Below are 144,179 nucleotides of genomic sequence, written 5' to 3'. Positions count from 1 at the left end.
GACGTCTCCCTCAGACAGGGAGGCAGTATTGGAAGCCATTCACAAGCTATATTCCCAGCAGGTGATAATCAAGGTACCCCTCCTACAACAGGGAAAGGGGTACTATTCCACACTATTTGTGGTACCGAAGCCGGACGGCTCGGTGAGACCAATTTTAAACCTAAAATCCTTGAACACTTACATACAAAGGTTCAAATTCAAGATGGAGTCACTCAGAGCAGTGATTGCAAACCTGGAAGAAGGGGACTATATGGTGTCTCTGGACATCAAAGATACTTACCTACATGTCCCAATTTACCCTTCTCACCAAGGGTACCTCAGGTTTGTGGTACAGAACTGTCACTATCAGTTTCAGACGCTGCCGTTTGGATTGTCCACGGCACCCCGGGTCTTTACCAAGGTAATGGCCGAAATGATGATACTCCTTCGAAGGAAGGGAGTTTTAGTTATCCCTTACTTGGACGATCTCCTGATAAGGGCAAGATCCAGGGAACAGTTGGAAGTCGGAGTAGCACTATCTCAGATAGTGCTGCGCCAGCACGGTTGGATTCTCAATATTCCAAAATCGCAGCTGATCACGACGACACGACTTCTATTCCTAGGGATGATCCTGGACACAGTCCAGAAAAAGGTGTTTCTCCCGGAGGAGAAAGCCAGGGAGTTATCCGAACTAGTCAGAAATCTCCTAAAACCAGGCCAAGTCTCAGTGCATCAATGCACAAGGGTCCTGGGAAAGATGGTGGCTTCTTACGAAGCAATCCCATTCGGCAGATTCCACGCAAGAACCTTCCAGTGGGATCTGCTAGACAAATGGTCCGGGTAGCATCTTCAGATGCATCAGCGGATAATCTTGTCACCAAGGACAAGGGTGTCTCTCCTGTGGTGGTTGCAGAGTGCTCATCTTCTAGAGGGCCGCAGATTCGGCATTCAGGACTGGGTCCTGGTGACCACGGATGCCAGCCTGAGAGGCTGGGGAGCAGTCACACAGGGAAGAAATTTCCAGGGCTTGTGGTCTAGCCTGGAGACATCACTTCACATAAATATCCTGGAGCTAAGGGCCATCTACAATGCTCTAAGCCTAGCAAGACCTCTGCTTCAAGGTCAGCCGGTGCTGATCCAGTCAGACAACATCACGGCAGTCGCCCACGTAAACAGACAGGGCGGCACAAGAAGCAGGAGGGCAATGGCAGAAGTTGCAAGGATTCTTAGCTGGGCGGAAAATCATGTGATAGCACTGTCAGCAGTGTTCATTCCGAGAGTGAACCGTTGGGAAAAACCAAAGGTGGACATGATGGCGTCCCGCCTCAACAAAAAACTAGACAGGTATTGCGCCAGGTCAAGGGACCCTCAGGCAATAGCTGTGGACGCTCTGGTAACACCGTGGGTGTACCAGTCAGTGTATGTGTTCCCTCTTCTGCCTCTCATACCCAAGGTACTGAGAATCATAAGAAGGAGAGGAGTAAGGACTATACTCGTGGCTCCGGATTGGCCAAGAAGGACTTGGTACCCGGAACTTCAAGAGATGCTCACAGAGGACCCATGGCCTCTACCTCTAAGAAGGGACCTGCTCCAGCAGGGACCCTGTCTGTTCCAAGACTTACCGCGGCTGCGTTTGACGGCATGGCGGTTGAACGCCGGATCCTGAAGGAAAAAGGCATTCCGGATGAAGTCATCCCTACCCTGATCAAAGCCAGGAAGGATGTAACCGTACAGCATTATCACCGTATTTGGCGTAAATATGTTGCGTGGTGCGAGGCCAGGAAGGCCCCTACAGAGGAATTTCAACTGGGTCGTTTCCTGCATTTCCTGCAAACAGGACTGTCTATGGGCCTAAAATTAGGGTCCATTAAGGTTCAAATTTCGGCCCTGTCGATTTTCTTCCAGAAAGAACTGGCTTCAGTTCCTGAAGTTCAGACGTTTGTCAAGGGGGTACTGCATATACAGCCTCCTTTTGTGCCTCCAGTGGCAGCTTGGGATCTCAATGTAGTTTTGGGGTTCCTAAAATCACATTGGTTTGAACCACTCACCACTGTGGACTTAAAATATCTCACATGGAAAGTGGTAATGCTGTTGGCCCTGGCTTCAGCCAGGCGTGTCTCAGAATTGGCGGCTTTATCCTATAAAAGCCCTTACCTAATTTTTCATACGGACAGGGCAGAATTGAGGACTCGTCCTCAATTTCTCCCTAAGGTGGTTTCAGCGTTTCACTTGAACCAGCCTATTGTGGTACCTGCGGCTACTAGGGACTTGGAGGACTCCAAGTTGCTGGACGTAGTCAGGGCCCTGAAAATATATGTTTCCAGGACGGCTGGAGTCAGAAAATCTGACTCGCTGTTTATCCTGTATGCACCCAACAAGCTGGGTGCTCCTGCTTCTAAGCAGACTATTGCTCGTTGGATTTGTAGTACAATTCAGCTTGCACATTCTGTGGCAGGCCTGCCACAGCCAAAATCTGTAAAAGCCCATTCCACAAGGAAGGTGGGCTCATCTTGGGCGGCTGCCCGAGGGGTCTCGGCTTTACAACTTTGCCGAGCAGCTACTTGGTCAGGGGCAAACACGTTTGCTAAATTCTACAAATTTGATACCCTGGCTGAGGAGGACCTGGAGTTCTCTCATTCGGTGCTGCAGAGTCATCCGCACTCTCCCGCCCGTTTGGGAGCTTTGGTATAATCCCCATGGTCCTTACGGAGTTCCCAGCATCCACTAGGACGTCAGAGAAAATAAGAATTTACTTACCGATAATTCTATTTCTCGTAGTCCGTAGTGGATGCTGGGCGCCCATCCCAAGTGCGGATTGTCTGCAATACTTGTACATAGTTATTGTTACAAAAATCGGGTTATTATTGTTGTGAGCCATCTTTTCAGAGGCTCCTCTGTTATCATGCTGTTAACTGGGTTCAGATCACAGGTTGTACGGTGTGATTGGTGTGGCTGGTATGAGTCTTACCCGGGATTCAAAATCCTTCCTTATTGTGTACGCTCGTCCGGGCACAGTATCCTAACTGAGGCTTGGAGGAGGGTCATAGGGGGAGGAGCCAGTGCACACCAGGTAGTCCTAAAGCTTTACTTTTGTGCCCAGTCTCCTGCAGAGCCGCTATTCCCCATGGTCCTTACGGAGTTCCCAGCATCCACTACGGACTACGAGAAATAGAATTATCGGTAAGTAAATTCTTATTATCGACTTTACTGCAAGATTGCATCCCTTGTCTTTGTTAAAATTTCTTATCAATAGGTAAAAAAGCCTGATGCACGTAGGAAAAGTAAGTGATCTCAGACATTATTGCAGTGTTAGTACGTTTTATAAACTGTAGATCACCCTTCATTCACTTCTGTGTCAGCCTAGAGGAAGGCAAATCCCCTTAATGAGGGAATTGTCAATGTAAATTCCATAGGGAAAGCAATCTTTCCTGACCTCATAGATGACAACCACATCAATTGCCTGGATCAGTCTTACATCACCGTGCTATGATTGGCTGACGCTAGTATGTAATCTCATCCAGTAATGTACAACAACCTGACAGGACTTGTGAGCAAAACCCGCATCTACTTCTTGTTGAGGTCCCCGCTGTGCAATATGGGACCTCCACCCTTCACTATCACACAGGAGACTTTCCAGCTGCTTACCAGGTATACCTTTCACCTTCCTTAGCAAATGCTTTCTCATTGTATTTGTGGCAAGTGAGCTCAGCACTGTGCAGCCTCACACCAGGACCCTCGCCTTAGCTCCAGGGCACTGTAACTATTTCACACTGCAGAATCAGTGTTCACTCTCTCATCACACGTCCAATGCACAAGCACACGGGTGACAGCAGAGGTGATACTGCTTCCACATATCATTGCTGGGTAATACTAATCCCTGCATCCTGCTATCATTGCCTTGTATCTTGCAGCAAATATTTATACTGAGATCCCCTGTACTTTGTCACCTCACTATCCTAGGAGATTATGGGTGTGATTCCCACTTGGATGCCTTTTGCTGGAGTCGCGTCTGTGCAGTTTCTTCATCTGAGCATGGTCCCCATGTGAGCAGCTGTGTCAATGTCTGCAGCTGTTTTCAGTTACACACCTGCGGCAGTCCTATAAGACACAAAGTACCGAAAGCATATGCACCGGACCCGTACTGCACATGTGCATTTTGGGTCTGCGACGGAGGACGGCATCAGCCGACAGTCAGATGCCGTTTGTGGGTGGAGAGGCATGTCTCCGTCATTGCGAGGGAGGGAAGGGGCAGGATGTCCATCAGAGGACGGTGATTTCCTGGCGTCTTCCTGACCCCATGCGTCATGCAGCTGGCCGATGGTGTGGGCGATGGTCCGATACTGTGTTCTAGGATGCAGTTGAGATCAGTAATGCAGCAGGAGGTGTGACGCTGCATTACCATATGAGACCTACCGCTGCTGCTTCTATGTAACTCCAACCACGTCTGAATGAGGGATTATATCTCCATGTGTCTTTAGCCACCCCCTGCTACAACCCTGTCACTGTCCAGGGACATCCTTACAGTTCTGCTATCGTCCATCTAAATGTGTTCTGCAACTCTGCATAAACAAATTGGGGCCACCGCATGCACTGTGGGATTCAGACCCACGCACAGACGAGATAGCATTGGCCGATTGCGTGAATAGTTGCATAGTGTCCCATTCTGAATCAGGCCAGATATATATATTTCTCTGTGGATGCTGGGAACTCCGTAAGGACCATGGGGAATAGACGGGCTCCGCCGGAGACTGGGCACTCTTAAAAGAAAGATTAGGTACTATATCTGGTGTGCACTGGCTCCTCCCTCTATGCCCCTCCTCCAGACCTCAGTTAGTATCTGTGCCCGGCCAGAGCTGGATGCACCCTAGGGGCTTCCTAGAAAAGAAAGTATTTGTTAGGTTTTTTATTTTCAGTGAGATCTGCTGGCAACAGACTCACTGCTACGAGGGACTGAGGGGAGAGAGAAGCAAACCTACCTGCTTGCAGCTGGCTTGTGCTTCTTAGGCTACTGGACACCATTAGCTCCAGAGGGATCGAACACAGGGCCCGACCTCGATCGTCCGTTTCCGCAGCCGCGCCGCCGTCTCCCTTGCAGAGCCAGAAGACGGAAGATAAAGATGAAAAACGGCGGCTGAAGACTCCTGTCTTCATTAAGGTAGCGCACAGCACTGCAGCTGTGCGCCATTGCTCCCATAGCACACCACACACTCCGGTCACTGTTGGGTGCAGGGCGCTGGGGGGGGCGCCCTGGGCAGCAATTAGTTTACCTTTTTGGCACAAATAGCACATAATACAGTGTATAACACTGTATATGTGCAAAAACTCCCTCCATTAACATTATAAGAAGCGGGAGAAGCCTGCCGCTGAGGGGGCGGGGCTATCTTCCTCAGCACAGCCAGCGCCATTTTCTCTTCACAGCTCCGCTGGAAGGACGCTCCCCAGGCTCTCCCCTGCAGTATCCAGTACAACAAGGGTAAAAAAGAGAGGGGGGGCACATAAATTTAGGCGCAAATTGGTGTTAATAAGCAGCTATTGGGAAAAATCACTCAGTATAGTGAAAATCCCTGTGTTATATAGCGCTGTGGTGTGTGCTGGCATACTCTCTCTCTGTCTCCCCAAAGGACTTTGTGGGGTCCTGTCCTCAGTCAGAGCATTCCCTGTGTGTGTGTGGTGTGTCGGTACGGCTGTGTCGACATGTTTGATGAGGAGGGCTACGTGGAGGCGGAGCAGGAGCCGATAAGTGTGATGTCGCCCCCTACGGGGCCGACACCGGAGTGGATGGATATGTGGAAGGTATTAACCGACAGTGTCAACTCTTTACATAAAAGGTTTGATGACGTAACAGCCTTGGGACAGCCGGCATCTCAGCCCGCGCCTGCCCAGGCGTCTCAGAGGCCATCAGGGGCTCAAAAACGCCCGCTAGCTCAGATGGCAGACACAGATGTCGACACGGAGTCTGACTCCAGTGTAGACGAGGATGAGACAAATGTACAGTCCACAACGGCCATCCGATGCATGATTACGGCAATGAAAAATGTGTTGCACATTTCTGACATTAACCCGGTTACCACTAAAAAGGGTATTATGTTTGGGGAGAAAAAGCAGCCAGTGACTTTTCCCCCATCTGATGAATTAAATGAATTGTGTGAAGAAGCGTGGTGTTCCCCTGATAAGAAACTAGTGATTTCTAAGAGGTTACCCGGATAGGTTACGCTGGGAGACATCCCCTAGGGTGGACAAGGCGCTCACACGATTATCTAAAAGGGTGGCACTGCCGTCTCAGGATACGGCCGCCGTAATGGAGCCTGCAGATAGAAAGCAGGAGGCTATCCTGAAGTCTGTATATACACACTCAGGTACTATACTGAGACCTGCTATTGCTTCAGCATGGATGTGTAGTGCTGCAGCAGCATGGTCTGATACCCTGTCAGACAACATTGATACCCTCGACAGGGATGCTATTTTGCTAACCATAGAGCATATAAAGGACGTCGTCTTGTATATGAGGGATGCACAGAGGGACATTTGCCGGCTGGCATCTAGAATAAATGCAATGTCCATTTCTGCCAGGAGAGTATTATGGACTCGGCAGTGGACAGGTGATGCTGATTCTAAAAGGCACATGGAGGTTTTGCCTTATAAGGGTGAGGAATTGTTTGGGGACGGTCTCTCGGACCTCGTATCCACAGCAACAGCTGGGAAGTCGACTTTTTTACCTCAGGTTCCCTCACAGCCTAAGAAAGCACCGTATTATTAAGTACAGTCCTTTCGGCCTCAGAAAGGCAAGCGGGTCAGAGGCGCATCCTTTCTGCCCAGAGGCAGGGGTAGAGGAAAAAAGCTGCACCAGACAGCCAGTTCCCAGGAACAAAAATCCTCCCCTGCTTCCACTAAGTCCACCGCATGACGCTGGGGCTCCACAGGTGGAGCCAGGTGCGGTGGGGGCGCGTCTCCGGAACTTCAGCGACCAGTGGGTTCGCTCACAGGTGGATCTCTGGGTTCTACAAGTGGTATCTCAGGGATACATGCTGGAGTTCGAGGCGACTCCCCCTCGCCGTTACCTCAAATCAGCCTTGCCAGCGGCTCCCAGGGAAAGGGAGGTAGTGCTGGCGGCTATTCACAAGCTGTACCTTCAGCAGGTGATAATCAAGGTTCCCCTCCTTCAACAGGGACGGGGTTACTATTCCACAATGTTTGTGGTACCGAAACCAGACGGTTCGGTGAGACCCATTCTAAATTTAAAATCCTTGAACACTTATGTAAGGAAGTTCAAGTTCAAAATAGAATCGCTCAGGGCGGTTATTGCAAGCCTGGAAGAGGGGGATTTTATGGTGTCGCTGGACATCAAGGACGCTTATCTGCATGTCCCCATTTACCCACCTCACCGGGAGTACCTCAGGTTTGTGGTACAGGACTGTCATTACCAATTCCAGACGTTGCCGTTTGGTCTGTCCACGGCACCGAGGGTATTTACCAAGGTAATGGCCGAAACGATGATACTCCTTCGGAAGAAGGGAGTTATAATTATCCCGTACTTGGACGATCTCCTTATAAAGGCGAGGTCCAAGGAGCAGTTGTTAGTCAACGTAGCACTATCTCGGGAAGTGCTGCAACAGCACGGCTGGATTCTGAATATCCCAAAGTCGTAGCTGATTCCTGCGACGCGTCTGCTGTTCTTGGGCATGATTCTGGACACAGAACAGAAGAAGGTGTTTCTCCTGGTGGAGAAGGCCCAGGAATTGTCATCTCTGGTCAGGGACCTCCTGAAACCAAAACAGGTGTCGGTGCATCACTGCACGCGAGTCCTGGGAAAGATGGTAGCTTCTTACGAAGCAATTCCCTTCGGCAGGTTCCATGCAAGGATCTTTCAGTGGGATCTGTTAGACAAGTGGTCCGGATCGCATCTTCAGATGCATCGGCTGATCACCCTGTCCCTGAGGGCCAGGGTGTCTCTGCTGTGGTGGCTGCAGAGTGCTCATCTTCTCGAGGGCCGCAGATTCGGCATACAGGATTGGGTCCTGGTGACCACGGATGCAAGCCTCCGAGGTTGGGGGGCAGTCACTCAGGGAAGGAACTTCCAAGGACAGTGGTCAAGTCAGGAGACTTCCCTTCACAAAAATATTCTGGAACTAAGGGCCATTTACAACGCCCTGAGTCAAGCAGAACCCCTGCTTCAAAACCAACCGGTGCTGATTCAGTCAGACAACATCACGGCGGTCGCCCATGTAAACCGACAGGGCGGCACAAGAAGCAGGATGGCGATGGCAGAAGCCACAAGGATTCTTCGATGGGCGGAGAATCACGTGCTAGCACTGTCAGCAGTGTTCATTCCGGGAGTGGACAACTGGGAAGCAGACTTCCTCAGCAGGCACGACCTCCACCCGGGAGAGTGGGGACTTCATCCAGAAGTCTTCACGCTGATTGTAAATCGTTGGGAACGGCCACAGGTAGACATGATGGCGTCCCGTCTCAACAAAAAGCTAAAAAAATATTGCGCCAGGTCAAGAGACCCTCAGGCGATAGCTGTGGACGCACTAGTGACACCGTGGGTGTACCAGTCGGTTTATGTGTTCCCTCCTCTTCCTCTCATACCCAAGGTACTGAGGATTGTAAGAAAGAGAGGAGTAAGAACTATACTCATCGTTCCGGATTGGCCAAGAAGAACTTGGTACCCAGAACTACAAGAAATGATCTCAGAGGACCCATGGCCTCTGCCTCTCAGACAGGACCTGTTACAGCAGGGGCCCTGTCTGTTCCAAGACTTACCGCGGCTGCGTTTGACGGCATGGCGGTTGAACGCCGGATCCTAACGGAAAAGGGCATTCCAGATGAAGTGATTCCTACGCTGATAAAGGCTAGGAAAGACGTTACAGCACAACATTATCACCGTATATGGCGAAAATATGTTGCTTGGTGTGAGGCCAGGAAGGCCCCTACAGAGGAATTCCAGCTGGGTAGATTCCTGCACTTCCTACAGTCAGGAGTGACTATGGGCCTAAAATTAGGATCAATAAAGGTCCAGATTTCGGCCCTATCTATTTTCTTTCAAAAAGAACTGGCTTCACTGCCTGAAGTTCAGACGTTTGTTAAGGGAGTGATGCATATTCAGCCCCCTTTTGTGCCTCCAGTGGCACCTTGGGATCTTAACGTTGTGTTGGATTTCCTGAAATTCCACTGGTTTGAGCCACTTAAGACCGTGGAGCTAAAATATCTCACGTGGAAAGTGGTCATGCTATTGGCCTTAGCTTCGGCTAGGCGTGTGTCATAATTGGCGGCTTTGTCGTGTAAAAGCCCTTATCTGATCTTCCATATGGACAGGGCAGAATTGAGGACTCGTCCCCAATTTCTCCCTAAGGTGGTATCAGCGTTTCATTTGAACCAACCTATTGTGGTGCCTGCGGCTACTAGGGACTTGGAGGACTCCAAGTTACTAGATGTAGTCAGGGCTTTGAAAATCTATGTAGCCAGGACGGCTGGAGTCAGGAAAACTGACTCGCTGTTTATCCTGCATGCGCCCAACAGGCTGGGTGCTCCTGCTTCAAAGCAAACTATTGCGCGCTGGATCTGTAACACGATTCAGCAAGCTCATTCTGCGGCAGGATTGCCGCATCCTAAATCAGTAAAAGCCCATTCCACAAGGAAGGTGGGCTCTTCTTGGGCGGCTGCCCGAGGGATCTCGGCTTTACAGCTTTGCCGAGCTGCTACTTGTTCGGGTTCAAACACATTTGCTAAGTTCTACAAGTTTGATACCCTGGCTGAGGAGGATCTTGCCTTTGCTCATTCGGTGCTGCAGAGTCATCCGCACTCTCCCGCCCGTTTGGGAGCTTTGGTATAATCCCCATGGTCCTTACGGAGTTCCCAGCATCCACTAGGACGTCAGAGAAAATAAGAATTTACTCACCGGTAATTCTATTTCTCGTAGTCCATAGTGGATGCTGGGCGCCCGTCCCAAGTGCGGACTCTCTGCAATACATGTATATAGTTATTGCTTAACTAAAGGGTTATTGTTATGAGCCATCTGTTACTGAGGCTCAGTTGTTGTTCATACTGTTAGCTGGGTATGGTTATCACGAGTTATACGGTGTGATTGGTGTGGCTGGTATGAGTCTTACCCTGGATTCCAAATCCTTTCCTGGTAATGTCAGCTCTTCCGGGCACAGTTTCCCTAACTGAGGTCTGGAGGAGGGGCATAGAGGGAGGAGCCAGTGCACACCAGATATAGTACCTAATCTTTCTTTTAAGAGTGCCCAGTCTCCTGCGGAGCCCGTCTATTCCCCATGGTCCTTACGGAGTTCCCAGCATCCACTACGGACTACGAGAAATAGAATTACCGGTGAGTAAATTCTTATTTTAGCAATATATTGGCAGTGGATTAGCAGTTTCAGTTAGATTGAAGATCGTGTCTGACTATTTTATTTTACACTCTATTGTGTGGATAGTTCTATAGTTTTCTTTCTTTTTCACTGTTCTGCGTCACGGTAAAATGACATTTTCCTTTTTACAGTATGTTCTTTGTAGGGTACTTGTTACCCTTTGTGATTTGGTGCTGCATTAGTTTTTTTTAATCATGTAGTTTTTTTTATTGAGTTTAAATTTAAGTACATATAACATTGCGACAACATACTACAGTTCCATATGTCAAGTGGCAGTAGTGCTTAAAATAAACAGGTATTCAAAGAGTCCCAGAGATGGCATAGCTACTGAGCGTGGAGGTGTACATAATTATCCATAGTTATCACACAGAAGTCAATTGAAAAAGGAGAAAAGATATCCAATTGCTTAGTAGCATCAGCACAGCAATAACACCATTAAGTCAACATTATACATAAGCAAAAGAAAAGATCACATGTACATATGCAGGAACGTGTATACAAAAAGTATTACCATAAGGAATAAGAAGGTGTCAAAGGGTATCGGAGGGTTTCAGTCCCGGCCAAAAAAACCCAAAACTATACATTCTGCATTCCAGCGGGTTCCACCATTTCTCCAACCGAGCATGACCGAGTCCACCTATCCCACTTATAGTGAAATTTGGACAGTGAGTTACGGGATAAGTACATATGCTTTTCATGTTTTATAACTAAATTCACCAGAGCCCTCCACGCCAATAATTTGGGAGAAGCCTCCGCAAACCATGAGCGTGCAATAACAACCTTGGCAAGCGTGGATAGGCATTGGACATATTGATATGTGAGTAGTGAATGGGTTTCTTCTAGGTCCAAGCCGAAAAGACAGGCCCTGGGGTTTAGTTGAGGAATAGATGGGTCAGTAATTAGTACGTCAGACCAAATTTGAGTCCAGAAGCTGTAAACTTTCGGTGCTGCATTAGTTCTATTTTATTTCCTAAATAAAAGTAAAGTTTTATGATAACCCAGTTGGCTACAAGTGTGCCCCGTAATTAAGCTCTTTTCTTTTCCTTCCAAGTTATGACCACAGAAGCTCATCCTCTGCTGCAGGTGAGACCGGTGCAGTGCCCCCCTGTGCCCAGTCCGTAATGTCATACCATGTAGCCCCTTCCTGTCAGCTACAGAATAAGGTTGTCACCCCCTGAACCCTGTCAGGTTATTCCTGAAGCCGACGTTGGTGTTATAGTTTTAACAATGTTACAAAGAGGGTGACTTAATGGATTGAATACATCTTGTCCCACACTGCACTAAAAATGTTTAATTGGTTATATTAGCTCTTATGTAAAGTGACTTAGGCCTTAGGTTCAGTACTGCTTACACCAGTTTATCACTTGTATGCATTTGTCTCCTGCAGTGAACTGGAAGAAGACCCATATTTCACAGATGGTTTCCCAGACACTGGGATGAGCCTTACGGGAAGAAACCAGCATAGAGGTGGGGAGGCTTTGGGAACAGAACAAAGTGTGAGGAGGTGAGAAAACACTGGGGGCAGGGGAGGAGGTCGGTGATTCCTGGATGATTGGGAGAGGGGATAGTCGGCATAGAGGTGGGTAGTCTGTGGGGACAGGGCAGTGTGAGGAGCTGAAGAAACACTGAGGTGAGGGAGGGGGTGATTTCTGAATGATTGGGAGAGGGGATAGCCGGCATAGAGGTGGGGAGGCTTTGGGAACAGAACAAAGTGTGAGGAGGTGAGGAAACACTGGGGGCAGGGTAGGGGGTCAGTGATTCCTGAATGATTTGGAGAGGGGATAGACAGCATAGAGGTGGGTAGTCTGTGGGGATAGAGCAGTATGAGGAGATGAGGAAACACTGGGGGCAGGGTAGGGGGTCAGTGATTCCTGAATGATTTGGAGAGGGGATAGACAGCATAGAGGTGTGTAGTCTGTGGGGACAGGGCAGTGTGAGGAGATGAGGAAACACTGGGGAGGGACACCTGGATGATTGGGAGGGGGATATCCGGCATAGATGTGGGGACAGATAACAGTGTGAGGAGGAGCAGGGTGACATGTGAATGATTGGGAGAGAGTCTAGACCAGCCTAGGAAGAGAGTGGGATAGGTGAAACACAATGGTGGGCTACTGAGGGACATCAGAAAGGGAGGTTTGTCATGGATCAGTAAAGTTGAACACTCTGCCCTTCTCCTCCCAGTTTCCTGTCCCTTGTTCCTGAAGACATGAAATCCTCAGACACAGGATTTGACACTTACCTGCAGGACGCCCTGGTACAGGTGAGACCGCTGCACATTTTCCTGCATACTGAGCGACAGTATATATTTCAATACATAGTGGCAGCACTATTACATTGTCAGATAGTTATATCTGTGCATACGTATATCCACATGGATCCTGTTGTGTGAGACTGGATAAGATCTGCATGTGTCACGCAGCACAGCGTCACAGGAGCCTGGTGCACTACATGTAACACAATAGTTCTGTGATGTGACATGATCCGCATGTATCACACAGCACAGCATCACAGGAGCCTGGTGCACTACATGTAACACAATAGTTCTGTGATATGACATGATCCACATGTGTCACACAGCACAGCGTCACAGGAGCCCGGTGCACTACATGTAACACAATAGTTCTGTGATGTGACATGATCCACGTGTCACACAGTACAGCGTCACAGGAGCCCGGTGCACTACATGTAACACAATAGTTCTGTGATGTGACATGATCCACGTGTCACACAGCACAGCGTCACAGGAGCCCGGTGCAGTAACAGTAATACTATGCTCTATGACATCTGTATGTCTTTTGTGAAACCTCATGTACTGTATGTGTTGGAGTAATTCTGAGTCACACAGTAAGCGTGTGTTGTGCTGTATGCCCCATGTTTTTATATGGTTCCACTATGTTCTGTCACATTACTGCTGTACACTTGTGCTGAGTTGTGTGACACTTGTGATGTGTGTTACCTTATCTGCACAGTACCGAAGCTGCCGCCAGCAGTCGTCAACCTGGGGATGGCCAGGCTCCCCCCAACCCCTGAGCACAGACGGCCAGGGACAGGAATTCTATGAGGGACACTTCCTGGAGATCCTGTTTGATCGTTTGGGGAGTATCCTGGATCAGGTAACATTTCCTATATTCTAATGGCTGTGGGTCTGACTCCAACATACAGTACGTCCCTCACCTCTTCCACAGTGGTCTGTGCACCGAAGCCAGGTACAATATTCCACTGCACATCAATATCTATCAATATCCTTCTCACATAGATCCCTTCCTCACATCAATATCCTTCTCACATCAGATCCCTTCCTCACATCAATCCCCTCCTCACATAAGATCCCTTCCTGACATCAATATCCTTCTCACATCAGATCCCTTCCTCACATCAATATCCTTCTCACATCAGATCCCTTCCTCACATCAATATCCTTCTCACATCAGATCCCTTCCTCACATCAATATCCTTCTCATATCAGTCCCCTCCTCACATCAAATTCCTTTTTCACATCAATCCCCTCCTCACATCAATCCCCTCCTTACATCAGTCCCCTCCTCACATCAATATCCTTCTCACATCAGATCCCTTCCTCATATCAATCCCCTCCTCACATCAGATCCCTTCCTCACATCAAGATCCTTCTCACATCAATCCCCTCCTCACATCAATATCCTTCTCACATCAGATCCCTTCCTCACATCAATCCCCTCCTCACATCAAATTCCTTCCTCATATCAATCCCCTCCTCACATCAGATCCCTTCCTCACATCAAGATCCTTCTCACATCAATCCCCTCCTCACATCAATATCCTTCTCACATCAGATCCCTTCCTCACATCAATCCCCTCCTCACATCAAATTCCTTCCTCGCATCAATCCCCTCCACACATCAATATCCTTCTCACATCAATCCCCTCCTCACATCAAATTCCTTCCTCGCATCAATTTGCTCCTCACATCAAATTCCTTCATCCCATCAATCTTCTCCCCACATCATATTCCTTCCTCGCATCAATCCCTTCCTCACATCAGATCCCTTCCTCACATTATTCCACTCCTCACATCAATCCCCTCCTCACATCAAATTCCTTCCTGGCATCAATCTCCTCCTCACATCAATCCCTTCCTCACATCAAATTCCTTCCTGGCATCAATCTTCTCACAGCAATCCCCTCCTCACGTCAATCTCCTCCGCACATCATTTCCCCTCCTCACATCAATCCCCTCCTCACATCAATATCCTTCTCACATCAGATCCCTTCCTCACATTATTCTCCTCCTCACATCAATCCCCTCCTCACATCAATAGCCTTCTCACATCAATCTCCTCCTCACATCAATCCCCTCCTCACATCAATCCCCTTCTCATATAAATTCCTTCCTCGCATCAATCTCCTCCTCACATCAATCCCCTCCGTACATCAAATATCCTCCTCACGTCCGTCCCTCTTCACATCATATCCCCTCCTCACATCAAATGCCCTCCTCTCGTCAATCCCTGTTCACATCATATCCCCTCCTCACATCAATCCCCTCCTCACATCAATCTCCTCCTCACATCAATCTCCTCCTCACATCAATCTCCTCCTCACATCAATCTCCTCCTCACATCAATCCCCTCCTCACATCAATCTCCTCCTCACATCAATCTCCTCCTCACATCAATCCCCTCCTCACATCAAATTCCTTCCTGGCATCAATCTCCTCCTCACGTCAATCCCCTCCTCACGTCAATCTCCTCCTCACATCAATCTCCTCCTCACATCAATATTCTTCTCACATCAAATCCCCTCCTCACATTATTCTCCCCCTCACATCAATCCCCTTCTCATATCAAATTCCTTCCTCGCATCAATCTCCTCCTCACATCAATCCCCTCCGTACATCAAATATCCTCCTCACGTCAATCCCTCTTCACATCATATCCCCTCCTCACATCAAATGCCCTCCTCACGTCAATCCCTCTTCACATCATATCCCCTCCTCACATCAAATGCCCTCCTCTCGTCAATCCCTCTTCACATCATATCCCCTCCTCACATCAATCCCCTCCTCACATCAATCCCCTCCTCACATCAAATTCCTTCCTCGCATCAATCTCCTCCTCACGTCAATCCCCTCCTCACATCAATCCCCTCCTCACAACAATATTCTTCTCACATCAAATCCTCTCCTCACATTATTCTCCTCCTCACATCAATCCCCTCCTCACATCAATCCCCTTCTCATATCAAATTCCTTCCTCGCATCAATCTCCTCACATCAAATCCCCTCCTCACGTCAATCCCTATTCACATCATATCCCCTCCTCACATCAAATATCCTTCTCATGTCAATCCCTCTTCACATCAAATATCCTCCTCACATCAATCCCCTCCTCACATCAGATCCCTTCCTCACATTATTCTCCTCTCACATCAATCCCCTCCTCACATCAATATCCCTCTCACATCAAATCCCCTCCTCACATTATTCTCCTCCTCACATCAATCCCCTCCTCACATCAATCCCCTTCTCTTATCAAATTCCTTCCTCGCATCAATCCCTCTTCACATCATATCCCCTCCTCACATCAAATATCCTTCTCACGTCAATCCCTATTCACATCAAATACCCTCCTCACATCAATCCCTCTTCACATCAAATATCCTCCTCATGTCAGTCCCTCTTCACATCATATCCCCTCCTTGCACCAGATTCCTTCCTCGCATCAATCTCCTCCTCACGGCAATCCCCTCCTCACGTCAATCCCCTCCGCACATTAAATCCCCTCCTCACATCAATCCCCCCCCACACATCAATATCCTTCTCACATCAGATCCCTTCCTCACATTATTCTCCTCCTTACATCAATCCCCTCCTCACAGCAATATCCTTCTCACATCAAATCCCCTCCTCACATTATTCTCCTCCTCACATCAATCCCCTTCTCATATCAAATTCTATCCTCGCATCAATCTCCTCCTCACATCAATCCCCCTCCGTACATCAAATCCTCTCCTCACGTCAATCCCTCTTCACATCATGTCCCCTCCTCACATCCAATATCCTCCTCACGTCAGATATCCTCCTCGTGTCAATCCCTCTTCACATCATATCCCCTCCTCACATCAGATATCCTCCTCATGTCAATCCCTCTTCACATCAAATCCCCTCCTCACGTCAATCCCTCTTCACATCATATCCCCTCCTCACATAGGGGGAGATGTACAAATCTTGGAGAGCGATAAAGTACCAACCAATCAGCTTCTGACATGTTATAGGCTGAGTTAGAAAAACGACAGGAGCTGATGAATGCCTTATCGGTCTCTACTTTATCTCTCTTCATAAATTGATAAATCTCCCCCATAGTTTTGGCTCCCTCCTTACCCACTTCACCCACTACTTTCTATACCGTCTTTCTTAAACTCTTACTCTACTATTCAATAGCTGCTTTATTGGGATCTCTTCCCATCACCATCCAACTGTGTCTCCTGTTGTGTTTTTCAGCCCTACGAAGTGAATCTACAAGTCACGTCCTTGCTCACCCGCATTGCCCTCTTCCCTCATCCACATATCCAGGAATATCTTCTGGATCCCTTCATCAATCTGGCCCCAGGAGCCCGCACTCTCTTCTCTGTGCTTGTACGGGTGAGACAGCACCTGCAGTCACTTTCTCTCCTATGCTGTCCTGTAAACCAGCTTTTCTCTCCTATGCCCTCCTATACACCAGCTTTTCTCTTACGTCCTAGAGGATGCTGGGGACTCCGTAAGGACCATGGGGGGGGGGGGGTATAGACGGGCTCCGCAGGAGACATGGGCACTATAAAGAACTTTAGAATGGGTGTGCACTGGCTAATCCCTCTATGCCCCTCCTCCAGACCCTAGTTAGATCCTGTGCCCAGAGGAGACTGGGTGCATTACAGGGAGCTCTCCTGAGTTTCTCTGAAAAAAGAATTTTGTTAGGTTTTCAATGAGAGAGTGGTTATCAACACTTAGAGCAGAAGGAAGGCTGCAAGTACTTCTGCTTTCCAATTTTGAAAACTGATGGGTGCAGGGTGCAGGGGGGGTGCCCTGGGCAGCAATTTTAAACCTCTAGGACTGGCTAAAATGAATATATAGGCTTCGAGGGCTGTATATAGTAAATCCCCCGCCAGTATTTAAAAAATCGAACGGGACCGAAGCCCGCCGCTGAGGGGGCGAGGCTTGATCCCTCAGCACTAACCAGCGCCATTTTCTCCACAGACACTGCAGAGAAGCTGGCTCCCCGGACTCTCCCCTGCTGAACACGGTGACACAGGGCAGAAAAGAGGGGGGGGGGGGGGGGGGGAGGGGCACTTGTAAGGCGCAGTGGGTGTATTATATGCACATAATTATATAAAAGCGCTATTTGTCTGGGAATCTTGTTTCCAGTGTCAGTTGGCGCTGGGTGTGTGCTGGCATACTCTCTCTCTGTCTCTCCAAAGGGCCTTATTGGGGATCTGTCTCCATATAAATATCCCTGTGTGTGTGGGGGTGTCGGTACGAGTGTGTCGGCATGTCTGAAGCGGAAGGCTCTTCTAAGGAGGAGGTCGAGCAGATGATTGTGGTGTCTCCGTCGGCAACGCCGACACCTGATTGGTTGGACATGTGGAATATTTTAAATGCAAATGTGACATTATTACATAAAAGGATGGACAACGCAGAGTCCAGGGAAAAAGCAGGGAGTCAATCCATGGCTTTAGCTGTGTCACAGCGCCCTACAGGGTCTCAAAAACGTCCCCTCTCCCAAATAGCAGACACTGATACCGACACGGATTCTGACTCCAGTGTCGACTACGATGATGCGAGGTTACACCCAAGGGTGGCAAAAAGTATTCATTATATGATTATTGCAATAAAAGATTTTTGCATATCACAGATCACCCATCTGTCCCTGACACGAGGGTACACATGTTTAAGGAAAAGAAACCTGAGGTGACATTTCCCCCATCTCATGAGCTGAACGCATTATTTGAAAAAGCTTGGGAAACTCCAGACAAAAAACTGCAGATTCCCAAAAGAATTCTTATGGCGTATCCTTTCCCGGCACAGGACAGGGTATGGTGGAAATCCTCGCCCAGGGTAGACAAGGCTTTGACGCGCTTATCCAAGAAGGTGGCGCTATCGTCTTCAGACACGGTAGCCCTCAAGGATCCTGCTGATCGCAGACAGGAAACGACTTTAAAATCAATTTATACACATACGGGTGCTTTGCTCAGACCGGCAATAGCATCGGCTTGGGTTTGTAGTGCGGTAGCAGCTTGGACAGATACCTTGTCAGCTGATATTGATACTCTAGACAGGGATACCATTTTATTGACCTTAGGTCGCATCAAAGACGCAGTCTTATATATGAGGGACGCTCAGAGAGACGTCGGCCTACTAGGTTCAAGGGCCAACGCCATGGTGATTTCTGCTAGGCGAGCACTGTGGACCCGCCAGTGGACGGGTGATGCCGACTCAAAAAGGCATATGGAAGTTTTACCTTACAAGGGTGAGGTTTTATTTGGGGAAGGTCTCGCGGACCTGGTTTCCACAGCTACAGCGGGTAAATCTACTTTTTTGCCTTATGTTCCCCCACAGCAAACGCCACAGTATCAGATGCAGTCCTTTCGGTCGCATAAGTCCAGAAGAGGTCGGGGCTCTTCCTTCCTCGCTAGAGGTAAGGGTAAAGGGAAAAGAATGCCTGCTACGGCCAGTTCCCAGGAACAGAAGTCCTCCCCGGCTCCTACTAAATCCACCGCATGACGCTGGGGCTCCACCGAGAGAGTCCGCTTTGGTGGGGGCACGTCTTCGACTCTTCAGCCACGTCTGGGTTCAGTTGGACGTGGATCCTTGGGTGAGGGAAATTGTATCCCAAGGCTACAAGCTGGAATTCGAAGACGTGCCTCCCTGCCGATTCTTCAAATCGGCTTGACCAACGTCTCCCCCAGAGAGGGAGATAGTTTTAGCTGCAATTCAAAAGCTGTGTCTACAGCAAGTGATTATCAAGGTTCCCTTAATACAACAGGGAGAAGGGTACTATTCAATCCTATTTGTGGTCCTGAAACCGGATGGCTCGGTCAGACCCATTCTAAACTTAAAATCCCTGAACCTGTACTTAAAAAGGTTCAAGTTCAAGATGGAATCGCTCAGGGCAGTGATCTCCAGCCTGGAAGGGGGGGATTTTATGGTGTCACTAGACATAAAGGATGCATACCTTCATGTCCCCATTTATCCTCCTCATCAGGCGTACCTGAGATTCGCTGTACAGGACTGTCATTACCAATTTCAGACGTTGCCGTTTGGGCTTTCCACGGCCCCGAGGGTTTTCACCAAGGTAATAGCGGTAATGATGGTACTCCTGCGCAGGCAAGGAGTCACAATTATCCCGTACTTGGACGATCTCCTGATAAAAGCGAGATCAAAGAAACAGTTGCAGAAAAGCGTGTCGCTCTCCCTGAGAGTGCTGCAGCAACATGGCTGGATCCTAAATCTACCAAAGTCACAGTTGGATCCAACAACTCGGCTGTCTTTCTTAGGCATGATTCTGGACACAGAACAAAAGAGGGTTTTTCTCCCGATGGAAAAAGCCCAGGAACTCCAGAACATGGTCAGAGACCTGGTAAAACCAAAAAGAGTCTCAGTCCATCAATGCACTCGAGTACTGGGGAAAATGGTGGCGACCTACGAGGCCATCCCCTTCGGCAGGTCTCATGCGAGGACTTTTCAGTGGGACCTTCTGGACAAGTGGTCCGGGTCCCACCTTCAAAAATATCAGAAAATAACCCTGTCCCCAGGGCCAGGGTGTCTCCTGTGGTGGCTGCAGAGTGCTCACCTTCTAGAAGGTCGCAGGTTCGGCATTCAGGACTGGGTTCTGGTGACCACGGACGCGAGCCTCCGAGGATGGGGAGCAGTCACACAAGGAAGGAATTTTCAGGGACTGTGGTCAAGCCAGGAGGCTTGTCTACACATCAACATACTGGAATTAAGGGCCATATACAACGGCCTACGACAAGAGTAGAATCTTCTTCGCGACCTACCGGTTCTGATTCTATCAGACAACGTCACAGCCGTGGCTCATGTAAACCGCCAAGGCGGGTTAAGGAGCAGAGTGGCAATGGCGGAAGCCACCAGGATTCTACGCTGGGCAGAAAATCACATAAGCGCTCTGTCAGCGGTATTCTTTCCGGGAGTGGACAACTGGGAAGCAGACTTCCTCAGCAGATACTATCTCCATCCAGGAGAGTGGGGACTTCATCAAGAAGTCTTTGCAGAAATAACAAGTCTTTGGGGACTTCCTCAAATAGACATGATGGTATCACGCCTCAACAAGAAGCTTCTGAGGTATTGTGCCAGGTCTAGGGACCCTCAGGCAGCAGCGGTGGACGCCCTGGTGACACCATGGGTGTTTCAGTCGGTCTATGGGGGTAATTCCAAGTTGATCGCAACAGGATTTTTGATAGCAATTGGGCAAAACCATGTGCACTGCAGGGGAGGCAGATATAACATGTGCAGAAGAGAAGGAGTTAGATTTGGGTGGGTTATTTTATTTCTTTGCAGGGTAAATACTGGCTGCTTTATTTTTACACTGCAAATTAGATTGCAGATTGAACACACCCCACCCAAAGCTAACTCTCTATGCACATGTTATATCTGCCTCCCCTGCAGTGCACATGGTTTTGCCCAATTGCTAACAAAAATCCTGCTGCGATCAACTTGGAATTACCCCCTATGTGTTCCCTCCTCTTCCTCTCATCTCAAAAATATTGAGAATCATAAGACGAAAAAGAGTACGGACAATACTCATTGTACCAGATTGGCCTCGAAGGGCCTGGTATTCAGATCTTCAGGAGATGCTCACAGAAGATCCGTGGCCTCTTCCTCTCAGGGAGGACCTGTTGCAGCAGGGACCCTGCGTGTTCCAAGACTTACCGCGGTTACGTTTGACGGCATGGCGGTTGAACACCGAATCCTAGCGGGGAAGGGTATTCCGGAAGAAGTCATCCCTACTCTGATAAAGGCTAGGAAGGAAGTGACGGCGAAACATTATCACCGTATCTGGAGGAAGTATGTATCTTGGTGTGAAGCCAAGAATGTTCCTACGGAAGATTTCCACTTGGGCCGTTTTCTCCACTTTCTACAGATAGGAGTGGATATGGGCCTAAAGCTAGGCTCCATTAAGGTACAGATTTTGGCCCTATCTATATTCTTCCAGAAGGAATTGGCTTCTCTCCCAGAAGTCCAAACTTTTGTAAGGGGAGTGCTACACATCCAGCCTCCTTTTGTGCCCCCAGTGGCACCATGGGACCTTAACGTGGTGTTACAGTTCCTAAAATCTCACTGGTTTGAACCTCTTCAAACAGTTGAATTAAAGTTTCTAACTTGGAAAGTGGTCATGTTGTTGGCCTTGGCATCTGCAAGGCGGGTGTCCGAATTGGCGGCCTTATCTCATAAGAGCCCCTATCTCATTTTCCATGAGGTTAGAGCAGAGTTGAGGACTCGTCCTCAATTTTTGCCTAAGGTGGTGTCATCGTTTCATATGAACCAACCTATTGTGATGCCTGTAGCTACGGGAGACTTGGAGGATTCCAAATCCCTTGATGTAGTCAGGGCCTTAAAAATTTACGTAGCCAGGACGGCTCGGATTAGGAAAACAGAAGCTCTGTTTGTCCTGTTTGCGGCCAACAATGTTGGCGCTCCTGCTTCTAAGCAGAATATGGCTCGCTGGATCTGTAACACGATTCAGCAGGCTCATTCTACGGCTGGATTGCCAGTACCAAATTCGGTAAAGGCCCATTCCACTAGGAAGGTGGGCTCTTCTTGGGCGGCTGCCCGAGGCGTCTCGGCCTTACAGCTTTGCCGAGCAGCTACTTGGTCGGGTTCAAACACTTTTGCAAAATTCTACAAGTTTGATACCCTGGCTGAGGAGGACCTCATGTTTGCTCAATCGGTGCTGCAGAGTCATCCGCACTCTCCTGCCCGGTTTGGAGCTTTGGTATAATCCTCATGGTCCTTACGGAGTCCCCAGCATCCTCTAGGACGTAAGAGAAAATAAGATTTTAAACCTACCGGTAAATCTTTTTCTCCTAGTCCGTAGAGGATGCTGGGCACCCGTCCCAGTGCGGACATATTTCTGCAAGACTTGTATATAGTTATTGCTTACATAAGGGTTATGTTACAGTTAAGATCAGTCATTGGCTGATACTGTTTTGGTCATACTGTTAACTGGTTGCGTATATTCCAGGTTATATGGTGTGGGCTGGTATGAATCTTGCCCTTAGATTAACAAAAATCCTTTCCTCGTACCGTCCGTCTCCTCTGGGCACAGTTTCTCTAACTGAGGCCTGGAGGAGGGGCACAGAGGGAGGAGCCAGTGCACACCCATTCTAAAGTTCTTTATAGTGCCCATGTCTCCTACGGAGCCCGTCTATAACCCCCCCCCCCCCCCCCCCCCACCCCCATGGTCCTTACGGAGTCCCCAGCAAAATCTACGGACTAGGAGAAAAGGATTTACCGGTAGGTTTAAAAACTTATTTTCTCTGACGTCCTAGTGGATGCTGGGAACTCCGTAAGGACCATGGGGAATAGCGGGCTCCGAAGGAGGCTGGGCACTCTAGAAAGATTTATGACTACCTGGTGTGCACTGGCCCCTCCCACTATGACCCTCCTCCAAGCCTCAGTTAGATTTTGTGCCCGGCCGAGGTTGGATGCACACTAGGGGCTCTCCTGAGCCTTTAGAGAGAAAGTATAGAAATTAGGTTTTTTATTTTCAGTGAGACCTGCTGGCAACAGGCTCACTGCAGCGAGGGACTAAGGGGAGAAGGAGCGAACCTGCCTGCTTGCAGCCAGCTTGGGCTTCTGAGGCTACTGGACACCATTTGCTCCAGAGGGATCGACCGCAGGCCCAGTCCTTGGTGTTCGGTCCCGGAGCCGCGCCGCCGTCCCCCTTACAGAGCCAGAAGCAAGAAGAGGTCCGGAAAATCGGCGGCAGAAGACATCAGTCTTCACCAAGGTAGCGCACAGCACTGCAGCTGTGCGCCATTGCTCCTCACACACACTTCACACTCCGGTCACTGAGGGTGCAGGGCGCTGGGGGGGGGGCGCCCTGAGAAGCAATAATAACACCTTGGCTGGCAAAAATACCACAATATATAGCCCCAGAGGCTATATATGTGGAAAATACCCCTGCCAGAATATAGGAAAAAGCGGGAGAATAGTCCACGGAAAAGGGGCGGAGCTATCTCCCTCAGCACACTGGCGCCATTTCTCCCTCACAGCTCCGCTGGAAGGAAGCTCCCTGGCTCTCCCCTGCAGTCTACACTACAGAAAAGGGTAAAAAAGAGAGGGGGGGCACTAAATTTAAGGCGCAGTATACAGTTATATAGAAAAAGCAGCTATAGGGGACATAACTCAGTTAGTCCCTGCATTATATAGCGCTCTGGTGTGTGCTGGCATACTCTCACTCTGTCCCCCCAAAGGGCTTTTGTGGGTCCTGTCCTCTGTTAGAGCATTCCCTGTGTGTGTGCGGTGTGTCGGTACGGCTGTGTCGACATGTTTGATGAGGATAATGATGTGGAGACGGAGCAGATGCCTTTAGGAGGGATGTCACCCCCTGCGGGGCAGACACCTGAGTGGATGAGCTTATGGAAAGAAATGAGTGCACGTATAGACTCTTTACATAAGAAATTTGACGACATGCCAAATGTGGGACAGCCGACTTCTCAGCTCGTGCCTGTCCAGGCGTCTCAAAGGTCATCAGGGGCTCTGAAACGCCCGCTACCTCAGACCGCAGACGCAGATGTCGACACTGATACTGACACCAGTGTCGACGACGATGAGTCTAACCTGATGCCCACTAAGGCCATTCACTGCATGATTGAGGCAATGAAAGAGGTGTTACACATTTCTGATATAAATACAGGTACCACTAAAAAGGGTATTATGTTTGGGGAGAAAAAACTACCCGTAGTTTTCCCCCCATCAGATGAATTAAATGAAGTGTGTGAAGAAGCGTGGGCTTTCCCTGATAAAAAATTGGTAATTCCTAAGAAGGTACTAATGGCGTTCCCTTTCCCGCCAGAGGATAGGTCACGTTGGGAAACACCCCCTAGGGTGGATAAAGCGCTCACACGTTTGTCTAAAAAGGTGGCACTACCGTCTCCGGATACGGCCGCCCTCAAGGAACCTGCTGATAGAAAGCAGGAGGCGATCCTGAAGTCTGTATACACACACTCAGGCATTATACTTAGGCCAGCTATTGCGTCAGCATGGATGTGCAGTGCTGCCGCTGCGTGGTCAGATAAACTGTCAGAAAATATTGACACACTAGACAGAGACACGATCCTGTTAACCATAGACCATATCAAAGACTCAGTCTTATATATGAGAGATGCACAGAGGGAAATCTGCCGGCTGGCATCAAAAGTAAGTGCATTGTCCATTTCTGCTAGGAGAGGCTTATGGACTCGCCAGTGGACAGGAGATGCAGATTCTAAAAGGCACATGGAAGTTTTGCCTTATAAGGGTGAGGAATTTTTTGGGGATGGTCTCTCGGACCTAGTTTCTACAGCGACGTCTGGGAAGTCAGCATTTTTACCCCATGTCCCCTCACAGCCTAAGAAGGCGCCGTTTTATCAGGTTCAGTCCTTTTGGACCCAGAAAAACAAGCGTGGAAAAGGCGGGTCTTTTCTGTCCAGAGGCAGAGGTAGGGGAAAAAGGCTGCAACAAACAGCAGGTTCCCAGGAGCAAAAGTCCTCCCCCGCTTCTTCTTCCAAGTCCACCGCATGACGGTGGGGCTCCACAGGCGGTGCCAGGTACGGTGGGGGGCCGCCTCAAGAATTTCAGCGATCAGTGGGCTCGCTCACAGGTGGATCCCTGGATCCTTCAAATAGTATCTCAAGGGTACAAACTGGAATTCGAGGCGTCTCCACCCCACCGGTTCCTAAAATCTGCCTTGCCGATTGCTCCCTCAGACAGGGAGGCGGTGCTAGCGGCAATTCACAAGCTGTATTCCCAGCAGGTGATAATCAAGGTACCCCTACTTTAACAAGGCCGGGGTTACTATTCCACACTATTTGTGGTGCTGAAACCGGACGGTTCGGTGAGACCCATTCTAAATTTGAAATCCTTGAACACATTCATAAAAAAATTAAAGTTCAAGATGGAATCGCTCAGGGCGGTTATTGCAAGCCTGGACGAGGGGGATTACATGGTATCCCTGGACATCAAGGATGCTTACTTGCATGTCCCCATTTACCATCCTCACCAGGAGTACCTCAGATTTGTGGTACAGGATTGCCATTACCAATTCCAGACGCTGCCGTTTGGACTGTCCACGGCACCAAGGGTATTTACCAAGGTTATGGCGGAAATGATGATACTCCTTCGAAAAAAGGGAGTTTTAATTATCCCGTACTTGGACGATCTCCTAATAAAGGCGAGGTCCAAGGAACAGTTGTTGGTGGGAGTAGCACTATCTCAGGAAGTGCTGCACCAGCACGGCTGGATTCTGAATATCCCAAAGTCACAGCTGGTTCCGACGACACGTCTACTGTTCCTGGGTATGATTCTGGATACAGTCCAGAAAAAAGTGTTTCTCCCGGAGGAGAAAGCCAGGGAGTTGTCATCTCTAGTCAGAGACCTCCTGAAACCAAAACAGGTATCGGTGCTTCACTGCACGCGGGTCCTGGGAAAGATGGTAGCTTCTTACGAAGCAATTCCCTTCGGCAGGTTCCATGCCAGAATCTTTCAGTGGGACCTGTTGGACAAATGGTCCGGATCGCATCTTCAGATGCATCGCTTAATAACCCTGTCTCCAAGAACCAGGGTGTCTCTACTGTGGTGGCTGCAGAGTGCCCATCTTCTAGAGGGCCGCAGGTTCGGCATACAGGACTGGGTCCTGGTGACCACGGATGCCAGCCTTCGAGGCTGGGGGGCAGTCACACGGGGAAGAAACTTCCAAGGACTATGGTCGAGTCAGGAGACTTCCCTTCACATAAATATTCTGGAACTAAGGGCCATTTACAATGCCCTAAGTCAAGCAAAATCCCTGCTCCTACATTAGCCGGTGCTGATCCAGTCAGACAACATCACGGCAGTCGCCCATGTAAATCGACAGGGCGGCACAAGAAGCAGGATGGCAATGGCAGAAGCCACAAGAATTCTCCGATGGGGGAGAATCATGTACTAGCACTGTCAGCAGTGTTCATTCCGGGAGTGGACAACTGGGAAGCAGACTTCCTCAGCAGACACGACCTCCACCCGGGAGAGTGGGGACTTCATCCAGAAGTCTTCCAGATGCTGGTAAACTGTTGGGAAAAACCACAGGTGGACATGATGGCGTCCCGCCTCAACAAAAAGTTAAAAAGATATTGCGCCAGGTCAAGGGACCCTCAGGCGATAGCTGTGGACGCTCTAGTGACACCGTGGGTGTACCAGTCGGTTTATGTGTTCCCTCCTCTGCCTCTCATACCAAAGGTATTGAGAATAATAAGAAAGCGAGGAGTAAACACAATTCTCGTGGTTCCGGATTGGCCAAGACGAGCGTGGTACCCGGAACTTCAAGAGATGATCTCAGAGGACCCATGGCCTCTGCCTCTCAGACAGGACCTGCTGCAGCAGGGGCCCTGTCTGTTCCAAGACTTACCGCGGCTGCGTTTGACGGCATGGCGGTTGAACGCCGGATCCTGAAGGAGAAGGGCATTCCGGAGGAAGTCATTCCTACGCTAATTAAAGCCAGGAAAGATGTAACTGCAAAGCATTATCACCGCATATGGCGGAAATATGTTGCTTGGTGCGAGGCCGGAAAGGCCCCAACAGAGGAATTTCAACTAGGTCGATTTCTGCATTTCCTGCAATCAGGAGTGAATATGGGCCTAAAACTAGGCTCCATTAAAGTACAGATCTCGGCTCTGTCGATTTTCTTTCAAAAAGAACTAGCTTCAGTACCTGAAGTTCAGACATTTGTGAAAGGAGTGCTGCATATTCAGCCCCCGTTTGTGCCTCCTGTGGCACCTTGGGATCTCAACGTGGTGTTGAGTTTCTTAAAATCACATTGGTTTGAGCCACTAAAAACCGTGGATCTGAAATATCTCACGTGGAAAGTGGTCATGTTATTGGCCTTGGCTTCAGCCAGGCGAGTGTCAGAATTGGCGGCTTTATCATGTAAAAGCCCTTATCTGATTTTCCATATGGATAGGGCAGAATTGAGGACTCGTCCCCAGTTTCTCCCTAAGGTGGTGTCAGCGTTTCACCTGAACCAGCCTATTGTGGTGCCTGCGGCTACTAGGGATTTGGAGGACTCCAAGTTGCTAGACGTTGTCAGGGCCCTGAAAATATATGTTTCCAGGACGGCTGGAGTCAGAAAATCTGACTCGCTGTTTATCCTGTATGCACCCAACAAGCTGGGTGCTCCTGCTTCTAAGCAGACTATTGCTCGCTGGATTTGTAGTACAATTCAGCTTGCACATTCTGTGGCAGGCCTGCCACAGCCAAAATCTGTAAATGCCCATTCCACAAGGAAGGTGGGCTCATCTTGGGCGGCTGCCCGAGGGGTCTCGGCTTTACAACTTTGCCGAGCTGCTACTTGGTCAGGGGCAAACACATTTGCAAAATTTTACAAATTTGATACCCTGGCTGAGGAGGACCTGGAGTTCTCTCATTCGGTGCTGCAGAGTCACCCGCACTCTCCCGCCCGTTTGGGAGCTTTGGTATAATCCCCATGGTCCTTACGGAGTTCCCAGCATCCACTAGGACGTCAGAGAAAATAAGAATTTACTCACCGGTAATTCTATTTCTCGTAGTCCGTAGTGGATGCTGGGCGCCCATCCCAAGTGCGGATTGTCTGCAATACTTGTAAATAGTTATTGTTAACTAAAGGGTTATTGTTGAGCCATCTGTTGAGAGGCTCTGTTGTTTTCATGCTGTAAAACTGGATATAGTATCACGAGTTGTACGGTGTGATGGGTGTGGCTGGTATGAGTCTTACCCGGGATTCAAAATCCTTCCTTATTATGTCAGCTCGTCCGGGCACAGTGTCCTAACTGAGGCTTGGAGGAGGGTCATAGTGGGAGGGGCCAGTGCACACCAGGTAGTCATAAATCTTTCTAGAGTGCCCAGCCTCCTTCGGAGCCCGCTATTCCCCATGGTCCTTACGGAGTTCCCAGCATTCACTACGGACTACGAGAAATAGAATTACCGGTGAGTAAATTCTTATTTTCTCTCCTATGCCCTCCTATACACCAGCTTTTCTCTCCTATGCCCTTCTATACACAAGCTTTTCTCTCCTATGCCCTCCTATACACAAGCTTTTCTCTCCTATGCCCTCCTATACACCAGCTTTTCTCTCCTATGCCCTTCTATACACCAGCTTTTCTCTCCTATGCCCTCCTATACACCAGCTTTTCTTCTTCGAGGTCCATGGTCTCCACAGGGATAACCTTGGGTATGATCTGGTGACCAGGACTGGCACTGAACAATAAAGCTTTGTGAGCCTCCCAGGATGCACTGGGCTCCTCTTCCTTCATACCTCGCCCCTATGCTCAGGCACTTCAGTTTTTTTGGTGCCAGCATGGAGCTAGTCACACTGAATAGGGGCTGCACACTGCAGCCCAAGCTTTTACTTTTTAACTGTTCCATTTTTTCTTTTGAGCAATCAGCATTTGGCAGTCCAGAGGAAGCCAGCGCTGATGCTTCAGTACCCCCACCAAGCCGCGACATCACAACTGGGTGCGTGATTTCGGCGGAACCCCTGGCAATACACCTTTACTAGCAGAGGCACAGGGGCACCCAGGACTGCAACCGGATTACTGGGGGACACGTAAGGGCTAGTCCATTTACCGCTGGTCTGGGGGGAGGACCAGTGGCGCTGAGGTGCTCCCGGACCAGTAAGTGTTCCTGCAGCCGCACTAGACCACCTGGGCTTTATTGTATACTGGCGCTGGGGACACAGCCAGGCTAGGAGTAGTGGTGGTGACATTCAGCGTAGGGGAGGTCAGCACTTCCCCAGCGCACCATCCCCCACCCCCCAGCCCAGGTCGCCATTCCACATCGGTCTTCCCGCCCTGGGCTGCTCCTCCCTCCTCCACAGAGAGACGCTGGGCAGCCATTCTCTGAGCTCTGCAGGCCTCCAGGAGCAGTGGGCTTAATCTCCCTGTATACCTCTACCACATAGCAGGTTATACAAAGCGCTGCATCTTACCAAGTCTCTTCTACAGAGGAGGGTAGTTGTCATCAGTGCCCATTGCCAGTAAATTGTTTATTCTGCATTGTGTGGGATTTATGCTAGTACTGCTGCATGTTTTCACATCTCTTTACTGTCTAACATTGCTTTCCCTTTTTCTCTCAATAACCCTTCAAAAACTAGTGTGTTCTGGGTTAAAAATTGAAAAATTGCCACACTATACTGTAGATCCTAGGCTATATGGTCTCAGTGTTCGACATGATGGAATACGCCCAATTTCACTCCAGGCCTCTTCAGCGCCTGATACTCACAGAATGGACGGAGTTACCGACACAGATCAAGTCCCAGACCTTGATTCTGCCCTGATCTCTTTGGGTGTCTCTTTCATGGTGGCTACACAATTTGTACAAGGGTCGGCTATTCTGGGTGCCGTACTGGACGCTCCTCACCACAGACGCCAGTCACAAGGGGAGGCAATCACGAGCCCACCTGTTGAAATCCCGGCGGTCACAATGCCAATGTCGGAATCCCAGCAGGCGGTGAAATGGCGCAGCCGGAATACCGGCACCACAGGCTTTTCTCCCTCTATGGGTGTCCACGACACCCATAGATGGAGAATAAAACCTGTGGCGAGCGCAGCGAGCCCGCAAGGGGCTTTGTAGAGCTCTCCCCGCAGCCGGCATACTGGTGGCAGGGATCCCGCTGTTGGGATCATGACAGCTGGGATCCTGGCCACCGGTAAAACGTATGTATTCCGTCTCAGAGGATGGAGAGCTGTCACGGGCAGTCACTCCTTTCAGAGACGCTGGTCTCTGACAGAAAGGGATCTCCCGATCAACATCCAGAAACTTCAAGCTGTTTACCGGGCCCTTCAGATGGCCCAGGACCTTCTGCAGGGTGCTCCAGTACAAATACAATCAGACAACGCCACCGCAGTGGCTTATATAAATCGACAGGGCGGCATTCACTGTGTGGCAGCAATGCCAGAGGTGACTCGGATTCTCGTATGTGTAGAACGCCATCTTCCAGCTATCTGCGCAATATTCATCACAGTAGTCCTCAACTTGGAAGTGGACCTTCTCAGTCGACAGGACATTCACTCCGGGGAATGGTCTCTCCACCCAGAGGTCTTTCAGATTCTGGTGCAGAAATGGGGTCTTCCAGACGTCGATCTCATGGCCTCCAGACACAACCACAGGGTTCCGTTGTACAGCGCCAGGACACGAGATCCGGAAGCAAGCTCCATGGAGGCACTCACATTACGACGGACCTTTCCTCTGGCCTGTGTCTTTCCCAGAGTACTGCGAAAATTCAAAGAGGACAGCAGCATACTCATACTGGTAGCTCCAACGTGGCCCAGATGCCATTGGTTTACGGATCTACTAGATCTCTCCATAGACGAGCCCTTCCCTCTACCTCTTTGTCCGGACCTGCTCTCCCAGGGGTACTCCATTCGGACCTATCTTGCCTGTTTTTGACGGTGTGGCTTTCGAGACATCCTTCCTCAGGGAAAAAGGTTTCTCCAAGGCGGTGGTTCACACTATGCATCAAGCTCGGAAACCAGTCTCTGCTCGCATTTATCACAGTATTTGGCACTCCTATTTTCAGTGGTGTGTTCATCATCACTACAACCCTAAGGTTCTTAGGATTCCTAGATTGTTAGCCTTCTTGCAGGCAGGCCTCACCATGGGTCTTCGTCTGGCTTCTCTCAAGGTCCAGGTCTCAGCTTTGTCTGGCTCCTTTGCTGGATGTGCGTACTTTCCTTTAGGGGGTACTCCATATCCAACCTCCATTCGTCCCTCTGATAGCTCCTTGGGACCTGTCATTGGTTCTTCGGGCCTTACAATGTAGTCAATTTGAACCACTGGAAATGGTAGACCTCAAGTGGCTCATGGCCAAGACTCTCTTTCTGTTAGCTATCACTTCAGCCCATAGAGTCTCTGACTTGGGAGCTCTCATGTCGCTCCCCATTTCTAATATTCCACCAGGATCGGGCGGTCCTTAGGATTAAACGTGGATACCTACCTAAGGTAGTATCTAAATTTCATGGCAACGGACCAGTTGTGGTACCGGCCTTCCAGAAACCTGGTCTCTCACCAGAGGTAGCCTCGTTGGATGTAGTCCGTGCTCTTAGTACCTACGTGGACTGAACTAGTTCTGACAGATGCCTTATTCATCCTATATGGATTCCACAAGAGGGGCAATAATCAAACATTGGCACATTGACTTTGCATGACCATCTCACATGCTTACACGCAGGCTGATCTTCCTGTTCCGAGTATAGTGTCTGCTTATCTACTCGCTTTGTGGGTCCTTCGAGAGCAGTTCACTGTGGAGCATCTGCTGAACAATTATGCAAGGCTGCTACATAGTCTTCTGCCCACATGTTTCTTAGGTTCTATGCCTTTCAAACGTTTGCCTCTCAGGATGCAACCTTTGGCCGCCAAGTCCTTCATTTCAGCTTAGGAGCATTCCCTCCCTATTTATAACTACTTTGAGACATCTCAAGGTTAACCCTGTAGAGATCATGGACCCCAAAGAAGAAAAGAAAGAGTTCTGGTAAAACTTACCTTTGTTAACTCTTTTTCTCTATCGTCCTTGTGGATGCTGGGGTTCCTGAAAGGACCATGGGGAATAGCGGCTCCGCAGGAGACAGGGCACAAAAAGTAAAGCTTTCCGATCAGGTGGTGTGCACTGGCTCCTCCCCCTATGACCCTCCTCCAGACTCCAGTTAGATTTTTGTGCCCGGCCGAGAAGGGTGCAATCTAGGTGGCTCTCCTAAAGAGCTGCTTAGAGAAAGTTTAGCTTAGGTTTTTTATTTTACAGTGAGTCCTGCTGGCAACAGGATCACTGCAACGAGGGACTTAGGGGAGAAGGAGTGAACTCACCTGCGTGCAGGATGGATTGGCTTCTTGGCTACTGGACATCAGCTCCAGAGGGACGATCACAGGTACAGCCTGGATGGTCACCGGAGCCGCGCCGCCGGCCCCCTTGCAGATGCTGAAGTAAGAAGAGGTCCAGAATCGGCGGCTGAAGACTCCTGCAGTCTTCTAAAGGTAGCGCACAGCACTGCAGCTGTGCGCCATTTTCCTCTCAGCACACTTCACACGGCAGTCACTGAGGGTGCAGGGCGCTGGGAGGGGGGCGCCCTGGGAGGCAAATGAAAACCTTTTTTGGCGAAAAATACCTCACATATAGCCCCCAGAGGCTATATGGAGATATTTAACCCCTGCCAAGATTCACTAAATAGCGGGAGACGAGCCCGCCGAAAAAGGGGCGGGGCCTATCTCCTCAGCACACAGCGCCATTTTCTCTCACAGAAAGCCTGGAGAGAAGGCTCCCAGGCTCTCCCCTGCACTGCACTACAGAAACAGGGTTAAAACAGAGAGGGGGGGCACTGATTTTGGCGATATTGAGATATATATAAAGATGCTATAAGGGAAAACACTTATATAAGGTTGTCCCTATATAATTATAGCGTTTTGGTGTGTGCTGGCAAACTCTCCCTCTGTCTCCCCAAAGGGCTAGTGTGGGTCCTGTCCTCTGTCAGAGCATTCCCGGTGTGTGTGCTGTGTGTCGGTACGTGTGTGTCGACATGTATGAGGACGATGTTGGTGAGGAGGCGGAGAAATTGCCTGTAATGGTGATGTCACTCTCTAGGGAGTCGACACCGGAATGGATGGCTTATTTAGGGAATTACGTGAGAATGTCAACACGCTGCAAGGTCGGTTGACGACGTGAGACGGCCGACAAACTATTAGTACCGGTCCAGGCGTCTCAGAAACACCGTCAGGGGCGTTAAAAACGCCCATTTACCTCAGTCGGTCGACACAGACACAGACACGGACACTGAATCCAGTGTCGACGGTGAATAAACAAACGTATTTCTCATTAGGGCCACACGTTAAGGGCAATGAAGGAGGTGTTGCATATTTCTGATACTACAAGTACCACAAAAAAGGGTATTATGTGGGAGTGAAAAAACTACCTGTAGTTTTTCCTGAATCAGATAAAATAAAATGAAGTGTGTGATGATGCGTGGGGTTACCCCGATAGCAAATATTGGCGTTATACCCTTTCCCGCCAGAAATTAGGGCGCGTTGGGAAACACCCCTTAGGGTGATAAGGCGCTCACACGCTTATCAAGTGGCGTTACCGTCTCCAGATACGGCCGCCCTCAAGGAGCCAGCTGATAGGAAGCTGGAAAGATATCCTAAAAAGTATATACACACATACGGTGGTTATACTGCGACCAGCGATCGCCATCAGCCTGGAGATGCAGTGCTGGGTTGGCTTGGTCGGATTCCCTGACTGAAAATATTTTATTCATATAGAGCATTTAATAGGATGCATTCTATATATATGTACGTGAGATGCACAGAGGGATATTTGCTCTCTGGCATCAAGATAAGTACGTTGTCCATATCACCCAGAAGATGTCATGGACACGACAGTGGTCAGGTGATACAGATCCCATACGGCACATGGAAGTATTGCCGTATAAAGGGAAGGAGTTAGTTGGGGTCGGTCCATCGGACCTGGGGACCACGGCAACAGCTGGGAAATCCAACCTTTTTACCCCAAGTTACATCTCAGCTGAAAAAGACACCGTCTTTTCAGCCTCAATCCTTCCTTTCCCATGAGGGCATGCAGGCAAAAGGCCAGTCATATCTGCCCAGACATAGAGGTAAGGGAAGTAGACTGCAGCAGGCAGCCCCTTCCCAGGAAAAGAAGCCCTCCACCGCGTCTGCCAAGTCCTCAGCATGACGCTGGGGCCATGCAAGCGGACTCAAGGTGGGGGGGTAGTCTCAAGAGTCTCAGCGCGCAGTGGGATCACTCGCAGGTTGACCCCTAGATAGTACAAGTATTATCCCAGGGGTACAGATTGGAGAGTCGAGACATCTTCTCCTCGCAGGTTTCTGAAGTCTGCTTTACCAACGGCTCCCTCCGACAGGGAGGTAGCATTGGAAACAATTCACAAGCTGTATATCCAGCAGGTGATAATCAAAGTACCCCTCCTACAACAAGGAAAAGGGTATTATTTTTCCACACTATATTGTGGTACTGACGCCAGACGGCTTGGTGAGACATAGTCTAAACTGAAATCTTTGAACACTTACATAAAAGGTTCAAATCGAGATGGAGTCACTCAGAGCAGTGATAGCGAACCGGAAAAAAAGGGGACTATATGGTGTCCCTGGACATCAAGGATTACCTCCATGTCCAAATTTGCCCTTCTCAACAAGGGTACCTCTGGTTCGTGGTACAGAACTGTCAATATCAGTTTCAGACGATGCCGTTTGAATTATCCACGGCACCCCGGGCCTTTTACCAAGGTAATGGCCGAAAAGATGTTTCTTCAAAGAAAAAAGGCATCTAAATTATCCCTTACTTGGACGATATCCTGAAAAGGGCAAGTTCCAGAGAACAGTTGGAGGTCGGAAGAGCACTATCTAAAGTAGTTCTACGACAGCACGACTGGATTCTAAATATTCCAAGAATCGCAGCTGTTTTCCGACGATACGTCTGCTGTTCCTAGGAATGATTCTGGGCATAGTCCAGAAAAAGGTGTTCCTCCGGGAGGAAAAAGCCAAGGAGTTATTCGACCTAGTCAGAAACCTCCTAAAACCAGGCCAAGTATCAGTGCATCAATGCACAGGAGTCCTGGGAAAAATGGTGGCTTCTTACGAAGCGATTCCATTCGGCAGATCTCAGGGGATTTGCTGGACGAATGGTCCGGATCGCATTTTCAGATGCATCAGCGGATAATCCTGTCTCCAAGGACAAGGGTGTCTCTTCTGTGGGGGCTGCAGAGTGCTCATCTTTTAGAGGGCAGCACACTCAGCATTCAGGACTGTGTTCTGGGGACCACGGATACCAGCCTGAGAGGCTGGGGAGTAGTCACACAGGGAAAAAATTTCCAAGGAAGTGTGGTCAAGTCTGGAGACTTCTCTCCACATGAATATACTGGAGCTAAGGGCAATTTACAATGCTCTGAGCCTAGGAAGACTCCTGCTTCAAAGTCAACCGGTGCTGATCCAGTAGGACATCATCATGGCGGTCGCCCACGTTATCAGACGGGGCGACACAAGAAGCAGGAGGGCAATGACAGCAAGGATTCTTCGCTGGGCGGAAAATCATGTGATAACACTGTCAGCAGTGTTCATTCCGGGAGTGGGCAACTGGGAAGATTTTCTCAGCATAAATGAATTCCACCCGGAAAAGTGGAAACTTAATCTGGAAGTTTCCACATGATTGTAAACCGTTGGGAAAGACCAAAGGTGGTTATGATGGCGTCCCACCTGAAGCGCCAGGTCAAGAGACACTCAGGCAATAGCTGGGACGCTCTGGTAACACCGTCGGTGTACCAGTCGGTGTATGTGTTCCATCCTCTGCTTTTCATACCCAATGTATTGAAAATGATAGGAAGGAGAGGAGTAAGAACTATACTCGTGGCTCCGGTTTGGCCAAGAAGGACTTGGTTCCCGGAACTTCAAGAGATACTAAGAAGGGTCTTGATTCGGCAAGAACCGTGTCTGTTCCGGGACTTACCGCAGCTGCGTTGACGCCAAGGCGGGTGAACGCCGGATCCTAAGGGAAAGAGGCATTCCGGAAGAGGTCATCCCTACCCTGGTCAGAGCCAGGAAGGAGGTGACCGCACAACATTATCACCACTTAGGTGAAAATATGTGCCAGGGTGTGAGTCCAGGAAGGCTCCACGGAAGAATTTCAACTAGGTTAATTTCTACATTTCCTGCAAACAGGAGTGTCTATGGGTCTCAAATTGGGTCCATTAAGGTTCAAATTTCGGCCTGTTGATTTTCTTCCAGAAAGAAATTGGCTTCAGTTCCTGAAGTCCAGAAGTTGTTAAGGGAGTACTGCATATACAGCCCCTTTGATGTCTCCAGTGGCACTGGGCGATCTCAACGTAGTTTTGGGATTCCTAAAAAATCACATTGGTTTAAACAACTCAAATCTGTGGATTTGATATATCTCACATGGAAAATGACCATGCTGTTGGTCCTGGCCTCGGCCAGGCGAGTGTCAGAATTGGCGGCTTTATCTCACAAAGCCATATCTGATTGTCCATTCGGACAGAGCAAAGCTGCGGACTCGTCCCCAGTTTCTCCTTAAGGTGGTGTCAGCGTTTCACCTGAACCAGCTTATTGTGGTACCTGCGGCTACTAGGGACTTGGAGGACTCCAAGTTGCTGGATGTTATCAGGGCCCTGAAAATATAGTTTCCAGGTTGGCTGGAGTCAGGAAATCTGACTTGCTGTTTATCCTGTATGCACCCAACAATGCTGGGTGCTTCTGCTTCTAAGCAGTCGATTGCTCGTGGGATTGGTAGCACAATTCAACTTGCACATTCTGTGGCAGGCCTGCCACAGTCTAAATCTGTTAAGGCCCATTCCACAAGGAAGGTGGGCTCATCTTGGGCGGCTGCCCGAGGGGTCTCGGCATTACAACTTTGCCGAGCAGCTACGTGGTCGGGGGAGAACACGTTTGTAAAATTCTACAAATTTGATACCCTGGCAAAAGAGGACCTGGAGTTCTCTCATTCGGTGCTGCAGAGTCATCCGCACTCTCCCGCCCGTTTGGGAGCTTTGGTATAATCCCCATGGTCCTTTCAGGAACCCCAGCATCCACAAGGACGATAGAGAAAATAAGAATTTACTTACCGATAATTCTATTTCTCGGAGTCCGTAGTGGATGCTGGGCGCCCATCCCAAGTGCGGATTATCTGCAATACTTGTACATAGTTATTGCTAACTAAATCGGGTTATTGTTGTTGTGAGCCATCTTTTCAGAGGCTCCGCTGTTATCATACTGTTAACTGGGTTCAGATCACAGGTTGTACAGTGTGATTGGTGTGGCTGGTATGAGTCTTACCCGGGATTCAAAATTCCTCCCTTATTGTGTACGCTCGTCCGGGCACAGTACCTAACTGGAGTCTGGAGGAGGGTCATAGGGGGAGGAGCCAGTGCACACCACCTGATCGGAAAGCTTTACTTTTTGTGCCCTGTCTCCTGCGGAGCCGCTATTCCCCATGGTCCTTTCAGGAACCCCAGCATCCACTACGGACTCCGAGAAATAGAATTATCGGTAAGTAAATTCTTATTTTCTTCGAGGTCCATGAGATCCACAGGGCGCCCAACCTGGTGCACCACGCTAAAATGGGTTGCCTTTATGGTCACAAGTTCCTCTTCTCTCAGAGAGTATTATTTTCTGGGTGTACCATACTTTCTTCTCTCCTTTCTCCAGCTCCTGCTTTGGACTTGTTACCTAAAACTAAAGTGCCGGAGCATGGGGGCGGGTATGAAGGGAGAGGAACCCAGTGCATCCTGGGAGGCTCACAAAGCTTTATTGTTTGGTGCCAGTCTTGGTCTCCACCAGATCATACCCAAGGTTAACCCTGTGGATCCCATGGACCTTGAAGACAAAGCGTTAACGAAGGTAAGTTTTACCATAACTCTTTCTTTTCTCTCCTATGCCTTTCTACACACCAGCTTTTCTCTCCTATGCCTTTCTACACACCAGCATTACCCTCATATGACCTCCTATACACCAGCCTTTCCCTCCTATGTACCAGCTTTTCTGGTTCTGTCTTCTAACAAAAAATAAATAAAAAAAAACATTCCCTAGGTGGTTGGGGACCTTGCTCAGCGATCTTTGCGAGTGTCCAATTTCCAAGAGATGCTGCGTCTTGTGAGAAGACAATTGCTGGAGGAAACACCTGATGAGCCGTGAGTACAGACACTAATAGGGGTTTACACAGAGCACTATGTGGTATTGCTATGTTTCCTTTACAGAGTGCAGTGTCTCCTCTTTTGTTGTATTGTAATCGTGTCATATCACATACTTTGGGCAAGTTACAGGTCCTCACCTATTGTCCATGCACTGTGCACACACCACAGGAGGTCCTCACCTACTGTCCATGCACTGTGCACACACCACAGCAGGTCCCCACTTACTGTTCATGCACGTGCACAAACCCCAGCAGGTCCTCAGCTACTGTCCATGCACTGTGCACACACCACAGGAGGTCCTCACCTACTGTCCATGCACTGTGCACACACCACACCAGGTCCCCACTCACTGTCCATGCACGTGCACAAACCCCAGCAGGTCCTCAGCTACTGTCCATGCACTGTACACACACCACAGCAGGTACCCACCTACTGTCCATGCACTGTACACACACCACAGCAGGTCCTCACCTACTGTACACACACCACAGGAGGTCCCCACCTACTGCCCATGCACTGTACACACACCACAGGAGATCCCCACCTACTGTCCATGCACTGTACACACACCACAGCAGGTCCCCACCTACTGCCCATGCACTGTACACACACCACAGCAGGATCCCACCTACTGTCCATGCACTGTACACACACCATAGCAGATCCTCACCTACTGTACACACACCACAGGAGATCCCCACCTACTGCCCATGCACTGTACACACACAGGAGATCCCTACCTACTGCCCATGCACTGTACACACATCACAGCAGGTCCTCACCTACTGCCCATGCACTGTACACACACCACAGCAGGTCCTCAGCTACTGTCCATGCACTGTACACACACCACAGCAGGTCCTCAGCTACTGTCCATGCACTGTACACACACCACAGCAGGTCCTCAGCTACTGTCCATGCACTGTACACACACCACAGCAGGTCCTCAGCTACTGTCCATGCACTGTACACACACCACAGCAGGTCCTCAGCTACTGTCCATGCACTGTACACACACCACAGCAGGTCCTCAGCTACTGTCCATGCACTGTACACACACCACAGCAGGTCCTCAGCTACTGTCCATGCACTGTACACACACCACAGCAGGTCCTCAGCTACTGTCCATGCACTGTACACACACCACAGCAGGTCCTCACCTACTGTCCATGCACTGTACACACACCACAGCAGGTCCTCACCTACTGCCCATGCACTGTACACACACCACAGCAGGTCCTCAGCTACTGTCCATGCACTGTACACACACCACAGCAGGTCCTCAGCTACTGTCCATGCACTGTACACACACCACAGCAGGTCCTCAGCTACTGTCCATGCACTGTACACACACCACAGCAGGTCCTCAGCTACTGTCCATGCACTGTACACACACCACAGCAGGTCCTCAGCTACTGTCCATGCACTGTACACACACCACAGCAGGTCCTCACCTACTGCCCATGCACTGTACACACACCACAGCAGGTCCTCAGCTACTGTCCATGCACTGTACACACACCACAGTGATGTATTATTATATTTTAATATTATTTATTTTGCTGTTATTGTTTGAATGCTGTATAGTATTTTTGCATGTAGTGTGTATTGTGAAGGGCCACATCCATTGTAATTGCCCTGTGACAAGCTATACATGCAGTACTTCTCTATATTCCTCCCAGCAGGTTGGCTCATGAAACCCTGTGCCGAGGAGTGGTGGTCCTGGAGGAGTTTTGCAAGGAGCTGGCAGCAGCAGCTTGTGTCACCCACCATCCCCTTGGTGTATAACCGTGCAGTGACAATGTGACCTGGGAATAGCCATGAATCTACGTGCAATAGCTCTTATAACGTCTCCCTGTGGAGGCAACGAAAGACTTTGTCAGTGATTTTTTTTTTTTTAAACCGCCTTGTGCCTTATTTCCAAGCCCGGCTCCCATTAAAAGTTGGAGAAGCTGGGTGCCTCCGTTTTACTGCCGGTACTGTGATTTACCTTCAAGGGCTCCAACACTAATAGTGCCCAGTGCATCAGCTCATGCAGCCCCCTAGTGGCTGCCCTGCTTACTGCTGCAGAGTCTTTGTGGGCCACACATTGTGCTGCTACAACTCTCCTGAGCATTGATTTTATCATTCGGTGTTATCTTGTATTTGTTATTAGTTCTCTTCCTTCATTCAGTGTGGAGACGGTCTATATGAGGTGCTCTTTTATCCCGTCCTCCCCCACCACGAGCACCAGCCTGGTCCATGTAAATAAATGTGTTTATGTGGTTTGTTTTCTGTATCCTTCAGGTCTAGCTGTGTTTCTCAAATGAACAGATTGTAGACACAAAACTGTTGGACAGGTGACTTGTAGGAAGTCCCACAGCAACCAATAGGATTATGTTGTTTTTGAAACAACTGGCTGCTATGTGACGCCTTCTGCTTGTCTTCCTGCGGAACAGTTTATACACTGCACCCCCGTATGTTCCATACTTCCCATCTGCACACAGTGCACTCTTCATGGGTTTTCTCCGAAACATATGAAATTCATAAAACAATTCAGCATCACTACAGTTTCCATTAACTGTGAATCATTGATGTGCATAATGTATTGTTCCTGCAAATGATGTCACTTACAGGCTCCGTTCCACAAAAAGAATTTGATTTTGGTAAATGTACAGGGGAGATTTATAGTTCTGCTAACAAAATGTTTTAAACCATTGTATGAATTCATCAAATATGTTTTTAAAAGTGTGTTTTATGCTTCTTTCTTCTGTAGATTAACATACATTTTATAGATGTTTAATCTCAGAATATTTGGGTGCCCCTTGCTGTGTGTGGCCTGGCTGCAGTGGTGTGTAGGAGATAAGGTATGTGGGTGGATCTGGGTGCTCCTTGCAGTGTGTGGCCTGGCTGCAGTGGTGTGTAGGAGATCAGGTATGTGGGTGGATCTGGGTGCTCCTTGCTGTGTGTGGCCTGGCTGCAGTGGTGTGTAGGAGATCAGGTATGTGGGTGGATCTGGGTGCTCCTTGCTGTGTGTGGCCTGGCTGCAGTGGTGTGTAGGAGATCAGGTATGTGGGTGGATCTGGGTGCTCCTTGCTGTGTGTGGCCTGGCTGCAGTGGTGTGTAGGAGATCAGGTATGTGGGTGGATCTGGGTGCTCCTTGCTGTGTGTGGCCTGGCTGCAGTGGTGTGTAGGAGATCAGATATGTGGGTGGATCTGGTTGCCCTTTGCTGTGTGTGGCCTGGCTGCAGAGGTGTGTAGGAGATCAGGTATATGGGTGGATCTGGGTGCTCCTTGCTGTGTGTGGCCTGGCTGCAGTGGTGTGTAGGAGATCAGGTATATGGGTGGATCTGGGTGCTCCTTGCTGTGTGTGGCCTGGCTGCAGTGGTGTGTAGGAGATCAGGTATATGGGTGGATCTGGGTGCTCCTTGCTGTGTGTGGCCTGGCTGCAGTGGTGTGTAGGAGATCAGGTATGTGGGTGGATCTGGGTGCCCCTTGCTGTGTGTGGCCTGGCTGCAGTGGTTTATATGAGATCAAGTATGTGGGTGTATCTGGGTGCTCCTTGCTGTGTGTGGCCTGGCTTTAGTGGTGTGTAGGAGATCAGGTATGAGTAAATCTGGGTGCTCCTTGCTGTGTGTGGCCTGGCTGCAGTGGTGTGTAGGAGATCAGGTATGTGGGTGGATCTGGGTGCTCCTTGCTGTGTGTGGCCTGGCTGCAGTGGTGTGTAGGAGATCAGATATGTGGGTGGATCTGGTTGCCCTTTGCTGTGTGTGGCCTGGCTGCAGAGGTGTGTAGGAGATCAGGTATATGGGTGGATCTGGGTGCTCCTTGCTGTGTGTGGCCTGGCTGCAGTGGTGTGTAGGAGATCAGGTATATGGGTGGATCTGGGTGCTCCTTGCTGTGTGTGGCCTGGCTGCAGTGGTGTGTAGGAGATCAGGTATATGGGTGGATCTGGGTGCTCCTTGCTGTGTGTGGCCTGGCTGCAGTGGTGTGTAGGAGATCAGGTATGTGGGTGGATCTGGGTGCCCCTTGCTGTGTGTGGCCTGGCTGCAGTGGTTTATATGAGATCAAGTATGTGGGTGTATCTGGGTGCTCCTTGCTGTGTGTGGCCTGGCTTTAGTGGTGTGTAGGAGATCAGGTATGAGTAGATCTGGGTGCTCCTTGCTGTGTGTGACCTGGCTTCAGTGGTGTGTAGGAGATCAGGTATGTGGGTGGATCTGGGTGCTCCTTGCTGTGTGTGGCCTGGCTGCAGTGGTGTGTAGGAGATCAGGTATATGGGTGGATCTTGGTGCCCCTTGCTGTGTGTGGCCTGGCTGCAGTGGTGGTATATGGGTGGATCTGGGTGCTCCTTGCAGTGTGTGGCCTGGCTGCAGTGGTGTGTAGGAGATCACGTATATGGGTGGATCTGGGTGCTCCTTGCAGTGGGTGGCCTGGCTGCAGTGGTGTGTAGGAGATCAGGTATATAGGTGGATCTTGGTGCTCCTTGCTGTGTGTGGCTTGGCTGCAGTGGTGTATATGAGATCAGGTATATAGGTGGATCTTGGTGCTCCTTGCTGTGTGTGGCTTGGCTGCAGTGGTGTGTAGGAGATCAGGTATGTGGGTGGATCTGGGTGCTCCTTGCTGTGTGTGGCCTGGCTGCAGTGGTGTGTAGGAGATCAGGTATATGGGTGGATCTGGGTGATCCTTGCTGTGTGTGGCCTGGCTGCAGTGGTGTGTAGGAGATCAGGTATGTGGGTGGATCTGGGTGCCCCTTGCTGTGTGTGGCCTGGCTGCAGTGGTGGTATATGGGTGGATCTGGGTGCTCCTTGCTGTGTGTGGCTTGGCTGCAGTGGTGTATATGAGATCAGGTATATAGGTGGATCTTGGTGCTCCTTGCTGTGTGTGGCTTGGCTGCAGTGGTGTGTAGGAGATCAGGTATGTGGGTGGATCTGGGTGCTCCTTGCTGTGTGTGGCCTGGCTGCAGTGGTGTGTAGGAGATCAGGTATATGGGTGGATCTGGGTGATCCTTGCTGCAGTGGTGTTCAGAAGATCAGGTATATGTGTGGATCTGGTTGCTCCTTGCTGTGTGTGGCCTGGTTTCAGTGGTTTATATGAGATCAAGTATGTGGGTGTATCTGGGTGCCCCTTGCTGTGTGTGGCCTGGCTTCAGTGGTGTGTAGGAAATCAGGTATATGGGTGGATCTGGGTGCTCCTTGCTGTGTGTGGCCTGGCTGCAGTGGTGTGTAGGAGATCAGGTATGTGGGTGGATCAGGGTGCCCCTTGCTGTGTGTGGCCTGGCTGCAGTCGTGTGTAGGAGATCAGGTATGTGGGTGGATCTGGGTGCTCCTTGCTGTGTGTGGTGTGTAGGAGATCAGGTATATGGGTGGATCTGGGTGCCCCTTGCTGTGTGTGGCTTGGCTGCAGTGGTGGTATATGGGTGGATCTGGGTGCTCCTTGCTGTGTGTGGCTTCGCTTCAGTGGTGTGTAGGAGATCAGGTATATGGGTGGATCTGGATGCCCCTTGCTGTGTGTGGCCTGGCTTCAGTGGTGGTATATGGGTGGATCTGGGTACTCCTTGCAGTGTGTGGCCTGGCTGCAGTGGTGTGTAGGAGATCAGGTATGTGGGTGGATCAGGGTGCTCCTTCCTGTATGTGGCCTGGCTGCAGTGGTGAGTAGGAGATCAGGTATATGGGTGGATCTGGGTGCCCCTTGCTGTGTGTGGCCTGGCTGCAGTGGTGGTATATGGGTGGATCTGGGTGCTCCTTGCAGTGTGTGGCCTGGCTGCAGTGGTGTGTAGGAGATCAGGTATGTGGGTGGATTTGGGTGCTCCTTGCTGTGTGTGGCCTGGCTGCAGTGGTGTGTAGGAGATCAGGTATATGGGTGGACCTGGGTGCTCCTTGCAGTGTGTGGCCTGGCTGCAGTGGTGTGTAGGAGATCACGTATATGGGTGGATCTGGGTGCTCCTTGCAGTGGGTGGCTTGGCTGCAGTGGTGTGTAGGAGATCATGTATATGGGTGAATCTGGTTGCTCCTTGCTGTGTGTGGCCTGGCTTCAGTGGTTTATATGAGATCAGGTATGTGGGTGTATCTGGGTGCCCCTTGCTGTGTGTGGCCTGGCTTCAGTGGTGTGTAGGAAATCAGGTATGTGGGTGGATCTGGGTGCTCCTTGCTGTGTGTAGCCTGGCTGCAGTGGTGTGTAGGAGATCAGGTATATGGGTGGATCTGGGTGCCCCTTGCTGTGTGTGTGTGGCCTGGCTGCAGTGGTGTTCAGAAGATCAGGTGTATGTGTGGATCTAGGAGAATGGCCCAGACGCGCTGTCACAGCTGCCAGAAGGGATTGTCAGTCCCTGAAAATGTTTTAGAATGAGAAAGTGAAAACTGGCGCTTATGTGTTTCTCCAATAATAATTAATGACTGTGGATCAATTTCAATAAAAATAACATAAAATTTATTACCTATACATCACAAACTAAAAACATCCTAAACATGAAAATCAGATAAAAAATTGAGGCATATATGGAGCTGAGAAATGTTTAAAGGTGGCTGCTCTCAGTGTCCACAAAAGGATCCCGGACTAAGTGCCTTGTGCAAAGTTCTCTGGTGAGAGGGAATATGTACAGCTGGTATTACCCGTGTTGATGGAGACTTCCAGAGGCCTGGAGATTTTTCAGCAAGCAAGCTGCGGCAATGGAACAAACTGGGTCTCTCCCATCAATGCTGCACAGATGAAATTCCTCAAAGTTCCAAAAGGCAGGTTTAAAAGTCCATATCTGGATCCGTCTTGAAAGTGGAACACTTGTGGTGGTCGTCGCAGCTTCAACACTTAACGCGTTTCCCTAGGTTAGGTCACCTAGCTTCATCAGAAGTATGGCTCCATCTGATTTTTGGGATCTATTTATACCCCATTTAATGACCTGATGCCCCACAGATGTGATGTAAAAATAATAATCAATCATCCACAGTCATGATAAAAATACAGAAATTCTATAGATAGTGTACTCATGATATACATAGAAAAGATTGGGAGGCAAACCCACATGAAAAAGGAATTTAAAAAACAGCAAATCAATAAAATAAATCTCTATGATCAAGAGGGTCAAAGGTCAGTGTGGTCACATGACTCACCCCCTGTTTATTATGGACAACCACTTTTAATCAGATGCATTGATTCCAGAAACTTCCCTCCCCCGATTACTGGGATGATAGTGTCCCCATAATAAATATAAGACTTACATAAATGTCCCCAAACTGATATGTGGAGATAGGGAGGTTTTGTCTCCGGGACTCCGTATAGCGCTGTGCGCTCCTTCCGGGTCACGTGACAGACGGTATCACGTGCAAAAAGATTTAATGGGGCGCCCTGGTTGCTAAGCAACTCATGCGTGTACCTGCGTGGTGTGCAATGACGTGATCCCGCTGTCACGTGATCGGAACTCCGGAGAAAGGGTATAATATATTGAAAGCACATTTGTGAAGGCTGGTTGCTAAGCAACCTGAACGTGCACCAGCGTGGTGTACGTAACCATCATCCCGCTGTCATGTGACCAAAGGCTTCCAGTTATGTGGCTACAGACATATATTCCCACTAATGGGCTAATCAGAAACAAATTATAAATGGAAATATATATTCAATATGATAAAGTCATTATACCAACATTGGCTAATAACCATTTTCTAATTACTATGTCCCTCAGCAGTATACTATTATACAGCCCACATGACCAGATGTAATCATATATTAGAATCTCACTGTACACACCAAGCATTACATGATAAGTAATAACAAATATTATAGCACTCATATCACTTAGATGGGAAACAACTGAATTATATTGTATTATTTTTTGTTGTTTGTTTTTTATATATGTTTTTTATTATTTTTTATATATTTTAACCCTCAAGAACACTGAAAAAGGTAACATGATTATAATTAATAGAATAATGGAATTCATTATGGTTATAGGGAAGCTTGTCCCGATCATAGATATCTAATTATGTATGGTAAATAGAAAAAACTGACTCATATTGAGTCTAGGAGGTAATTGTAAATACATTTAGTGCTGAAAGTATTCATTGGACATATTAGACCCAAGTCATCACAACCCTGTCGAAAACATAGGGTGGCTGTACAGCCGTGGAGGGACTCCGGTTGACAGGAGTTCCTAAACACTCGAAATTAACTTCGAATGACTGCTAATCCTGAACGTGCTGACAGGTGTGAACACTGTCCCGTCAAGGGTTACGTGGAATTCTCCAAGGCCTTACAGACCACACACAGGTGACACAGGTTTGTCCCCTGTACCTATTGGTCTCGAGAGTGGTTGGTGGCATGGGATCAACATGAAAAAGTTGTCAAAGATGATTAATAAATTCTAAACCACTACATTTAGTTCCATTGTCTCATTCAGACCTGAAGGGTGTACTGAATTAAACTGAAGCATCCAGTAGATTTCTCTCTTGCATAATAACGAAAATCTATCACCCCCTCTCCCCGTAGGGGCTATATGTTCCAATGCTAAAATAGAGAGACAACTGGGATCTTTCTGATGTGTGGAATAAAAATGTCGAGACACACTATGTTTGAAAAAACCCTTGGCAATATTTCTTTTATGCTCCATGAACCTGGTACGCAGTTTCCTAGTGGTGCGGCCCACATAGTATAAGTGGCAACTGCACCAAAGGAGGTAAACTACATAGGAGGAATCGCAGTTTATAAATGATTTGATGAAGTGAGTATCTATTTTATTTGGTAATTCGATTGACACTGTTTTCCTTAATGTATGGAGACAGACTTGGCATTTACTTTTGCCACAGTGAAAAAAACCCGAAGGTTTTTTTGTCAACCATTCAGAACCTGATTCTTGTTTTCCAGTACAGTCTTTGTTCTCTACTTTTTTCAAAAAGCTTGGCGCTAAAAGAGTTTTTAGAGACCTATTTTTTCGATAGATAATTTGTGGAGCTTGAGGAAGTGTCTCCACCAAGATACGATCCTGTTTCAAAATTTTATAGTTTCTGTTTATTATACTACGTATCTGTCCTGCACAACTGTTGAATTTACATATAAATGCAGAACTCCTATCTTTTTTGGTTGGGTCTTCTTCTCTTTTAGGATGATGTTGTAAAAGGCTATTTCTATCCAAATCAGAAACCTCCATGAGGGCTTTTTGTAGAATATTATCTGGATACCCACACTCTCTAAAAGAAGTGAGTAGGGTATCAGCTTGTTCAGTGAAAGTGGTAAAATTGGAGCAATTTCTTCTAAGGCGGATAAGTTGTCCCTTAGGAATATTTTGCTTCCAGGGTTTGTGATGTGCACTACTGAAGTGCAAAAAGGAGTTGGTATTGGTCTTTTTGTTAAATGTGGACGTGACTATTTTATTATTGATAATCTCTATATCAATATCTAAAAAATTAATTTTAGTGGTGTGAAACATGGAGGTGAAGGTGAGGTTGTATTTATTAAGTGATAGTGACTGAATAAACTGTGAAGCAGAGTGTGAATCCCCATCCCAAATAATAAAAAGATCATCTATGTAGCGGCCATAGAGGACCAGGTTCGCCTCCCAGCCGCCCCCCCACACATGGGTTTGTTCGAACTCCCCCATGTAGAGGTTGGCATAGCTGGGTGCGAACCTGGTCCCCATGGCCGTGCCCATTACCTGAAGATAGAAATCACCAAGAAATAGAAAATAATTATGTGATAAAATGAAAGATATGGAAGAAATGAGAAAAGATTTCTGTTCCTCACTGAGGTCATCATCCATATCTAGTCTCCTTTTGATTACTTCACAACCCAATTGATGAGGGATATTTGTGTAAAGTGCAGATACATCCAAGGTGAGAAAAGAATAAGATTCTTTCCACGAGATGGTATTTAATAAATTTAGAAAATGTGTGGTATCTTTAATGTGAGACCTCAGTGAGGACACTCTGGATTGAAGAAAAGAATCTACATAAAAAGAAAGATTTGAAGTTAAAGAATCAATACCTGAAATGATAGGTCTCCCGGGGGGTGTAGTGAGGGATTTGTGAATTTTGGGTAAATAATAAAAAACTGGAATGTGAGGGTGGGTAGAAAAAAGAAAATGATATATATCTCTAGTGATGATACCTGAGTCTAAAGCTCCTTCTAATAAAGTTTTTAGGTCTGACTGGAATTTTAATGTAGGGTCTCCCTTTAGAGTGTGATAATGTTCTGAATTGTTCAGTTGTCTGAGTGATTCTGCTATATAGTCGACACGATTCAGAATTACTAACACCCCCCCTTATCTGCTTCTTTTATTATAATGGTTGAGTCATCCACCAATGATTTGAGAGCTTCCTTTTCTTTCCTATTTAGATTGGATGATTGTTTTTTGTCATAATATTTTTGGCACATGTCCTTGAAATCATCCAAGGTGATGCAATCTTTTCTATGTATATCATGAGTACACTATCTATAGAATTTCTGTATTTTTATCATGACTGTGGATGATTGATTATTATTTTTACATCACATCTGTGGGGCATCAGGTCATTAAATGGGGTATAAATAGATCCCAAAAATCAGATGGAGCCATACTTCTGATGAAGCTAGGTGACCTAACCTAGGGAAACGCGTTAAGTGTTGAAGCTGCGACGACCACCACAAGTGTTCCACTTTCAAGACGGATCCAGATATGGACTTTTAAACCTGCCTTTTGGAACTTTGAGGAATTTCATCTGTGCAGCATTGATGGGAGAGACCCAGTTTGTTCCATTGCCGCAGCTTGCTTGCTGAAAAATCTCCAGGCCTCTGGAAGTCTCCATCAACACGGGTAATACCAGCTGTACATATTCCCTCTCACCAGAGAACTTTGCACAAGGCACTTAGTCCGGGATCCTTTTGTGGACACTGAGAGCAGCCACCTTTAAACATTTCTCAGCTCCATATATGCCTCAATTTTTTATCTGATTTTCATGTTTAGGATGTTTTTAGTTTGTGATGTATAGGTAATAAATTTTATGTTATTTTTATTGAAATTGATCCACAGTCATTAATTATTATTGGAGAAACACATAAGCGCCAGTTTTCACTTTCTCATATGTGTGGATCTGGTTGCTCCTTGCTGTGTGTGGCCTGGCTTCAGTGGTTTATATGAGATCAAGTATGTGGGTGTATCTGGGTGCCCCTTGCTGTGTGTGGCCTGGCTTCAGTGGTGTGTAAGAAAATAATAAGATTTTACTCACCGGTAAATCTATTTCTCGTAGTCCGTAGTGGATGCTGGGAACTCCGTAAGGACCATGGGGAATAGACGGGCTCCGCAGGAGACTGGGCACTCTAAAAGAAAGATTAGGTACTATCTGGTGTGCACTTGCTCCTCCCACTATGACCCTCCTCCTGACCTCAGTTAGGATACTGTGCCCGGAAGAGCTGACACAATAAGGAAGGATTTTGAATCCCGGGTAAGACTCATACCAGCCACACCGTATAACTCGTGATACTACACCCAGTTAACAGTATGAAATATAACTGAGCCTCTCAACAGATGGCTCAACCATAACCCTTAGTTAGGCAATAACTACATACAAGTATTGCAGACAATCCGCACTTGGGATGGGCGCCCAGCATCCACTACGGACTACGAGAAATAGATTTACCGGTGAGTAAAATCTTATTTTCTCTGACGTCCTAGTGGATGCTGGGAACTCCGTAAGGACCATGGGGATTATACCAAAGCTCCCAAACGGGCGGGAGAGTGCGGATGACTCTGCAGCACCGAATGATAGAACTCAAGGTCCTCCTCAGCCAGGGTATCAATTTTGTAGAATTTAGCAAACGTGTTTGCCCCTGACCAAGTTGCAGCTCGGCAAAATTGTAAAGCCGAGACCCCTCGGGCAGCCGCCCAAGATGAGCCCACTTTCCTCGTGGAATGGGCTTTTACTGATTTAGGATGTGGCAATCCAGTTGCAGAATGCTCCAGCTGAATTGTGCTACAAATTCAGCGAGCAATAGTCTGCTTAGAAGCAGGAGCACCTATTTTGTTGGGTGCCTACAGGATAAAAAGCGAGTCAGTTTTCCTGACTCCAGCCGTCCTGAAAATATAAATTTTTAAGGCCCTGACTACGTCCAGTAACTTGGAATCTTCCAAGTCCCTAGTAGCCGCAGGCACTACAATAGGTTGGTTCAAGTGAAAAGCTGATACCACCTTAGGGAGAAACTGGGGACGAGTCCTCAATTCTGCCCGATCCATATGGAAAATCATATAAGGGCTTTTACATGACAAAGCCGCCAATTCTGACACACGCCTGGCCGAAGCCAAGGCCAATAACATGACCACTTTCCACGTGAGATATTTCAAATCCACAGTTTTAAGTGGCTCAAACCAATGTGATTTTAAGAAACTCAACACCACGTTGAGATCCCAAGGTGCCACAGGAGGCACAAAAGGGGGCTGAATATGTAGCACTCCCTTTACAAATGTCTGAACTTCAGGTAGTGAAGCCAGTTCTTTCTGGAAGAAAATCGACAGAGCCGAAATCTGGACCTTAATGGAACCCAATTTTAGGCCCATAGTCACCCCTGACTGTAGGAAGTGCAGAAAACGACCCAGCTGAAATTCCTCTGTTGGGGCCTTTCTGGCTTCACACCACGCAACATATTTTTGCCAAATACGGTGATAATGGTTTGCGGTTACTTCTTTCCTGGCTTTTATCAGCGTAGGAATGACTTCTTCCGGAATGCCCTTTTCCGTTAGGATCCGGAATTCAACCGCCATGCCATCAAACGCAGCCACGGTAAGTCTTGGAACAGACAGGGCCCCTGCTGTAGCAGATCCTGTCTGAGCGGTAGAGGCCATGGGTCCTCTGATATCATTTCTTGAAGTTCTGGGTACCAAGCTCTTCTTGGCCCATCCGGAACCACGAGTATCGTTCTTACTCCTCGTTTTCTTATTATTCTCAGTACCTTTGGTATGAGAGGCAGAGGAGGGAATACATAAACCGACTGGTACACCCACGGTGTCACTAGAGCGTCCACAGCTATTGCCTGAGGGTCCCTTGACCTGGCGCAATATCTAGTTTTTTGTTTAGGCGGGACGCCATCATGTCCACCTGTGGCCTTTCCCAACGGTTTACCAACAGTTGGAAGACTTCTGGATGAAGTCCCCACTCTCCCGGGTGTAGGTCGTGTCTGCTGAGGAAGTCTGCTTCCCAGTTGTCCACTCCCGGAATGAACACTGCTGACAGTGCTAAGACGTGATTTTCCGCCTATCGGAGAATCCTTGTGGCTTCTGCCATCGCCATCCTGCTTCTTGTGCCACCCTGTCGGTTTACATGGGCGACTGCCGTGATGTTGTCTGATTGGATCAGTACCGGCTGGTTTTGAAGCAGAGGCCTTGCCAGACTTAGGGCATTGTAAATGGCCCTCAGTTCCAGAATATTTATGTGTAGGGACGACTCCTGACTTGACCAAAGTCCTTGCAAATTTCTTCCCTGTGTGACTGCCCCCCAGCCTCGAAGGCTGGCATCCGTGGTTACCAGGACCCAGTCCTGTATGCCGAATCTGCGGCCCTCTTGAAGATGAGCACTCTGCAGCCACCACAGTAGAGATACCCTGGTCCTTGGAGACAGGGTTATCAGCCGATGCATCTGAAGATGCGATCCCAACCACTTGTTCAAGAGGTCCCACTGAAAGGTTCTTGCATGGAACCTGCCGAATGGAATTTTGCTTCGGAAGAAGCTACCATTTTTCCCAGGACTCGTGTGCAGTGATGCACCGATACCTGTTTTGGTTTCAGGAGGTCTCTGACTAGAGATGACAGCTCCTTGGCTTTCTCCGGCGGGAGAAACACTTTTTTCTGTTCTGTGTCCAGAACCATCCCCAGGAACAGTAGGCGTGTGGTAGGAACCAGCTGTGACTTTGGAATGTATAGAATCCATCCGTGCTGTTGTAGCACTTCCAGAGATAGTGCTACTCCGACCAACAACTGCTCCTTGGACCTCGCCTTTATAAGGAGATCGTCCAAGTACGGGATAATTAAAACTCCCTTTTTTCGAAGGAGTATCATCATTTCTGCCATTACCTTGGTAAAGACCCTCGGTGCCATGGACAGTCCAAACGGCAGTGTTTGGAATTGGTAATGGCAATCCTGTACCACAAATCTGAGGTACTCCTGGTGAGGATGGTAAATGGGGACAAGTAGGTAAGCATCCTTCATGTCCAGGGATACCATGTAATCCCCCTCCTCCAGGCTTGCAATAACCGCCCTGAGCGATTCCATCTTGAACTTTAATTTTTTTATGTATGTGTTCAAGGATTTCAAATTTAAAATGGGTCTCACCGAACCGTCCGGTTTCGGTACCACAAACTGTGGAATAGTAACCCCGTCCTTGTTGAAGTAGGGGCACCTTGACTATCACCTGCTAGGAATACAGCTTGTGAATTGCCTCTAGCACAGCCTCCCTGCCTGAGGGAGTTGTCGGCAAGGCAGATTTGAGGAAACGGCGGGGGGGGAGATGCCTCAAATTCCAGCTTGTACCCCTGAGATACTACTTGAAGGATCCAGGGATCCACCTGTGAGCGAGCCCACTGATCGCTGAAATTTTTGAGGCGGCCCCCCACCGTACCTGGCTACGCCTGTGGAGCCCCCGCGTCATGCGGTGGACTCAGAGGAAGCTGGGGAAGAATTTTGATTCTGGGAACTGGCTGACTGGTGTAGATTTTTCCCTCTTCCCTCGTCTCTGTGCAGAAAGGAAGCGCCTTTGACCCGCTTGCTTTTCTGAAGCCGAAAGGACTGTACCTGATAATACAGTGCTTTCTTAGGCTGTGAGGAAACCTGAGGTAAAAAAATTTCTTCCCAGCTGTTGCTGTGGATACGAGGTCCCAGAGACCATCCCCAAACAATTCCTCACCCTTATAAGGCTCTATGTGCCTTTTAAAGTCAGCATCACCTGTCCAGTGTCGGGTCTCTAATACCCTCCTGACAGAATGGACATTGCATTAATTCTGGATGCCAGCCGGCAAAATATCCCTCTGTGCATCCCTCATATATAAGACGACGTCTTATGTTCGCAAAATAGTATCCCTGTTTGACAGGGTTACAGACCACGCTGCAGCAGCACTATCTGCAGGTCTCAGTCTAGTACCCGAGTGTGTAAATACAGACTTCAGGATAGCCTCCTGCTTTTTATCAGCAGGTACCTTCAAAGTGGCCGTATCCTAAGACGGCAGTGCCACTTTTTTTGACAAACGTGTGAGCGCCTTATCCACCCTAGGGGATATCTCCCAGCGTAACTTATCCTCTGGCGGGAAAGGGTACGCCATCAGTAACTTTTTAGAAATTACCAGTTTCTTATCGGGGGAACCCACGCTTTTTCACACTTCATTCACTCATTTGATGGGGGAACAAAACACTGCCTGCTTTTTCTCCCCAAACATAAAACCCTTTTTTAGTGGTACTTGGGTTAATGTCAGAAATGTGTAACACATTTTTTATTGCCGGGATCATGTAACGGATGTTCCTAGTGGATTGTGTATATGTCTCAACCTCGTCGACACTGGAGTCAGACTCCGTGTCGACATCTGTGTCTGCCATCTGAGGGAGCGGGCGTTTTTGAGCCCCTGATGGCCTTTGAGACGCCTGGGCAGGCGCGGGCTGAGAAGCCGGCTGTCCCATAGCTGTTACGTCATCCAGCCTTTTATGTAAGGAGTTGACACTGTCGGTTTATACCTTCCACCTATCCATCCACTCTGGTGTCGGCCCCACAGGGGGCGACATCACATTTATCGGCATCTGCTCTGCCATCACATAAGCCTCCTCATCAAACGTGCCGACACAGCCGTACCGACACACCGCACACACACACAGGGAATGCTCTGACTGAGGACAGGACCCCACACAGCCCTTTGGGGAGACAGAGAGAGAGTATGCCAGCACACACCAGAGCGCTATATAATTTTGGGATTAACACTATATTGAGTGAATTTTTCCCAATAGCTGCTTGTATATACAATATTGCGCCTAAATTTTGTGCCCCCCCCCCTCTCTTTTTAACCCTTTGAGCCTGAAAACTACAGGGGAGAGCCTGGGGAGCTGTCTTCCAGCTGCACTGTGAAGAGAAAATGGCGCCAGTGTGCTGAGGGAGAAGCCCCGCCCCTTTTTCAACTGACTTTCTCCCGCTTTTTCTGGAATACTGGCAGGGGTAATTTTACATCTATATAGCCTCTAGGACTATATATGATGTAGATTTGCCAGCCAAGGTGTCATATATTGCCCTCAGGGCGCCCCCCCCCAGCGCCCTGCACCCTCAGTGACCGGAGTGTGAAGTGTGCATGAGGAGCAATGGCGCACAGCTGCAGTGCTGTGCGCTACCTTAGTGAAGACCGAAGTCTTCTGCCGCCGATTTTCCGGACCTCTTCTTGCTTCTGGCTCTGTAAGGGGGACGGCGGCGCGGCTCCGGGAACGAACACCAAGGCCAGTTCCATGCGGTCGATCCCTCTGGAGCTAATGGTGTCCAGTAGCCTAAGAAACCCAAGCTAGCTGCAAGCAGGTAGGTTCGCTTCTTCTCCCCTTAGTCCCTCGATGCAGTGAGCCTGTTGCCAGCAGGTCTCACTGTAAAATAAAAAACCTAAAATAAACTTTCTTTCTAGGAGCTCAGGAGAGCCCCTAGTGTGCATCCAGCTCGGCCGGGCACAGAAATCTAACTGAGGTCTGGAGGAGGGTCATAGTGGGAGGAGCCAGTGCACACCAGATAGTACCTAATCTTTCTTTTAGAGTGCCCAGTCTCCTGCGGAGCCCGTCTATTCCCCATGGTCCTTACGGAGTTCCCAGCATCCACTAGGACGTCAGAGAAAGGATTTTGGTACTTACCAGGTAAATCCTTTTCTTTGAATCCATAGGGGGCACTGGAGTACTCTTGGGATATGGACGGCTTAGCAGAAACAAAGGCACTGAATATTTACATTTAGAACTCTCCACCCCTCCATATCCCCGAGTACCTCAGTGTTTTTTACTGAGCCGAACAGGAACTATAGAGAGGTTGACAATGGAGAATTCCTATAACATAACGGACAACAACAAAGTTGACACATAACGTTACTGACAACGAAACAGTTGACACCATAACCGATAGAACCTTATAATTTGAACCAGTCGGTGAAAATGTGTTACCATAAGATCCCCTGAGCTTAATACAACCCAGGTAAAACTGCTCTGGGTGGGCGTCCAGTGCCCCCTATGGATTCAAAGAAAAGGATTTACCTGGTAAGTACCAAAATCCTATTTTCTTTTTCATCCACTAGGGGTCACCGGAGTACTCTTGGGACGTACCAAAGTTTCCCCCGTGGGCGGGAGAGCTGTTTGACACCTGTAACACTAGGCGGCCAAAGCTAGATGCTGATGCCGCAAACGTATCAAACTTGTAAAAGCGCACAAACGTGTGCACTGAAGACCATGTAGCCGCACGGTCAAGCTGCGTCGTAGAAGCTCCACGACCAGTTGCCCATGACGTTCCCACAGAACCTGTGGGATGAGCTATTACTGATGTAGGCGACTGTAACCTAGCCTTAAGGTAAGCCTGACGTATAGTCAGTTTTATCCATCTGGATAAGGTCTGCTGAGAAGCTGGCCAACCCCACTTGGCAGCATCATAGAGAACAAACAACGTATCCGTATTACGAACTGTAGACGTTCGGGACATATAAACGCGTAATGCGCGTACCACATTCAGAGTTCTAGAATGTGCTGTCAACACAGGAACTACTATTGGTTGATTGATGTGAAAAGATGACACTAGCTTTGGTAAGAAATCTGGATTCGTCCGAAGTTCCGCTCTGTCATCAGGAAACACCAAATACGGTGGCTTGCATGACAAGGCACCCAAATTTGAAATAAACGCCTTGCCGAAGCTAAGGCTAGAAGAAAAATCGTTTTCCAAGTGAGAAACGTAATATCCACTTGCTGTAAGGGTTCAAAATATTAAGACTAAGAAATCTAAAACCAGATTCAAGTCCCATGGCGCTGTAGGTGGAATAAATGGAGGCTGTACTCTGAGGACACCCTGCAGAAAAGTGTGTACCGACGGCAATAGAGCCAATCGTCTTTGAAAATAAATTGACAACGCAGATACCTGCACCTTTAGTGTAGATAAACGCAGTCCTCCATCCAACCCCGTCTGTAAAAATAACAGAATACGGGATAACTTGAAAGATGATGTCGGAAACTTCCGAGCTTCACACCAACCTATATAGGCACGCCAAATTCTGTAATAATGAGCTGCCGTAACCGGCTTCCTAGCTCGAAACATGGTTGGTATAACCGATACTGTAATGCCCTCTCTTCTTAAGAGGGCGGTCTCAACAACCACCCCGTCAAACGCAGGCGCGCTAAATAGGGGTAAAAGAACGGACCCTGTTGTAACAGGTCTGGACGTAGTATGAGCGGCCAAGGATCGTCTGCGAGTAGTCCGCGGAGATTCGAGAACCAAGCTCTCTGAGACCAATGAGGCATCACTAGTATGACTGTGACGGACTCTCTTGTGATCCGTTTTAGCAACTGAGAGAGCAGCGGAAAACGGTGGAAACAGATACACGAGGCTGTACGACCACGCGATTGTGAGAGCATCCACCGCCACTGCCCTTGGATCTGTCGTTCTGGACACATACTGGGGCGTTTGTAATTGTGGCGAGATGCCATCATGTCCACCTGAGGGTAACCCCACCTGTGGACCAACATGTGAAACACCTCTGGATTTAATGCCCAGTCTCCTGGATGAAAATCCCGACGGCTGAGATCATCCGTCTAGCAGTTGTCCACTCCCGGAATGAACCCAGTCGACAATATCACCTTGTGGTATTCTGGGCAATTGAGGATTCGAGCTACTTCCCGCATTGCCATGCGGCTTCTCGTTCCTCCCTGGTTGTTGTGTATGCGACTGCCGTTGCGTTGTCTGACTGCACTTGGACAGTCTGAGAGCGAAGCATGTAGTGCATTGTAAATTGCACGGAGTTCCAGGACATTATAGACAGCAATCTGTCGTGATCCGCCTGTCGCTGACCATTTTAAACTACAACTCCCCAACCTCTGAGACTCTCGCCCAGAGTAGAGACACCCTCGCCCCCCTGTGGGGAATCTGCCTATGTGAGGGCGACCACTGCTGTTGAAATGGACGCGAGTGAGAACCTCCGAACTGAAGCACTTCGAAAGCCCATCATTGTTCCTAATAGGCGAATACACAAATGTACCGATAGTGTGCGTGGCTTGAGCACTAATTGTACCAGATGGCGTATAATCTGTACTTTCTGGTGTAGTAGGTCAATTCTTTGATTTACCGTATCTGGAATCATACCTAGGAATTGAAGTCGTTGAGACGGAATTAGATGCGATTGTTTTTGAAGTTGACACTGCAACCGTGGTGTACGTCAGCAGCGCAAGTCGGAGGAGCATCTGTTGAGACGGAGCTCTTATGAGCAGATCGTCTAAGTATGGAACGATTGTCACTGCCAGGGATCTGAGATGAGCTATCATCACAAACATCACTTTGGTGAATACCCGAGGCGCTGACAAGAGGCCAAACGGTAGAGCCTGAAACTGTTAATGGTTGTGGCGTATTGCAAAACGCAAGAACCTGTGATGAGGTGACCAAACCGGAATGTGTAAGTACGCATCCTGGAGATCAAGCGCAATTATGCAATCTTGTGGCTCCAAATATGCAAATACTGACCGCAGAAATTCCATCTTCAATCTGTAGTAAGTGACTTACTGATTGAGACTGCGACGGAGGCCTCCGGCTTCGGTACCACAAACATACGGGAATAATAACCCTGACCTTGTTGGTGTACCAGGCCTGGAATTAAAAACTGCTGAATCCAGCAGAGACTGAATGGCAACCTGCCAAAACGCCTTCTTGTCGTCCGACAGAGGCAGTCCTGCCTTGAAAAACCGCAGTGGCGGGAGACAGCTTTCTTTTAACCCTAAATAGCGGATACATCCATGAGTGGATGTCTGGAAACCCGGCAAATGTAACGTGTAAAGGCGCGCTCCCACAATTGGAAATTCGAGATGGCCTGTGAGCCCGTCAAGCCACTGGCTTGTTGTGACTTTAGCACCCTGGCGTTACAAGGCGTGACTGTTTTTGTACCACAGCCTTGAAAAGACTGAAGTCTAAAGGCTTAAAACGCAGGACCAGAGTATTTCCGACTTGATACCGGAGGAGGCAATGCGTGAAATTAGACTTTCCCCCAAACAACTTCTGGCCTTGTCGTGCTGTAACTAGCGAAGATGAAAATCGAGAAGCGAGCTAACAGGCGGCAGCAGAAGCTGTACAGAGATACTCAGCAGCTTCTCAGATGTGATTAACGATAAATATAACGTGATCGTCATTGTTTCCATACATAGAGCGCCCTAGTGACCCAAATGTATCTTAGGTCTTTATAAGGTTTGACACAGACGAATTCACCAATGGCGGATTCTCCAATTTAGATGTCACTGTGTGGAAACGGGTAAATAGACTTAAATCTTAGTAAGATATCCTAAATAAGAAGCCCATTGAAGATCTGTCGTTTAGTAAATACGACGGATTAGATGTTAGAGGCTCCTTAGTCTCTGTAAATTTCAGAGACTGACTCACTGGTCATTAGCAATGTATGGTTGTCAAAAACCCGCACTATCGGACTACTGGTCTAATGTGGCCTCCTCACTCGTATTTAGCGCTGTGAGGTCTGACATAGAATTGTCATACTGCAACATAGCAGAAATGTTTAAAGTATAAGACCAGTTAAATTAACACCCTGGTACCCAAAGTGAAGTTGGACCTTTGGAAAGGCTGAGACTCCTCCGTTAGAGCTGGCGGAGTAACTTCCGAGTCTTACCGCTCCTGTCGAGCGGAGTCAATTTGAATTGCCAATGCTTAACATAAGATCTGGGAATGAACCGGCTTCCGGAGTGGAAACCTACAAAACATACTGAACATGTGGTAGATTTATGTACAGACATTGTAGTAAAACTTATTTTTAGTCTGTGCTGGAGCCTTACTCCTTATGCAGACAGACAACACAATAGCCAAAGGACCGACACTTGCACGACTCAGTAAAATTATTACTTAAGGTGTGTAATATAGATATATATATTTATGGCCGAAATGCAGTTCACATGGCCAGCCTATGTGAAACCTGAACCAAAATTCCCACTAACACCCCTGCGCCTCCTGTGGAGTAGAGATGTAGGGCAGGAACGTTCTGGAATTACAAACTGGAAGAAACAGGAAGCATGGTTAAAATGGCCCCCATGCCATGCTTACACTGATAATCACAGGACAGGTTACAATACCTGCTGCAGTGTGAATATAGGCTCAATAGCCTATTATACAGTGATAATCAATACATGTGATAATCAATACATGCCTCCAGTGTTAATATAGGCTCAATAGCCTATTATACAGTGATAATCAATACATGCCTCCAGTATTAATATAGGCTCCTCAGGCATATAGCCTCTCCGTCCGGCCTCCCCAGACACTCCGTCAGCGCTGTATTGCATGCCAGCGCTGAGAGGGGGAGAACCGCCGCAGCTCGGCTAGCGACGCCGGAAGCCGCTACGCGCCGCTCCGGCCAGCCAACCTCCGCTGCTCTGCAAGACATGTCCCTCGCCTCCCTGCAATGAGCTTCCCGGCGCTCCCCGCTGAGACACAGCGCTACAGGGAGTACAGGGGGAAGGGGGGGGGGGACCTGGCTGATTACAGCGCGGCTGCAAGGGAATGTAAAGGGAACTACCATATCTATATTAATAGAGAGATCCCTATATTAAACTGTATGAGCGGGCGGCATTACAACACTGACCCCACACAGCGGGGCGGCAGCCTGCGCTGACCGCCCCGTTTCTCCAGCATACCTTGTTGTAGGGAGGCCTGCGACGGGCTTCTTGTAAGCTCCGAGCTCTTCAGTTTATGGCTGCGACGGGGCTTCTATCTGTAAGCTCCGTCCAGCTGTTGCAGGAGGCAGTGAGCTGCGTGTGGCTGTGAGGGTGCTCTTTGTGAGGACCGACACGCCATGCGCTGTCTGTGCAGCGGCACTATCCCGGACCCATGTTTTTACAGAAACTGGGAAGGGATGTGCTAAGTGAAAAAGTAAAAATGTAAAAAGTAAAAATGAAAAATTAATAAAATCTTCAACAAAGTGTGGGAACTCCACACAAGCCTTGTTAGTGCTGTGAGCACAGAAAAAACACTGAGGTACTCGGGGATATGGAGGGGTGGAGAGTTCTAAATTTAAATATTCACTGCCTTTGTTTCTGCTAAGCCGTCCATATCCCAAGAGTACTCCAGTGACCCCTAGTGGATGAAAAAGAAATCAGGTATATGGGTGGCTCTGGGTGCTCCTTGCTGTGTGTGGCCTGGCTGCAGTCGTGTGTAGGAGATCAGGTATGTGGGTGGATCTGGGTGCTCCTTCCTGTATGTGGCCTGGCTGCAGTGGTGTGTAGGAGATCAGGTATATGGGTGGGTCTGGTTGCTCCTTGCTGTGTGTGGCCTGGCTTCAGTGGTTTATATGAGATCAGGTATCTGGGTGCCCCTTGCTGTGTGTGGCCTGGCTTCAGTGGTGTGTAGGAGATCAGGTATGTAGGTGGATCTGGGTGCTCCTTGCTGTGTGTGGTGTGTAGGAGATCAGGTATATGGGTGGATCTGGGTGCCCCTTGCTGTGTGTGGCCTGGCTTCAGTGGTGTGTAGGAGATCAGGTATGTAGGTGGATCTGGGTGCTCCTTGCTGTGTGTGGTGTGTAGGAGATCAGGTATATGGGTGGATCTGGGTGCCCCTTGCTGTGTGTGGCCTGGCTGCAGTGGTGGTATATGCGTGGATCTGGGTGCTCCTTGCTGTGTGTGGCTTGGCTGCAGTGGTGTGTAGGAGATCAGGTATATGGGTGGATCAGGGTGCTCCTTGCTGTGTGTGGCCTGGCTTCAGTGGTGTATATGAGATCAGGTATGTGGGTGGATCTGGGAGCTCCTTGCTGTGTGTGGCCTGGCTTCAGTGGTGTGTAGGAGATCAGGTATATGGGTGGATCAGGGAGCCCCTTGCTGTGTGTGGCCTGGCTGCAGTGGTGTATGTGACATCAGGTATATGGGTGGATCTGGTTGCTACTTGCTGTGTGTGGCTTGGCTACAGTGGTGTGTAGGAGATCAGGAATATGGATGGATCTGGGTGCACCTTGCTGTGTGTGGCTTGGCTGCAGTGGTGTGTAGGAGATCAGGTATATGGGTGGATCAGGGTGCTCCTTGCTGTGTGTGGCCTGGCTTCAGTGGTGTATATGAGATCAGGTATGTGGGTGGATCAGGGTGCTCCTTGCTGTGTGTGGCCTGGCTTCAGTGGTGTATATGAGATCAGGTATGTGGGTGGATCTGGGAGCTCCTTGCTGTGTGTGGCCTGGCTTCAGTGGTGTGTAGGAGATCAGGTATATGGGTGGATCTGGGAGCCCCTTGCTGTGTGTGGCCTGGCTGCAGTGGTGTATGTGACATCAGGTATATGGGTGGATCTGGTTGCTACTTGCTGTGTGTGGCCTGGCTGCAGTGGTGTGCAGGAGATCAGGTATATAGGTGGATCTTGGTGCTCCTTGCTGTGTGTGGCTTGGCTGCAGTGGTGTGTAGGAGATCAGGTATATAGGTGGATCTTGGTGCTCCTTGCTGTGTGTGGCTTGGCTGCAGTGGTGTGTAGGAGATCAGGTATGTGGGTGGATCTGGGTGCTCCTTGCTGTGTGTGGCCTGGCTGCAGTGGTGTGTAGGAGATCAGATATATGGGTGGATTTGGGTGCTCTTTGCTGTGTGTGGCCTGGCTGCAGTGGTGTGTAGGAGATCAGGTATATGGGTGGATCTTGGTGCTCCTTGCTGTGTGTGGCTTGGCTGCAGTGGTGTGTAGGAGATCAGGTATATGGGTGGATCTTGGTGCTCCTTGCTGTGTGTGGCTTGGCTGCAGTGGTGTGTAGGAGATCAGGTATGTGGGTGGATCTGGTTGCTCCTTGCTGTCTGTGGCCTGGCTTCAGTGGTTTATATGAGGTTAGGTATATGGGTGGATCTGGGTGCCCCTTGCTGTGTGTGGCCTGGCTGCAGTGGTGTATATGAGATCAGGTATGTGGGTGGATCTCGGTGCTCCTTGCTGTGTGTGGCCTGGCTGCAGTGGTGTGTAGGAGATCAGGTATATGGGTGGATCTGGCTCCTCCTTGCTGTGTGTGGCCTGGCTGCAGTGGTGTTCAGGAGATCAGGTATATGGGTGGATCTGGTTGCTCCTTGCTGTCTGTGGCCTGGCTTCAGTGGTTTATATGAGGTTAGGTATATGGGTGGATCTGGGTGCCCCTTGCTGTGTGTGGCCTGGCTGCAGTGGTGTATATGAGATCAGGTATGTGGGTGGATCTCGGTGCTCCTTGCTGTGTGTGGCCTGGCTGCAGTGGTGTGTAGGAGATCAGATATATGGGTGGATCTGGGTGCCCCTTGCTGTGTGTGGCCTGGCTGCAGTGGTGTATGTGAGATCACGTATATGGGTGGATCTGGGTACTCCTTGCAGTGTGTGGCCTGGCTGCAGTGGTGTATATGAGATCAGGTATATGGGTGGATCTGGGTGCTCCTTGCAGTGTGTGGCCTGGCTGCAGTGGTGTATATGAGATCAGGTATATGGGTGGATTTGGGTGCTCTTTGCTGTGTGTGGCCTGGCTGCAGTGGTGTGTAGGAGATCAGGTATATGGGTGGATCTGGGAGCTCCTTGCTGTGTGTGGCTTGGCTGCAGTGGTGTGTAGGAGATCAGGTATGTGGGTGGATCTGGGTGCTCCTTGCTGTGTGTGGCCTGGCTGCAGTGGTGTGTAGGAGATCAGGTATATGAGTGGATCTGGGTGATCCTTGCTGTGTGTGGCCTGGCTGCAGTGGTGTGTAGGAGATCAGGTATGTGGGTGGATCTGGGTGCTCCTTGCTGTGTGTGGCCTGGCTGCAGTGGTGTGTAGGAGATCAGGTATATGGGTGGATCTGGGTGATCCTTGCTGTGTGTGGCCTGGCTGCAGTGGTGTGTAGATCAGGTATATGGGTGGATCTGGGTGCTCCTTGCTGTGTGTGGCCTGGCTTCAGTGGTGTGTAGGAGATCAGGTATATGGGTGGATCTGGGTGATCCTGGCTGCAGTGGTGTATGTGAGATCAGGTATATGGGTGGATCTGTTTGCTCCTTGCAGTGTGTGGCCTAGCTGCAGTGGTGTGTAGGAGATCAGGTATATGGGTGGATCTGGGTGATCCTTGCTGTGTGTGGCCTGGCTGCAGTGGTGTGTAGATCTGGTATGTGGCTGGATCTGGGTGCCCCTTGCTGTGTGTGGCCTGGCTGCAGTGGTGTATGTGACATCAGGTATATGGGTGGATCTGGTTGCTACTTGCTGTGTGTGGCCTGGCTGCAGTGGTGTGCAGGAGATCAGGTATATAGGTGGATCTTGGTGCTCCTTGCTGTGTGTGGCTTGGCTGCAGTGGTGTGTAGGAGATCAGGTATATAGGTGGATCTTGGTGCTCCTTGCTGTGTGTGGCTTGGCTGCAGTGGTGTGTAGGAGATCAGGTATGTGGGTGGATCTGGGTGCTCCTTGCTGTGTGTGGCCTGGCTGCAGTGGTGTGTAGGAGATCAGATATATGGGTGGATTTGGGTGCTCTTTGCTGTGTGTGGCCTGGCTGCAGTGGTGTGTAGGAGATCAGGTATATGGGTGGATCTTGGTGCTCCTTGCTGTGTGTGGCTTGGCTGCAGTGGTGTGTAGGAGATCAGGTATATGGGTGGATCTTGGTGCTCCTTGCTGTGTGTGGCTTGGCTGCAGTGGTGTGTAGGAGATCAGGTATGTGGGTGGATCTGGTTGCTCCTTGCTGTCTGTGGCCTGGCTTCAGTGGTTTATATGAGGTTAGGTATATGGGTGGATCTGGGTGCCCCTTGCTGTGTGTGGCCTGGCTGCAGTGGTGTATATGAGATCAGGTATGTGGGTGGATCTCGGTGCTCCTTGCTGTGTGTGGCCTGGCTGCAGTGGTGTGTAGGAGATCAGGTATATGGGTGGATCTGGCTCCTCCTTGCTGTGTGTGGCCTGGCTGCAGTGGTGTTCAGGAGATCAGGTATATGGGTGGATCTGGTTGCTCCTTGCTGTCTGTGGCCTGGCTTCAGTGGTTTATATGAGGTTAGGTATATGGGTGGATCTGGGTGCCCCTTGCTGTGTGTGGCCTGGCTGCAGTGGTGTATATGAGATCAGGTATGTGGGTGGATCTCGGTGCTCCTTGCTGTGTGTGGCCTGGCTGCAGTGGTGTGTAGGAGATCAGATATATGGGTGGATCTGGGTGCCCCTTGCTGTGTGTGGCCTGGCTGCAGTGGTGTATGTGAGATCACGTATATGGGTGGATCTGGGTACTCCTTGCAGTGTGTGGCCTGGCTGCAGTGGTGTATATGAGATCAGGTATATGGGTGGATCTGGGTGCTCCTTGCAGTGTGTGGCCTGGCTGCAGTGGTGTATATGAGATCAGGTATATGGGTGGATTTGGGTGCTCTTTGCTGTGTGTGGCCTGGCTGCAGTGGTGTGTAGGAGATCAGGTATATGGGTGGATCTGGGAGCTCCTTGCTGTGTGTGGCTTGGCTGCAGTGGTGTGTAGGAGATCAGGTATGTGGGTGGATCTGGGTGCTCCTTGCTGTGTGTGGCCTGGCTGCAGTGGTGTGTAGGAGATCAGGTATATGAGTGGATCTGGGTGATCCTTGCTGTGTGTGGCCTGGCTGCAGTGGTGTGTAGGAGATCAGGTATGTGGGTGGATCTGGGTGCTCCTTGCTGTGTGTGGCCTGGCTGCAGTGGTGTGTAGGAGATCAGGTATATGGGTGGATCTGGGTGATCCTTGCTGTGTGTGGCCTGGCTGCAGTGGTGTGTAGATCAGGTATATGGGTGGATCTGGGTGCTCCTTGCTGTGTGTGGCCTGGCTTCAGTGGTGTGTAGGAGATCAGGTATATGGGTGGATCTGGGTGATCCTGGCTGCAGTGGTGTATGTGAGATCAGGTATATGGGTGGATCTGTTTGCTCCTTGCAGTGTGTGGCCTAGCTGCAGTGGTGTGTAGGAGATCAGGTATATGGGTGGATCTGGGTGATCCTTGCTGTGTGTGGCCTGGCTGCAGTGGTGTGTAGATCTGGTATGTGGCTGGATCTGGGTGCCCCTTGCTGTGTGTGGCCTGGCTGCAGTGGTGTGTAGATCTGGTATGTGGCTGGATCTGGGTGCCCCTTGCTGTGTGTGGCCTGGCTGCAGTGGTGTCTAGGAGATAAGGTATATGGGTGGATCTGGGTGCTCCTTGCAGTGTGTGGCCTGGCTGCAGTGGTGGATCTGGGTGCTCCTTGCAGTGTGTGGCCTGGCTGCAGTGGTGTGTAGGAGATCAGGTATATGGGTGGATCTGGGTGCTCCTTGCTGTGTGTGGCTTGGCTGCAGTGGTGTGTAGGAGATCAGGTATATGGGTGGATCTGGGTGCTCCTTGCTGTGTGTGGCTTGGCTGCAGTGGTGTGTAGGAGATCAGGTATATGGGTGGATCTAGGTGCTCCTTGCTGTGTGTGGCCTGGCTGCAGTGGTGTGTAGGAGGTCAGGTATATGGGTGGATCTGGGTGCCCCTTGCTGTGTGTGGCCTGGCTTCAGTGGTGGTATATGGGTGGATCTGGGTACTCCTTGCAGTGTGTGGCCTGGCTGCAGAGGTGTGTTGGAGATCAGGTATGTGGGTGGATCTGGGTGCTCCTTGCTGTGTGTGGCCTGACTGCAGTGGTGTGTAGGAGATCAGGTATGTGGGTGGATCTGGGTGCTCCTTGCTGTGTGTGGCCTGGCTGCAGTGGTGTTCAGGAGATCAGGTATATGGGTGGATCTGGTTGCTCCTTGCTGTCTGTGGCCTGGCTTCAGTGGTTTATATGAGATTAGGTATATGGGTGGATCTGGGTGCCCCTTGCTGTGTGTGGCCTGGCTGCAGTGGTGTATATGAGATCAGGTATGTGGGTGGATCTGGGTGCTCCTTGCTGTGTGTGGCCTGGCTGCAGTGGTGTGTAGGAGATCAGATATATGGGTGGATTTGGGTGCTCCTTGCTGTGTGTGGCCTGGCTGCAGTGGTGTGTAGGAGATCAGATATATGGGTGGATCTGGGTGCCCCTTGCTGTGTGTGGCCTGGCTGCAGTGGTGGTATATTGGTGGATCTGGGTGCCCCTTGTTGTGTGTGGCCTGGCTGCAGTGGTGTGTAGGAGATCAGGTATGTGGGTGGATCTGGGTGCTCCTTGCTGTGTGTGGGCTGGCTGCAGTGGTGTGTAGGAGATCAGGTATGTGGGTGGATCTGTTTGCTCCTTGCTGTGTGTGGCCTGGCTGCAGTGGTGTGTAGGAGATCAGGTATATGGGTGGATCTGGGTGCTCCTTGCAGTGTGTGGCCTGGCTGCAGTGGTGTGTAGGAGATCAGGTATATGGGTGGATCTGGGTGCTCCTTGCTGTGTGTGGCCTGGCTTCAGTGGTGTGTAGGAGATCAGGTATATGGGTGGATCTGGGTGATCCTGGCTGCAGTGGTGTATGTGAGATCAGGTATATGGGTGGATCTGTTTGCTCCTTGCAGTGTGTGGCCTGGCTGCAGTGGTGTGTAGGAGATCAGGTATATGGGTGGATCTGGGTGATCCTTGCTGTGTGTGGCCTGGCTGCAGTGGTGTCTAGGAGATCGGGTATATGGGTGGATCTGGGTGCTCCTTGCAGTGTGTGGCCTGGCTGCAGTGGTGTCTAGGAGATCAGGTATATGGGTGGATCTGGGTGCCCCTTGCTGTGTGTGGCCTGGCTGCAGTGGTGTCTAGGAGATCAGGTATATGGGTGGATCTGGGTGCTCCTTGCAGTGTGTGGCCTGGCTGCAGTGGTGTGTAGGAGATCAGGTATATGGGTGGATCTGGGTGCTCCTTGCAGTGTGTGGCCTGGCTGCAGTGGTGTGTAGGAGATCAGGTATATGGGTGGATCTGGGTGCTCCTTGCAGTGTGTGGCCTGGCTGCAGTGGTGTGTAGGAGATCACGTATATGGGTGGATCTGGGTGCTCCTTGCAGTGTGTGGCCTGGCTGCAGTGGTGTATATGCGATCAGGTATATGGGTGGATCTGGGTGCTCTTTGCTGTGTGTGGCTTGGCTGCAGAGGTGTGTAGGAGATCAGGTATATGGGTGGATCTTGGTGCTCATTGCTGTGTGTGGCTTGGCTGCAGTGGTGTGTAGGAGATCAGGTATGTGGGTGGATCTTGGTGCTCCTTGCTGTGTGTGGCTTGGCTGCAGTGGTGTGTAGGAGATCAGGTATGTGGGTGGATCTGGGTGCTCCTTGCTGTGTGTGGCCTGGCTGCAGTGGTGTGTAGGAGATCAGGTATATGGGTGGATCTGGGTGCCCCTTGCTGTGTGTGACTTGGCTGCAGTGGTGTGTAGGAGATCAGGTATATGGGTGGATCTTGGTGCTCCTTGCTGTGTGTGGCCTGGCTGCAGTGGTGTGTAGGAGATCAGGTATATGGGTGGATCTGGGTGCTCCTTGCAGTGTGTGGCCTGGCTGCAGTAGTGTGTAGGAGATCAGGTATGTGGGTGGATCTGGGTGCTCTTTGCTGTGTGTGGCCTGGCTGCAGTGGTGTGTAGGAGATCAGGTATATGGGTGGATCTGGGTGCTCCTTGCTGCGTGTGGCCTGGCTGCAGTGGTGTATATGAGATCAGGTATGTGGGTGGATCTGGGTGACCCTTGCTGTGTGTGGCCTGGCTGCAGTGGTGTATATGAGATCAGGTATGTGGGTGGATCTGGGTGCTCCTTGCTGTGTGTGGCCTGGCTGCAGTGGTGTGTAGGAGATCAGATATATGGGTGGATTTGGGTGCTCCTTGCTGTGTGTGGCCTGGCTGCAGTGGTGTGTAGGAGATCAGATATATGGGTGGATCTGGGTGCCCCTTGCTGTGTGTGGCCTGGCTGCAGTGGTGGTATATTGGTGGATCTGGGTGCCCCTTGTTGTGTGTGGCCTGGCTGCAGTGGTGTGTAGGAGATCAGGTATGTGGGTGGATCTGGGTGCTCCTTGCTGTGTGTGGGCTGGCTGCAGTGGTGTGTAGGAGATCAGGTATGTGGGTGGATCTGTTTGCTCCTTGCTGTGTGTGGCCTGGCTGCAGTGGTGTGTAGGAGATCAGGTATATGGGTGGATCTGGGTGCTCCTTGCAGTGTGGCCTGGCTGCAGTGGTGTGTAGGAGATCAGGTACATGGGTGGATCTGGGTGCTCCTTGCTGTGTGTGGCCTGGCTTCAGTGGTGTGTAGGAGATCAGGTATATGGGTGGATCTGGGTGATCCTGGCTGCAGTGGTGTATGTGAGATCAGGTATATGGGTGGATCTGTTTGCTCCTTGCAGTGTGTGGCCTGGCTGCAGTGGTGTGTAGGAGATCAGGTATATGGGTGGATCTGGGTGATCCTTGCTGTGTGTGGCCTGGCTGCAGTGGTGTCTAGGAGATCGGGTATATGGGTGGATCTGGGTGCTCCTTGCAGTGTGTGGCCTGGCTGCAGTGGTGTCTAGGAGATCAGGTATATGGGTGGATCTGGGTGTCCCTTGCTGTGTGTGGCCTGGCTGCAGTGGTGTCTAGGAGATCAGGTATATGGGTGGATCTGGGTGCTCCTTGCAGTGTGTGGCCTGGCTGCAGTGGTGTGTAGGAGATCAGGTATATGGGTGGATCTGGGTGCTCCTTGCAGTGTGTGGCCTGGCTGCAGTGGTGTGCAGGAGATCAGGTATATGGGTGGATCTGGGTGCTCCTTGCAGTGTGTGGCCTGGCTGCAGTGGTGGGTAGGAGATCACGTATATGGGTGGATCTGGGTGCTCCTTGCAGTGTGTGGCCTGGCTGCAGTGGTGTATATGCGATCAGGTATATGGGTGGATCTGGGTGCTCTTTGCTGTGTGTGGCTTGGCTGCAGAGGTGTGTAGGAGATCAGGTATATGGGTGGATCTTGGTGCTCCTTGCTGTGTGTGGCTTGGCTGCAGTGGTGTGTAGGAGATCAGGTATATGGGTGGATCTGGGTGCCCCTTGCTGTGTGTGGCTTGGCTGCAGTGGTGTGTAGGAGATCAGGTATGTGGGTGGATCTGGGTGCTCCTTGCTGTGTGTGGCCTGGCTGCAGTGGTGTGTAGGAGATCAGGTATATGGGTGGATCTGGGTGCCCCTTGCTGTGTGTGGCCTGGCTGCAGTGGTGTGTAGGAGATCAGGTATATGGGTGGATCTGGGTGCTCCTTGCTGCGTGTGGCCTGGCTGCAGTGGTGTGTAGGAGATCAGGTATGTGGGTGGATCTGGGTGCTCCTTGCTGTGTGTGGCCTGGCTGCATTAGTATTACATTTGTAAGTGTATATCTACCAATATTTTATATAACATTCATCCACAAAAGGCATCCTATCAAAATATAGTGTAAGGCGGTGCTTCTGAAATCCACTCCTCAGGGCACATTAGCAGGGCATGTTTTCCACATCTCCTTGCTAGAGCACAGGTGTATTCATTACTGACACATTTGAAAAGCTCAAACAGCAGATACCACTAATAATATCACTTGCGACTCTGTGGGAGACTTGGAAAACATGAACTGTTATACCCCTTTCACACCGCAGCTTATACCCGGTATTTTGCCGTTTTAACTGGCTTCCTAAACGGGTCAAGCTGCGATGTGAAAGGGTCCCCTTCAATTTACCGTTTTCAAAATACCGGTATTTTGAAACGGTAAAAAATAAGGGTCCTACCCGTTTCAGTCCCATTTCACTGTGCAGTGTGAAAGGGTCTGAAACGGTATTTGCAAGCCCCAGCAGGTCATAGGCTGTCTCCATGTGTGATGTCAGCAGCCACAACCAGGAAGCAGCTTGGAAAACACAGGAGACACATGTGAGAGTGGATTTATAAACGTTTAAACGGGAAAAACACGGAAAAAAATGGGGTGGGGTCCCCCCTCCACAGCATAACCAGCCTCGGGCTCTTCGAGCTGGTCCTGGTTCTAAAAATGCGGGGAAAAATTGACAGGGGATCCCCCGTATTTTTAAAACCAGCACCGGGCTCTGCGCCTGGTGCTGGTGCAAAAAATACGGGGGACAAAAAGAGTAGGGGTCCCCCGTATTTTTTACACCAGCATCGGGCTCCACTAGCTGGACAGATAATGCCACAGCCGGGGGTCACTTTTATACAGTGCCCTGCGGCCGTGGCATTAAATATCCAACTAGTCACCCCTGGCCGGGGTACCCTGGGGGAGTGGGGACCCCTTCAATCAAGGGGTCCCCCCCCCCCCAGCCACCCAAGGGCCAGGGGTGAAGCCCGAGGCTGTCCCCCCCATCCATTGGCTGCGGATGGGAGGCTGATAGCCTTGAGTAAAATGACAGAATATTGTTTTTTCCAATAGTACTACAAGTCCCAGCAAGCCTCCCCCGCAAGCTGGTACTTGGAGAACCAAAAGTACCAGCATGCGGGAGAAAAACGGGCCCGCTGGTACCTGTAGTACTACTGGGAAAAAAATACCCAAATAAAAACAGGAGACACACACCGTGACAAGTACAACTTTATTACACACTGCCGACACACACATACTTACCTATGTTGACACGCCGACTGCCACAGTCTCCGACGATCCGAGGGTACCTGTGAAAAAAATTATACTCACCTGCCAGTGTCCAGAGATAAATCCACGTACAGAGATAATCCTCGTACTTGGCAAAAAAAAAAAACACGAACACCCGAACCACCGGACTGAAAGGGGTCCCATGTTGACACATGAGACCCCTTTCCCCGAATGCCGGGACATCACGTGACTCCTGTCACTGAGGTCCCTTCAGCCAATCAGGAAGCGCTACTCCGTGGCGCTCACCTGATTGGCTGTGCGCGTCTAAGCTCAGACAGCGCATCGCACAGCTGCCTCCATTACTTTCAATGGTGGGAACTTTGCCGTCGGCGGTGGGGTTACCCGCGGTCAGCCGCTGACCGCGGGTGACCCCACCACTAACCGCAAAGTTCCCACCATTGACTATAATGGAGGGAGCTGTGCGATGCACTGACAGCTCAGACGCACACAGAGCCAATCAGCAGAGTGCAAGGACGTTGCGCTCGCTGATTGGCTTACGAGACCTTTCAGTGACAGCAGTCACGGGGGGGGGTCTCTCTCTGCATTCGGGGAAAGGGGTCCCATGTGTCAACATGGGACCCCTTTCAGTCCGCTGGTCGGGTGTTCGTTTTCTTTTTTTGACAAGTACGTGGATTTATCTCTGGACCATGGATCAGGTGAGTATAATTATCTTTTATTTTCAGGTACCCGTGGATTCTACTTGGAGAAGAGGACCGACTGCTTCGTGTCAACATAGGTAAGTATGTGTGTCGGCAGTGTGTAATAAAGTTGTACTTGTCACGGTGTGTGTCTCCTGTTTTTATTTGGGTATTTTTTTTCCAGTAGTACTACAGGTACCAGCGGGCCCGTTTTTCTCCCGCATGCTGGTACTTGTGGTTCTCCAAGTACCAGCTTGCAGGGGAGGCTGCTGGGACTTGTAGTACTATTGGAAAAAACAATATTCTGTCATTTTACTCAAGGCTATCAGCCTCCCATCCGCAGCCAATGGATGGGGGGGACAGCCTCGGGCTTCACCCCTGGCCCTTGGGTGGCTGGGGGGGGGGGACCCCTTGATTGAAGGGGTCCCCACTCCCCCGGGGTACCCCGGGCCAGGGGTGACTAGTTGGATATTTAATGCCACGGCCACAGGGCACTGTATAAAAGTGACCCCCGGCTGTGGCATTATCTGTCCAGCTAGTGGAGCCCGATGCTGGTGTAAAAAATACGGGGGACCCCTACTCTTTTTGTCCCCCGTATTTTTTGCACCAGCGCCAGGCGCAGAGCCCGGTGCTGGTTTTAAAAATACGGGGGATCCCCGCATTTTTAGAACCAGGACCAGCTCGAAGAGCCCGAGGCTGGTTATGCTTTGGAGGGGGGACCCCACGCCATTTTTTTTCTGAATTTTACCATTCCATCTAAAAAAAAAAAAAAAAATATTTTAAAAAATATATAAATAATACTTGTGCCTCCAAAAAAGACAAACCAAGTACCTAATCCCTTCTAATATAAATAGATATGCTTCAAGCTGCTGGGTTCCATCGTACGACTATCCAAATTATTAATAATGAATTAATTAAGAATTATTAATAATGTGTGGGCCAGAAAAGTCCATTTATAATGACAACCACTGTTTTCTATGGGTGAAACGGGTTCAGTGTGAAAGGTACCAAAACGGTAATGAAATGGTAATTTACTGGTTACAACATGAGATGTGAAAGGGGTTTAACTGCTCAGACCCGTTTTAAGAACCGTTTCAAATACCATTTCAAAAGCAGGTTTTGCGATGTGAAAGCAGCATTAGAATTCCCTGATGACAGGACCTGGCAAACACTGTTCTTAGTATTGTTTTCCAGTCATATATAAACAAGTACTTGTAAAGGGAACAATGTTCTGCGCCTGCCCGCAGCCAAGCAGCATCTCTGTGCAGCTGTCCTCTCCACTGTTCCAATCCTGTTCAAATATCTGTCATAAAAAATATAAATCTGACTTTTCCAAAAAGAGGCATCAGTGTGCCTGTAGTAACGTACATTGGTGCCAGCTCTGTGGGTGCCCAACAGCCCCAATGTTGTGCTATCACTATCCTTATCTATGCATGGCAGTTTTTCCTCATATGGCGGCGGCATGGAGGGGGTTACATGAGCACTCCGTAATCATAGTAAAATCTTGGCTCTTATGGGTTACATGTGAAGAACTCCCAATAGAACATACCAACTGTTACACATCTGTAGACGTCACTACTTTGACATGCACAATATGTATAACTTACATTTATTGTGTAAACGAGAAGACAGAAGACAACTTCAGCGACAATTTGATTTACTGTAGGCTATAAAGACTGTCCGTGACCACTCAGCATTCCCTGCGGACATTGGCATTCAGCATAGATGCATGGTAAAGCCCTGACCTGGGCAGTTACTTTGTTGGGAAGCACAGCAAAGGGTTCCCCGCCAGAATCATGCAGTGAATGTGAGCAGTTTCTGACTTTATTCACTCCCACCTGATTTCTCAGTGCAGGTCACTGCGGGGGGCCAGGCACTGTATGAGGCAGCGTTAGCGAGTATGGCCATCTAGAGAGACGGAGAACCGTCGTTCATATTCTCTGGCCAGAACTTTGTGTCTCCCGGTGAGAAGCTGATGCAGGGAGTAAAGGAAGACGCCAGTGCTAGAACAGACCATGCAAGGGTTAGTGCCTATCGGCAGTAAGTCACTCGGTGATAGTGATCTGTGGCAATGCTGTCAGCCACTCTGACCTGAATCCTTGTCACAATCATTACTTTAATAAAGCCGGTCCGATGTGTGCACCAGTCAGACCTTGTTCAGATGAAAGCTAGGTGTCGGGTAATGTTTGTACGGAGCACTCCAGCGTATATATGCCATTTTCTTTTCAGTTGTGTCCTTGGGTGTCAGCTATATAGAGGCAGCAATGTGTTCTTCTCCAAGGTCTCTGTCAGTCTACTTTTCAGCCCTTCATCTTCAACTGCAACCCAGCTCATGCCATCTCTGCTGACTACGGGTGGTTCTAAGCCATGGAATACCCCCATGATATTAAAACACACTCCATCTGCTTCATCCCCACCTTGGTGCTGTACTCCCAAAATGCCATAAGATTTGGGAGGATGTTGCAGAAGATTACACAGGGGGGTGAGGATGCTCCTGCCGCGGGTGGCACATACAGTGGTGGGGAGGTGCACAGGTTCCGTGGAGCTCTGTAGGACCCAAACCTCTCCTTGTGGACTCAAACAAATTAGTATCAGCCGCAGGACAAGGAAGGGTGAAGGGCACAGCTGAGGCAGGATGGAAGGGTGGGACGGCAAGCGGTGGTATTCCAAAGCCAGCTTAATGAGGGGAAGAATATCTCTGCTGCGCAAGGGCAGGGATGAAACGGTGTCCCACCACGAGGCTTGGAGAGACTCTTTGTCTGCTGAGGCCGTAGATTTCAGAGTGCCACCTGGAGAATGAATCATAATTATATCATAATTACATAAAACACTAACAAACGTTTCCTGAAACAGCTCTCACGAGTTGTCCTCTAATGCTTTCGCAGCTGCAAATTTGTACACAGCTAAGGGTGGTCATCCCGAGTTGATCGCTCGCTAGCAGTTTTTAGCAGCCGTGCAAACGCTATGCCGCCGCCCACTGGGAGTGTATTTTAGCTTAGCAGAAGTGCTGCAAAGTTTTTTTGTGCAGTTTCGGAGTAGCTCAAAACCTACTCAGCGCTTGCGATCACTTCAGACTGTTCAGTTCCTGTTTTGACGTCACAAACCCGCCCAGCCACGCTTGCGTTTTTCCGCACACTCCCAGAAACGCCCACTTCATGTCAATCACACTGTGGACACCAGTGTGACTGAAATGCTTCGCTAGACCCTGTGCAAAATGACATTGGGTCGTTGTGCCCGTATGACGTGCGTGCGCATTGCGCCGCATACGCAGAACTGCAGTTTTTTAGACTGATCTTTGCGCTGCGAACAAATGCAGCTAGCGATCAACTCGGAATGACCACCAATGTGCAAAACCCTGCTAATGCTGCCGCTGCCTGGGATTGTAATGAGGCGCCCACCGGCGGCTTTGCACATCCCAGCGGCTGCGGGCACAGCAGATCGATCGATTGTCAAACTTCTGTGTAGCCATGTGGTCACGCAGAACAGCCGTAGGAAGTCAAATGCCAGAGCCATTGTAGGGATGGCCATCAACCATCGATGGTTTCAAAAGATAGCTAGAGTCTATACCCGATGGTGAATACTTTTACCATCGATAGGGGAGAACCAGATAGTTTTACCGCTATCGGTACCAAACCACCCCATGGGTTGTTGTTTTTTCGACAAGGTGCCAGGACACAGAGCACAGCTCCGTCCCCCTGACAACTGTGAAGCCCCGCCCCAAGGCTCAGATTGGCCTGCAGCCCAGTGAATACAAAAGTAGGGATAACCATCGGTGGGATAAAACCAAGGATGGTCCCCTTACAGATAGTTTTATACAATCAAGATTAACCTTCAATGACACCAACGATGGTTAACCAATCAATGACCATCCCTAAGCCATTGTAAGTGTGTACGGGATTGCAAACACAAGCGTTTTTGCCACCAGTCCCTCGTTACCTCTCCCAAATGCTCCCTGATTGTCAATCACTTGGCGAGTAAATCCTGTCTGAGGCCACCATTGGAAGTCCATCATGCTCACGGGCAGTGTGTTTTAGACGTCTGAACAGTTGGACAATAACTGCGCGACTGTGTAAATATCGACACAGAATACAACTGTGAATTATGCACATAGTATTCTGTCAACAGGGTAATGAGTGCAGTAGAAGTAGGCAGCAACCTGGGGTTCTCCAGCTGTTCAGGAACTACAAAACCCAACATGCCCTGCCAACGTCAAGTTACCATGGCATGCTGGTACATGTAGTTTAATTTTAGCTTAAGTCCACAGCTTCCCTAAATATTTTGGAAACTATAAGAGCAGCAAATGTCACCAGAGCTGTCTCTACATAATCAGCAGGTTCCGCGGACAGGGGATATAGGTTCCCTTAGAAGACACGAGTAATATACGTCATGATCAGACATATAGGGCCCCAACAGCGATAGGACTAAAGCCGGTGATATATTGGATGTCCTTGTACAATGCTATAGTTTTACACCAGTACACCTAGGGTAGTCCAGACTGTGTATATTATAGGACAGCCTGCGTATATTATAGGACAGCATGCATATACAGCCTGCGTATATTATAGGACAGCCTGCGTATATTATAGGACAGCCTGCGTATATTATAGGACAGCCTGCGTATATTATAGGACCGGCCTACTCTCACAAGACACAGTCATGAACTGGATTTATAAATCTTACAATGCAAGGAGGCATAAAAGGAGGCTAAGCGTGTAAAAGTGTACACATGACACTACAACTATAGACGACCTGCACGCAATGCCAGTGATCATGTAGTTGGGTGATTTTTTGCAACAGTACATACAGTACGCAAAGATTTCTAAAAAGTCTATAGGCCCAGAGGGCCCCCTCACTATCCCGACAGTCGGCATGCCGACCAACAGGGACTGTTTCCACTCGTGGGTGTCCACGACACCCATAGAGTGGGAACAGAACAGTCGCCACCGAGCCTGCAGCTTGGCGAACGCAGAGAGCCCGCAAGGGGCTTGCTGCACTCGCCCCTCTCCGGCGTCGGTATGCTGACCGGCGTTAGCCATACCACACCCGGCCCTGAGGGGCCGATTCCGAGTTGGGAGAAAAGCAAAATAAAGGAGTAACTATGCAGCTGGGTAACACATTGCTGCTCTGCAGGTGGGCTGATGTAACTGTGCTCCTGGGTAACGCCATGCTGCTCTGCAGGTGGGCAGATGTAACTGTGCTTCTGAGTAATGCCATGCTGCTCTGCAGGTGGGCAGATGTAACTGTGCTCCTGAGTAACGCCATGCTGTTCTGCAGGTGGGCAGATGTAACTGTGCTCCTGGGTAACGCCATGCTGCTCTGCAGGTGGGCAGATGTAACTGTGCTTCTGAGTAATGCCATGCTGCTCTGCAGGTGGGCAGATGTAACTGTGCTCCTGAGTAACGCCATGCTGTTCTGCAGGTGGGCAGATGTAACTGTGCTCCTGGGTAACGCCATGCTGCTCTGCAGGTGGGCAGATGTAACTGTGCTCCTGAGTAACGCCATGCTGTTCTGCAGGTGGGCAGATGTAACTGTGCTCCTGAGTAATGCCATGCTGCTCTGCAGGTGGGCAGATGTAACTGTGCTCCTGGGTAACGCCATGCTGCTCTGCAGGTGGGCAGATATAACTGTGCTCCTGAGTAATGCCATGCTGTTCTGCAGGTGGGCAGATGTAACTGTGCTCCTGGGTAACGCCATGCTGCTCTGCAGGTGGGCAGATGTAACTGTGCTCCTGAGTAACGCCATGCTGCTCTGCAGGTGGGCAGATGTAACTGTGCTCCTGAGTAACGCCATGCTGTTCTGCAGGTGGGCAGATGTAACTGTGCTCCTGGGTAATGCCATGCTGCTCTGCAGGTGGGCAGATGTAACTGTGCTCCTGAGTAACGCCATGCTGTTCTGCAGGTGGGCAGATGTAACTGTGCTCCTGGGTAACGCCATGCTGCTCTGCAGGTGGGCAGATGTAACTGTGCTCCTGTGTAATGCCATGCTGCTCTGCAGGTGGGCAGATATAACTGTGCTTCTGGGTAATGCCATGCTGTTCTGCAGGTGGGCTGATGTAACTGTGCTCCTGGGTAACACCATGCTGCTCTGCAGGTGGGTAGCTGTAACTGTGCTCCTGGGTAACACCATGCTGCTCTGCAGGTGGGCAGATGTAACTGTGCTCCTGGGTAACGCCATGCTGCTCTGCAGGTGGGCAGATGTAACTGTGCTCCTGTGTAATGCCATGCTGCTCTGCAGGTGGGCAGATATAACTGTGCTTCTGGGTAATGCCATGCTGTTCTGCAGGTGGGCTGATGTAACTGTGCTCCTGGGTAACACCATGCTGCTCTGCAGGTGGGTAGCTGTAACTGTGCTCCTTGGTAACACCATGCTGCTCTGCAGGTGGGCAGATGTAACTGTGCTCCTTGGTAACACCATGCTGCTCTGCAGGTGGGCAGATGTAACTGTGCTCCTGAGTAATGCCATGCTGTTCTGCAGGTGGGCAGATGTAACTGTGCTCCTGGGTAATGCCATGCTGTTCTGCAGGTGGGCAGATGTAACTGTGCTTCTGGGTAATGCCATGCTGTTCTGCAGGTGGGCTGATGTAACTGTGCTCCTGGGTAACACCATGCTGCTCTGCAGGTGGGTAGCTGTAACTGTGCTCCTTGGTAACGCCATGCTGCTCTGCAGGTGGGCAGATGTAGCTGTGCTCCTGGGTAACGCCATGCTGCTCTGCAGGTGGGCAGCTGTAACTGTGCTCCTGGGTAACACCATGCTGTTCTTCAGGTGGGCAGATGTAACTGTGCTCCTGGGTAACACCATGCTGCTCTGCAAGTGGGCAGCTATAACTGTGCTCCTGAGTAATGCCATGCTGTTCTGCAGGTGGGCAGATGTAACTGTGCTCCTGGGTAATGCCATGCTGCTCTGCAGGTGGGCAGCTGTAACTGTGCTCCTGGGTAACGCCATGCTGCTCTGCAGGAGGGCTGATGTAACTGTGCTCCTGAGAAACGCCATGCTGCTCTGCAGGTGGGCTGATGTAACTGTGCTCCTGGGTAACACCATGCTGTTCTGCAGGTGGGCAGATGTAACTGTGCTCCTGGGTAATGCCATGCTGCTCTGCAAGGTGGGCAGCTGTAACTGTGCTCCTGGGTAATGCCATGCTGCTCTGCAGGTGGGCAGATGTAACTGTGCTCCTGGGTAACACCATGCTGCTCTGCAGGTGGGCTGATGTAACTGTGCTCCTGAGTAACGCCATGCTGCTCTGCAGGTGGGCAGATGTAGCTGTGCTCCTGGGTAACGCCATGCTGCTCTGCAAGGTGGGCAGCTGTAACTGTGCTCCTGGGTAACGCCATGCTGCTCTGCAGGTGGGCAGATGTAACTGTGCTCCTGGGTAACACCATGCTGCTCTGCAGGTGGGCAGCTGTAACTGTGCTCCTGGGTAATGCCATGCTGTTCTGCAGGTGGGCAGATGTAACTGTGCTCCTGGGTAATGCCATGCTGCTCTGCAAGGTGGGCAGCTGTAACTGTGCTCCTGGGTAACGCCATGCTGCTCTGCAGGTGGGCAGATGTAACTGTACTCCTGGGTAACACCATGCTGCTCTGCAGGTGGGCAGATGTAGCTGTGCTCCTGGGTAACGCCATGCTGCTCTGCAGGTGGGCAGATGTAGCTGTGCTCCTGGGTAACGCCATGCTGCTCTGCAAGTGGGCAGCTATAACTGTGCTCCTGGGTAATGCCATGCTGTTCTGCAGGTGGGCAGATGTAACTGTGCTCCTGGGTAATGCCATGCTGTTCTGCAGGTGGGCAGATGTAACTGTGCTCCTGGGTAATGCCATGCTGTTCTGCAGGTGGGCAGCTGTAACTGTGCTCCTGGGTAACACCATGCTGTTCTTCAGGTGGGCAGATGTAACTGTGCTCCTGGGTAACACCATGCTGCTCTGCAAGTGGGCAGCTATAACTGTGCTCCTGAGTAATGCCATGCTGTTCTGCAGGTGGGCAGATGTAACTGTGCTCCTGGGTAATGCCATGCTGCTCTGCAGGTGGGCAGCTGTAACTGTGCTCCTGGGTAACGCCATGCTGCTCTGCAGGAGGGCTGATGTAACTGTGCTCCTGAGAAACGCCATGCTGCTCTGCAGGTGGGCTGATGTAACTGTGCTCCTGGGTAACACCATGCTGTTCTGCAGGTGGGCAGATGTAACTGTGCTCCTGGGTAATGCCATGCTGCTCTGCAAGGTGGGCAGCTGTAACTGTGCTCCTGGGTAATGCCATGCTGCTCTGCAGGTGGGCAGATGTAACTGTGCTCCTGGGTAACACCATGCTGCTCTGCAGGTGGGCTGATGTAACTGTGCTCCTGAGTAACGCCATGCTGCTCTGCAGGTGGGCAGATGTAGCTGTGCTCCTGGGTAACGCCATGCTGCTCTGCAAGTGGGCAGCTATAACTGCTCCTGGGTAATGCCATGCTGTTCTGCAGGTGGGCAGATGTAACTGTGCTCCTGGGTAATGCCATGCTGCTCTGCAAGGTGGGCAGCTGTAACTGTGCTCCTGGGTAACGCCATGCTGCTCTGCAGGTGGGCAGATGTAACTGTGCTCCTGGGTAACACCATGCTGCTCTGCAGGTGGGCAGCTGTAACTGTGCTCCTGGGTAATGCCATGCTGTTCTGCAGGTGGGCAGATGTAACTGTGCTCCTGGGTAATGCCATGCTGCTCTGCAAGGTGGGCAGCTGTAACTGTGCTCCTGGGTAACGCCATGCTGCTCTGCAGGTGGGCAGATGTAACTGTACTCCTGGGTAACACCATGCTGCTCTGCAGGTGGGCAGATGTAGCTGTGCTCCTGGGTAACGCCATGCTGCTCTGCAGGTGGGCAGATGTAGCTGTGCTCCTGTGTAATGCCATGCTGCTCTGCAGGTGGGCAGATATAACTGTGCTTCTGGGTAATGCCATGCTGTTCTGCAGGTGGGCTGATGTAACTGTGCTCCTGGGTAACACCATGCTGCTCTGCAGGTGGGTAGCTGTAACTGTGCTCCTGGGTAACACCATGCTGCTCTGCAGGTGGGCAGATGTAACTGTGCTCCTGGGTAACGCCATGCTGCTCTGCAGGTGGGCAGATGTAACTGTGCTCCTGTGTAATGCCATGCTGCTCTGCAGGTGGGCAGATATAACTGTGCTTCTGGGTAATGCCATGCTGTTCTGCAGGTGGGCTGATGTAACTGTGCTCCTGGGTAACACCATGCTGCTCTGCAGGTGGGTAGCTGTAACTGTGCTCCTTGGTAACACCATGCTGCTCTGCAGGTGGGCAGATGTAACTGTGCTCCTTGGTAACACCATGCTGCTCTGCAGGTGGGCAGATGTAACTGTGCTCCTGAGTAATGCCATGCTGTTCTGCAGGTGGGCAGATGTAACTGTGCTCCTGGGTAATGCCATGCTGTTCTGCAGGTGGGCTGATGTAACTGTGCTCCTGGGTAACACCATGCTGCTCTGCAGGTGGGTAGCTGTAACTGTGCTCCTGGGTAACACCATGCTGCTCTGCAGGTGGGCAGATGTAACTGTGCTCCTGGGTAACGCCATGCTGCTCTGCAGGTGGGTAGCTGTAACTGTGCTCCTGGGTAACACCATGCTGTTCTGCAGGTGGGCAGATGTAACTGTGCTCCTGGGTAACACCATGCTGCTCTGCAGGTGGGCAGCTGTAACTGTGCTCCTGGGTAATGCCATGCTGTTCTGCAGGTGGGCTGATGTAACTGTGCTCCTGAGTAACGCCATGCTGTTCTGCAGGTGGGCAGATGTAACTGTGCTCCTGGGTAATGCCATGCTGCTCTGCAGGTGGGCAGATGTAACTGTGCTCCTGAGTAACGCCATGCTGTTCTGCAGGTGGGCAGATGTAACTGTGCTCCTGGGTAACGCCATGCTGCTCTGCAGGTGGGCAGATGTAACTGTGCTCCTGTGTAATGCCATGCTGCTCTGCAGGTGGGCAGATATAACTGTGCTTCTGGGTAATGCCATGCTGTTCTGCAGGTGGGCTGATGTAACTGTGCTCCTGGGTAACACCATGCTGCTCTGCAGGTGGGTAGCTGTAACTGTGCTCCTGGGTAACACCATGCTGCTCTGCAGGTGGGCAGATGTAACTGTGCTCCTGGGTAACGCCATGCTGCTCTGCAGGTGGGCAGATGTAACTGTGCTCCTGTGTAATGCCATGCTGCTCTGCAGGTGGGCAGATATAACTGTGCTTCTGGGTAATGCCATGCTGTTCTGCAGGTGGGCTGATGTAACTGTGCTCCTGGGTAACACCATGCTGCTCTGCAGGTGGGTAGCTGTAACTGTGCTCCTTGGTAACACCATGCTGCTCTGCAGGTGGGCAGATGTAACTGTGCTCCTTGGTAACACCATGCTGCTCTGCAGGTGGGCAGATGTAACTGTGCTCCTGAGTAATGCCATGCTGTTCTGCAGGTGGGCAGATGTAACTGTGCTCCTGGGTAATGCCATGCTGTTCTGCAGGTGGGCAGATGTAACTGTGCTTCTGGGTAATGCCATGCTGTTCTGCAGGTGGGCTGATGTAACTGTGCTCCTGGGTAACACCATGCTGCTCTGCAGGTGGGTAGCTGTAACTGTGCTCCTTGGTAACGCCATGCTGCTCTGCAGGTGGGCAGATGTAGCTGTGCTCCTGGGTAACGCCATGCTGCTCTGCAGGTGGGCAGCTGTAACTGTGCTCCTGGGTAACACCATGCTGTTCTTCAGGTGGGCAGATGTAACTGTGCTCCTGGGTAACACCATGCTGCTCTGCAAGTGGGCAGCTATAACTGTGCTCCTGAGTAATGCCATGCTGTTCTGCAGGTGGGCAGATGTAACTGTGCTCCTGGGTAATGCCATGCTGCTCTGCAGGTGGGCAGCTGTAACTGTGCTCCTGGGTAACGCCATGCTGCTCTGCAGGAGGGCTGATGTAACTGTGCTCCTGAGAAACGCCATGCTGCTCTGCAGGTGGGCTGATGTAACTGTGCTTCTGGGTAACGCCATGCTGTTCTGCAGGTGGGCAGATGTAACTGTGCTCCTGGGTAATGCCATGCTGCTCTGCAAGGTGGGCAGCTGTAACTGTGCTCCTGGGTAATGCCATGCTGCTCTGCAGGTGGGCAGATGTAACTGTGCTCCTGGGTAACACCATGCTGCTCTGCAGGTGGGCTGATGTAACTGTGCTCCTGAGTAACGCCATGCTGCTCTGCAGGTGGGCAGATGTAGCTGTGCTCCTGGGTAACGCCATGCTGCTCTGCAAGTGGGCAGCTATAACTGCTCCTGGGTAATGCCATGCTGTTCTGCAGGTGGGCAGATGTAACTGTGCTCCTGGGTAATGCCATGCTGCTCTGCAAGGTGGGCAGCTGTAACTGTGCTCCTGGGTAACGCCATGCTGCTCTGCAGGTGGGCAGATGTAACTGTGCTCCTGGGTAACACCATGCTGCTCTGCAGGTGGGCAGCTGTAACTGTGCTCCTGGGTAATGCCATGCTGTTCTGCAGGTGGGCAGATGTAACTGTGCTCCTGGGTAATGCCATGCTGCTCTGCAAGGTGGGCAGCTGTAACTGTGCTCCTGGGTAACGCCATGCTGCTCTGCAGGTGGGCAGATGTAACTGTACTCCTGGGTAACACCATGCTGCTCTGCAGGTGGGCAGATGTAGCTGTGCTCCTGGGTAACGCCATGCTGCTCTGCAGGTGGGCAGATGTAGCTGTGCTCCTGGGTAACGCCATGCTGCTCTGCAAGTGGGCAGCTATAACTGTGCTCCTGGGTAATGCCATGCTGTTCTGCAGGTGGGCAGATGTAACTGTGCTCCTGGGTAATGCCATGCTGTTCTGCAGGTGGGCAGATGTAACTGTGCTCCTGGGTAATGCCATGCTGTTCTGCAGGTGGGCAGCTGTAACTGTGCTCCTGGGTAACACCATGCTGTTCTTCAGGTGGGCAGATGTAACTGTGCTCCTGGGTAACACCATGCTGCTCTGCAAGTGGGCAGCTATAACTGTGCTCCTGAGTAATGCCATGCTGTTCTGCAGGTGGGCAGATGTAACTGTGCTCCTGGGTAATGCCATGCTGCTCTGCAGGTGGGCAGCTGTAACTGTGCTCCTGGGTAACGCCATGCTGCTCTGCAGGAGGGCTGATGTAACTGTGCTCCTGAGAAACGCCATGCTGCTCTGCAGGTGGGCTGATGTAACTGTGCTCCTGGGTAACACCATGCTGTTCTGCAGGTGGGCAGATGTAACTGTGCTCCTGGGTAATGCCATGCTGCTCTGCAAGGTGGGCAGCTGTAACTGCTCCTGGGTAATGCCATGCTGCTCTGCAGGTGGGCAGATGTAACTGTGCTCCTGGGTAACACCATGCTGCTCTGCAGGTGGGCTGATGTAACTGTGCTCCTGAGTAACGCCATGCTGCTCTGCAGGTGGGCAGATGTAGCTGTGCTCCTGGGTAACGCCATGCTGCTCTGCAAGTGGGCAGCTATAACTGCTCCTGGGTAATGCCATGCTGTTCTGCAGGTGGGCAGATGTAACTGTGCTCCTGGGTAATGCCATGCTGCTCTGCAAGGTGGGCAGCTGTAACTGTGCTCCTGGGTAACGCCATGCTGCTCTGCAGGTGGGCAGATGTAACTGTACTCCTGGGTAACACCATGCTGCTCTGCAGGTGGGCAGATGTAGCTGTGCTCCTGGGTAACGCCATGCTGCTCTGCAGGTGGGCAGATGTAGCTGTGCTCCTGGGTAACGCCATGCTGCTCTGCAAGTGGGCAGCTATAACTGTGCTCCTGGGTAATGCCATGCTGTTCTGCAGGTGGGCAGATGTAACTGTGCTCCTGGGTAATGCCATGCTGTTCTGCAGGTGGGCAGATGTAACTGTGCTCCTGGGTAATGCCATGCTGCTCTGCAGGTGGGCAGATGTAACTGTGCTCCTGAGTAACGCCATGCTGTTCTGCAGGTGGGCTGATGTAACTGTGCTCCTGGGTAACGCCATGCTGCTCTGCAGGTGGGTAGCTGTAACTGTGCTCCTGGGTAACACCATGCTGCTCTGCAGGTGGGCAGCTGTAACTGTGCTCCTGGGTAATGCCATGCTGTTCTGCAGGTGGGCAGCTGTAACTGTGCTCCTGGGTAATGCCATGCTGTTCTGCAGGTGGGCAGATGTAGCTGTGCTCCTGGGTAATGCCATGCTGTTCTGCAGGTGGGCAGATGTAGCTGTGCTCCTGGGTAACGCCATGCTGTTCTGCAGGTGGGCAGATGTAACTGTGCTCCTGGGTAACACATTGCTGCTCTGCAGGTGGGCAGCTGTAACTGTGCTCCTGGGTAACGCCATGCTGCTCTGCAGGTGGGTAGCTGTAACTGTGCTCCTGGGTAACACCATGCTGTTCTGCAGGTGGGCAGATGTAGCTGTGCTCCTGGGTAACGCCATGCTGTTCTGCAGGTGGGCAGATGTAACTGTGCTCCTGGGTAACACATTGCTGCTCTGCAGGTGGGCAGCTGTAACTGTGCTCCTGGGTAACGCCATGCTGCTCTGCAGGTGGGTAGCTGTAACTGTGCTCCTGGGTAACACCATGCTGTTCTGCAGGTGGGCAGATGTAACTGTGCTCCTGGGTAATGCCATGCTGCTGTGCAGGTGGGCAGCTGTAACTGTGCTCCTGGGTAACGCCATGCTGTTCTGCAGGTGGGCAGCTGTAACTGTGCTCCTGGGTAATGCCATGCTGCTCTGCAGGTGGGCAGCTGTAACTGTGCTCCTGGGTAACTCCATGCTGCTCTGCAGGTGGGCTGATGTGACTGTGCTCCTGAGTAACGCCATGCTGCTCTGCAGATGGGCTGATGTAACTGTGCTCCTGAGTAACGCCATGCTGCTCTGCAGGTGGGCAGATTTAACATGTGCAGAGAGAGTTAAAGCTGGGTACACACTGGCCGATACGTCGGCCGTTAAGTTGAACAGACGATAAATCGTGGGCACGTTCACAGACATATCGTGGTAGATCTACAGCACAGCCAATGGTCGATATATCTGTAGACATATCGGTGCATCGCCCCATACACTTGCTGCAGAGGTCGCTGATTACTGACATCACAACTGGGCGGGCACATGCCGACGATCAGTGAGTATACACTTACCAATCATCAGATAGGTCGATGAACTGGCCGAACAGCCGATCTGTGGGCCTAGTGTGTACCCAGCATTAGATTTGGGAGGGGGCCACGTCCTAGCTAAAATCTACATTGCAGTGTAAGACTAAAGCTTCCCAGTATATGTGGGCTACATGCTGAAGCAGCCACTATTTACCCTGCATGCCAACAAAACATGTATTGGCTCCCCTCGCACTGCAGCATGGTTTGTTCCAGATACAAAGTTCCTTGCTTTTTTTGGTCCCATACATGGTCCAATACATTGGGAGATCAGAGCTGGGGCAATTTATTAATCCTGCTATGTAGTGGGAATTCCCATACGCCCGTCCACACAGCATGGTGCGCCCCTACACACGCACCGTCTACTCCCCTCTACTTTCAGATGAATCACTGTTGTGCATATATAACCGCCTGGCTGTGCCCTGAGCGTGGGCATCTCTCACCCTGCCAGATGTACCAATCTGCTCCTGCACAGACATCGCCACCTTGCTTCTTACTATTTTAGAAATGTTCAAGGATCTAAGCTGACATTGGCGGCTGCCAATGACCTACAGTGTGGTCTAACTAAAAACAGTTCATTTGGCATCTGTAACCTGATTGGTTGCTATGGGTTACTGTACAGGTCTGCACTTCGCACAATTCCATGACTGTAAACATAAAACCAGCACAAAGCACCAGACAAATAACAGCGATGTATCTGTATTTCCATGTACCTGTCTGCAGAGCAAGGAACACAAATCGCACCCAGGAGGCTCCTCTCTCCTCCACCACTAGCAGGGTGAGAGGCTGGCACAGCAGCCCAGTCTCCTCCTGGACCTCTCGGCACAGCCCCTCTACCAAGGTCTCTCCTCTCTCCAGCCGCCCAGCTGGCAGGTACCAGCTTCCCCAGCACTCTGGCTTGGCCTCCTGCATCATCAGCACCTCGCCCTGCAGGATATTGCACAGGATTATTCAGAGAGCATGCCCCTCTATAAATCTCATCACAGTCTGAGGCGGTTGCCATCCTTCCAACTACATATAATACCCGACCCCATATCTTACAGCGTCCCAAATGGCCAAACAGGAAAATGTAATTTAGTTTAGCTACACAAAGTAGACCAAAGCATTAAAAAAGACTCTTGGTAGGTACAATATGGACACAAGGGAGACATACTGGCATACCCTGGAGGTATGAAGTGCTAGTTCTTCCATATGTACGGTAACGGGCATACACAGACAACAATCCCTGAGATCTTACAATTATCAGTGATCACTAGAGATGTTTGTAACACAAATGATTTAGGGGTCTATATGTGAGCCAGTGGAGAAGTTGCCCATGGCAACCAATCAGCTGCTACATATAACGTTATAGAATGCACTTTATAAATGTAACCTCAAAACTGATTGGTTTGCCGTGGGCAACTTTATTCTTTTCACTGCTTCATGAATAGACCCCTTAACGTGGTGTCATCTAATCCAAATGATCTTTCAGAGGTGTGACTGCCCGAGCGTCATCTTTTTGATCGTCATTTGCTTAAAAATGATTGTATCATTATGTATGGGCATAATCAAAGAGGATGTATCACAATTTACTTGCCACTCTTTACATGTATAGATGTGTGTATCTAGATATCCAGACGCAGACACAGGCTCACCTGCTCGTTCAATAAAACCCCCATGACGATGTAGCATACGCTGTGCCTCAGTTTCAGGGGCTGCGGCCTCTCCGGGGCCAGGTCATACTTGTCAGGAAGAGGGACAGCTCCCCCATCTAGGAGAGTTCTCAGCTCCTCCGCCAGCCCAGAAGACATGTCTATGACACATGAAGTACATGTTTCATACATGGACTAGAGATTAGATATGTCAAGCATGCACGGCTGAAACTAACAGTATTATATTGCCTATAAAACACTCAATGCAATATGTTGTATTACATTAAATGTGAACTATTTCCAATGATTTATTATGTAATAGAGGGTATAATAATAATAATGCAGGCACTATACTCAGCCACAGCTGCATCACTGTGTGTAACAACACGTATACTGCAGCAGGAATAAGCTAGGGGAAGATGACAATGACACAGCACAGTGACTGCAGTGAGTTACCCTGGCTGGGGGCGAGGGCAGAAGAGCATCTGAGAGCGCAAGGCAAATGCACTATTACTACTATTATCCATTTCACAGCAGCATGTCGGGGGGGTCTCAGCAGTCTATAAATCTCATTACTGTATCTGGGGCTGTCTCAGCAGTCTATAGAATGTAATTGTGTCCTAGGCTGTCTCAGCAGTCTGTATGATCATATTACTATATCTCAGCTTTCTCATTGTCTATGGAAGGTTATAACTAATATCAGCAGTCTATATGTTCTCTACTATATCCCAGCAGCCTATATGCTGTAATAACTAGATCTCAGGCTGTCTCTGCAGTCTAAAACTAATTCTTGTACATCAGACTCTCTATATATTTAATTATATTGCCATGTCTCAGAGCTGAGCAGTCAGTATCTTATATCAGGTTGTCTGAAGGGTCAGTGTAAATCATCACTTTGCCCTTATGCCCGCAGTGTGCTCCTATAGCTGTGTGTCTCTAGCTGGTGCAGCAGTCTCGGTCTATATCATCACGGTAGCGTCACTGTCTCTTGTTGCAGCAGCAGTCTCATCATCTCACCCCCAGTCATCGCACACCCGGAAGCGCTGCACTCGTCTTCCTCTGTGGCTATTGGTCAGTGCCAAACGAACCTCCTCTTCTGATTGGATAATATGAGCAGCCACTCCAAGCGGGGCATGGCTCCAGTGATAGACGTCAGACATGTGCAGCAGTGTGCGAACACTCTATACACTACAGCACTGCAGTCACTCAATGTGCGCTGCTTTGGCGGGCTGTGGGGGATGTGTGCTGCCTTATACTTGCCTATCAGGGCACAGTGTACACTGACTGATATATTGGGTGGAATTCAAATGTTTGAAAAAAGTCGGTTAGGTGTCTGGTTTTTTTCCTATCTATTATATAGGGAAAAAAAGACTCCCAACTGACTTTTCAAACATTTGAATCTCCCCCTATGTCTGAGCCATGGGGTTGGTATGTTAATTTGCATGGACATTCATCATGTTGACACTGATGACATTTCGACATGATTAGTATGCTGAAAGAAACTTTCCTGTTGGTCCATTTTGGTGCCTTACCGGACCAGGCGGGTCCGGCTACTCCTGCAGTGTCTTCTGGGTCTGGCGGTCAGCTGATGAGGACATTCAGCTGCTCAGTGACCAGAGATGTTTTGTCAACATTTCATTAGTGTCAACCTGATGAATGTCGACAACACATTGAATGTCGACCACATATACTAAACCTGTATGTTATAGCTGGTGCTGCCTTCTACTTTCCTGCCAGTGTACACTACGATGACTGATACTATATTTAAAGGTATGCAGTTAACATACCGCCCGTCAGGATCCTGGCTATCTCAATACCAACACCCTGACAGGGGTACTATACTGCCTGCCGGAATACCGGTGAGGTAGGTGATTCGCCCTCTATGGGTGTCCACGACACCCACAGAGGAAGAATAGAACCTGTGGCGAGCGAAGCTTGCCACCGCGCCCACAGCGCGGCAAGCCCGCAAGGGCCTTTGTTGCGCTCGCCCACCTGCCAGCATTCTAGCACCCGGTATGCAGAGCTCGGTATACTGACATTCGACATCCCGTGCGGTGGGATCACATACCGATCCCTATTTAAGGCATAGTGTTAACCAGGTGTGTCAAACTCGTGGCCCTCCAGCTGTTGTGAAACTACAAGTTCCAGCCTGCTTTGCCAGCATACCTTCCACTGATCAGCTGGTAAAGCATGTTGGGACTTGTAGTTTCACAACAGCTGGATGAGTTTGACATGCCTGGTGTAAACTATGGATGTAGATAGAACTTTGGGAGGCCCATAGTAGAAAAACTTTGAAAGGGCCCCAAATACTTCAATAGAGACAGCAGAACACTCAGCACCTGATCAGTCTGCAGTCTAGGGTGTCATGTCTACCCCTCTGGGGCACAGTGATAGATGTGTCCAGTTTCCTGCACTTTTTGGGTAATGGGCATCTTCTAATGACGCCGCAATGCTGTCACAGTGCACAGAGGAATGGGGAGGACTGGCCAGGATTACATATACTAGCTGAGAGCACATAGGAGTGGACGGACCTTTGTTTCTTTTAGAAATCTTGTGGACCGGTACATTCATATATGCCACACTGTAACCCCCCCCCCCCTATACATTAAATGCCGCACTGCATCCACAGTTTACATTATATACCAAGGTAGATGGTTAAGATCGGTCAGCAAGCTCAGAGTTCACAGTTTCTATGGACCAGTGAGGGCATGCCTCCTCTCTCTTATTCAGCCACATTCTGCATAGAGAGCGCACAGGTGCGCAACCCCTACCAGATCCTGGGTTAAGCGCCCAGCACATAGAGAGCAAACAGTCGCCCTTCACCTGCTGCATCCTGCTAATGAATAGAGGAATAAAGAATGAATAGAGACATGGACAGGAGCCAACTCAGAGTCATTCGTAATTGTGTACACATCCGCAATCTATACGTAAAAACGAGGACCATCGGGACTAAGGGTTGGCCTATGGCTATGCAGACTGAACATGGCAGTAGTGACACAAAAGCCATGTTTTTGCACATACGAGCTTGCACCCTTCAGCAGATACACACCCCGAAAACAGCCATGACATGCCTGTATTTTCCCAACCACTCCATTAACACCTTCAAGTTGTCACTTCCTATCAATCCATAAAATCCTCATTGCGAGCGAGATCGCAGCGGCACCATTGCGCACGTACATTGTGATCACAGCACATGCGCAGTCTGCCAATAATCCCTCTGTTGTGTGATAAACGCCCATTGCGTACAAACATGAATTAGGCCCAGAGAGAGCACAGACAGCCTTCCCGTGCCAGATCATGCATTATGCGCACAGACACCCCGCTCCTGCCACAACCTGCATTACGCGCACAGACACCCCACTCCTGCCACATCCTGCATTAAGCGCACAGACACCCCGCTCCTGCCACAACCTGCATTACACGCACAGACACCCTGCTCCTGCCACATCCTGCATTAAGCGCACAGAGAGTGCACAGACACCCCGCTCCTGCCACAACCTGCATTACACGCGCAGACACCCTGCTCCTGCCACATCCTGCATTAAGCGCACAGAGAGTGCAGACACCCCGCTCCTGCCACATCCTGCATTAAGCGCACAGACACCCCGCTCCTGCCACATCCTGCATTAAGCGCACAGAGAGCACACAGACACCCCGCTCCTGCCACATCCTGCATTAAGCGCACAGAGAGTGCACAGACACCCCGCTCCTGCTACATCCTGCATTAAGCGCACAGACACTCCGCTCCTGCCACAACCTGCATTACGCGCACAGACACCCCACTCCTGCCACATCCTGCATTACACGCACAGACACCCTGCTCCTGCCACATCCTGCATTAAGCGCACAGAGAGTGCAGACACCCCGCTCCTGCCACATCCTGCATTAAGCGCACAGACACCCCGCTCCTGCCACATCCTGCATTAAGCGCACAGAGAGCACACAGACACCCCGCTCCTGCCACATCCTGCATTAAGCGCACAGAGAGTGCACAGACACCCCGCTCCTGCTACATCCTGCATTAAGCGCACAGACACTCCGCTCCTGCCACAACCTGCATTACGCGCACAGACACCCCACTCCTGCCACATCCTGCATTAAGCGCACAGAGAGTGCACAGACACCCCGCTCCTGCCACATCCTGCATTAAGTGCACAGAGAGTGCACAGACACCCCGCTCCTGCCACAACCTGCATTACGCGCACAGACACCCCGCTCCTGCCACATCCTGCATTAAGCGCACAGAGAGTGCACAGACACCCCGCTCCTGCCACATCCTGCATTAAGTGCACAGAGTGCACAGACACCCCGCTCCTGCCACATCCTGCATTACGCGCAGAGAGCACACAGACACCCCGCTCCTGCCACATCCTGCATTAAGCGCACAGAGAGCACACAGACACCCCGCTCCTGCCACATCCTGCATTAAGCGCACAGAGAGCACACAGACACCCCGCTCCTGCCACATCCTGCATTACGCGCACAGACATCCTGCTCCTGCCACATCCTGCATTACGCGCTCAGAGAGCGCACCAACACCATGCTCCTGCCACATCCTGCATTACGTGCTCAGAGAGCGCACCAACACCATGCTCCTGCCACATCCTACATTACGCGCGCAGATAGCATACAAACACCCCGCTCCTGCCACATCCTGCATTACGTGCACAGACACCCCACTCCTGCATTACGCGCACAGACACCCCACTCCTGCCACATCCTGCATTACGCGCACAGAGAGCACACAGACACCCCGCTCCTGCATTCCGCGCACAGACACCCTGCTCCTGCCACATCCTGCATTACACGCACAGAGAGCACACAGACACCCTGCTCCTGCCACATCCTGCATTACACGCACAGAGAGCACACAGACGCCCTACTCCTGCCACATCCTGCATTACGCACACAGACGCCCTACTCCTGCCACATCCTGCATTACGCGCACAGACGCCCCGCTCCTGCCACATCCTGCATTACGCGCACAGACGCCCCGCTCCTGCCACATCCTGCATTACGCGTACAGAGAGCACACAGACACCTTGCTCCTGCCACATCCTGCATTACGCGCACAGACATCCCGCTCCTGCTACATCCTGCATTATGCGCAGAGAGCACACAGACACCCCGCTCTTGCCACATCCTGCATTACGCACACAGACGCCCTACTCCTGCCACATCCTGCATTACGCGCACAGAGAGCGCACAGACACCCTGCTCCTGCATTACGCGCACAGACACCCCGCTCCTGCCACATCCTGCATTACGCGTACAGAGAGCACACAGACACCCCGCTCCTGCCACATCCTGCATTACGCGTACAGAGAGCACACAGACACCCCGCTCCTGCCACATCCTGCATTACGCGTACAGAGAGCACACAGACACCCCGCTCTTGCCACATCCTGCATTACGCGCACAGACATCCCGCTCTTGCTACATCCTGCATTATGCGCAGAGAGCACACAGACACCCCGCTCTTGCCACATCCTGCATTACGCACACAGACGCCCTACTCCTGCCACATCCTGCATTACGCGCACAGAGAGCGCACAGACACCCCGCTCCTGCCACATCCTGCATTACGCGTACAGAGAGCACACAGACACCTTGCTCCTGCCACATCCTGCATTACGCGCACAGACATCCCGCTCCTGCTACATCCTGCATTATGCGCAGAGAGCACACAGACACCCCGCTCTTGCCACATCCTGCATTACGCACACAGACGCCCTACTCCTGCCACATCCTGCATTACGCGCACAGAGAGCGCACAGACACCCTGCTCCTGCATTACGCGCACAGACACCCCGATCCTGCCACATCCTGCATTACGCGTACAGAGAGCACACAGACACCCCGCTTCTGCCACATCCTGCATTACACGCACAGAGAGCACACAGACACCTTGCTCCTGCCACATCCTGCATTACGCGCACAGACATCCCGCTCCTGCTACATCCTGCATTATGCGCAGAGAGCACACAGACACCCCGCTCCTGCCACATCCTGCATTACGCGCGCAGACACCCGCTCCTGCATTATGCACACAGAGCACACAGACACCCCGCTCCTGCCACATTCTGCATTACGCGCACAGAGAGCGCACAGACACCCCGCTTCTGCCACATCCTGCATTACACGCACAGAGAGCACACAGACACCTTGCTCCTGCCACATCCTGCATTACGCGCACAGACATCCCGCTCCTGCTACATCCTGCATTATGCGCAGAGAGCACACAGACACCCCGCTCCTGCCACATCCTGCATTACGCGCGCAGACACCCGCTCCTGCATTATGCACACAGAGCACACAGACACCCCGCTCCTGCCACATTCTGCATTACGCGCACAGAGAGCACACAGACACCACGCTCCTACCACATCCTGCATTATGCGCACAGAGAGCACACAGACACCACGCTCCTGCCACATCCTGCATTACGCGCACAGAGAGCACACAGACACCCCGCTCCTGCCACATCCTGCATTACATGCACATGGGGCATTATTCCGCTTCAGTTGCAAAATTGACAAATCGCAGAGCGGCCATCTGCACATGCGCTTGGAACGCACTGCATGTGCACAACCCGCGATTCTTGAGATCACATCTTACCGAGATGCAATCACGGGTTGATTAACAGGCGGCGGGCATTTGTGGGTGTACACATGGCATTTGCAGGGAGTGTTTGAGACAACGCAGGTGTGTCATGGCCGTTTTCGGGGTGTGCATCTGACATCATCTGCGATTTAAAACATGGCGCCCAGTGTGACTGCATTCTCATTTTTCTGAGTAGACCTGGGTCAACTGCAACTATCGAAGGTGCATGATTTTTTCGATGCATTCTCAATTCTACAGCTGCCTTCGCAGTATTGCGGTCGGCAGCTTGTTGTGTGCTGGGCGGCTCTTGCTGTGCGATTCTATGCAGTTGCAGTTCTGCTACAATCAGAGAATTGAAGCTGAATGAGGTCCATAGAGCATAGAGGGCCTGATTCAGGTTTGCAAAACAACTGGGCAAAACCATGTTGTGCTGCAGGTGGGGCAGATGTAATGTGCAGAGAGTTAGATTTGGGTGGGGTGTGTTCAGATTGAAATCAAAATTGCAGTGTAAAATAAATAAGCTGCTTAACATTTGTGGGCTACATGCAAATGCAGCCAGTATTTACCATGAACAGAAATAATATAACTCACCCAAATCTAAATCTCTCTGCACGTTACATCTGCCCCACCTGCAGTGCAACATGATTTTACCCAGTTGTGTGCTTTTATGCTTTGCTAACAAACCTGAATTAGGCCAAGAGAGCGCACAGGCATCCTTTTTCTGCAGCATCCTGCATTAAGCGCACAGTGCAGAGCACACAGGCAACCTTGTCCTGTCACATCCTGCAGTAAGCACAGTGCACAGACACCCTTCCCACGCCGCATCTTGCATTAAGCACACGTGCAGTGCAGCCATATGTGGCTGTGGACAAACATCTGAAAGTCCAGCTGTACTGTAAGTGGGGCATATAGCTGCACTTACTCGCGTCAGTGACTAACTGAATTAACCAGTCATTTATCTAGCAGGGTCTTTTAAATAAGTTTTAAGCAGACAGGTTGTTTTGACCCACTTCTCCACTTTATCACTCTTGCAAGATACACCCCCCACCCCTCTTGTAATTCTTGTCCATAATGGGTTAACTAGCCCTGAGCATGACTCAAAAGCCATGCCGCTAATACCAGCCGCTCAAAACTCGGATGAAGAAAAGGTCCTTTACTAAACCAGTCCTGTTTAGTCCAATGCACTGTTAAGGACATCCACGTACCACATCCTCTGTGACCAGTCCAGAGCTACTTCGATGACTGAAATGTCGCCATTCTACTTTTTATTTGGTTTAGGACCTTTAGAAGCATTGCCACCGGAGACAAGTAAGCGAGACACAAAGCTAACAGATCCAACATTGCATCTACCAGAAATGCTATCGGGTGCCTTGACTTGGAGAATAACTTTTAAATTTTGTAGTTCAATCAAGACACCAAGTGAACATCTGGTTGAACCCATCTTTTCACCAGCTGAAAGAGGCTCTGGGTAAAAGGGCCGATCCCTAAGATGAAAGTGTTGCCCATTATGTACATCTTCCCAGTTGTCTATCTCCAGAATGAAAACCAACATGGGGCATAAAATGGTTCACTCATCCCAACACATAATGCTGCGTGTCTCTATATTGGTAAGGGAACCCTTGGCGTAGCTGCTGACTTAGGAATGCCTCTAAAGTGACATTGTCTGGCTGGATTGTTTCCATCTTTCAGCCACAGAGATAATGGCCCTCATTCCGAGTTGTTCGCTCGCTAGCCGCTTTACGCAGCAGTGCACACGCTAAGCCGCCGCCCTCTGGGAGTGAATCTTAGTTTAGCAGAATTGCGAACGAAGTATTCGCAATATTGCGAAAAGATTTTTCTTTGCAGTTTCTGAGTAGCTCGAGACTTACTCTTCCAGTGCGATCAGTTCAGTGCTTGTCGTTCCTGGTTTGACGTCACAAACACACCCAGCGCTCGCCCAGACACTCCCCCGTTTTTCCCAGAAACTGCAGCGTTTTTTCACACACTCCCATAAAACGGCCAGTTTCCGTCCAGAAACACCCACTTCCTGTCAATCACATTACGATCACCAGAACGAAGAAAAAACCTTGTAATGCCGTGAGTAAAATACCAAACTTCTTAGCAAATTTACTTGGCGCAGCGCGAACATTGCGCATGCGCAGTTAGCGGAAAATCGCACCGATGCGAAGGAAAATAACGAGCGAACAACTCTGAATGAGGGCCAATGTCCTCTTACCAAGAAGTATGACTTGTACTAATTCGAAAATAGCTTAAATTGGAACTTCCTCTAATGAAACAAACTTTACCCCACCAAATGCATGAGACCAGTGTAGAAACCCCTTTTGTAAAAATGAACATGTGTGAGATGTTTGGTTGCAAACAATAGTCCCTGGAAGGAGTCATCAAATTGAATTGCTTGTGGCCCCATGGGACTCCAGTGCCTGTGCCGTTTCCTGCACATAGGCCTGAAGCAAAGTCATGGAACTCACTATGGGGGTCATTCCACGTTCATCGCTCACTAGATACTTTTTTTCTGAGTAGGTCTAAACTTACTCAGCCCTTGCGGTCACTTCAGCCCGTCTGGTCCCGCAATTGACATCACACACCCGCTCTGCAAACACTTGGACACGCCTGCGTTTTCCCAAATACTCCCAGAAAACGGTCAGTTGACACCCATAAACGCCTTCTTCCTGTCAATCTCCTTGCGATCGGCTGTGCGAATGGATTCTTAGTTAAATCCATCGCTCAGCAACGATACGCTTTGTACCCCTACAACGCGCCTGCGCATTGCGGTGCATATGCATGCGCAGTAGTGACCTGATCGCTGCGCTGCAAAAACCGCAGCATGCGAACAGGTCGGAATGACCCCCTATGATCAGATCATCCAGGTAGAGGATGGTAGTCACCCCCATGGACCTCAGGAAAGTGGTCATCAAACACTTTTGGTGCCAGATGGTAGTCACCCACATGGACCTCAGGACAGTGGTCAAACACTTTTGGTGCAATTGCCAGAAAGAAAAAAAAATGGGTGTGCCCTGAACGGATAATGCTGGTTCTGGACCACAAACCGGAGAAGTCTCTAATGTTCACAGACAGCATGATCTAGCTTTGCTCTATAAGTTTATCACTAATTTTAGAGACTCCACCTGGAATCTGTCAAACCAAACCTCTTTTTCTCTGTTTGAAACTACAATGACTTCACCCATGGAGAGTAAATATTGAGCCTGGCTGAAGTATGGAAGTACTGTTGGTTATAAAGAGTGTCTGGCCTGGCTGGCCCCACCCCCAGGGATTATACACATTTACAGGAAATCCTATTGTGTACACCCAAACATCATGGTCTCAAAGAAGAGAGAGCAGCAACTGAGCAGTGGGCCAGCCTCAGAAATAAGTGCCAATGAGATTACCGGGAGAAAGATGAAGAACCTGTCCAGCAACCCGACGTGTGCAAATCAAGGAAACCAGAGAGGTTAATCCCACCACGGAGGCTGGAAAAGTAAACAGCTAAAGAGCCATCAAGATAGGTCATCCCAATCCCTGTGGCTAAAGTGTCCGGACTAGCGTTGTCTAGACTCTATGGACCTAGAGAGTATCAGTAAGCATGTGCCCTTCACTACTGTGGGTCCTGTATGTCTGCTAACAGCAAAGTAGCATTGTAGGGAGACCACTGCCTCATCATTAGTTCCTGGGAAGAAGCCTCCATGTGCAGGGCATACATCTGGATCACACAACCCAGGGTTAGCTAACCAGAGACATCATGCCTTGCTTTCCCCTTTATAATATAGGCTTGCGTTACCTGTGGTATATAAATCCATTGCTAGAAGTACTTTAATTTTGGTCATACTCTTCCTAACAAACCAGATTTAAATGATTAAGTCAGATATTATTCTTAAATTAGATAATTGCCCAAGAGTGGGTGATGAGCTGAAGGGATCCTTGTAGCTAAAGGGATCCTGGTAACATGGCTGATCAGGTACAGCAATCACCAGTTAAATTATGGTATAGTCATAATGTTCTAAATAGTCCAACAGTATTCTCACAGTCCCCATTCAGTCAATACCCTTGTTCCTACACTTTAATAGTATTCTATATAGACAAATGCATTGGTCTGCCAGGTTTAGTTATTAGGTACATGCGCACATCCCATGGATTGGAACTGCTCCAGGAAAATCAATCTGCCCCTTCCTGTTGGAGGATTGCAGATCTAACTGAAAATTAACCCTTCATTAAATATGACATTTTCTATTTTCCTAATAAAATATGGTTTGATTTAACCTCTCTCACAGAATGGCACATCAGTCTCTTCCTGTGTTACCTAAAGTGTGGAGGAACTGGTCTGTCTCTACCCCGTACTCTTACTCACTGGCAAGCAAAAGTGAGATCAGATTTAAGATCGCTTAAGTTGGCGCATTTCTGCAAAATTCGCCATCCGTGCACACACCGCCATGCTGGTCAACAAATGAATGGGCTATTCTGTAGAAAAAGGACGGATATGCGCATTGACAATAGCATCACACTCCAACGTCTGCAGGTTCATAAATGTCCATCACCTACATGAAATGAAGCGAGTTGTTGCAAAGCAAACCTATTGCACAAAGACACCACATACACAATCTTAGCAATACACAAAAAAAAAGTTTATTTTGAAGGGGTATCAAAAAAGACAGAGAATGTCAAACATATAAAAGTGGTCAAAACATTAGGCACTTGAGACAATCGCTGGACCCAAATTACAGGGCAGTCTTAGGATATTTTGTACACCCAGGGACCAAAGAGTCCCAATTTCTGAACAGACTGTGGCAGCTAAGCTTTGGCACACTCAGAAAATATTACCGTTTTCACAAACAATGGAATTCATCTGTGGAAAATGATGATGCTGTTCCATTAAAATAGACCTTTCAGCAAATGTGATTTGAATACAGTAGACATCTCACATATATAAATACACAGACAATAGGACCATTGTAACCCTTTCTGCATAGTAGTGGGATTAGAATTTGGACACACAAGAAAGAGTGCAATTGAGAGAAAACAAGTTCTCGTAGTACAAAACATTAAGAGGGTTACAGGTCACGCAGCTTTGGTCATCAGCACGAGAGGTTTTGGAAGACACATTTATTGAATATGGGTGTCCTTTAATCGTCAGATTATAGCTTCAGGCTACATTTCTTAACAGGCTTATAAAAAGGGAGAGACATTCAATCTTCAGATCATTTTGCTTTGAGCCCTCCTGCAAGTTTTACTAAAGGCTTTTCTTCATTTATCTAACCTCCCTCTGCTTATAGCCATGCATTCATAGAGATAACATGCTCCCTGCATTACACGCTGGTGACATATCCCAATGCTCCTGAAGCAACTATACATGGCCAAAACTGAAAACATAAAACTATTTGATAAAAGCAGCACGTGGGTAGAAAATCTTTTTTAAGTATGAAAACTAGGCCATCTCCATAGCATGTGAAAGCAAAACGCAACAGGTTCTCTCTGATCCGCAACGGCTTCCAACTGAAACAAAAAACTTTAACCGTTAATAAAAAAAAGAAAGTCCAAATACTAATAAAATATCAAAATACAAAAAAAGTGACAGTAAATTATTGCATCTAGTGTGTACCATACACATACCTCCAGCTTATGTGCAGGAAGTATATACAGTAGTTCAGGGATAGAATGGTACAAGAAATGGTGTTAACAAAAACAGATTGGCACATACATGTGACGGTAATAGACACTGCTCTCACTTTAAGCCGTTTCAGATCACATGTCTATCTACAATGCACCTTACTACGTTTCTGCTTAAAGTGTATTGTGGCTAGAAACATCCTCAGTCTATCCCCAATGTTTGAAGATCGAACTGTTCCGCACTAACTTCCGGAATGAATGTTAAGAGAGAATATCTAAGTGCCCACTGGTGCTGGTCATATCACATGGTATAGGTGACTGTCCAATCACATGGCGGGAATCAGAGATGCTCCATTCTCTCTCAAGTGACTCTGGAATAATAAAGTTGGACAATACAATGCTGCAGGAGGTTGCGCTTGTGGGTGAATATCCCTTTTACGAAGGATTCATATCAGATGTTGGTTTGACGTGTCACAGTGTGAGCCCTCAGCATGGTCCAGACCGCAGCAAGAAATGGACGAAGCATACACTGCATATGAAACCAGGACCACAGTCCTGAGAACCAGAATGTGACACTGGACAAAAGTACAGACGTGGGGAATGTAGTGTACTGTACAAAACAGACAAACATGTAAATGATAAATATACACACACATTGTTCTAGGAATAAAACCAAGTACAGTAATGTCATATTAATCCACCAGCTTTCGCAAGTAAGACGCAAACACCCTTAGCACAGAGGTGCTGTTGTAACACTTACAGAAGACCATACAGCTCATGTGACTGCAAAAGGTGTAGAAAGGGGTAACCAAGGTCCAGAATGGGGAACACTATGGAGGATGGGAGTCGCTATATCCCTGAGTCGCACAGCCAGAGCAGTTACACCTAAAACATATTAGTAGACATCCTTGGTGGACACAACTATATGTAACACCCCCCCTTCCCCATCCAAAAAGTAATGGTTACACATATGGACGTCTGCAGAGCGGAGAGGACAGTGGTAGGGGATGTGACAGAGTAGGGCTATAGGGAGATGGGAAAAGAAAGTGGGACTACTACGCCTCCTCCCCAGTAATTAAATGGCCGCTCTTTGCAGTGTGCAGCAGACTAAGAAGGTAAAGGAGAGGAGGAGGAGGAGGGGGGAGGAATAAAGGGGGCGGTCTGGTGTCAGATGAGCCACATCCAGTCTCTGTTGGCTGAAATATCATTAGACTGGTGTTTCTGGGCAGTATTATAGCAGATGAAACCGGAAGGGTAACTTTCATGTCCTAATATAATGTAGTTCATGAAACAGTACCCAGCTCTGTTTATACAACGTGTACAAGTGCGGTTGTAAATCTATAAATATGTATGTCCTCTTACCCACACACACATACAAGCAGCCGCAGTGATTGGCAGTCACATACTGCTACATCTTTACACAGACACACACCATGAAGTCTCAAACCATAACACGCAGCCAGTGTGAGCATTAAATTAGGTTTAACATTCAGTGTTATCAGCTTTCAGCCAATGAGGGCGAGGGGTCCGCTTGCCACTCCTTCCGCAGTCACCACCATAAGTTACATTTCCGATTCAGACTGCACCACCTTCTTCTTCGCTCTAGGTTTACTGCTCCTGGTAGATGCCTGCAATTTATCCAAGGGAAGAGTGGTGAGATGTGGGACATCAGAGGTCTGTGCCCCAAGGTCAGCATAAGACAAGCCGTATATCACATCAGTAAAGGGCAGGTTCCATAGGTCAGTGCTACAAGCTACTACTTACCTCCCTCGTTACCACCTTCTTCTTGCTAACCCTCAGACTCTGGCTTCTCTGCATAGGTTTCGGAGGTAGGCCACCTCGTGTTCTTGCTGAGGATTTGGTATCGGTGTCTGACCACCGCTCATCCATGGAGTCGCTGTCAGCCTGGGACTGGGTGGTGTAACCTACAGAAGATGATCATGTTACAGAGATAACAGCAGCAGCTAGATGGATGGAATGTGATTGCTATTAGGCACATTCTTATGGAGCCTTACACCTCTGGCATAACATACTCTTCCAGCTCCTTTATCCACTCTCTGTGGTACCCCGTGGCTTTATCAACCAGGTTCCCCAACACCCACCAAATAAAGCCAAGTCATTTCCATTATATAGTATCTAGCATCACCAACATTCCACAAAACTCCTGTTACTCACCAATAGGGCGGCGATGGAGCTCAGCTGCATCAGGATACAGGGGGTCTCTGTAGTGTATGGGTGTATCATCCGGGAGATCTCTCAAGTCATGCATACTGAAACTACGCAGACGTCCCACTAGCGCCCCCTGGCCCTGAGAAGGAAAACAGAACAGACCTGTTCCTGATTCTAGTGGGAATATTTTTGAAAAACATGAAACGGTCCTTACTATTTATATTCCAGGAGAGAACAATAAACAAAACAATAGATGGCGGCCAGACAATGAAGCAAGGGCGATTTCCTGAAGCACTACTAATATGTAATCTGGAAAACCTAAAGCTCCAAAGCACCACATTCAACAACAGCTCTGCTTACATGCAGTGGCCTCCAATCCAAAAAAGGTTTTAGAGAAGGTAGAGCTTTGTCATTTATTGTATGTCCTAACTTAAGCTGTTTTTCCAGAAAATGGGCAGAAATCAGTCACAACATACTGAAGAACGTGCCCGCTGGAGGCCTCAACTGCAAGCTCAATGAGCAGGACTGCATACTTACTATGAGCAAGAGCCGGAATTAGGAAAACCTCATGGGTACTCCTAATCTGCTTCTTTCCTGCATATCCTCCTCTATATACTATATTTGTGTAGCCGAACAGAACCTGCAATAAAGTCCGAGTTCAGTGGCCGTGCTGGATGCAAGTTTTGTTTTAAAGCGGCAATCATGTACAAGGCTAAACCATGCCTTATACATGATTGCCCCTTTAAAAAAACAAAACAAAACAAAAACCACACCCCTCAGAGTTCGGCCAGCATCCCACATGGCCGCCAATCTCGGACTTCATTACATCCCACCCTGTGTGTCTATATAGAGGTTTCTTTGCACATGTCAGGTCATTATGGGCGGTAAAGCTCGCTTGTGGTTTTTACATGCGCCTGAATGGGACGCGAACTACAAAAACAGAGGAAGTCCTGGCTGGATATCATGCGTAGCATCAGGTCACTAGGTTACGTCAGACCCTCATGGGTAATTTTAGGTCCACCTTTGTCATTATAATATAGTATATAATATATACCCTATACAAGAAAAGCATTTGTGCCAAATCACCAATAGATTTTATGTCCAAGCAAGCATGGTTCCCTAACCTTCTACTTTATTGCTCATCCCTATTGCTGTCTGGGATATCTCCAAATAGGTTTCCATGATTGTACAGTGCGGTGCAATACGATGGAGCAACAAACATTAAAGATAAGGAGTACTTTCACTTTCTGTCTCCAAGTGATGCTAGAATATGGACACATGGTATGGACACGGTGTAATACTGTATAAGTACATCCATACTTTTACCACAGCTGTTCTCTGCTGACAGCTCAGGGAACATAGACTGCTAGAAAGGCCTGTGTGATGGACAGATGATCTATCTACAAGGTCACTGGTGACTCCTAAATAAAGACTCTGCTAATTGCCACCTTGTGTTGGACAGTGCTGCATGGGATGGAGGTCTCAGGAAGTACCTTGGTAGCCGCTTGCACAGCTGCACTGGCTGCTATGTTCAGACCTTTCCGTCCAAGGGTCACAACCGACTCGTAGCTTCGTTCCTTTGCCTGCACAATATAAGAGTCTATCTCCTAGAAAGAGAAACAGAGATTTAGGTCAGGCATGTGAGACATTCACTGTGACATAGAAGAGGTTAACGCTCAGGTATTCCACAGGTCTCAGACGCTCTTCCTGCAGCTGTTCTCGGAGGTAAGAAACAGGTCAGGACAGAAGCAGCAGCCTGTGGAATTCAGTAGCAGCCTGCGGGGACAGCTGTCAGGGATGACACAGAGGAAAGGGGCCCAAGACAAATACAAGTTGAACTGAACGCCTGCTTGTGTATGTGCTTACTACAGCGATTCAGTGCAGATGGAAAACCACAGGTTGTCCTGTGTGAGCCGACACAGACATGGGTGGACACACGTTTCCCAGAAATATACACATTAGAGTAGGTGGACAATCTGAGATCTCCACTCTGTATAGCGGGTTTTCCTGGGACTTTTAGTTCCACAACAGATGGAGCACCACATGCTGTCCGAGCCGGAGTTCTAGTACGACTTGGTACTTTTCTAATCCAGCGCGGAACACACATCAGCAATGGCAGAAGGTTCTATTATATACCTCCCCCACGCCACTCATTTCCATGGCCACACATAGGGCTGGAATGTGACTAGAACACAATACTAAATGTCGGTATCTAACCAGCTACCTAACCAAACATTAGATTTAATTTAATAAATGTACACCAAGTATGAACGTCATGTAACATCTCATCTACAATAATAAAGAGACAATGACTTCCGGTGTAACCTGCACTTCTAAATCTGCACGTATTACATAGACTTTGTGTGAGACAGATTATAAGGAGCCGCTCTCGCACTCTGACTCACTGACCTATAAAGCTGAGGAGGATCGGGAACCTCACAGAGTAGCAGCATCCTCACTGGCCTGTCACTTGGGAATGTGGATATACCAGACATAATTAGCCTAGATCACATTATGTCCTCCCAGCTATGTATGACTGCTCAGTATTCTGGCAAGTCTAGCCATACATATGCTGACTATCAGCCTAGAAAACAAACTGCCCTAGATGTCCAGATTCTGCCTTATTCAGAAGAGTGGATGGAGCTGCAAGTCGCAAAGTACCGATGTTCAGAACACTGCGCCGGATGCCGTACTGTGCATGTGCAGTGCGGGTCTGCGACGGAGGACACACTATGGCACCAGACTGTCAGTGAAGGACAGTCTGATGGCGTTTTGAGGAGGGGAGGAGGTGGCTACAGCCTCTGTTTCCCAAAACGGAGGGTGGGACGTGGCCAGGATCTCCGTCAGAGGATGGACATTTCCTGTTCTCTTTGTCGCAGTTGTGGCGGCCAGCTTGTGTGACCCAATGGGTCATGCATCCAGCCGATGGTGTCAGATGATCCGATATTGCGTCCTAGGACCAATAATGCAGCAGGAGGCATGACGCTGCATTACCATATGAGCGCTATCGCTTCTGTTTCCATGTAGGCAGCAGCAATAGCAACTCCAACCACATCTGAATCAGGCCCAAGGTGGAGAATGCTATCAGATGGATAACGGCATCAGCCACTGTGTAATGGTGTATACACACGGCGAGATTTTGTCTTTCGATTTTGACTATATAGTCAAAATCGCAAGAAAAGTTAGTGCAAATCGTAAGGTGTTTTTACAAAGGGCCGAGCGACGCTTTTCAGTCGCTCTGCTGATCGGTGAGTGATTGACAGGAAGTGGGTGTTTCTGGGTGGTAACTGAGCATTTTCCGGGAGTGTGCTAAAAAACGCAGGCGTGCCAGACGAAAACGCGGGAGTGGCTGGGGAAACGGGGAGTGGCTGACCGAATGCAGGGAGTGTTAGTGACGTCAAACCAGGAACTAAACGGACTGAAGTGATCGCAATCTAGGAGTAGGTCTGGAGCTACTCAGAAACTGCAGGGAAAATTTTAATAGCAGAACTTCTAACCTTTCGTTAGCAATTCTGCTAAGCTAAGATACACTCCCAGAGGGCGGCGGCCTAGCGTGCAATGCTGCTAAAAGCAGCTAGCGAGCGATCAACTCGGAATGAGGGCCATGGTCTATAGCTCAAGAAAAGTTAATCAAAATCAGTGGTGCTGGGCTCTGGGGAGTTCAGGGGAAATCGCAAAGTGAAAATCGGGCATAGCAAGGATCTCACCGTGTGTACACACCTTAAGAAACAAATTTGCAGACCAGATATATGAGGCAGCTGCAACCCATTCCTTCAGTATGTCCACAAAATAAACTGGAGCTGTCCAATCTGTGGCCAAATTACACAACTGTAGCTTAATTCAATTGTGGGCGAAGTGCCATTACCACGGTGTTTAAATGCCGGCAATGGCAGCCCGGCTCGCACCCTTTGCCCAGCTGATTCGCACTCCATTCACTCAAATGTGCTCACTACCTTATGGGGTAGCAAACATTTGAGTGAGATCCCACCCATGTAAAGTGCAGCGGGTGTCTTTTGAATTCGGCCGGGCAAGATAATCACCCGCAACTGAATTCCCCCCATTGTGTTAATATATAGATATATCGTATCGTTGCCTGGAGAAGTAACAACACTCTCAGTAGATAAAGGAAGCTATGCCTAAGGAGGAAGCTGCACACACTAACACCACATAGAGGACCAGTGTTGGCAGAGACTTCTGTAATCTGACTAGAGATACTGGGCCTAACTCAGAGCAGCAGGCAATGCCAGTGTTCATGTAGGTGAGATTAGCCATGCCTAGCATGGAACACAGCACATGCGTTACCCTGAGTGTACGTACAACGGTGCTGTTGCAATTGGGATAGTCAGGACAAGTGTGGCGGAAAAAGGACAGGCATTCCTAGGCAGTGGCTAATAGTCCGTTCAGTGGGTGTACTATGGGAGTGATGGCAGGGTGTCAATGCAAGTGTCTGCATTCAGATACACAGCCATAGACATAGGGGGTCAGACAGACACTGCACCTGCCTTAGGGCTGGTGTAATTATCAATGGTCCAACCGATAAGGAGGCAACAGTCTGCATTACAGCGTGTACGGGCGTCTCAGTCACTGTACAGTACGCCATTTATATAAACTCACAGCGGGGCCACTGCCAATAGACGCAGCTGTATTTGCTTCAGGCACACTGTCAATGGCCTGACAAGCAGAGCGTTCCACCTAGGCTGGGCAGTGATCATGTTCTGATAGTATTACACCGTGAGGTCCCCTATGACATGCAGAGCATCATATCTAGGCTGGACAGTGATCATGTGCTTGTAGGGGACATCACTCTAATACTATGACATGCAGAGCGTCACACCTAGGCTGGACTGTGATCATGTGCTGGTAGGGGACATCACTCTGTAATACTATGACATGCAGAGCGTCACACCTAGGCTGGACTGTGATCATGTGCTGGTAGGGGACATCACTCTTTAATACCATGACACGCAGAGCGTCACACCTAGGCTGGACTGTGATCATGTGCTGGTAGGGGACATCACTCTAATACTATGACATGCAGAGCGTCACACCTAGGCTGGACTGTGATCATGTGCTGGTAGGGGACATCACTCTGTAATACTATGACATGCAGAGCGTCACACCTAGGCTGGACTGTGTACATGTGCTGGTAGGGGACATCACTCTGTGTAATACTATGACACGCAGAGCATCACACCTAGTCTGGACTGTGATCATGTGCTGGTAGGGGACATCACTCTGTAATACTATGACACGCAGAGCGTCACACCTAGGCTGGACTGTGTACATGTGCTGGTAGGGGACATCACTCTATAATACTATGACATGCAGAGCGTCACACCTAGGCTGGACTGTGTACATGTGCTGGTAGGGGACATCGCTCTGTGTAATACTATGACACGCAGAGCATCACACCTAGTCTGGACTGTGATCATGTGCTGGTAGGGGACATCACTCTGTAATACTATGACATGCAGAGCGTCACACCTAGGCTGGACTGTGATCATGTGCTGGTAGGGGACATCACTCTGTGTAATACTATGACACGCAGAGCGTCACACCTAGGCTGGACTGTGTACATGTGCTGGTAGGGGACATCACTCTGTAATACTATGACATGCAGAGCGTCACACCTAGGCTGGACTGTGATCATGTGCTGGTAGGGGACATCACTCTGTGTAATACTATGACATGCAGAGCGTCACACCTAGGCTTGACTGTGATCATGTGCTGGTAGGGGACATCACTCTGTGTAACAACCATAATTGAGCACACACACATGGTGGTGGGGGTGTGGGGCTCAGGATCACAGCCCCCGACTTTACACTCACAATATCAGACAGACCTAAATGCTAAGACTTTCTCTTCCCAGTTGAGCCTCACAGAACACAAGTCCCACAATGTATATTTCAGGTGACAAGAGGAAGTCTGCCCTTCCAGCATAGCACGGGTAAACTGGCCAAGATAGATCCAATGGGCCATCCACAGGAGGTGACTGAGAAGCTATTGACCACGATGTAGGTGCAATGTGTGACCTCTGCAAGAAGCCAGAGATTCTGAAGAAATCTACTCGAGCCGAAAGCACATCTGCTTTCTGAGCCAAAATGAGAAGCACTTGTCACAAGAGGACCATTAAGTGTCCAAGGCTTAGAGGTAAGCACACTCCACACTGGTATGTGCAGAAAACAATCCATCATCTAAAAAAATATTACATCAGTATTTTAAGGAATGTAAAGTAACAGTTTAGGAGCAATTAAAATACCACTCAGAACATATACAGCTGTATAATTTCAGAGTGCAAAGCTTTCTGAATTATTGGCACGTGCTAATTATACAGGTGCCACTTCAATGTTAGACTCCGCCCACCTGGCAGACCGCGGAGAGTTTGGTTATCTGGAGCGAGATGGGAGCTGGTGTTGCTATGTGAGAGCCTGTGACTGGCTGCCAGCTGTCCAAGGACAGAGAACAAAGTGGGCAACATACAAGCAGTGGAGAGGGGAAGAAGAGAGAGGAGACCATTTCTCATTATCAAGTGGCACAAGTACTCACGAGATTCAATAAGTTTCCTAATAATGTGAAGAGGACAATACCAACCAACAGAAGCAACAACTAGACATGAGTGTCATTACATACCCAGAAAGGGCATCTGCACAAGAAATAAGTGCTTCATTGGCACCACATTAACTGGAAGCGTGCTCACAAGTTGGTGCCTTTTAGGAAAGGAAGAAAATAAGAATTTACTTACCGATAATTCTATTTCTCATAGTCCGTAGTGGATGCTGGGAACTCCGTAAGGACCATGGGGAATAGCGGCTCCGCAGGAGACTGGGCACATCTAAAGAAAGCTTTAGGATCACCTGGTGTGCACTGGCTCCTCCCCCTATGACCCTCCTCCAAGCCTCAGTTAGGATACTGTGCCCGGACGAGCGTACACAATAAGGAAGGATTTTGAATCCCGGGTAAGACTCATACCAGCCACACCAATCACACTGTACAACTTGTGATCTGAACCCAGTTAACAGCATGATAATAGAGGAGCCTCTAGAAAAGATGGCTCACTACAACAATAACCCGAATTTTTTGGTAACAATAATTATGTACCAGTATTGCAGACAATCCGCACTTGGGATGGGCGCCCAGCATCCACTACGGACTACGAGAAATAGAATTATCGGTAAGTAAATTCTTATTTTCTCTGACGTCCTAGTGGATGCTGGGAACTCCGTAAGGACCATGGGGATTATACCAAAGCTCCCAAACGGGCGGGAGAGTGCGGATGACTCTGCAGCACCGAATGAGAGAACTCCAGGTCCTCCTCAGCCAAGATATCAAATTTGTAGAATTTTACAAACGTATTTGCTCCTGACCAAGTAACTGCTCGGCAAAGTTGTAAAGCCGAGACCCCTCGGGCAGCTGCCCAAGATGAGCCCACCTTCCTTGTGGAGTGGGCATTTTAAGATTTTTGGCTGTGGCAGGCCTGCCACAGAATGTGCAAGCTGAATTGTACTACAAATCCAACGAGCAATCGTCTGCTTAGAAGCAGGAGCACCCAGTTTGTTGGGTGCATACAGGATAAACAGCGAGTCAGAATTTCTGACTCCAGCCGTCCTGGAAACATGTATTTTCAGGGTCCTGACCACGTCAAGCAACTTGGAATCCTCCAAGTCCTTAGTAGCCGCAGGTACCACAATAGGTTGGTTCATGTGAAATGCAGAAACCACCTTAGGTAGAAAATTTGAGGACGAGTCCTCAATTCTGCCCTTTCAGAATGAAATATTAAGTAAGGGCTTTTATATGATAAAACCGCCAATTCTGACACCCGCCTGGCTGAAACCAGGGCTAACTCGTCACTTCCATGTGAGATATTTTAAGTCCACAGTGGTGAGTGGTTCAAACCAATGTGACTTTAGGAAAACTCAACACAACATTGAGATCCCCAAGGTGCCACTGGAGGCACAAAAGGAGACTGTATATGCAGTACCCCTTTTACAAATGTCTGAACTTCAGGCACTGAAGCCAGTTCTTTTTGGAAGAAAATCGACAGGGCCGAAATTTGAACCTTAATGGACCCTAATTTTAGGCCCATAGACAGTCCTGTTTGTAGGAAATGGAGGAAACGACCCAGTTGTAATTCCTCTGTAGGGGCCTTCTTGGCCTCACCCCACGCAACATATTTTCGCCAAATGCGGTGATAATGTTTTGCGGTTACGTCTTTCCTGGCCTTGACCAGGGTAGGGATCTTCAGGATCCGGCGTTCAACCGCCATGCCGTCAAACGCAGCCGCGGTAAGTCTTGGAACAGACAAGGCCCTTGCTGGAGCAGGTCCTTTCTTAGAGGTAGAGGCCACGGTTCGTCCGTGAGCATCTCTTGAAGTTCCGGATACCAAGTCCTTCTTGGCCAATCCGGAACCACGAGTATAGTTCTTACTCCTCTCCTTCTTATGATTCTCAGTACTTTTGGTATGAGGGGCAGAGGAGGGAACACATACACTGACTGGTACACCCACGGTGTTACCAGAGCGTCCACCGCTATTGCCTGAGGGTCCCTTGACCTGGCGCAATATCTGTCTAGTTTTTTGTTTAGACGGGACGCCATTATGTCCACCTTTTGTTTTCCCAACGGTTTACAATCAGGTGGAAGACTTCTGGGTGAAGTCCCCACTCTCCCGGGTGAAGGTCGTGTCTGCTGAGGAAGTCTGCTTCCCAGTTGTCCACTCCCGGAATGAACACTGCTGACAGTGCTATCACATGATTTTCCGCCCAGCGAAAATCCTTGCAGCTTCTGCCATTGCCCTCCTGCTTCTCGTGCCGCCCGGTCTGTTTACGTGGGCGACTGACGTGATGTTGTCCGATTGGATCAATACCGCCTGACCCTGAAGCAGGGGTTTCGCTTGACTTAGGGCATTGTAAATGGCCCTTAGTTCCAGAATGTTTATATGAAGAGATGTCTCCAGGCTTGACCATAAGCCCTGGAAATTCCTTCCCTGTGTGACTGCTCCCCAGCCTCGCAGGCTGGCATCCGTGGCCACCAGGACCCAGTCCCGAATGCCGAATCTGCGGCCCTCTAGAAGATGAGCACTCTGCAACCACCACAGGAGGGATACCCTTGTCCCTGGTGACAGGGTTATCCGCTGAAGCATCTGAAGATGCGACCCGGACCATTTGTCCAGAAGGTTCCACTGTGCGTGGAATCTGCCGAATGGGATTGCTTCGTAGGAAGCCACCATTTTTACCCAGAACCCTTGTGCATTGATGCACTGAGACTTGGTTCGGTTTTAGGAGGTTCCTGACTAGCTCGGATAACTCCCTGGCTTTCTCCTCCGGGAGAAGCACCTTCTTTCTGGACTATGTCCAGAATCATCCCTAGGAACAGAAGACAAGTCGTCGGAACCAGCTGCGATTTTGGAATATTGAAAATCCAATCGTGCTGCCGCAACACTACCTGATCTAGTGCTACACCGATCTCCAACTGTTCCCTGGATCTTACCCTTATCAGGGAATCGTCCAAGTAAAGGATAACTAAAATTCCCTTCCTTCGAAGGAATATCATCATTTCGGTCATTACTTCAGTAAAGACCCGGGGTGCCGTGGACCATCCCTACGGCAGCGTCCGAACCGATACAGTTCTGTACCATAACCTGAAATACCCTTGGTGAGAAGGGTAAATTTTGACATGAAGGTAAGCCTCCTTGATGTCCCGAGACATCATGTAGTCCCCTTCTTCCAGGTTTGCAATCACTGCTCTGAGTGACTCAATTTTGAATTTGAACCTCTGTATGCAAGTGTTCAAAGATTTTAGATTTTAGATTTTAAAATCGGTCTCACCGAGCCGTCTGGCTTCGGTACCACAATAGTGTGGAATAATACCCCGTTCCCTGTTGCAGGAGGGGTACCTTGATTATCACCTGCTGGGAATACAGCTTGTGAATGGCTTCCAAAACTGCCTCCCTGTCAGCGGGAGACGTCGGTAAAACAGACTTTTGGAAACGGCGAGGGGAATACGTCTCGAATTCCAATTTGTACCCCTGAAATATTATCTGAAGGATCCAGGGGTCTACTTGCGAGTGAGCCCACTGCGCACTGAAATTCATTGAGAACGGGACCCCACCGTGCCTGAATTTGTAAAGCCCTAGCGTCATACTGAGGGCTTGGCAGCGGCGGAAAAGGGTTTCTGTTCCTTGGAACTGGCTGATCTCTGCAGCCATTTTCCTCTCCCTCTGTCACGAGCAGAAAAGAGGAACCCTTTTGTCCGCTTGCCAACCAGAACTGCGCCTGATAATACGGCGTCTTATTTTGAGAGGCGACCTGGGGTACATCCCCTCTTTTAAGGCAATACTTCCAAATGCCGTTTGGAATCCGCATCACCTGACCACTTTACTGGAATAATTGGACAACGCACTTATACTTGATGCCAGTCGGCAAATATTCCGCTGTGCATCCTGCATATATAGAAATGCATCTTTTAATTGCTCTATAGGCAATAATATACTGTCCTTATCTAGGATATCATATTTCCAGTCAGGGAATCCGACCACGCCAACCCAGCACTGCACATCCAGGCTGAGGCGATTGCTGGTCGCAGTATAACACCAGTATGTGTGTAAATACATTTTAGGATACGCTCCTGCTTTCTATCAGCAGGATCCTTAAGGGCGGCCATCTCAGGAGAGGGTAGAGCCCTTGTTTTTACAAGCGTGTGAGCGCTTTATCCACCCTAGGGGGTGTTTCCCAACGCACCCTAACCTCTGGCGGGAAAAGGTATACTGCCAATAACTTTTTAGAAAATATCAATTGTTATCGGGGGGAAACCCACGCATCATCACACACCTCATTTTATTTCTCAGATTCAGGAAAACTACAGGAAGTTTTTCCTCACCAAACATAATACCCCTTTTTTTTGGTGGTATTCATATTATCAGAAAAGTGTAAACTTTTTCCATTGCCTCAATCATGCAATGTGTGGCCCTATTGGAAATCACGGTTGTCTCTTCACCGTCGACACAGGAGTCAGTACCCCTGTCGGCGTCTGTATCTGAGGTAACGGGTGCTTTAGGGCCCCTGTATGAGACGTCTGGACATGCACAAGCTGAGTAGCCGGCTGTCTCATGTCAACCACTGTCTTTTATACAAAGCTGACACTGTCACGCAATTTCAACAGTACATCCACTCAGGTGTCGACCCCCTAGGGGGTGACAACACAATTTCAGACACTCTACTCCGTCTCCTCATCATTTTTCTCCTCATACATGTCGACACCAACGTACCGACACACAGCACACACACAGGGAATGCTCTGATAGAGGACAGGACCCCACTAGCCCTTTGGGGAGACAGAGGGAGAGTTTGCCAGCACACACCAGAGCGCTATATATATACAGGGATAACCTTATATAAGTGTTTTTCCCTTTATAGCTGCTGTATTGTTATATACTGCGCCTAATTTGTGCCCCCCTCTCTTTTTTAACCCCTTTCTGTAGTGTAGTGACTGCAGGGGAGAGCCAGGGAGCTTCCCTCCAACTGAGCTGTGAGGGAAAATGGCGCCAGTGTGCTGAGGAGATAGGCTCCGCCCCTTTCTCGGCGTCCTTATCATCCTTTTTCTGTATGTTTTGGCAGGGGTTAAATGCATCCATATAGCCCAGGAGTTATATGTGATGCATTTATTTTAGCCATATAAGGTTTTTTTATCGATTTATTGCGTCTCAGGGCGCTGCCCCCCCCAGCGCCCTGCACCCTCAGTGACCGGAGTGTGAAGTGTGCTGAGAGCAATGGCGCACAGCTGCGGTGCTGTGCGCTACCTTATCTGAAGACAGGATCGTCTTCTGCCGCCGATTTTTCCGGACCTCTTCGCTCTTCTGGCTCTGTAAGGGGGACGGCGGCGCGGCTCCGGTGACCCATCCAGGCTGAACCTGTGATCGTCCCTCTGGAGCTAATGTCCAGTAGCCTAAGAAGCCCAATCCACTCTGCACGCAGGTGAGTTCGCTTCTTCTCCCCTTAGTCCCTCGATGCAGTGAGCCTGTTGCCAGCAGGTCTCACTGAAAATAATAAACCTAAACTAAAACTTTCACAAAGAGCTCAGGAGAGCCCCTAGTGTGCACCCTTCTCGTCGGGCACAGAAATCTAACTGAGGCTTGGAGGAGGGTCATAGGGGGAGGAGCCAGTGCACACCAGGTGATCCTAAAGCTTTCTTTAGATGTGCCCAGTCTCCTGCGGAGCCGCTATTCCCCATGGTCCTTACGGAGTTCCCAGCATCCACTAGGACGTCAGAGAAATAGAAGAAACGGAGCAACACTATGCAGGGATTTTCTGTCTCAAATTCTTTAAGCTATTATTTTATTTGGTCACTCCATTCACATATATGCATAGGCTTCGGAATTTGAGGAAGAAGACCACACTGGTGTCCAACACAGCCACAATGTAAAATACTTTTGGTTTCTCTAATTTCATATATCGCTCTTTCCTTCACCCAATTTTATATTATTTAGTTTAAGGAACACAAGACTCCGGCAGCACTGTGCATGTAACTCCAGTCATTAGCAGCCGTCCTCGGGATCCCTGTACAGCACACAAGGGAATACTGCTCACAGACAAGACATGATTTCCACTCAATGCAATCTGCTAAATCCTTTTTTTCAAAATGTAAAGGGGGCTGTAGTTACTACTGCATATTAAGAAGCTCATCATTTGCCTGGGTTACACCTCATAGCCACTAGTGTTATTTGTAAGTGCTTAACTTGTGTAATTAACACCAAAACTCACTAAGATGGTTATGACAGGTACATGTCCCCTGTCATTGTTTGTGGTGTCACCATATGTAACGCTTGCAGGCACCATGTCAGCTTTCCATTGCAGAAGAACAAGTCCCTCAGTGTGATGTACCGGGGTCCCAATAAAGACAGTGACGTCATTTCCCTGGAGTTTCCTCCTCAGCGTGATGTATTGGAGGCCTAACACTGGCAGTGATGTCATTTCTCTGGGTTTCCTCATCAATGTCATATAATGGTGGCCTAAGACAGTGATGTCATTTTCCTTGGGTTTCCTCCTCAGCGTGATGTATTGGAGGCCTAACACTGGCAGCGTTGTCATTTCTCTGGGTTTCCTCATCAATGTCATATAATGGTGGCCTAAGACAGTGATGTCATTTTCCTTGGGTTTCCTCCTCAGCGTGATGTATTGGAGGCCTAACACGCAGTGATGTCATTTCTCTGGGTTGACCCTGTCAGTGTAATGTATTGGAGGCCTAATATAGACAGTAACGTCACTGTTTTGGGTTGTCCCCTCAGTGTGATGTACTCGCGGCCTAATGTACTCGGGGGCCTAATAAGAACAGAGTTGTTCTATATTTCTCTGGCCGCGTTCTTATGTGTGATATATACAATATATAGTAAGATGTAGCCCAGTAAGGTGTGCAAAATAGTGGTGGTGGGATGAGGAGGTAATGAGTTACTGCTAGGTGCACATATATGAAGGGTGAGGGGATGCAGATATATTCTCAGGATTACCTTCTCCCTCAGGGATAAGGCAGGATGCACACACTTCCTGTACAGAAGGCTGGCTCCTCTTGTGTACGGAGACAGCAGCCATATCACAAAGGCCATTTTAATCTCATAGTAAAATGGGAACCTGTGGAAAATAGAGAATGGATAATGAGGGACAGCAAGAGATAATGGGGAGAATAAAGGACACACAATACTTATAAAGAGGAGAATTAGGTACATTCCAGGAATCCTTCACATTTTATACAACGACTCACAGAGACTGCATGAGAATACAACATTGGTATAGGAAGAGTTAGGAAGAGGTGAATTCATGTTCATAGATGCATTAAATGGCCCTACACATGATAATGCTTCTATGTTGATGCTAGCAATCACTATTGCAATATACATTCCTGTAAATGATCTGAAAACACAGGACATTACTGAAAGAAAGTATTACTTAATGGACAGTAACATCTGTTTCGGCTCTTGGTATGGACTAAATGGCTGAAAGTGCCGCAGTGCATTATACAGATGAAACAGGCGCAGCAGGAATGAGGGCTGTGTGTAACTTCCCATACGTAGGGGGAGAATATGAATGGCACGCAGTAAGTAAGTAGCCAGCAAGCAGACAGCCATGACACTATGGAAGATGAGAAAACAATGGGCCGGATTCAGAGAAGGGTGTGAATGGTTTTACAGTTTCGATTTAGTACGCGCCGGTTGTGTAAAACTATGCATATGTCACACCCACTGGGATTTGTAAAGAGATGGCCACTGGAGGCGCTTAAGGTCTGTCATTTGTGTATGAAAAACACAGACATTGGACGCACATCAATAATCGTCCTTCTGATTAAACCCTATGATCATGCAGCATGACTGCCGGAAGACCTCGGATCCTTATTAACCGGGTATGGGATGGCAGTAGTAAATTGTAACAAACGCTCCATGTCTGTCACTCATTTTGCATATAAATACTCAATGCGACCGCTGTTGCAATCTCATAGCGCTACAGACACATGAGCAAGGGAGAAAAAAACAAAAAACTGATCGCAACATGGATATCGCTTCTATCTCTGAATGAGGCGCATCACTGCCATACCGAATGTGACATGGGTGGCTAAAGAGTAGGTAAGACAGAGCGTAGGAAGGTACCACATGGCAGCTCTCTTACCAGGACATAAATATGTCTGTAAACGTTTCTACCGTCATGAACAGAGAGAAGACTATCCAGTACATCATCCAGCGCACCTGAGAAGCAGAAGGGAAGATATGGATAAACTGAACTAAAGATGGCTGATTTTGGTTAAGTTTGTCCCACCCCGAGGCTCATACGATCAGCTGAAGTCAGGTGCCGGACTGTTGCACTTATGAGGAGAACAAGCTGGATAATGGACTGAGGAATCCACCTATTACTTGTTATATGTAGTAATCAGATTGTCAGTGGTCGCTGATGAGGAAACCTCTGAAGAAGCATGGTGGCCTGCCTCACAGTCCCTCTCAAAATGCTACCTCATTTAGTGACTATGGGGTTCATGTATCATGTAGTGAAAATAGTGATGTGAACAGTTGTGAAGTTACCCACTGTAACCAATCCGCTTTGAGGAGGCATTTATCAAGTACAGTCTATAAAATGAAAGGTAGATGCCGATTGGTTGATATGGGCAACGTCTGCACTCGTTACACTGGCTGTTTACATCAACACCCCCCCTCCCCTTCCCCGAGTGTTTATGGGGTCCGTTATTACATGTGGCAGCTGTGTGCAGTGTCATAGCTAGGGAAATGTCACTGTATGCGCAGCTCAACCAAGGCGCAGCATGCGCAAACATCCACTCTTGCCCCGTATTGTTCTGGGAACCTTCTCTGTAGAAGCAGACATCTTGCCCCCAGATGCATGTGCCACAGTAGTAATCCTGGCTCAGTGGTTAAAGCGGCTTTTTTTTACTTTGTCAATTACATCAGGTGGATGCAAGGACCTGATCCCTTCACTGGGGACCAGCGCCTCATGTATATGGCTCATAGAGAGCTTCAGCGATGTCGCTGTCTTCCAGTGAACTCAGCCTGCAGAATACTGTCTGTAATCTATGTAAAACACACAAGGTCAGCGACGTATACTCACATATTCACGAACATTCTTGGTTTTTACGGCTTTGTACGAGGAATACGCAGGATACAACAAACCGAAGACAAGCCTGCAGAACAAGGACAAAGTGACAACAGTTTGACACATAACAAGTGAAAGAAAAACAACTCAAGCAATACAGACACAAACCAAACCCTCACTACCACCAACACACTGTGCTGTATACAGCACACATACGAGCAATATTACAGGCCCAGACAAAGCGCACACCCAAAATGATGCTTACCCCAACAGGATAGGCAAAATAGTGGTTAACTACATGCCAGTACAAAGCACATATAAACCTAGGATTTGGAATCCACTCATAGGCTGTGACCCGGAAAATTACTAATTTATTTTTATGGCACCACAAGGTTTTCATAGTGCCGTATGTGAAGGGGATAGAACATACAACAATGGGGGTAATTAAGAGTTGATCGCAGCAGCAAATTTGTTAGCAGTTGGGCAAAACCATGTGCACTGCAGGGGGGCAGATATAACATTTGCAGAGAGAGTTAAGGGCCGTATTTACACACGTCTCTCCCTCCGCTCAGCACAGCGCAATGTGTGCCGAGCGCGCGGGGGTAGACGGGGGTTGGGTGCGCTCACTTCACCCAGCGGGTGAATTGAGCGACCTGCTAGATTCTGGCACCTGCTAGAATCTAGCACCAGCGATAGCGATGCACAGGGCCGCGCATCACTATCGCTGTGGCGGTACACACGGAGAAATCACAGCTTAAAATCTAAGCAATCTAGTCAGATTGCTTAGATTTTAAGCAGCGATTGCTCCGTGAGTACCCCCCTTTAGATTTGGGTGGGGTGTGTTCAAACTGAAATCTAAATTGCAGTGTAAAAAAAAATAAGAATTTACTTACCGATAATTCTATTTCTCATAGTCCGTAGTGGATGCTGGGGACTCCGAAAGGACCATGGGGAATAGCGGCTCCGCAGGAGACTGGGCACAAAGTAAAAGCTTTAGGACTAGCTGGTGTGCACTGGCTCCTCCCCCTATGACCCTCCTCCAAGCCTTAGTTAGGATACTGCGCCCGGACGAGCGTACACAATAAGGAAGGATTTTGAATCCCGGGTAAGACTCATACCAGCCACACCAATCACACCGTACAACCTGTGATCTGAACCCAGTTAACAGCATGATAACAGAAGGAGCCTCTGAAAAGATGGCTCACAACAATAACAACCCGATTTTTTTGTAACAATAACTATGTACAAGTATTGCAGACAATCCGCACTTGGGATGGGCGCCCAGCATCCACTACGGACTATGAGAAATAGAATTATCGGTAAGTAAATTCTTATTTTCTCTAACGTCCTAGTGGATGCTGGGGACTCCGAAAGGACCATGGGGATTATACCAAAGCTCCCAAACGGGCGGGAGAGTGCGGATGACTCTGCAGCACCGAATGAGAGAACTCCAGGTCCTCCTCAGCCAGGGTATCAAATTTGTAGAATTTAGCAAACGTGTTTGCCCCTGACCAAGTAGCTGCTCGGCAAAGTTGTAAAGCCGAGACCCCTCGGGCAGCCGCCCAAGATGAGCCCACTTTCCGTGTGGAATGGGCTTTTACAGATTTTGGCTGTGGCAGGCCTGCCACAGAATGTGCAAGCTGAATTGTACTGCAAATCCAACGAGCAATCGTCTGCTTAGAAGCAGGAGCACCCAGCTTGTTGGGTGCATACAGGATAAACAGCGAGTCAGATTTTCTGACTCCAGCCGTCCTGGAAACATATATTTTCAGGGCCCTGACTACGTCCAGCAACTTGGAATCCTCCAAGTCCCTAGTAGCCGCAGGCACCACAATAGGTTGTTTTAAGTGAAATGCTGAAAACACCTTAGGGAGAAATTGAGGACGAGTCCTCAATTCCGCCCTGTCCGAATGGAAAATCAGATAAGGGCTTTTACAGGATAAAGCCGCCAATTCTGACACGCGCCTGGCCCAGGCCAGGGCCAACAGCATGACCACTTTCCATGTGAGATATTTTAACTCCACAGATTTAAGTGGTTCAAACCAATGTGACTTTTGGAATCCAAAAAAAAAAAAAAAACTACATTGAGATCCCAAGTGCCACAAAAGGAGGCGGTATATGCAGTACCCCTTTTACAAACGTCTGAACTTCAGGGACTGAAGCTAGTTCTTTTTGGAAGAAAATTGACAGGGCCGAAATTTGAACCTTAATGGACCCCAATTTCAGGCCCATAGACACTCCTGTTTGCAGGAAATGTAGGAATCGACCCAGTCGAATTTCCACCGTCGGGCCTTACTGGCCTCGCACCACGCAACATATTTTCGCCAATTGCGGTGATAATGTTTTTGCGGTTACATCCTTCCTGGCTTTGATCAGGATAGGGATGACTTCATCCGGAATGCCCTTTTTCCTTCAGGATCCGGCGTTCAACCGCCATGCCGTCAAACGCAGCCGCGGTAAGTCTTGGAACAGACAGGGTCCTTGCTGGAGCAGGTCCCTTCTTAGAGGTAGAGGCCACGGATCCTCCGTGAGCATCTCTTGAAGTTCCGGTTACCAAGTCCTTCTTGGCCAATCCGGAGCCACGAATATAGTGCTTACTCCTCACCATCTTATCAATCTCAGTACCTTGGGTATGAGAGGCAGAGGAGGAAACACATACCCTGACTGGTACACCCACGGTGTTACCAGAGCGTCTACAGCTATTGCCTGAGGGTCCCTGGACCTGGCGCAATACCTGTCGAGTTTTTCCCAACGGTTTATAATCCTGTGGAAGACTTCTGGGTGAAGTCCCCACTCTCCCCGGGTGGAGGTCGTGCTGAGGAAGTCTGCTTCCCAGTTGTCCACTCCCGGAATGAATACTGCTGACAGTGCTATCCCATGATTTTCCGCCCAGCGAAGAATCCTTGCAGCTTCTGTCATTGCCCTTCTGCTTCTTGTGCCACCCTGTCTGTTTACGTGGGTGACTGCCGTGATGTTGTCCGACTGGATCAACACCGGCTGTCCTTGAAGCAAAGGTCTTGCTAAGCTTAGAGCATTGTAAATGTCCCTTAGCTTCAGGATATTTATGTGAAGTGATGTCTCCAGGCTTGACCATAAGTCCTGGATATTCCTTCCCTGTGTGACTGCTCCCCAGCCTCGCAGGCTGGCATCCGTGGTTACCAGGACCCAGTCCTGAATGCCGAATCTGCGGCCCTCTAGAAGATGAGCACTCTGCAACCACCACAGGAGGGACACCCTTGTCCTTGGTGACAGGGTTATCCGCTGATGCATCTGAAGATGCGACCCGGACCATTTGTCCAGCAGGTCCCACTGGAAAGTTCTTGCGTGGAATCTGCCAAATGGGATTGCTTCGTAGGAAGCCCCCATTTTACCCAGAACCCTTGTGCATTGATGCACTGAGACTTGGCTCGGTTTGAGGAGGTTCCTGACTAGCTCGGATAACTCCCTGGCTTTCTCCTCCGGGAGAAACACCTTTTTCTGGACTGTGTCCAGGATCATCCCTAGGAACAGAAGACACGTCGACGGAACCAGCTGCGATTTTGGAATATTGAGAATCCAATCGTGCTGCCGCAACACTATCTGAGATAGTGCTACACCGACCTCCAACTGTTCCCTGGATCTTACCCTTATCAGGGAATCGTCCAAGTAAGGGATAACTAAAATTCCCTTCCTTCGAAGGAACATCATCATTTCGGCCATTACCTTGGTAAAGACCCGGGGTGCCGTGGACCATCCCTACGGCAGCGTCTGAACTGATAGTGACAGTTCTGTACCATAAACCTGAGGTACCCTTGGTGAGAAGGGTAAATTTTGACATGAAGGTAAGCATCCTTGATGTCCCGAGACATCATGTAGTCCCCTTCTTCCAGGTTCGCAATCACTGCTCTGAGTGACTCAATCTTGAATTTGAACCTCTGTATGTAAGTGTTCAAAGATTTTAGATTTTAGAATCGGTCTCACCGAGCCGTCTGGCTTCGGTACCACAATAGTGTGGAATAATACCCCGTTCCCTGTTGCAGGAGGGGTACCTTGATTATCACCTGCTGGGAATACAGCTTGTGAATGGCTTCCAAAACTGCCTCCCTGTCCGAGGGAGACGTCGGTAAAGTCGACTTTTGGAAACGGCGAGGGGGAGACGTCTCGAATTCCAATTTGTACCCCTGAGATATTACCTGAAGGATCCAGGGGTCTACTTGCGAGTGAGCCCACTGCGCACTGAAATTCATTGAGAACGGGCCCCCACCGTGCCTGAGCTTGTAAAGCCCTAGCGTCATACTGAGGGCTTGGCAGAGGCTGGAAAGGGTTTCTGTTCCTGGGAACTGGCTGATCTCTGCAGCCTTTTTCCTCTCCCTCTGTCACGAGCAGAAAAGAGGAACCTTTTGTCCGCTTGCCAACAAAGGACTGCGCCTGATAATACGGCGTTTTATTTTGAGGCGCGACCTGGGGTACAAACGTGGATTTCCCAGCTGTTGCCGTGGCCACCAGGTCTAAAAGACCGACCCCAAATGTCCCCTTTCAAAGGCAATACTTCCAAATGACGTTTGGAATCCGCATCACCTGACCATTTTACTGGTAGAATTGGACAACGCACTTATACTTGATGCCAGTCGGCAATTATTCCGCTGTGCATCATGCATATATAGAAATGCATCTTTTAAATGCTCTATAGGCAATAATATACTATCCTTATCTAGGATATCAATATTTCCAGTCAGGGAATCCGACCATGCCAACCCAGCACTGCACCTCCAGGCTGAGGCGATAGCTGGTCGCAGTATAACACCAGTATGTGTGTAAATACCTTTTTTTGGATACCCTCCTGCTTTCTATCAGCAGGATCCTTAAGGGCGGCCATCTCATGAGAGGGTAGAGCCCTTGTTCTTACAAGCGTGTGAGCGCCTTATCCCCCCTAGGGGGTGTTTCCCAATGCATCCTAACCTCTGGCAGGAAAGGGTATGCAGCCAATACTTTTTAAGAAATTATTAATTGTTATCGGGGGGAAACCCACGCATCATCACACATTTTATTTCTCAGATTCAGGAAAACTACAGGTAGTTTTTCCCTCACCGAACATAATACCCCTTTTTTGGTGGTACTCGTATTATCAGAAATGTATAAAACATTTTCCATTGTCTCAATCATGTAACGTGTGGCCCTACTGGAAATCACGGTTGTCTCTTCACCGTCGACACAGGAGTCAGTATCCGTGTCGGCGTCTGTATCTGCCATCTGCCTGACGGCCTATGAGACGTCTGGACAGGCACAAGCTGAGTAGCCGGCTGTCTCATGTCAACCACTGTTTTTTTATATAGAGCTGACACTGTCACGTAATTTTCAACAGTACATCCACTCAGGTGTCGACCCCCTAGGGGGTGACATCACTGTTACAGACACTCTGCTCCGCCTCCACATCATTTTCCTCCTCATACATGTCGACACACGTACCGACACCCAGCACACACACAGGGAATGCTCTGATAGAGGACAGGACCCACTTAGCCCTTTGGGGAGACAGAGGGAGAGTTTGCCAGCACACACCAGAGCGCTATATATGTATAGGGACAACCTTACAATAAGTGTCTATCCCTTATAGCTGCTTATATCTGTTATTTTGCCAAATAAGTGCCCCCCTCTCTTTTTTACCCTGTTTCTGTAGTTGCAGGATGCAGGGGAGATTCTGGGAGCCTTCCTACCAGCGGAGCTGTGTGGGAAAAATGGCGCTGTGTGCTGAGGAGATAGGCCCCGCCCCCTTCACGGCGGGCTCTTCTCCCGCTTTTTACTGGAAAACTGGCAGGGGTTAAATACATCCATATAGCCCAGGAGCTATATGTGATGTATTTTTCGCCAACTAAGGTAAATTCATTGCTTCCCAGGACGCCCCCCCCCCCAGCGTCCTGCACCCTCAGTGACCGGAGTGTGAAGTGTGCTGAGAGCAATGGCGCACAGCTGCAGTGCTGTGCGCTACCTTATGAAGACAGGAAAGTCTTCTGCCGCCGATTTATGGACCTCTTCTTGCTTCAGCATCTGTAAGGGGGCCGGCGGCGCGGCTCCGGGACCCATCCATGGCTGGGCCTGTGATCGTCCCTCTGGAGCTAATGTCCAGTAGCCTAAGAAACCCAATCCACTCTGCACGCAGGTGAGTTCGTTTCTCTCCCCTAAGTCCCTCGATGCAGTGAGCTTGTTGCCAGCAGGTCTCACTGAAAATAAAAAACCTATTTAAACTTTTACTCTAAGCAGCTCAGGAGAGCCACCTAGATTGCACCCTTCTCGTTCGGGCACAAAATCTAACTGAGGCTTGGAGGAGGGTCATAGGGGGAGGAGCCAGTGCACACCAGCTAGTCCTAAAGCTTTTACTTTGTGCCCAGTCTCCTGCGGAGCCGCTATTCCCCATGGTCCTTTCGGAGTCCCCAGCATCCACTAGGACGTTAGAGAAAATAAGAATTTACTTACCGATAATTCTATTTCTCGGAGTCCGTAGTGGATGCTGGGGTTCCTGAAAGGACCATGGGGAATAGCGGCTCCGCAGGAGACAGGGCACAAAAAGTAAAGCTTTAGGATCAGGTGGTGTGCACTGGCTCCTCCCCCTATGACCCTCCTCCAAGCCAGTTAGGTACTGTGCCCGGACGAGCGTACACAATAAGGGAGGAATTTTGAATCCCGGGTAAGACTCATACCAGCCACACCAATCACACCGTACAACTTGTGATCTAAACCCAGTTAACAGTATGATAACAGCGGAGCCTCTGAAAAGATGGCTCACAACAATAATAACCCGATTTTTGTAACTATGTACAAGTATTGCAGATAATCCGCACTTGGGATGGGCGCCCAGCATCCACTACGGACTCCGAGAAATAGAATTATCGGTAAGTAAATTCTTATTTTCTCTATCGTCCTAGTGGATGCTGGGGTTCCTGAAAGGACCATGGGGATTATACCAAAGCTCCCAAACGGGCGGGAGAGTGCGGATGACTCTGCAGCACCGAATGAGAGAACTCCAGGTCCTCTTTTGCCAGGATATCAAATTTGTAGAATTTTACAAACGTGTTCTCCCCTGACCACGTAGCTGCTCGGCAGAGCTGTAATGCCGAGACCTCTCGGGCAGCCGCCCAAGATGAGCCCACCTTCCTTGTGGAATGGGCCTTAACCGATTTAGACTGTGGCAGGCCTGCCTCAGAATGTGCAAGTTGAATTGTGTTACAAATCCAACGAGCAATCGCCTGCTTAGAAGCAGGCGCACCCAACTTGTTGGGTGCATACAGTATAAACAGCGAGTCAGATTTTCTGACTCCAGCTGTCCTGGAACATATTTTCAGGGCCCTGACAACTCCTAGCAACTTGGAGTCCTCCAAGTCCCTAGTAGGTGCAAGGCACCACAATAAGCTGGTTCAGGTGAAACACTGACACCACCTTAGGGAGAGAACTGGGGACGAGTCCGCAGCTCTGCCCTGTCCGAATGGACAAACAGATATGGGCTTTTTTGAGAAAAAACCACCAATTTGACACTCGCCTGGTCCAGGCCAGGGCCAAGAGCATGGTCACTTTTTATGTGAGATGCTTCAAATCCACATATTTGACTGGTTTTAAACCAATGTGATTTGAGGAATCCCAGAACTACGTTGAGATCCCACAGTGCCACTGGAGGCACAAAAAAGGGGTTTGTATATGCAATACTCCCTTGACAAACTTCTGGACTTCAGGAACTGAAGCCAATTCTTTCTGGAAGAAAATTTACAGGGCCGAATTTGAACCTTAATGGACCCCAATTTGAGGCCCATAGACACTCCTGTTTGCAGGAAATGCAGGAAACGACCGAGTTGAAATTTCTTTGTGGGGCCTTCCTGGCCTCACACCACGCAACATATTTTCGCCACACGTGGTGATAATGTTGTGCGGTCACCTCCTTTCTGGCTTTGACCAGGGTAGGAATGACCTCTTCCGGAATGCCTTTTTTCCCTTAGGATCCGGCTTTCCATCGCCATGCCGACAAACGCAGCTGCGGTAAGTCTTGGAACAGACATGGTACTTGCTGAAGCAAGTCCCTTCTTAGCGGCAGAGGCCATAAGACCTCTGTAAGCATCTCTTGAAGTTCCGGGTACCAAGTCCTTCTTGGCCAATCCGGAGCCATGAGTATAGTTCTTACTCCTCTACGTCTTATAATTCTCAGCACCTTAGGTATGAGAAGCAGAGGAGGGAACACATACACCGACTGGTACACCCACGGTGTTACCAGAACGTCCACATCTATTGCCTGAGGGTCTCTTGACCTGGCGCAATACCTGTCCCGTTTTTTGTTCAGACGGGACGCCATCATGTCCACCTTTGGTATTTCCCAACGGTTTACAATCATGTGGAAAAAACTTCTCAATGAAGTTTCCACTCTCCCGGGTGGAGGTCGTGCTGAGGAAGTCTGCTTCCCAGTTTCCATTCCCGGGATGAAAAACTGCTGACAGTGTTATCACATGATTTTCCGCCCAGCGAAAAGTCCTTGCAGTTTCTGCCATTGCCCTCCTGCTTCTTGTGTCGCCCTGTCTGTTTACGTGGGCGACTGCCGTGATGTTTTTCCCACTGGATCAATACCGGCTGACCTTGAAGCAGAGGTCTTGCTAAGCTTAGAGCATTATAAATTTACCCTTAGCTCCAGTATATTTATGTGGAGAAAAGTCTCCATACTTGATCACACTCCCTGGAAATTTTTTCCTTGTGTGACTGCTCCCCAGCCTCTCAGGCTGGGCTCCGTGGTTACCAGCATCCAATCCTGAATGCCGAATCTGCTGCCCTCTAGAAGATGAGCACTCTATAACCACCACAGGAGAGACACCCTTGTCCTTGGATATTGGGTTATCCGCTGATGCATCTGAAGATGCGATCCGGACCATTTGTCCAGCAGATCCCACTGAAAAGTTCTTACGTGAAATCTGCCGAATGGAATTGCTTCGTAGGAAGCCACCATTTTTACCAGGACCCTTGTGCAATGATGCACTGTTTTTAGGAGGTTCCTGACTTGCTCGGATAACTCCCTGGCTTTCTCTTCCGGGAGAAACACCTTTTTCTGGACTGTGTCCAGAATCATCCCTAGGCACAGCAGACGTGTCGTCGGGATCAGCTGCGATTTTGGAATATTTAGAATCCACCCGTGCTGATTGTAGCAGTATCCGAGATAGTGCTACTCCGACCTCCAACTGTTCCCTGGACTATGCCCCTATCAGGAGATCGTCCAAGTAAGGGATAATGAAGACGCCTTTTCTTCGAAGAAGAATCATCAATTCGGCCATTACCTTGGTAAAGACCCCAGGGTGCCGTGGACAATCCAAACGGCAGCGTCTGAAACTGATAGTGACAGTTCTGCACCACGAACCTGAGGTACCCTTAGTGAGAAGGGCAAATTTGGGACATAGAGGTAAGCATCCCTGATGTCCCGGGACACTATATAGTCCCCTTATTCCTGGTTCGTTATCACTGCTCTGAGTGACTTCATCTTAATTTGAACCTTTGTAAGTGTTCAAAAAAATTTTTTTAGAATAAGTCTCACCTAGCCTTCTGGCTTCAGTACCACAATATAGTGTGGAATAATACCCCTTTTCTGTAGTAGGAGGGGTAATTTAATTATCACCTGCTGGGAATACAGCTTGTGAATTTTTTCCCATACTACCTCCTTGTCGGAGGGAGACTTGGTAAAGCAGACTTCAGGAGCCTGCGAAGGGGAAACGTCTCGACATTCCCATCTGTACCCCCGGGATACTACTTGTAGGATCCAGGGGTCCTGTACGGTCTCAGCGCCATGCTGAGAACTTGTCAGACGCGGTGGAACGCTTCTGTTCCTGGGAATGGGCTGCCTGCTGCAGTCTTCTTCCCTTTCCTCTATCCCTGGGCAGATATGATCTTATAGGGACGAGAGGACTGAGGCTGAAAAGACGGTGTCTTTTTCTGCAGAGATGTGACTTAGGGTAAAAAACGGTGGATTTTCCAGCAGTTGCCGTGACCACCAGGTCCGATGGACCGACCCCAAACAAGTCCTCTTCCTGTATACGGCCATACTGTGCCGTTTGGAATCTGCATCACCTGACCACTGTCGTGTCCATAACATCTTCTGGCAGTTATGGACATCGCGTTTATTCATGATGCCAGAGTGCAAATATCCCTCTGTGCATCTCGCATATATAGAAATGCTCTATAGTCAATAAAATACTGTCCCTGTCAAGGGTATCAATATTTTTAGTCAGGGAATCCGACCAAGCCACCCTAGCTCTGCACATCCAGGCTGAGGCGATCGCTGGCCGCAGTATAACACCAGTATGTGTGTATATACTTTTTATTATATTTTCCAGCCTTGTCAGCTGGTCCTTGAGGACGGCCCTATCTATAGACGGTACCGCTACTTGTTTTGATAAGCGTGTGAGCGCCTTATCCACCTTAAAGGGTGTTTCCCAACGCGCCCTAACTTCTGGCGGGAAAGGGTATACCGCCCATAATTTTCTATCGGGGGGAACCCACGCATCATCACACACTTTATTTAATTTATCTGATTCAGGAAAAACTATGGTAGTTTTTTCACATCCCACATAATACCCTCTTTTGTGGTACTTGTAGTATCAGAAATACGTAACACCTCCTTCATTGCCTTTAACGTGTGGCCCTAATAAGGAATACGTTTGTTTATTCACCGTCGACACTGGATTCAGTGTCCCTGTCTGTGTCTGTGTCGACCGACTAAAGTAAACGGGCGTTTTAAAAACCCTTGACGGTGTTTTTGAGACGTCTGGACCGTACTAATTGTTTGTCGGCCGTCTCATGTCGTCAACCGACCTTGCAGCGTGTTGACATTATCACGTAATTTCCTAAATAAGCCATCCATTCCGGTGTCGACTCCCTAGAGAGTGACATCACCATTACAGGCAATTGCTCCGCCTCCTCACCAACATCGTCCTCCTACCTGTCGACACACACGTACCGACACACAGCACACACACAGGGAATGCTCTGATAGAGGACAGGACCCACTAGCCCTTTGGAGAGACAGAGGGAGAGTTTGCCAGCACACACCAAAAACGCTATAATTATATAGGGACAACCTTATATAAGTGTTTTCCCTTATAGCATCTTAATATATATATAAGCATATCGCCAAATTAGTGCCCCCCCTCTCTGTTTTAACCCTGTTTCTGTAGTGCAGTGCAGGGGAGAGCCTGGGAGCCTTCCCTCCAGCCTTTCTGTGAGGGAAAATGGCGCTGTGTGCTGAGGAGATAGGCCCCGCCCCTTTTTCGGCGGCCTCGTCTCCCGCTCTTAACGGATTCTGGCAGGGGTTAAATATCTCCATATAGCCTCCGGAGGCTATATGTGAGGTATTTTTAGCCAAAATAGGTATTCATTTGCCTCCCAGGGCGCCCCCCTCCCAGCGCCCTGCACCCTCAGTGACTGCCGTGTGAAGTGTGCTGAGAGGAAAATGGCACACAGCTGCAGTGCTGTGCGCTACCTTTAGAAGACTGAGGAGTCTTCTGCCGCCGATTCTGGACCTCTTCTTACTTCAGCATCTGCAAGGGGGCCGGCGGCAAGGCTCCGGTGACCATCCAGGCTGTACCTGTGATCGTCCCTCTGGAGCTGATGTCCAGTAGCCAAGAAGCCAATCCATCCTGCACGCAGGTGAGTTCACTTCTTCTCCCCTAAGTCCCTCGTTGCAGTGATCCTGTTGCCAGCAGGACTCACTGTAAAATAAAAAACCTAAGCTAAACTTTCCTAAGCAGCTCTTTAGGAGAGCCACCTAGATTGCACCCTTCTCGGCCGGGCACAAAAATCTAACTGGCTTGGAGGAGGGTCATAGGGGGAGGAGCCAGTGCACACCACCTGATCCTAAAGCTTTACTTTTTGTGCCCTGTCTCCTGCGGAGCCGCTATTCCCCATGGTCCTTTCAGGAACCCCAGCATCCACTAGGACGATAGAGAAATAAGATTTTAAACCTACCGGTAAATCTTTTTCTCGTAGTCCGTAGAGGATGCTGGGACTCCGTAAGGACCATGGGAATAGACGGGCTCCGCAGGAGACATGGGCACTTTAAGAAAGACTTTGACTCTGGGTGTGCACTGGCTCCTCCCTCTATGCCCCTACTCCAGACCTCAGTTAGAGAAACTGTGCCCAGAGGAGACAAGGAAAGGATTTTTGTAATCCAAGGGCAAGATTCATACCAGCCACACCGTATAACTTGTGATATACTATCTAGTTAACAGTATGAAGAACAACATATCATCGGCCCAAAACCGATGAAACTATAACATAACCCTTATGTAAGCAATAACTATATACAAGTCTTGCAGAAGTAGTCCGCACTTGGGACGGGCGCCCAGCATCCTCTACGGACTACGAGAAAAAGATTTACCGGTAGGTTTAAAATCTTATTTTCTCTAACGTCCTAGAGGATGCTGGGACTCCGTAAGGACCATGGGATTATACCAAAGCTCCCAAACGGACGGGAGAGTGCGGATGACTCTGCAGCACCGATTGAGCAAACAGGAGGTCCTCCTCAGCCAGGGTATCAAACTTATAAAACTTTGCAAAGGTGTTTGACCCCGACCAAGTAGCAGCTCGACACAGCTGTAGTGCCGAGACCCCTCGGGCAGCCGCCCAAGACGAGCCCACCTTCCTAGTGGAATGGGCCTTAACCGATTTTGTCAACGGAAATCCTGCCGTAGAATGCGCCTGCTGGATCGTGTTACAGATCCAGCGAGCAATAGTCTACTTTGAAGCAGGGCCGCCAACCTTGTTGGCTGCATATAGGACAAACAGTGCTTCTGTTTTTCTTTCACTTGAACCAACCTATCGTGGTGCCTGCGGCTACTAGGGACTTGGAGGACTCCAAGTTACTGGACGTAGTCAGGGCCTTGAAAATTTATGTTTCCAGGACGGCTGGAGTCAGGAAGACTGACTCGCAATTTATCCTGTATGCACCAAACAAGATGGGTGCTCCTGCTTCAAAGCAGACTATTGCTCGCTGGATTTGTAGCACAATTCAGCTTGCGCATTCGGTGGCTGGCCTGCCGCAGCCTAAATCTGTAAAAGCCCATTCCACGAGGAAAGTGGGCTCTTCTTGGGCGGCTGCCCGAGGGGTCTCGGCTTTACAACTTTGCCGAGCTGCTACTTGGTCAGGGGCAAACACGTTTGCAAAATTCTACAAATTTGATACCCTGGCTGAGGAGGACCTTGAGTTCTCTCATTCAGTGCTGCAGAGTCATCCGCACTCTCCCGCCCGTTTGGGAGCTTTGGTATAATCCCCATGGTCCTTACAGAGTCCCCAGCATCCACTAGGACGTCAGAGAAAATAAGATTTTACTCACCGGTAAATCTATTTCTCGTAGTCCGTCGTGGATGCTGGGCGCCCGTCCCAAGTGCGGACTGTCTGCAATACTTGTATATAGTTATTGTTAACTACAAGGGTTATTGTGGAGCCATCCTTTGAGAGGCTCTGTTGTGTTCATACTGTTAACTGGGTATATTATCACAAGTTATACGGTGTGATTGGTGTGGCTGGTATGAGTCTTACCCGGGATTCAAAATCCTTCCTTATTGTATCAGCTCTTCCGGGCACAGTATCCTTACTGAAGTCTGGAGGAGGGTCATAGTGGGAGGAGCCAGTGCACACCAGGTAGTCCTAAATCTTTCTTGGCTGTGCCCAGTCTCCTGCGGAGCCGCTATTCCCCATGGTCCTTACGGAGTCCCCAGCATCCACTACGGACTACGAGAAATAGATTTACCGGTGAGTAAAATCTTATTATTTCAACTCCACTGTTTTAAGTGGTTCAAACCAATGTGACTTAAGGAAACTTAACACCACGTTAAGGTCCCAAGGCGCCACCGGAGGTACAAAAGGAGGCTGAATATGCAGTACTCCCTTCACAAAAGTCTGTACTTCAGGTAAAGAGGCCAATTCCTTTTGAAAGAAAATGGATAAGGCCGAAATCTGAACTTTAATGGAGCCTAATTTTAGGCCCAAATTCACTCCAGTTTGTAGGAAGTGAAGAAAACGGCCTAGATGGAATTCTTCCGTAGGAGCATTCCTGGCCTCACACCAAGAAACATATTTTCGCCATATTCGGTGATAATGTTTAGACGTCACTTCCTTCCTAGCCTTTATTAGCGTAGGAATTACCTCATCCGGAATACCTTTTTCCGCTAGGATCCTGCGTTCAACCGCCATGCAGTCAAACGCAGCCGCGGTAAGTCTTGGAACAGACAGGGCCCCTGTTGCAGCAGGTCCTGTCGTAGAGGAAGAGGCCACGGATCTTCTGTGAGCATTTCTTGCAGATCCGGATACCAGGTCCTTCGTGGCCAATCTGGAACAATGAGTATTGTTCTCACTCCTCTTTTTCTTATTATCCTCAACACCTTGGGTATGAGAGGAAGAGGAGGAAACACATATACAGACTGGAACACCCACGGTGTCACTAGGGCGTTTACAGCTACCGCCTGAGGGTCTCTTGCCCTGGCGCAATACCTTTGTAGCTTTTTGTTGAGACGGGATGCCATCATGTCTATTTGGGGTAGTCCCCACCGACTTGCAATCTGCGCGAAGACTTCCTAATGAAGTCCCCACTCTCCCGGATGCAGATCGTGTCTGCTGAGGAAGTCTGCTTCCCAGTTGTCCACTCCCGGAATGAACACTGCTGACAGAGCGCTTACATGATTCTCCGCCCAGCGAAGAATTCTGGTGGCTTCCGCCATTGCCACGCTGCTCCTTGTGCCGCCTTGGCGGTTTACATGAGCTACTGCGGTGATGTTGTCTGACTGGAACAGAACTGGTCGATTGCGAAGTAAGATCTCCGCTTGACATAGGGCGTTGTATATGGCCCTTAGTTCCAGGATGTTGATGTGAAGACAAGTCTCTTGACTTGACCAAAGTCCTTGGAAATTTCTTCCCTGTGTGACTGCTCCCCAACCTCGGAGGCTCGCGTCCGTGGTCACCAGGATCCAGTCTTGAATGCCGAACCTGCGGCCCTCTAGAAGGTGAGCACTGTTTAGCCACCACAGGAGAGATACTCTGGCCCTGGGGGACAGGGTGATCCGCTGATGCAATTGCGACCCGGACCATTTGTCCAATAGGTCCCACTGGAATGTCCTTGCATGGAATCTGCCTTATGTAATGGCTTCGTAGGTTGCCACCATCTTTCCCAGAACTTGAGTGCAATGATGTACTGACACTTGTTTTGGTTTCAACAGGTTCATGACTAGAGTCATGAGTTCCTGCGCTTTTTCCGTCGGAAGAAAAACCCTTTTCTGGTCTGTGTCCAGAATCATGCCCAAGAAGGGCAGACTAGTTGTAGGATTCAGCCGCGACTTTGGAATATTGAGAATCCAGCCGTGTCGCTGTAACACATTCAGTGAAAGTGATACGCTGTTCAGCAACTTCTCCAGTGATCTCGCTTTTATGAGGAGATCGTCCAAGTACGGGATAATTGTGACACCCTGCTTGCGCAGGAGCGCCATCATTTCCGCCATTACCTTGGTGAAAATTCTCGGGGCCGTGGAAAGCCCAAACGGCAACGTCTGACATTGGTAATGACAATCCTGTACCGCAAATCTCAGGTACGCCTGATGAGGAGGATATATGGGGAAATGCAGGTATGCATCCTTTATGTCCAGAGATACCAAAAAATCTCCCCCTTCTAGGCTGGCGATGACCGCCCTGAGCGATTCCATTTTGAACTTGAACCGTTTTAAGTAAAGGTTCAGGGATTTTAAATTTTAAATGGGTCTGACCGAACCGTCGGGTTTCGGAACCACAAACAGAGTTGACTAGTACCCCTGCCCTCTTTGAAGCAGGGGAACCTCTACCACTTGTTGAAGACACAATTTGTGAATCGCATGTAACACTATCTCCCTTTCCAGGGGTTGTTTCGGTAGGGCAGATTTGAAAAACCGGCGAGGTGGCACGTCTTCGAATTCCAGCTTGTAACCCTGGGAAACTATTTCTATTGCCCATGGATCCACCTGTTAGTGGACCCAGACGTGGCTCAACAGTCGAAGACGTGCCCCCACAGGAGCTGACTCCCTCAGGGGAGCCCCAGCGTCATGCGGTGGATTTTGCAGAGGCCGGGGAGGTCTTCTGCTCCTGGGAACTAGCTGTGTTATGCAGCTTTTTCCCTCTGCCCTTACCTCTGGCAAGAAAGGACGATCCACGTGCTCTCTTGCTTTTATTGGAACGAAAGGACTGCATTTGATAATGAGGCGCTTTCTTAGATTGTGAGGGAATATATGGCAAAAAATTTGATTTACCTGCCGTAGCCGTGGAGACGAGGTCAGAGAGTCCCTCTCCAAACAATTCCTCACCCTTGTAAGGCAACAACTCCATTTGTCTCTTGGAGTCGGCATCACCAGTCCACTGTCGGGTCCATAAGCCACGCCTAGCAGAAATAGACATAGCGTTTATCCTGGAACCCAGTAAACTAATGTCTCTTTGAGCATCCCTCATATACAAGACTGCATCTTTTATATGCCCTAGGGTCAATAAAATGGTATCCTTATCAAGACTCTCAATATCCGTTGATAAGGAATCTGTCCATGCTGCTACAGCACTACAAACCCAGGCCGACGCAATAGCCGGTCTGAGTAATGTACCAGAATGTGTGTAAATGGACTTCAGGGTAACCTCCTGCTTGCGGTCAGCAGGATCCTTGAGGGTAGCCGTATCTTGGGATGGAAGCGATATCTTTTTTTTTATAAGCGCGTCAAGGCCTTGTCCACCCTAGGGGAGGATTCCCACCGTATCCTGTCCTGCGACGGGAAAGGATACGCTGTTAGGATCCTTTTGGGAATCTGCAGTTTTTTGTCTGGAGTTTCCCACGCTTTTTCACATACTTCGTTCAGCTCATGTGAGGAGGGAAAGGAGACCTCTGGTTTCTTTCCTTTATACATGTGTACCCTCGTGTCAGGGACAGGGGGTTCCTCAGTGATATGCAACACATCTTTTATTGCGATAATCATATATCGAATACCTTTAGCCACCTTTGGCTGTAATTTTGTATCATCGTAATCGACACTGGAGTCTGAATCCGTGTCGGTATCTGTGTCAACTATTTGGGATAGTGGGCGCTTCTGAGACCCCGAAGGTCCCGACGACATAGGGACAGGCATGGGTTGACTCCCTGACTGTGCCCCAGCTTCGGCTTTGTCTAGCCTTTTGTGCAATAAATTAACATTTGCACTTAAAACATTCCACATATCCATCCAGTCCGGCATCGGCACCGCCGACGGAGACCTAACATTCATAAACTCCCCCTCCTCCTTAGGTGAGCCCTCAGCCTCAGACATGTTGACACACACGTACCAACATACCACACATACACAGGGAAGCTCTTTTCTGAAGACAGGTTCCCCACCAGGCCCTTTGGAGAGACAGAGAGAGAGTATGCCAGCACACACCCCAGCGCTATATGACCCAGGAATAACACAGTAAATTAATGTTTACCCAGCAGCGCTGTTTTATGTATCTGCGCCAATTATGTGCCCCCCCTCTACTTTAAAACCCTCTATCACCGTGTGTCAAGGAGGGGAGAGTCCGGGGAGCTTCCTCTCAGCGGTGCTGTGGAGAAAAAATGTCACTGGTGAGTGCTAAGGGAGAAGCCCCGCCCCCTCGGCGGCGGGCTTCTGTCCCGCTCAATTTTTTCAATACATGGCGGGGGCTCTTTTTATACATGTACAGTGCCCAGCTGTACATGTATATATACACACACATCTGTGCCATAAGAGGTTTATATTGCTGCCCAGGCCCCCCCCCCCCCCCCATGCGTCCTGCACCCTTACAGTGACCGGAGTGTGTGAGGTGAAGGGGAACAATGGCGCACAGCTGCAGTGCTATGCGTTACCTCAGTGAAGATCCAAGTGTCTTCTGCAGCCTCAGATGGGTCTTTTCCTCACATACTCACCCAGCTTCTTTCTTCAGACTCTGCGAGGAGGACGGCGGCGCGGCTCTGGGACGGACGGCGAGGGTGAGACCTGCGTACCGATCCCTCTGGAGCTAATGGTGTCCAGTAGCCCAAGAAACAGAGCCCTAAACTCAGAGAAGTGGGTCTGTTTCTCTCTCCTCAGTCCCTCGATGCAGGGAGTCTGAAATGCACCCAGTCTCCACTGGGCATAGTATCAAACTGAGGTCTGGAGGAGGGGCATAGAGGGAGGAACCAGTGCACACCCAGAGTCAAAGTCTTTCTTAAAGTGCCCATGTCTCCTGCGGAGCCAGTCTATCCCCATGGTCCTTATGGAGTCCCAGCATCCTCTAGGACGTTAGAGAAATAAAGCAGCCAGTATTCACCCTGCACAGAAACCATATAACCCACCCAAATCTAACTCTCTCTGCACATGTTACATCTGCCCCACCTGCAGTGCACATGGTTTTGCCCAACTGCTAACAAATTTGCTGCTGCGATCAACTCTGAATTACCCCCAATATTACATCAGTACAAGGCGACCACATTAGACCATAGAGGGAGAGGGAGACACAGCAAGCACATGATCAGATACAAGGTCTTCAGTTCTTATATTTGCTGATGCAGTGCACTTACCTATAGCCTCTGCTTCTACTGTTAGGGTAAAGGGCCCCATACACTACAGCCACATGTCTGACCCTCATGTAGCATAAGACTTCCCTTGATCCGCCCGGCAGCCTCGCATAGGATATATCGTATGCGGTCCTTTTACATATGATTTATCTTATGCGATCCCAGCCATGCCTGCGTGATCAGAGATATCACGAGTGCAGCACTATCGACCTAGGGGCTCCGATACGATGCTCACGGGACCACGCATCGGATCGGATGTAAAACACATCCGGTTTGCCGCTATTCATCAGATTTATCGTCCCGAAAGGTCAAAACCGGATTAAAATCGGGCATTATCGTTGTAGTGTATGGGGACCTTTACATATTTGTTTAATTAGAGTATCTGGTGTCTGTAATGATTTGGTTAATGCTGTAATTGTATGGAAAACAGCACACACAATAAATATAGGTAGTGCCTACAAGATACAGTCCAAAGTTAAACTGTTAATAAAAAGTTCACAATAAAAGAACATTTAATACACCAAAATCATTATTTTCTTATATGCTTAGGGATGAATTCACACAAGGTCAAATTGCATTTGGAATTTATTGCACATGAATCACATTACTCATGTATATTGTGCCGAGTGAGGAGAAAAATATCACAGCGGATATATACTGCAAACAAGAAACCCCGTATTGTAGACAAAAATGTTATCAATACTTGCAAAACATGCCAAAATACATGGTTACTAATGTTATATAGAAATATCTCCAACAACAAGCATTTAAGCATACCACGCCCATTTGTGAAACTTGACATGCCCTTTGGGCAGAGTATGACACGCCCCTAGGCGGCACGACATGCTTCACACGTCACATCCTACTGTAATCTCCCTCATTCTGGTTTTCAAATGTAGACAGACTGGTACTGATCAAGTACCTACAGTACACTGGTCTGTGTCTAAAAGTAGTACAGGGGTTAGGGCCAACTTGCAGCTCCCGGGTCTTGGCTGGGGTTCACTACGGCTGGCCGGCGGTCGGGCTCCCGGCGACCAGCATACCGGCGCTGGGAGGCCGACCGCCGGCTTACAGACAGTGTGGCGAGCGCAAATGAGCCCCTTGCGGGCTCGCTACGTGCGCCACACTATTTTATTCTCCCTCTATGGGGGTCGTGGACCCCCACGAGGGAAAATAAGTGTCGGTATGCCGGCTGTCGGGCTCCCGGCGCCGGCATACAGAAGACCACCCCTTGGCTGAGCTGCCCACCCTGTCTGTGCCATCCAGAAGGACTAAGGGAATGTAAGGTCTATTGGCTGCAGCCTTTTATCTTGTGTTAGCAGGACTCTAGCTGCTATGTGTAGAATTCACCACCCATGTTCTACATTTATGACAGCTCATTGTATTCCTTTATACCTTTCACGCCATGCAACAATATGACTCACTAGAAACCGGAAAAACCTCCCCTGTGTCACTTTGCATATCTATCAGTAGCTTGAATACAGTGGGCAATGACAGAACTTTGGTTAGAGGAGCTGGGCATAAATCTCAGAAAAATAGGATTGTATTATTTACTCTCAGGATTAATTCCTTATTTTAGTGGGGGTCTTGCTGTGAGAGTAGTGTTCGCCTCCTACACATAGTGGAGTCAGTCCTTTGTGGGCTTCATCAATATCCATGAAAATGCCTTCTATTAACCCCACTAGGGGCTAAATGCAACACTGAGGTGTGAGGCATTAGGTGCCTCATGACCACTAAGAACACTAGTCCCTGAATATTTAGGATAGTCTGCAATTTGACAAACCAGATGTAAATGCATGTGAAGAATACCCCTTTATTATTAACCCCTGCATTTCCAGCCTCATATTATTATTAGGTGAAGCTGCATGCCTACTCTCCCTGCTGTATAGAGACACCTGAAACTACACGGAAATTAAATACGATTACATCTGCTAGGAAATCTGAGGGGGCGCAGTGTGCAATAGTGTAAAGGTGGCCATACACTACCGCCACACATCTTAAATTGATGTCGCATGTAATTTTCCCGGCAGTCCTGTACTTACGATTTTGTATTTTCACATACGATTTACTCACGATATATCGCATGCGCTCTATCAAGTGGCGACATAGATTATAGAAGATATCTACAGCACACACATTAATCACGATTTGTCTTAAGATTCCTTACAAAATGTAAAATGCCAGTCAAGTGACTCAACGTCAGATGTATCATGCAATAAATCGGAGGTACTAGAAACACTCACGATGTGGAACGCATGTGATTACGATAAATCCGTATTGCAGCACTGACCATCTATGGATACGACTTATGATATACAGGACTGCGCATCGGATCGGAATCATAAGTAAATTGCATTCAAATTGACACTTTTCACAAGATTTATCGGTCTGATGTGTCAAAATCGTATAAAAAAAGGCCCAAATCGCACTAGTGCAGGCCTGGCCAACCTGTGGCTCTCCAGCTGTTGTTGAACTACACGTCCCAGCATGCCCGGCCACAGTTTTAGCATTCCCTAATAACAAAACTGTGGCAGGGCATGCTGGGATTTGTGGTTTCCCAGCAGCTGGGGAGCCACAGGTTGGCCAGGCCTGCACTAGTGTATGGCCACCTTAACGGTCACATTACAAATCCACTCTCCACCCCCCTAATAGGATTTAAATAATATTGATGTACAAAATTAAATCTGGTTTTTGCTCTGCCTGCAATAATAGGTATGGCTGCTCAGTCCTTAGCAAGTTACATCCGCGTCCATCAGTGAGCACCAACTTGCAAACACCACCATCATTTTCTACAAGACAACGGTCTACCGTCTCTGGAGGAGAATAAGCAGCTGAGAAAGGGTGGAAAGGTTGGTCTGCGGGAGAGTTTGGTACTGAAATCTCATTATGATGTCTCTTCATACGTGTTTTTTTCTTACATAAAAAAAAAAAAAAAAAAAAAGATAATAAAACATAACACGTCAATGAACCCCACATGAGGAGAGGAGATAGTAACGGTTGTGAAAAGTCCTTGTGAATCCAAATAGGATTGTCCCTAACGTACCAATAATTTGATCCCCCTTGCTTTTCTGTGAGTGCATTCTTATATATAGATTTTAGATAATAATAGGATTTTAATACCTACCAGTAAATCATTTTCTCTTAGTCCGTAGAGGATGCTGGGGACTCCGTAAAGACTATGGGGTATAGACGGATCCGCAGGAGCTTGGGCACACTATAAAGACTTAAACTGGGTGTGAACTGGCTCCTCCCTCTATGCCCCTCCTCCAGACCTCAGTTAGAAACTGTGCCCAGGAGAGATGGACATTTCGAGGAAAGAATTTATAAACACGGTGAGTGTCATACCAGCTCACACCACGAACATACCGCAGAACGTGGCATTCAATAGAAAACCAGCCTACGGCATGAAAAAGACACAGCCACATGCTGAGAGAATATGTAACACAAGCTTTATCTCTGTCCACATTATCTGTCTCAAAGCTTTGATAAAGCTTCCCCTAGGATTATATTAGTAGCTTATCTATACCTGTACTAACTTGTTCATTCTTACAAACACTTGTATAGCTAATTACTTTTAAAGCAGAAACCCTGCGTGTTTTTTTTTCTTTAACTAGCAAGTACCTTTGAGCGTACATCAGAGTAATGTTTCTTATCTGTCCTCCCACAAATCATTAACAACACCCTTTTCAATACCTCTCTGCGGGGCAACCAAACATGGCTGGCACATACTCACAGCATGTCATGTGATGGCAGAACAGAGATGACACAATACACATACTTGTATTTTGAATCCATTCCGTTACACACACACAGACTCACTGCATGTCATGTGATGCTAGAAGGTAGTTCATAGTTCCATTCCAAAGCCTAACTGCTCGCTATATCATGTGACTGTGGTTGCCATGGTAGTCACATGACACTGAGCAAAATCTGTAGAGCCCTCAATCAGTATCAGCACTCTGAAGAAACTAACCAAGGAAAAAAGGTAATTAACAAGTTGCTTCTTGTAGCCTGCTACAATTTATATTAAAAGGACAAATGCTTTAAAGTGCACAATATATGTAATAATTTTTAGATGTGAATGTGATTCAGTCATGTAGTCTTTATATTTGATGCATAACATGCAAATATAGTGAAAGTGTTCACTTTTATCATACAGACTGACATGAAACAGCCCATTCTGATCATAATTTTAGGTACAGTACGTTTTTCTAAGGAAGGGGGGGGGGGGGGGGGATACATCATATTTTACATGATATTCAGTCAAAAATATGACTTTATTGACTGCCATTGCTGAATGCAGGCAAAGGTGTTGTATATACTGATAGGTTTTCCCCAAACATACAGGTTACATAGGGTTAGCTGTATTAACCTGTAGAAGGCATAAGGAAGTGGTAAACCAGTGATAAAGCAATGTTAAGTGCAAGATGATAATGCACCAACCAATCAGCTCCTAACTGTTAATTTATATATGGGAGCTGATTGGCTGGTGTGTTTATCACCTTTCACATATCACTGGTTTATCACTTCCTTATGCCTTCTCCAGGTTAATACATCTGCCTCATTGTTTTTTATACTTTGTATAATTTTTTATAAACTACACTGTCAACGAAATCCTTCTACTCCCTGTCCAAATACCAAGGTAAAGCATGAAATAACAATGTTCTACTTAGGGGCCCAATTCGCGGCAGCTGGAGTTGCCAATCCGCGGCAGCTGGGGCCACAGTTAGTGGAGGGGCCCAATCTGCAGCAGAATTTCTTCTAACACAATCACTGATCAGACGTTACATGAAGTAACAAAGCCTTTAAAGCTGCAACTTGATTAAAGTTACATTCTCATTCAGCTGCCCCCTACCTTTAGTAGAGCACAAGGAACTGCAAGTTGAAACCTGTACTGTAACTGTACTACAGATTCTACAGTACAGAAACAAAGTGCAGAAATGTTCTCAGTGTGCAGTACCCTAGGCTTCGCTTATGTGAAGGAGTAGGTTAGTGAAACTATAACATATAACTGGGAATATGGCTTTTGCCAGACGTTATAGATGCAGCAAATTGATCACCACATGCATGTTATAAGGGGAGAGGACTAAGGCCCAGATTTTCAGGTCTTGGAGAGTGATAAATTACACAGTGATAAAGTACCAGCCAATCAGCTCCTAACAGCCATGTTACAGGCCCTATCCGTTTGATACATAGACAGTGTCTAGTTAGACAGTCAATAGATAGACACCATATATTAGACAGACATTAGGTCGACAGGGTCAAAAGGTCAACATGGTCAAAAGGTCGACAGATCGACTGGTCAAAAGGTTGACATGGTCAAAAGGTCGACAAATGTTTTTTTTTTTTTATGTAACATGTTTTTGGATTATTTCATACTTTCTCTATCCATGTCGGCATAGAGTTGGTTATAAACCTTGTGGCGAGCGCAGCGAGCCACCGTGCCCGAAGCGTGGCGAGCCCCGCGAGGGTATGCCTTTCTACAATTGGGGGTCCCAGATGACAAAACTATCCACACAAACCACAAAAATGCAAAAAACATGGTGTCTACCTTTTTCATGTCGACCTTTTGACCCTGTCGACCTTTTGACCCTGTCGACCTAATGTCTGTCTATCATATGGTGTCTATCTATTGACTGTCCTAACTAAACACTATCTATCTTTCATACCGGACCCGTTACAGGCTGTGTTTGAAAAATGGCAGCTAGGAGCTGATTGGTTGGTACTTTATCACCGTGCTATTTATCACTCTCCAAGGCTTGATAAATCTGGGCCTAAATACTGTGAGGGAGTGTCCAGAGGCAGACATTCCCGTCAGTATCTCTTTGTTATGCAAAATGACATGACTGCATAGGACAAGCCTACCACTTCCATAGTCCTTATGGCTTGGCCTGTGCAAGGGTCACATGACACTCTACCACAATTGCCAGTATTTCAATATAATTTCCAGGGCAGCCTGTACGTGCAGCTAAGCACATTGGGTGGACCCTTTACTTGCATGTTACACAACATGTAAGGCCATTATTTAGTTAAGACTTAGCAAGGCCATGTATTTCAGAGCTAAATAGGCATGAAATAACTGGTGTGAAATGTGTCCCCCACGCTCTCTATGGCTGACAAGTTAAGGGGATGATGGCTATCCAATAAAGCAGGCAGCATCTCAGTGACAATCTAGCAGACTTGCTTTATATGGACTGATTCATATAGCCTGTAGTATCAGATCCCCTTTGTACTCCCAATGGGATGCAGTCCCTAGAGACATCTATAATACATGTGCGCTATATAAATAATGTCATCCACAGAGTACTGGGAAGGTAGATGCCCTTAGCAGAGCGTTAGGGGCACATACTATACAACGTACTGTATCTCACTCCCGTGGCTGATACGAGGTTAAAAATAGGAAAAATGGAGAATAAGACTTAACCAGCGCTTCAAATCGCTTTCCGGATCTGGTACACTTCTTATGCGTTCACCGTTGACAGGTAAGTACCATGCACAAAATAAAATAAGAGTGCATATTGTGAAATACCGTTTAATACAATATATACAAAGACAAATACAATAGATAAAAAGCACAAGTCCGAGAGCATAAACAAGTACAGCGGGTAATTACCAGATGGTAAAGAACCGTGGCCAAACAGTTCTCAAACAGCATAAGGGTTCTCTAGGTAGATTACCTGTCTGCACCTTAAAAAAAAAAGACCCCAGCACAGGGTTGAAACGCGTTGGTGGTGTCCTGGTAGCTGACAACAAAATCTACAGTGGAGTGGAGATCTTGTATCCAGTAAGATCGAGCAGGTTTGCTGGGGGCAATCCGGAACCCCCTAGTGAAACCCTTATGCTGTTTGAGAACTGTTTGGCCACGGTTCTTTACCATCTGGCAATTACCCGCTGTACTTGTTTATGCTCTAGGACTTGTGCTTTTTATCTATTGTATTTGTATATATTGTATTAAACGGTATTTCACTATATGCACTCTTATTTTTCTTTGTGCATGGTACTTACCTGTCAATGGTGAACGCATAAGAAGTGTACCAGATCCAGAAAGCGATTTGCAGCGCTGGTTAAGTCTTATTCTCCATTTTTCCTATTTTTTTTAGCACTTTTGGTGAGGGTTGAAGGAGACCTCATAGGAGTCTGAGAGATAACTAGCTGCACTTGACATTTCTTTACAATTTTACTCTGATATGAGGAAAGTTACACTTCGTGCTTTAGTAATCCTTTAGCTACAGTACTCTGCCCCAATGAGGCTCACAGATAAGCAGCACAGATAGCGAGACCTACCGCACATGCTGGGAGGTGATACTCATGGTCAGGATAACAAAATAGGGACTTATAGGAAGCTATAGAGACTGTGTGAAAGATAAGCACATTGGTTATGTTACGCTTGTATATTCATACATACACCCTGTGCTAGACTGTGATTATGAATCTACCCTGGCCAGGTGATTGCACACAGGGAGTTATGGGCATCCCACACATGGCGCAGGTGCCCCTGGTATGTCCCCACACCCAGCCAGGAGGGGGCGCCCTCTGCTCGCCGCCCTGTCACTGGAGAGGAGGCATGGGTAAGCTAGAGCTCTCCTGATGCCGGTGCACTACAAATCACAGCATGCCAATGCTGACACCTGCAGCAGCTGGGGACGCTGCCAGCCCCTGGGCAGTGCGGAGACGGGGGGCAGTACCCGGGATTACTCACACCACAGCTCGGGAGATGATCCAGGACACCATCCTGCTCCTCTTCACCCGCTGCTGTCAGCCCTGTCGCTGTGTACTGAGCCTCCCAGCTCTCACTGCGCTTCCGCTTCCGCCGGGCGTGGCCATAGCAACTGAAATTTGGATGTAAACAGGAGTCTGCCAATCAGAGATAGCATGCCACGCCCACTGGGCGGTCACCATGGAAACGTAACGCGCCGCTCTGTCAGCTACTTCCTGAACGTTGATAAAGTGCCTGTGCAGCAGCAGCAGCTGGGTGAGGGCGGGGGCACTGCGTGCTGCTGGTTACTGGCTGGTTGGTACGGTAGTGTGGTGGCTGGGGGCTCCCCTGACATTCCCTGGGTCACAGCACCCGCAGAGATGGCTCCTACGGCCACAGTCATCAATGGGAGATGAAGATTCTCCTTTCTGTACTGTGCATTCTGTGGAAATCTCCGTTTTTCATCAGGTGGTGCATTGGGGCCACAAAATAAATAACTGTTGCATCCAGGTTTGCACCAAAACATTTGGTATTGCACCAGTGCGCATGGGTGGTTGGTCCAGCAGCGCACACACTTCAGTATAGACTCCTGCTAGGGATGCACCATTGCAGGGTCTCTATGTATGGGGCTGATTCAGCGGTGTATGCAGTGCCAATGTCTGCAGGTCTCATCAAAGGTTTTTGGACTGCGTATGTGCCGGCTTACCATACTATCCCTTTACACCAGGACACTCATGAATTACACAGATTCTGTGGCTGGCTTAATTCAAGCCTGTATTTCGCCTGGGAACTTTCATGGGAGGCAGAAGATGGAGGCATGTCAGCAGCTCACAGAGTGCTGGGCATTCTCCCATAGTGACGAAAACTGGGGCGTGGCTCGCAATTGTGGCA

At 49.1% G+C, this 144,179-nt stretch overlaps 3 protein-coding genes across 7 annotated transcripts in view; 1 reads left to right on the top strand and 2 right to left on the bottom strand.

The window, feature by feature from the left end:
- FHIP2B (FHF complex subunit HOOK interacting protein 2B) overlaps positions 1-40,976 on the top strand; it is a 56,153-nt gene extending 15,177 nt beyond the window's left edge. The window contains exons 12-17 of one of the 2 annotated variants that reach the window (XM_063931820.1): positions 11,737-11,853; positions 12,531-12,609; positions 13,319-13,462; positions 16,828-16,968; positions 38,146-38,246; positions 39,935-40,976. In XM_063931820.1, the coding sequence (XP_063787890.1) occupies positions 11,737-11,853; positions 12,531-12,609; positions 13,319-13,462; positions 16,828-16,968; positions 38,146-38,246; positions 39,935-40,037 (685 nt within the window). In that variant the 3' untranslated portion in view covers positions 40,038-40,976. Of the gene's footprint in view, positions 1-11,736; positions 11,854-12,530; positions 12,610-13,318; positions 13,463-16,827; positions 16,969-38,145; positions 38,247-39,931 lie in introns of both variants that reach the window. The other variant, XM_063931819.1, reaches the window with a different exon arrangement.
- A 31,955-nt stretch (positions 40,977-72,931) lies between these two features.
- NUDT18 (nudix hydrolase 18) lies at positions 72,932-88,230 on the bottom strand. 3 transcript variants are annotated; one of them, XM_063931816.1, is made up of 4 exons: positions 88,126-88,230; positions 87,112-87,269; positions 86,191-86,404; positions 72,932-74,179 (listed from the first exon to the last, which is right to left on the bottom strand). In XM_063931816.1, exons 1-4 carry the CDS (start codon positions 88,133-88,135, stop codon positions 73,635-73,637), a joined length of 927 nt encoding a protein of 308 aa, XP_063787886.1. In that variant the 5' UTR covers positions 88,136-88,230; the 3' UTR covers positions 72,932-73,634. The 3 variants fall into 3 exon arrangements, with proteins under 3 accessions (XP_063787886.1, XP_063787887.1, XP_063787888.1); XM_063931817.1 differs by lacking the exon at positions 88,126-88,230 and adding an exon at positions 88,003-88,115; XM_063931818.1 differs by lacking the exon at positions 88,126-88,230 and adding an exon at positions 87,565-87,993.
- Positions 88,231-98,305: 10,075 nt separating this feature from the next.
- Positions 98,306-143,471, bottom strand: REEP4 (receptor accessory protein 4). Of its 2 annotated transcripts, none has more exons than XM_063931814.1 (8): positions 143,292-143,471; positions 117,069-117,141; positions 116,124-116,200; positions 114,974-115,094; positions 102,972-103,085; positions 101,485-101,617; positions 101,074-101,234; positions 98,306-100,937 (listed from the first exon to the last, which is right to left on the bottom strand). In XM_063931814.1, the coding sequence occupies exons 1-8, from the start codon at positions 143,321-143,323 to the stop codon at positions 100,872-100,874; spliced, it is 777 nt and encodes a 258-aa protein (XP_063787884.1). In that variant the 5' UTR covers positions 143,324-143,471; the 3' UTR covers positions 98,306-100,871. The 2 variants fall into 2 exon arrangements, with proteins under 2 accessions (XP_063787884.1, XP_063787885.1); XM_063931815.1 differs by lacking the exon at positions 143,292-143,471 and adding an exon at positions 139,412-139,458.
- Positions 143,472-144,179: the final 708 nt, after the last annotated feature.

This window comes from Pseudophryne corroboree, chromosome 6 (assembly GCF_028390025.1).
Source record: "Pseudophryne corroboree isolate aPseCor3 chromosome 6, aPseCor3.hap2, whole genome shotgun sequence".
NCBI classification, from domain to species: Eukaryota; Metazoa; Chordata; class Amphibia; order Anura; family Myobatrachidae; genus Pseudophryne; species Pseudophryne corroboree.
Note: the sequence above shows the minus strand (reverse complement) of the source record. Positions and strands in the feature narration are given on the sequence as shown.

Bases quoted from the DNA above. Each gene is read 5' to 3' on its own strand.
- REEP4 (XM_063931814.1), bottom strand. From the start codon at position 143,323: ATGGTGTCCTGGATCATCTCCCGAGCTGTGGT. The intron at 116,201-117,068 runs GTGAGTATACGT...TCTGCTTCTCAG, and splicing joins CCAAGAATGTTCGTGAATAT to GTGCGCTGGATGATGTACTG. The intron at 101,235-101,484 runs GTGAGTAACAGG...CATCTTCTGTAG, and splicing joins GCTCCATCGCCGCCCTATTG to GTTACACCACCCAGTCCCAG.
- NUDT18 (XM_063931816.1), bottom strand. The intron at 86,405-87,111 runs GTGAGCCTGTGT...AATATCCTGCAG, and splicing joins GGGTTTTATTGAACGAGCAG to GGCGAGGTGCTGATGATGCA. The intron at 74,180-86,190 runs GTACATGGAAAT...TTCATTCTCCAG, and splicing joins GTTCCTTGCTCTGCAGACAG to GTGGCACTCTGAAATCTACG.